Source organism: Urocitellus parryii, assembly GCF_045843805.1.
Source record: "Urocitellus parryii isolate mUroPar1 chromosome 13 unlocalized genomic scaffold, mUroPar1.hap1 SUPER_13_unloc_1, whole genome shotgun sequence".
NCBI lineage: Eukaryota > Metazoa > Chordata > Mammalia > Rodentia > Sciuridae > Urocitellus > Urocitellus parryii.
In genome coordinates this window covers 1,078,957-1,223,135 of record NW_027551761.1, presented here as the reverse complement: position 1 = coordinate 1,223,135, position 144,179 = coordinate 1,078,957, and positions in this window count along the sequence as shown.

The window sequence follows — 144,179 nt, the reverse complement described above, 5'->3', positions numbered from 1 at the left end:
ACAAATATCTTTTTAAGGTTCAAAAATCTCTTAAAACTTCTGAGAAGGATTTGAGGAATCAAGGGGATGCAGTTTCTTGGGTAAAAAAGGGTAGAGAATTGTTAAGTAACTCTGCCAAGGTCATATCAACTCCAGTTACTGGAAACATATATTATAATACTCACAGACTGCTCAAGTTAACATTGCCCATAATGGTTAAATGGAGGCACTAAATTATCTCCTCTTCTGGTTTATTTGGTAGAGATAACAAGAGAGAAGGCTGTGTGTGCACTCTGGTGCATTCTCCTTTCATCTTTCCCATGCCTTTTATTTCTTCTTTCAGTATTATGTTTGAAAACCAAGAGCCCATCAATATTTTGTTTGTGAGCTGTTTGTCCAAACCCCACCTTTCTGCTACTACCTCATTCACTTCTCTCTCTCCACTTAGGTTTCCAGGTAGAGAAGTTCCTTCATGACATCCCTTAGGGATGTTCACCTGTCCTTTAAGCCCAGTACTACCCTTCATTTCTTGTTCTGCCTGCCTATAACAAGCAGCTTTGCAGTGCATGTGGATATTCTCAGGCTCCTGAAGTTCCATTCTCTGATCTTGTGCAATTCTAGAGAACTTGACAGGCCTCACCTGGCCACCTCTCTTTTCTAAGTCCACTTCACTGAGATGAGACCCAGTAGGAGGGCTTTCCTATGTAGTCATCCTGGGTGGATGGGCTGTGAATCAGGTATTTCTATAGCCATTGCCTTGGATGCCCAAGCAGTCATCTAGGATGTTGGTGTTTTTAGTGGGTCTGGGAGTAAGAGTGCAGAAAAAGGAAGTAAGACAAGTCATTTATGGAGAAGAGGACAGAATGGAGTTGCCTGCCTCTCCTTTTGGTAATTCCTAAGGAATAGGTCTATTTTATGCAGCTCAGTATCTGGCTGGGTCTTATTTCAGGAAAAACTGACAGATAACCCTCAATCTGTTTCGTGAACTGTTGCCGTCTGAATTACCAGTTTAACTGGAAGCTCTTTTTTGCTGATTTTCTCTCATTTTCTGGTCTCTCCTCTTGGTAAAGTCTCCAGGTCTATTTTTGCAGAGACTGCAGGCTCATGAAGTGAGAGTCCTGCTCTTCACACTCACTCCCTCTCATTGTTGCTCCTTTGTGTCTCCTCTCTATGGATTCTTGGTCCCCAATTTTCAGTGGTGGTCTAGTGTAGCAAGAAGGTCTTCTAATCACCATCCCTCCAATACTAGGATACTGAAGCTCACACTCGTAATTTTGTTTGCAGGTTGATTCTTGCTAGGGAGGATTATCATGTCATGATATTAAACTAAATACTTCTTCCAAAGGATGGTACTTTTTTTGTGTTATTTTAAGGACAGTCTTTTTCTCTTTCTGAAAATGTCACGAGGGCCATCAGTTGAAACAACTGTGGTTCCAATTAGTACAGGTATACATTCAAGTGCCCAATTGTCATATAGGAACTTTCTGTCAATGCTGTGACTCAGAAGAGCAATATTATGCATCCATTTCTAACTCTATCAACTGGAACTCTCTTTTCCACCACTTATCAAGCACAGCTTTCTCTATGTGGATCACAAAAGGATCAACATCTTCTGAAAATAATTACAAATGGAAAAATTACAAATACTCTATATAAATGGATCACAGAAAAATTGACATTTTGTGCATGGAATACCAAAGGAAACACTTGCAGACAGGAGTTTTCCATCACACACGTATAGAAAAATAGAATGTTCAATAAGACTATGTTGTTACTGACCTGGGAACACTTGGCTGAAGAAAATTCTCCTCTGACAAATCTAGAAAATAAGGCAAACACCACAAATGAGAAGTTTGTTAAAATAAGCTATTTGAATCCTGTCCACATGTCTGAGGCACTCAAAGCCAATAGAGGACAAAAGTAAGCTGCAAACCTGACATTTCCCCATGTCTCCCTGCCTACTTAGCATTTCTGACTTTGTCTTTCTTTGGACACAAAGGAAACTGCCTTATTTAATAAGTACCTGTTTTTCTATCATCTTCAGGAACAGCAAATATTCAGCCCTGGGGAGAATGCAAAGGAGTGACCATCTTTTCACCGTTTGAGTTCTTTCTCTCCATTCAGGGTACAAATGTTTGTCCCCTGGTAACCAAAGTATTTCTCTTCTTTCACTTTTCTTCTAAAATCTATTCTGACCTTTGGGATTTGTTTGGTTTTGAACTTTGTGGAGAGCATGAGAAGTGTACAGAATGTTTCTCTTTGTATTTTATAATGGACTCAATATAAATGGCAGGATATTTTTACCCAGAAAGAACATCCAGTCTAGTAAATTGCCATATGTTTATCTAAGCTATTACCCTTTGCAGTCATTAATGATTGAGTCCTATGTGTATTTGCAGTTCTGTGGCAGAGGGAGGATTAGTCTTAAAGTCTGATGAACAGGTGCTACTGCTGCATTTGTTTCTAAATAATATGTGCAACTTAGAAAAAAAATAAAATTATTAGATTCTGAAGTGACACTGAATAAGGGGGGAAAGAGTGAAAAAATTAATCCTTGAAGGTTTTCTAGAGGCAGTAGTTCTGTAAAAGACAATTTATGCTATTGCTTAAAGAAAGTGCCCTCACAGCATTCAGGAGAACATTCAAACAGCATTAGGTAGAAATTGAATAGAAATAAACAAGTTTTTTCAATCTTAGTCTTAAAAAAATGGTTCTCAGATGTTTTTAAATTATTAGTTATAATAGCATAGAAATGAATTGACCTTTTTGTAGGAATGTGTAAATTGCAAATTAAAAGTCAAGAAAGATCTGAAATTGGCAATGTCTTTTTTTAATTAAATACCTTCTTTATGTTTTTAAAATAGGAAGAATAATGAAATGTTTGATTTAATGCAAATTATTTTTTTGGGGTGTAACCAGCATTAGATGTGGAATATACATTTGCAGAGAGACATAAAATAATATGGTAATTCAGAACAACTAAATGTAGACTTCTATCAAACTATCTTGTCATTTGAACTAACAAATCCATTTGAAATCCTTAACATAGAAGAAAAATTGGCATCCTAGAACCATATAAAATCACTATTCCAGATAATAATACCCTGGGTGAATCATAAAAATTTTGATGCAATCTACCAAAAATAACCTAAATATGGAGAGGGATCAATAGATAACTGATATGGGATGAAATTTATATTTAAATGAAGCACCCAACTATATTCTAAGACTAGATTCACCCTGTAGTACATATTCTTCATCTCAACTTTAAATTTTCCTGTGAAATGTTCCAGTGACCATTCATTGCATTCAGGATAAAACCCAAAGAATTTATCTTGTCCTTTAAAGTTCTTCCCAGTGTATTCCTTGACATGAGCTCAATCTTCCATTACCACAAGTGGACACCAGTGCTGAATTAGATAAGCTGGCTTCACAGGCTCTGACCTGGAGCACCCAGGCCTTGGATCAATTTGTTTGGTCTGCTGAGCCAGTTTCATCCTTTTTCTTCCATGTCTGCCTCTCAAAATTGGCTCTGCAAAACTGCTGAGCTAAAAGGAGCTTCCTGCTTTCTCCTCTTCCCCTAGCAGATTGCTATTAACTCTGTTCAACAAATATATCTAGTCAAGTACCAAGTGGTTTGGATTTTACCTCTTAAGGCACAGAATGATTGCTGGCTCCTAGTAGATACTATTTGTTGACTGATTGATTTAATATTTTTGAAATTGTGTTCTCTTCTCTAAAACTGACACTGCTGACAGGTCCCCATCTTCTTACCTAAACACAAACCAGGTTCCCAGCAGGACATACGGCCTGAAGTCTTTCCTCCTCTACACTGTTGTCATAATGATCTCTCTAAAACAGAAATCTGGCTCACTCACTCAAAGGCTGAATTCCATAGGCTTCATGTGATTTATAAGGCCTCATGATCTTCTCTTTCTTCTCTAGCCAATTATCTGCAGCTTCCACTTATATGCTTCAGGCCCCATCAACTTTGGGGAGTTGCCTCTCTACAAGTGCCCTAAAGGCCTACATCATTCAAAAGGTGCATTATTTAATGACATTTCTTCCATGTGAATAAATCTAAACAAATATGTCAAGACACTCTGGAACAGTGGATTCACCTTGGTAGAACACGTTTCATTCCATATGCTTCTGCCCAGATGCTCTGTTATTAGTTCACATCAGACATTTCCTTAAATCTACAGAAGAACACGTGATAGGGGATTGGTGAACTTCTTCCTGTCATTTTATTGCATTCAAATCCTGTTCCAAAGATTCAGATTTGGAAACATTACCTCAGACATTAGCCTGAGCCCTAGGAGCACTATTTAATGAGCATTTCAATTATGTTTTTATAGTGTACAGGGAAATAATTTGTACAGTCGTGGTTATGATTCATATGCCCCACCAAAACTCATCTTGAAATTTAATCCCCATTGTGAGTTATTAAGAGGATGGAAATTTAATCTTAGTATGGGATGGAGGTAATTAAGGTTAAATGAGATAACAGGAGTAGAACTGTAACAAATGGGACTCTGCTTTTAAACAAAGGGGCAGAGAGACCTGACCTAGTACATTCTGTCTCACCCTGTGATGCCCTACACCACTTTGAGAATCTACAAAGAGGCTCCAAAAAAAAAAAGAACTTTCCCATTTGCAGCACCTCATCATTGTATTCCCAGAAACATGAGCTGAAAAAAAAACTACTCTTTATAATTTACCTTGTCTGTGGTATTTAGTAATAGCAACAGAAAATGAACTAAGACAATTGTGCACACTAAAATTACAGGATGGAAGTCACCAAGTGCACTCACAGAAGTTTGAAGATAAACTTCAGACAAAGGAAGGGAGGAATTTCTCTGTCTCAGCTAAAGTTTCCACATGAAATTGCAGAAACTGTTAACTCATCAAGGTTAAAGTTAATAATCCCTTACATTTAGGAAATTTTTCACCTTTCAAATTTTGTACATTAAACAATAATTTATTTATGCCTCTTAAAGTTAGTTACTTTAAATTTGCATATCTGGATTTACATAAAATGAAATTGCATCATACCTATATTTTCCCAGTACTTCTTGCCATTATGTAGTTCCCTATTGCCTGGAGTTTATCTCATACATTCCACTCTGCCACATCTAATCCACATTTCATTTGATTCCTTCTATCACTCCAGAAAGTTTTCTCCTCCATGCTGGGTTATTTATTCTTGTATCATGTCTCCCCATGCAAACATGGCCATTAGCATCACACCTATCCTACAATGAAGATTATTCATTCATTCTTGCTATCTCCATAGTGAGTACAGTGTGTGGTACATGCGTATTCAAATAACATTTTTTCATAATGGAAATCGTATGACACAGGTGTGTTAGTCAGATTTTCATAACTGTGAAAAAACCTGATATAAATAAACTTAGAGGAGAAAAGGTTCAATGTGGCACATAGTTTGAAAGACCATGGTCTCTTGGTACTGTGGCATTTGGATCTATAATTACGTGCAGAACACCATGGTATGGAAGACATGAGGAAGCAAAGCTGTTCACTTCATGATGGCTGGGGAAGCAGAGAGAGGAAGAGGAGAAGTCAGACTCCTGATATTTCCTTTAAGGGTATGCTCCAAATAACCTGACTTTCTCCCACTAGGCCCCACCTTCTAAAGGTTCCACCATATCTCAATAGCACCACTGTCTGGAGACCTGTGGACATTCAAGATCCAAAATATAGCAAGGGGTATTTTGTGCTCAAATATCTGCTCACATTAGAGTTGGAGTTTACGGAGAAAAGTAATTGATATCCTAGGTCTATAACACAAAGCTTTGTAAATAACTATGCCCAGTATTATGTCTGGAATTAAGTTAATACCATCGCTCATAAGAATTGCTGAGATTTACCTGTTAATATAGTCATATTTCACATTACAACATTTTAGTAACACATAATACAACTGTGGTCCCATGACATTTTTCAGTTTTCAAATTTTGTACATAAAGTAATGATTTATTAATGCTGAAAAATTCCTGTGGCTTAGTGATGTCATAGCTATTGTAACTTTGTAGCACCATGCACTATCCAGATGTTTTTGGTGGTGCTCGTGTAAATAACACACTGCTGCCAACTCTATATAAAATGATAGCACATATACATTATGTGTGGTACCTAGTACTTGATAATTTAAAATGACAATAAATGATTTATACATTTACTATATTTTGTATGTTATTTTAGAGTGTACTCCTTTATTTAGAAAAATGTTTACTATACAACAGAATACCATGTTACACTAGTAGAAACTTTATACATCTTGTGTTAACCACATTTTTTGATTTCATGAAGAGTCCACATTGAACAATTGACTCATATCATTTAGGTTTATATTATGCTCACTCTGTGATGTTCAAACACTGACTGAACTGTGTCCTAAGATGCAACCATACAGTATCATTAGATATCACTGTATAGTCTACATATAATGTATCTGCTAATAAAACATAAAAGTAAATTATATATCAGACAAACAGAAAATACAATGTGATTCGGTAACTGATTATAATAATTTGGAAGATTATAAAAACCTTGTCTTTAAAAGTTGTAGTTCAAGTATCTCGGAAATATTGTTTTGAAGAAGGGAAATTCTTAGAAAAATATGCCTATGTGTACAAATATTTAGGATAATATTGTACTTACTCCATATTACAAAAGTATGTAATGATCTCTTATTTCTGTGGAGTTTTTACTGGACAGTATGTGTGTGTGGAGATGTGTATGCATATGTGTTTGTAAAAAGCTTAAAGCTAAATTAGCTTGGGCTTCTAAACACAGATCAGAGAACCTTATCATGACTACTGAAACTCTGAAACAATTCCCAGTGAATGGTTAAAAAGGATATCCATCTATTGATATATCTATGTATTATTTTTTCCTTTTACTCAGGAGAAGAAAATGTTAATGCACAAATCTCGTATCCATTGTACAGTAAGAAAAATGTACTGAGTCTCATTTTTGTTTCCTTACAAGTTTATCAATTTTTGATCATGCTTTCATTGTTTCAAGTAGCAGAGTTTCAAGCCAAAGCCTTTATAATCTATTTCAACAAAGCAAAGCTATCATCATGCTTTTTGAAAATAATGCCTTCCATGAAATGGTTAAAATAGATCATCCTAAATTAGAAATCCTTTATGTAGTCTCTTTCAGAACAAGCAAGTGATCTGAGATGGAGTGCATACCTGCCTTTTTGTTCCATTCACTGAGTCACACATTTTCAGTTCAACAAAGTTCCCCAAGTACTTACCCTGTGCTAGGCACTGTTCTAAGTGTGAATCATTAAAAAAACTGTTGTTATGTATCTTGTATCTATCTTATGTTCCTTTTAAGAAGATGGACATTAATAATTACAATATTAATTACAATATTATAGAATGGCACATGCAGTAACATCACTGTATATAAGATTTAGCAACAGCCCAGAGATTGGAAGGATCCCCATGGAGGGAACAGACAAGAAATGAGATGTAAAATGATATCTGTGATGGGTTGTGAAGGATGACTAAGAGTTTTCTTAAATTCAAGGACTTTATTTTTACTATAACTATGATTTAATCACCATCTGCAGATAGTAGCACAGAAAAAATGTTTCTATGGAGTTTATGAGAAAAGGAACTGATACCCTAGGTCTATAACGCAAAGCTTTGTACATAACTATGCTCAATGTTATGTCTAGAATTAAGTTAATACTATCGCTTATAAGATGGGAGCAATATTAAAGTTTAATATTCATAATATTCTTAGGTAAAGATTTTAAGCAATGATGTGAAAATTTTAACCTCATTACAAAGATTTTGTATTTTTAATGTAACAACTGGTTAAGTTTTTCATGGTAAATTTCTATGTAAAACAATAGAGTTTATTCAAATAACATAGAAAATCTGAAAAAGAAATAATTAGGGATATAAAGTATGAGGAAAAAGCCCCAAGGATCCATATCACCCAACTTATGTAAAGTAACTGGATCTTCACTTAATCAAACATCTATTGAGTTTCTGTTGTATGGAAGAGACCATTCAGACTTCTAAAATATAAAAATGAAAGCAATTTCTTTCTTTATTTTTTAAATTTTTTTATTATTAGTTGTTCAAAACATTACAAAGCTCTTGACATATCATATTTCATACATTTGATTCAAGCAGATTATGAACTCCCATTTTTACCCGTATACATATTGCAGATTCACATCGAATTTCTTTCATTTTAGAGTCTGCAGTACAGTTAGGAAGAGAACTTGCCTAATCATGGTTATGTGGTTAAGGACTATGGCAGAGATAATCCAAAAAATCAGAGGTAGGGGCACTAACAAAGAAATGGAGAGCCAAGCAAGACTTCATAGAAAGGCACTTGGTTGTAGGATGAAAGTAATTTGGAGGTGCAGCTTAAGAAAATAGAAGTACTGATGCTTTGATACAGGAGATCAGACTGACCATTAGCAATTTTGAAAAATATAAGATATGGAGACGTATTTCTTGGGGGAATCTTCCAGAAGAAAAGCCACATGGCATTTAATGTATTTAAATCTTAGATCATTAGTCCATATTTCATTTTTGTGAGAGTGTATATGTGTGTTAATTGTATCATTTAAAACACACGGAAGGGGCTGGGGATGTGGCTCAAGTGGTAGCGCCCGCTTGCCTAGCATGCATGAGGCACTGGGTTCAATTCTCAGCACCACATAAAAATAAAATAAAGATATTGTGTCCACCTAAAACTAAAATAAATAAATATTTTTAAAAAATAAAATAAAACACACAGAAAAGGACTTTCACAATGTCAACAAATATACTGCACTAGCATTATTCTAGAGAGAATGATATATATTTTTTTATTCTTAGTTCATGAAGTTATTCACTTAAAGTACACAAAAACCAAACAGAAAACTGTTACCTCCACTAGCAAAATAAGTTTATTACTACATACCAAACACAACTTCTTCTTAGGTATTAGTTGATGCATTTAGATGTGTGGATCCCAAGGCCTACTCTAGGACATTTAAGGAGGAATTGCCATGTTTAATTAGTGGTGTCTGCTAATCCATAGGGACAGAGTGTTGAATCTGAACCAAATCCCTTAAGAAGCTGTTTATTTTGCATAAAGCCAAGATCCATGGAAACAACATCCATAATATCAATGATGGATAACTTTTATTAAGCACTTAAAACATGCTAGCTATCAATGACAGACTTCACATGTATTAATTCATTCAATTCTCACAACTACCTAGTGAGGTGGAAACTAAACAAAATAAATCAAGGGGGCTGAGGCTGTAGCTCAGTGGTAGAGCACTTTCCCAGCATGTGTGAGGCACTGGGTTCAATCTTCAGCACCACATAAAATAGTAAATAAATAAAATAAAGGCACTGTGTCCATCTACAACTAAATTTTTTTCTTAAATAAATAAATAAAGGAGTATGTTCAAGGTAGTCAGTGAGGATTCCCAACCTGGCATTTGACTTTAGGGGAAGTGCTCTTGTCAGTTGTACAATAGAGCCTCTCTGTCAACTATCCATGCTAAATGATACACAGGACAATGTCATCTATATCAGTAATGCCCTAAAGAGTAGTAATACATACTTAAAATACTATGCAACTAAACCATTAACAAGATACATAAAGACAAAGCAATCTTTTTTCAGCACCTCTTCTTTGCAGTTACCTTGAGGTGTTTTTAATAGTATTAATTCTAAATTTATGTTTTATACGCTAAATACTCTATGTTATTTTACATATTCAGTAGTCTACATACGCTCTGTACCCTGACCCAGTTTATTTTTGGTGTTTCCCAAATTTAAGATAGGAAAATAGACTATGGATTTCAATTTCATGGATTTCAATTTGAGTGTTTATGATTTGGCAGAAGCCACTCAACCTCTCTTGAGTTTTAGGATCTTCATTTCTAAAATAAAAATAAAATGGTACATATCTGACATTCTCTGTAAACTCAACAAGACAGTGAAACAGGATTTCCTACTTAATGCACAGAAACATCCATTTGAACAACTATCCCTGTACAAAAATATCTGTACAAAAAGTAAGGAGACCAGGTAAGAGATGACAGCACCTGGGTATAGCACAGAAATACTATCATGTGCTGCATGATGACAATGTTTTGGTCAATGACAGGCTACATACACAACAGTGTTCCCATAGATAATAATGGAGTTGAAAAAATTTCTGTTGCTTAGCAATAGCCTTGAAAACATTATAACTCAATGTGTTTCTCACATGTTTGTGTGAAGCTTGTGCGAACAAACCTCACATATAAATCATATAAATCTATATCACACATGATTGTCTATAGTACATAATACTTAATACTAAAAACAAATGACTATGCTACTAGTATATGTAGTTACTATATTGTACTTTTTATTATTAGAATATACTCCTTGTGCCTGTAAAAACAAGTTTATCATAAAGTAGTATGCCATGTTATGTCTGTAACAACTTCATACATTTCATGTTTATCGTGTCTGTTAATTATATCCAAAGACCACATCAAGTGAATGATCTACGCTATCTAGGTTTATGTAAGTACACATTATAATGTATGTATAGTGATAAAATCATATAACAATGTATTTATTAGAATATATTCCTGCTGTTAAGTGATACAAGAATGTAAAGAAAGAGGTTTTGAATATAGGAAGGATAGATTTATTTTACATCATTATACCTCTCTAACTATAAGCAACACAGCACTGATAGAAATACACTGCAGGGATGGGCACAGGGGAGTGAATATGTATTTCCAGGGACTTGGAAGACTGAGGCAGGATAATCACAAGTTTGAGGCCAACCTGAGCCGCTTAGCAAGACCTTGCCTCAAAATAAACTGAATAAACAAAATGGCAGGAAATGTATCTTATTGTTAAAAGTGTCCCTGGGAAATACAAACACACATACCCACCCTCCAGGTGATGGAAGGAGAAGGAAATGAGGCCCGGGTTTCATTTCAGAGACAAATACCCATCCTTCCCAGTAAAATGCAGGTCCAGGAAGACTTGCATGGCCCTAAACTTCAGGCTGCTTTGGAATAATGAGCCTTCAGCCTTGACTTGGTGCCACATTTGATCCCATGGCCATAGCTCCACATCTGCCTAGTATACTTGGTGTATGGGATATTCAGTGCTGAATGGACTCCAGTATCCCCAGATTACCAGCTGTCCCAAATGCCAGACTGATCCAGTACCAGGTCAACTTCATTGAATTAGGCTATAGGTTTGTCCCAAGGTCAAGACAGCTCTAGTGATCCATACATTGGGCTGGCTTCCATGTCTCCAGACTCCAGGCTTACCCAAGCCCCAGGCCAGCCACTGCAGCCCGGATTCATATTACAGACTAGCCCAGAGTCAGCTAGGTGTATATAATACTGCTTTCAAACCTCCTCTAGGGTCCAAATTAGTGACCCTTACCTCAGATAACATGACATCACCCATGGACACAAACTTTAAGCCTACACAGTGCCACATTGGTCCCTTGAACCTATTCTCTAAGACTGCCCCCTTGGTCTCAACTTCCAGCAGACCTATGCACATGTCTGCTCAAGCAGATCCAGAATCCAGGCCGTTACCAGTAGATCCTATCCCTTGACTAGCCCCTGCAGACATAGACTCCAGGAACATGTCCATGGAACCAAAGTCCTGGCAAGACTCAGTAGCCTGAGTCTTCACTGACCTAATTTTCATTGACCTGCAGGCCAGTATCCATGTATCCCATACACTTAGCCTGCAGGTGAGCACTAATGTTCCCACACCAGCTAACCCCCACAGTCCTAGACTCCAGAATAGGATCCTGTAGCTCTATGTATCAGGATACACTTCACATCTTCATATACAGATTTGATTCTATGGTCTCAAACTCCACACCAGACCTAACACCAGGTTGACCCAGGATCCATGTCAGTCCCCAGGGACCAACCAGTTAAACCTCCTCATACTTGGGTCTCAGGACCACCTCTGCATACTCACATTCCAGGCCAGTCCTTGTGGATCCTAATCCTAGGCCCATGCCTATGGACTTAGGCTACAGGTCCATTCCCATGTCATGCCCCTTCAAATTAAGGCCCAAGGACTACACTAGCACCAGGTCAATCCCCATGAACCAAATTTACAGGCCAGTCCTGAAAATACACATTCATTCCCACCCCCCACAGATTCAGCCAACAGTTTTAATTTAGTGTTGCAGGTTTCAGGCCCAATTCTACCAATTCAGACACCAGGCCAGCATCCCATAGGAATCTGACATAAGCCAAAAGTTGACCATGCTGGATATCTTACCAAGAACTTCTGAATGGGTCAATTAGAGAGGACCTTTCCAAGACAAGGTCATTCTTAAAATAAGTTCCTATTTCTTCAAATGGGCAGATATAAAAATAGAGAAAAAATACATATAAATGAGGAGTTTCCATATTTAATTAACTACCATGACATTCAATTTTGCAGAAAATGGATAATTTTGATGAATAACAAGAAGAAAACATTCTGAATATGTAGGGGATTTTCAGAAGAAGTTCATGTGGATAATACAGTTCTATAAAGTCTTTGAGGCTGATATGTTTAAATATTGGGGCTCTTGACCATTTTTATATAAACTGCTAAATATGCAGTTACTCAATATTGTACAGAATGTTTGGAATAAAGTCTTCCTTCCATTTCTGAATGGTAGAAATTTTTAAAGGAACATGATAAAATATCAATAAATATTTGCTTATGAAGTAGTTTTTAGACTAATAGATAAATTTGCTGGAATATAATTAATAATTATTTATAATATAAAATAGAAAGAAAATAAATGATTCTTTAAAAATACATTAAATATTTTTGAGGGATATTATACATCATATTTTTCAAATTTGACATTTTTGACACTATTAGTGTCTTCATAAAAATTTCATAGTAGGTAGTATGTCAGAGGTATAATTTTGTTGTATTATATGTTCTATTAAATACAGGGTTAATGGACCACCTAAGTTCAAAATATTATTTTGTATATTAGTAAAAATATTAGTCTATCACCATAATTGTTATATACTACAAGGCTTGCCTTTGCATAGCTACAATATCAACATGCAGATAATCCTGTTACATTTTAATAGAATACTGTCTGTCTCTAACAAAATTTTCCTAGGATATTAACAAAAAGTATTTCACATTTTGTTTTGTTTAATGAAATTATGGCTTGTTCCTGAGTCAAATACTCAGGGAAATTTTTAAGAGCAAATATCCCCTTTTCCTTAAAATCTCTCACACTCAAAGTGGGTTTGTATTCTCTTTAAGTCCTTCATTAATTAAGTAATAATGAAATTTAGGCCATTTTCTAACGTATATTTAATCAAGGTCATTTCTATAAAATAAAATATATTGATAAATTCATATATTTCTCCTTTGTAATTTCATTTTAAATTATATCTTAATTATAGGAACTTAATATACTAGACTTGTGTGTACAGTATGGTTTCCATAATCAGCATTAAAATAATTAGTTAGATTTAGCTTATTGAATGCATTTTTCCAATATTAATCAATATTTTTTATATTTTTGTAAAAATTTTTATCTCCTCAGACTAAATATAGACTATATTATTCAAAATAAAAATTTTTCAGTCATACATGTGGCTTTGTTGAAAATACTGATATATCTTATCACACTTGCTCAAAAACATGTGGCACCATGCACTTTTTCTAGCCATAACACAGAAAGTGTTTCACTCATTGATTATAATCATATTTTAAGAATGTTTTCAACTTCCTCAAGAAAGTGAAAGTTTACTGTGGTTTTTAAGTTTTCATATCTCTGAGTACCAGGATTTTGTATGTTAATTTTATGCCATTTTAAATATATGTGTATATCCTATTTATTTGGACAGCAAAATTAGTGTGCAGCATTTTGCACCTAAAAATAAAATTCCAATGTGTTTTAATTCTATTTAGCATTCTATTTAAAGTAGCAGCCCATTTCTCTATTATAATTTATACTTCATATATTTAATATACTTAATTTGCAAGAAAAATAAATAACCAACAAGCAATTGAATATCTTGAGAATTCAAAGTTAGAATTATATTGGTAAAGGGATTTTTCTATTTTGTTTCACACATGAGCTATTATATAAGATCATACAACAGCAAATTTGTTATTTAAGTCGCTACATGGATAGATCCAATTTTATCTAATAGATACTCAAATCATATTGAGTCTATGAAAACAATAGATTGGTTACTTATTATACTATTCTGTCTCATTTCTTTTTCCTACACTGCTAACAAATTTGGAGGAATACATTAGGATTAATAAATTAGTCTTAAATCTCCTAGGGTCTTTTTTGGTGATTTTAATTCCCAAGTAAAATGAGTATAAATAGTGGCCTAATTTTCTTGTTTCAAACATGTTTTCATTGTAAGTGTTTCTCAATGGAAAACACTAAATGTTCAATATTGGAAAATATCACCTGTCTAGAGTAAGTTGCAGTTTATTTCAAGCCTATAAAAAGACAAATTTTGTTGTAAGTTTTCCTAGCTGGTCACAATCAATTTGTAACTACTGGGCTAGTACATTTTGTTAAAGAGATTGATTATAATGCTACCTAACTCTATTTCAGAAAAATATTTATGGAAATAGATATGTGAAATGTAATAATCTCTCTAGAATTTAAATAAATGAAATGATACAAGAAATAGCAAATAAAAATGTATTTTCAGTATACATGCATATGAACTAACACTTCATAGCTTCTGACCATCGTTTAGAGTAATGAGGTGGCTTACATGATTTAAGCCTCAGAGATATTTTTTTAAGAACTCAATTTAATTAGTTTCTATTAGTTAGATAATGCATCATGATCTAGTATCATAAGAAAAATTTTGTAAATGCATAGAATTTGTTTAAGCTCTAGATAAGATCTGTATATGAATTTATGGGTATGCTGACTTATATATTCCAAATATAACTTAGATAATTATCCACTTTTTAACAATATAATTGTCATAATATGTGTTTTAAATTATATATAAATAAAATAATAACTTCAGTTTTCTTACTATTGTAGAAGAAGAACTGTATCTTCCAATACAGATGAAAATAACCCTATATAATAGGGTTTTTATGATTTTCTTTATATTAGACTTTAATTTTATGTGGCTTAAATACATAATTTCTTTTTTTAGTTATGTACACAAGTTCACTGGATTAATCAATCATCAAAAATATTGCCTAGTCAAACTCAGAATATATACATTTGCATACATGGATTTTAATATATTTTATAATTTTCCTTGATAGAAAATAAAAACAATCCTATTTTATCTTAGAGTCTAACATATGTATAAGTTTCCAGATGGGGAAAGACTTCTGAATATTTGTATGAGGAACAAAGTAATATCATCAAATCCACATTAGTGAAATGTACAAGCCAGACATTTAAAATTCAATAAAATACACTACCTTACCGACCAAGGAAACCAAGGCATTATTCAGTCTATAACACATTCAGCTAATACTTAGCTCTGGTCATAAGTCAGCCCTTTTATTTTCTTTTCAATCATGAAATAAATTGTGACATACAAGGTATTGCTGTATCAAAGATGGAAAAGACAAAAGGACGATAATTTTTAAAAACCAGTATGTATATTAATTGGTTTTATTTTGGACTGTATTCTCTTATTTTTGTTTGTGTTTTTTGGGGGGTGTGAAATGTGCATTTTATGGGCAAAAGCATTTTGATAGTAAGATGATTCTATTTTCACCAGTATGTTCTATCACCAAGTTAGGATTATGAACAACTTTATAAAAACAAACCTAAAGTCACCTATAGAAAAGCCACCTACAATTCATATTTAAGCCCACATTCTTGTCTCCATTCAACACCACCCATGGAAGAAAAAAGCAAAAACCCTACTGAGCTAGTTCACTCTGACACCAGTGCCTCTCTGCCCAGGGCTTCTGTCTCTGCCACTGTCTTTCCTCACCTTGGCTTCACATTTCTTCTCAACTAAGCAAAGTTTTAAATCAGACCATAGGTTGGGGAGCTGCCAAGTCAGCTGCGTGCTACAAGGTAATCTGCCCCACTATGTCACAGAATTATTCATTTCTGAATAGCTCATTATATTTCTCTATATTAGCAAGATTTAAAGGTGACCTAAAACAAACTAACAAACTCATCCTGTATAAAGGCTAGGCCAAATCCAAACGCAGACTATTACCTAATGGGGTAAACATACTGCTACCTTAAAAGTTTTATTCCTTACTTAAAACCTATATATTCCTGCCATCTAACTAGTTTTCTAGTTATAAGCTACCTAGATGTAACATAACTGCTACTTATTACAGAATGAAATAATATCTGGTATTACAGTACTTTTTCTTCCCCACATCAGACAAGGATATAGTTTTTGCTTAATCTCAGGTTTCCCAATTGAGGAAAGAAGGGAATGTGGCTTGATTCTATGTACGGTCCAGTGTAATTTAGTTTGTTTTTCTGTGGGACTGACCTCTTCTCTAAGAAACATTGTCATCAGCAGTTTCACTAAAGGCATATTAGAACTCCCTGATTACACTTTTTATTATGTTTGCTAATTTTTCCTCACCATTTAACCCATGGAGCACCCCTGTCCAGTTAACATACTCACCAGGATAAGGATAGATTTTTCATCTTCTAACTTCTAGTTGGCATTCATAGTTGGTGTTCTTTCTATTAAAGAGGACAGGGTATTTTTTTAAAGTCATCAATAATATTTCTCCTAAAGCACAGAATGAAAACTCCCAAATGTATCTCAATGAGATTAGAAAATTCACACAAAAAAACTACCTTCAATTATATTAACTTTCTTAGTAGTTTTTTAATCCTTACATAATGTTCAGTTAATATTAGATAAATTTATGCAAATATTAGCATAATCCTATGATGGCCCATTTAAATGGCTCATTCATAAAAATAATTCATACACATTAAACATTAATAGAGTGGGTAACACTTAAATATATATTTAAATGAATCACACTTTTCTTACATAATTAATCTGAGTTACAGTGAAAGTAAAGCAAAGGCAGAGAAACATTTTTCTTAATGTTTCTAAACATTAAAAATAAATAATAATATACATTTAAAATTATAATTATCTTCCCATATTTAAAAATAATTAGCAAAACTTTCTTAAATATGTAGCATAAATATGATTAAATTGCTTTGTAATTCTTTGGAAATTCATTGTGAGATTATATTTTATAAGAAAATAAGTTTGTGAATCCAAAAAATTTTAGAAAATGCCTATTTCAACAAAAAACTGTGGCTTTAAGTGCTTCTATGGTATAAGTGGAGCAAAATTCTCTCTACACTTGAAACATAATAGTATACAGAATACTGCTTTTAGCTGAAAGAGTTAGCAGCATTGAATCAGGCTGGGCCCCGCTTAGTTCATTTGCTCCCATAGGATTCTCTGTAGGAGAAAACTCCATGAAAAACACTGCAGGTAACTCTGACCCACATTCTCATGCTTTTTTTCAAATTGAAGCTTACTTGCCATGACTGTACTGGTTGGTATCTTATTTGGTCACTGAATCACTCATGAACAAGCTTTGATTCTAAATAAATTTATTTGCTCGTCCATATCTGATGTGAATGTATATTACATACATTGAAATACCCTATACTGAATAGACCTGAGTAGTATGGAACACAAAACCAAATAATGGACTTAAAATTGTTTCTCTGTTTACCAAATGTCCACCTGGCGGGAGTGCACTGTTAAACTGATTCTCCATCAATTCAACCCTCTACTTCTGAGCACTTTTGTTAAATCAATTAGAAAAATTCACTTTACATTTGGGTTCATTAGTTTATTAATTGCCTACCAGAAAAGTGAAACTCTTTGGCAGGCATCCTGTATGCAGTTTTCTGTAATCCTCTTGATAGAGTCTGCCTTTGTATTTCAGTAAAAATTTTCAAGATCTGATAAAAATAAATAGGGAATCTGAAATAATTATATAAATGGAGTAAAATTTCAAAGATTTGTCTTTGATAAAATACTTTTATTAGGATGAGTTTAAGACACACTAACATTCATAATTGGGTTCAATTTGAAAGCTGTTCATTGATAATTTGCTATGTAGATATTATTCACTTAGGGGCTTTGAGAATTGAAAAAAAATGGTAAGACTAGGAGCAATTAGGAGCTAATGATAAATAGGAGTTAATCAGTTTCTAGGTGGTCTATTGAGGGTTGGATAGGATTAGGGAAATCTACCTCCTATCAAGAGCATGGCTAGAGCGAAGACAAGAAATAAAATGTATATATTTGTAAAAGTAATTTGACACTATTCAATTATAGGAAATAATGATTCTAATACTACAAATACAAAATAATATAATCATAAATTATAATGGATATAGATGTGTAAGTTTACACCAGGTAAATTAGAAACACAGTAGAAGTGAGAATATAGTTCCAAACCAGAAGATGGATTTTGCAACTTGTTAATCTAGCACTCTGTCTGAATAAAATGTTCTTTTATTATCCAAAGGGAAAAAATGTGTTCAGATATACTCTTTCTGTGAAAATCTTTGTGCTTTTCTTTTATTATGCAGTCTAGTTATCTGAAATTATTTGAGAAGCAAGACACAGAATGTTAATTAGCACTAAGCTCACATTCACTATAACTGATAATTTAGTATTTTTGGCCACACACACTTTCCATTTAATTTTCACAAGAGACATAAAAGGCAGCTCATCAATACATGTTTTGCACAGTACAGTGCTGGTGATCCAAATACTAAATTGTTTGTGGCATTCTGACTGGTTCTTGATGATAAGATTAATTTATAATTTTAAAATGAGGCACTTATTCAGTCCTAATGTACTGTTTGCTAAAACTTTCAGGAGTTATTTTTGAATATCTGATGTTGTCTCCATTTCCAGCCATGACCATCATAACTTATCTTCACAATTCCCCCAGGATTCTATAGCTCTTTGGTCATACAGACTTTCAAATTAAAATCTATTAGTATGTAAAATCTCTTAGAATCTCTGCTCTCTACAGAAACCTGTACTATGATTTGAAAGGTGAGTGTAAAGTATGATATATTTATTCTCCAGTCTTTGGTGAGCTGTTCTTCAATCATTTCCATGAACCATTTGCATAACAATCAGCCTCTATTTTTTAAAGTTAGAACCACTTGGCTTTCACCTAGGGAAAACTTTAGTATTAGTGTTGCTTTGAACTGATTTTAATTCTATCTATATGATTAAGTTGCCACACAAACTGAAAGAAAAATGGAAAATACAGGCTTAAAGATTCCTAAATGGCCACTCTTTTTAAAAATCTTTTTGTAGTTGTATATGGAAAGGATGCCTTTATTTTATTTGTACATGGTGCTAAGGATCAAACCCAGTGCCTCACACTTGCTAGGCAAGCGCTCTGCCACTGAGCTACAGCCCCAGACCTAAATGGCCACTCTTTAGTCAAAGATGTGGTGGTGAAAGAATGAGGATATTCATGATATAGAAAATGTTCACTCATGATCAGAAAATATTCCCAAATACTGCAGAGAAGTAATCATGAAAGCAAGCATCAATCGAGAACAACATTAAAATTACAGAGGGGGTTAATAAACTATATTCTTACTTGTTGATGTCAATAATATGGCAAAATATTACCCTTTTGCTATAGCTTTCCACTTACTAAATTAAATGTCAATGTTTTTATTGCTTTGGAATCATCTATGATCTTCTGTAAGTTAGGGGCCATTGTAATATACAAACATGGAAGAGCTCAGATTATTTCTAATGACATCAGATTTTCACATCAGTGATTCAGAAAATATGACTAATAATGCAATGAATGGTAAAAGAATTTCTTTCACAAGCATTGAAAGTCCATATAAATTACCAAATTATTCTCAGACTGATATATCATTTCATCTATCTTGTATCTATGTGCATCTGAATTAATTACTATATGTCAACACCACATTTCATATGATAAAATTTGAAATTATCTTCTAATGGAAAGTAGAAATGATAGCAGCTCTCAGAGTCTCAACCATTTGGTTTTCTAAACACTTATTACTAAGAAATTTATGAGCCAGGAGAGGGCAGTTCAAAAACAAAGAGGAGAGGTACTACAAAACACTTTCAGCAAATGGTAGGTTAGCACACTGAAATAGCTTAAAATTTACTGAATTCTGTGCACCCATTTTTATTAGAGCAACAAAATGCAGTGGATAAACTCTACCACTCAGGCATATATTATCATGCTTTCAGAGCACAGTAATATGCCAAAATCATAAAATGCCACAAGCAAGTGTTCATGAGAGATTTAGACTTTAAGCAGAAGGAAAAAAAAATTATTTGTCCTGTGAATTTTCTGATAAACAAAGCAACTTCCTTGTGCATTCTCTTTAAAAAGAGGTGTATGGTCCAACTTCTATAACAGGATTGTTAGGATCAGAGAGTATATGCCTACCATATAGTCATTTCTCAAACAAACATTTTTTCCTTGAAAAAAATCATATATAATTTTTCTTCTCTATCCTGTATGTTAGTCCTAGTAGATACAGCATCCAAGTGTATCCAGTTCCAGTATCTTGGATGGTTCCATGGCACCAGGGTCGAGTTATGCTTCAGTGTACCCAGGTCTAGACTTATCTTAGTAGTCCTCAATGTCAGGCTCAACTACATAGACTGAGGCTCATACATCCCTATAGACCCAGGCTCCTGGAACACTCCCAAATTCTGGCTCAAGTCTTATCCCAGTGGTATAGGACCTGGGAAAACTCAGTTCTAAGTCAACTTCTATGGATCCAGACTTCAGACTCTAACATGAAATTCTAGACCAATTTCTATGGACCTAGCCTCCAAGCCAATTCTCATAGACCCAGGCTCCAGATCCTTCTATGGAGATCCAGGCAATAAGTCCACCCCCAGGACCTACAGTCTAGGCCTACCCTTTGCTAACCAAATGATGAGCAACAAGGCATCTCCCACCAACTCCCCTGACAACTGACAGCCTGCCAGAATCTCTGCACATGCTACAGGTCTTTTTCAGGCAAAGTCAGTCTGCAAAGACTGAAATAACCTTCTCCTTCAAATACACAGACATTCTATTAATGAAATAAGAAACATGAAAAATTAAAGTACTTTCCCACCCCAAAACACAAAAGTCTCAAAGTAGTTGACTCAAAAGGAATAGAGATATGCAACCTAAGAAAGAATTAAAAACAATCATTTTAAAGAAATTTAGTGAACTTCAAAAAATTACTGGAAAACAATAACAATTAAATGAAATTACAGAAATGATAAATGATTAAAATAGAATTTTAACAGAAAGATTCAAATTTTTAAAAATAAAAAAGCTTAGATATGAAAAATACAATGAATTCAATGAAAATATAGTAGAAAAATCAATAGCAGAATTGATAAAGAAAAAGAATTTGTGAACTAAAAGTTTATTTAGGGATGGGGATATAGCTCATTTAATAGAGTACTTGCCATGCACAAGGCCTAGGTTCAATCCGCAGCAATACTGAGAGAGAGAGAGAGAGAGAGAGAGAGAGAGAGAGATAGATGAATACAATAGAGGAAAGTTTATGGAAGTTATTGGAAAGTATTAAAAGTGAATATTTAAATTAGAGGAGTTTGTGAAGCAGAAGAGAAAGAAAAGGCAGAGTGGTTATTTAAAGAAATAGCATGAGAGTATTTTCCAAATATGGATAAAATATCTAGGTACAGGAGGGTCAAAGTTGTCAATCACATTTAATTCAAATAGGACACCAAGACATTATTAGAAAACTGTAAAAAAAAATTAAAAATTAAAAAAAAAAACAAGCACAAAGGGAAGATTCTCAAAGAGAAAAGAAGCAAATAACATACAACGATTATCAGTAAGACTTCTCAGCACAGACCTTACAGGCCAGGAGAGAGTAATATGATGAATTCAAAGAACTGAAGGGAAAAAAGAATCTCAAACAAGAGTACAGTGCCAAATAAAAATGTTCTTTAGAAATGGATAGATAAAGACTTTCTTGAACAAGCCAAACAAAGTTCAACAATTATGTCAAACAGTTGGCAAACTATAGAAAGGCAAATTTAATGTCAACAGGATGGTCATCATGAGAGAAAATTTTACTCACATAAAATTTGTAATTTTTTACATCTATAGACAATTTACACTGTATTAATAAGCATAGTCAGATATAATCATATTTTATTTATGGAATTCAAAATTTAAAAACTATAAAATATTTTCAATGATACTGTAGGACAAAATAAGGCTTATTACACTAAGGGTATTTCTTTATTGATAGGTATATAATTAAAATCATTTATTATCTTTTGAGCAATGGGAAGAAAATCTGTATTATGAAATCACAAACCAAAAGAGACCTCAAGTTGGTCTAGTAATATGAAAGAAAATGAACCTCAAAACCAAAACTACTATGTGAGATAGAAGGCAGATTACCTGAGGAAGAGAACAATTCCATAAGTCTTAAAAATCCTACATTTTTAGGTTCTCCCAAAAGTTAAAGTACTGAACACATAAAATGTTAGATCTATAAGCAAAATACTTAAACTCAATGACAAAGATGAAGTTTTCAATAGCACTTGTTCAATAATTAATAGAAAAGCTACACAGAAATTCAACAATTCATAGATGATAATCCTTACGAAATCATCAGAGAACCTGAACTAATTAACATTTATAGAACAAAATCCCATCACCAAAAAAAGAGCACTTCTCAAATGCACTCAGAATATTCAACAATCTAGACCACAGGTAAAACAAACATCAAAATGTATCATTGTTGATACTGTGCAAAGCATATGTTCAATATCAATGGGGCTGTGGTAAATAGCTCAGTGGTACAGTACTCAGTTGCATACTTAAAGCACTGGGTCCATTCCTGGGCAACACCCATACACATCCCAACACACACACACACACACACACACACACACACACACACACACCAGAAAGAGATAGATAATGTATAACATCCCTAATATTTGGCAATCAAATAGCATAACTCTAAATAATCCATGAGTCAAAGGTACAAATAGAATTTTTAAAAACTTAGACTAGATAGATGATAGAAGTAAAATCATATAGTGTTGATAAGAACATGTGTAGCATTGGATGTTTCTATTTGAAACAAAAGAGTTTTAAAATAATTAACCTGAGCATTGACATTGAAAAAAAAGAAAAAATTCAATCTGTGTCAAAATATAACAAATATTAAACTCGGAATCAGTAATATAAGATAAAAGAAAATGGATTAAAAAATTCAATATGAACCTGGATATTTTAAAAAAACATAATTGTTAAATTCCTAACCATACTGATTGAAGAGGGGGGCAAAAATTGTTAGTATCAGGAATAAAAGAAGAGGCACCTTCATTGCCCCCATACATATTAACAAGGAAATGATATAATACTACATAACTCTTGATCCCCAAATTTGACAATTTATGTAAAACAGATAAATTCCTGGAAATAGATTTTCTATTAGTTATTTGAAATGAAATGGAATCTTGAACTGGCAACTCTTCTTCCTAGGCCTAATAATTGGGATTATAGTTATGTGATCACAAATCATGTGTCACCATGTATTGCCTGTGTCTAATTTTTAAATTAATTTCTTATTTTGAATAAATAAAGTGTGAAGTTATATATATATATATATATATATATATATATATATATATATACACACATATATATGTGTGTGTGTGTGTGTAAAGAAAATGTAATCAATTTGCTTTAATATGTATGAATAAGTACACATACCTTACTAAAAGGTCCCCGTAGTGAAAGTAGAGTTTCACACTTGTACTGGCGGGTGGGTTCCTCAGAAGCAGCAAGCCTCTGCAGCCAAGCAGCTCTGGGTAGCAGGCTCTGCCCACCCATGTTCCAGCAGACCACAGCAGCTCACCACCAATCTTCTCCAGGTTACCGGGGTTCGGAATCCAAGAGAGGAAGTCCAGCCTCTAAGACACTATGGCAACTAGCCGCAGAACTTTGTGGAGGTAGAGGCATATATATACCTCTTGGGTCAATGCCACTGGTTCACGTTTATGCTAATAAGGGTTTGGAAAAAGTTGCAAAACTATTGGTCGAAATTTATGAAGGTTCCGTGACACCACGCCCCCTGAGGGGAAAACGGAAGTGAGACCACCTGAGCTAACCAATAGCGTGTGTCTATTGCCAAAGGACCATTAGCTCAGAGGCCATCATTTCCTTGCAGCGTCCAGAGCGCGGGAGCCACCACAGGAGCAGGGGCAGGAGCCAGCTTTGTCGCGTGGGAGCCGCTGGAGCCACAGGACCAGAGCTGCTGTCGCAGAAGCCCCCAAGGCCTCCGCCAACGCTGCTACCGGAGCCAACCCCCCTGCCCAGAGCCAATGTTGACGCCTCCACCAGAGCACAGGAAGGGCCAGAGCGCGGGAGGAAGCGCTGCTACTGTCTCCCTCTTCTGGACACCAGAGCCACCTGCTGCCGCCACCACGTGCAGAGCACAAGAGCCAAAGCCGCCATCGCCATTTTCAGCGATTAAGGAGCCGCCGCCTGCATCACCTAATCGCTGGAGCCACGACGCCACCGTCAGGAACAGGAACAGGAGCCGCTGCCAGAGCACAGGAGCCACTGAACGCTGGAGCCACGGCCGGCATCGGTGAGTTCAGAGCTGCCCAGGACAGGACCCAAGCCAAAAGGACGCTGCGCGAGGCTTGGCCATGGCTCCCGCAGGTTAGGCGGCGGGAAGGACAGCCTCCGTCACTCCCACCGCGAGTTCACCCGCGCATTCCTGGCTGCTCCCCCAGGGGCAGAAACCCAGCAGAAGATGTGGAGCACCTTGAAGAAGGAGGTACTGGGACCCACTCGGGGAGGGTGCAGGCCCTTTGGGTGAGGTGCAGCGGCTTTTCTAGAGGTGCTCCTAGACAGCAGGAGCCACCACTTTAGAGGGCACCTCATCTATTGGAGGCTTCTACCTCTACAGGGTTGGAGGTGTGGCCTGCGAGTTTGGGGGTTGTGGGGTAGAGGCAAAGGGATATCGCTGGTGTCGGTAAGCTGTGTTAAGGGGCACCTTAAAGTGTCTGGGTGGAGGAACAGGTGTGTGGGTCTCAGTGAGGGGATCTTAAAAGAGAGACAAACTCCTGGGGACAGGCAGGCCTGTTGGGGGGGTGATGTTGAAAGGGGTTTCCAAAGGGTCCTACCCTGCTGCGGCAATGGAAGAGGTTCAGTTTGGGGACATAAGGACTCCCTCAGGCACCTCCATATACTCAGTCCTTGGAGCGACCTCCAGGAGCCAAGAGGCCCCCCTCCCTGAGAGTTCCAGGTCAGACTCTGTGGACTGCTCCCTTGGCAGGCAGGGTCTTCTCATCCCTATATAACCACACAGGAGAATGACAGACAGGCTTCTGCTGCTCCTCTGCCTTTTCACTCTCCTTAGGCTCACCTGGAGCTTATTCGTGTTCAAAAAAACAATTTGAAAAATGACTTGAAAGAATATCCATTTTTTTCTTAGAACTATAAATGTCTAGTATGTAATAAACATTAGCTTTTGTGCTAGAAAATCAGTTGTTTAATTGTGGAAACAGTATACCACAAGTGTGTATATTTTATTTAGCAAGTAAAAGTTAAATTGATAATCATGCAGTGAAAATAAAAACAATGATAATATCAAAATCATCCAGTTTCATTGGTAATAATAATGAAAATAAAGGTAACATCAAAATAATCTAATAAGAATTATGCAAAGTGTTTTAATGTTGTAACTTCACTACAATATTATTGACTTTCATTTTCATTTTAGAAAGTGATGCCCGAAGACCCTGAGAGGCTTGCCTAAGTCATAGAGCTGGAATATGGAAAGTTTCTCTCACTCCAGGGATCACAGTGTACAAAAGAAATTTGTATACCTTATGACGTTTTTCTTGTTGGAAATAGGTATGTAAAGTTTTCCTAGCATTAAATTATGACAGGAATATAAAAGGGTAGTGGGACGGGCACATGTTTATGGGTAGATGGGCTTTTCTTGTCTTGACAGCTCAGCCCAGGGAAGGGTGCCCTAGCAAACCTCTGAGTAACCACAGAGACCTGCACCTGTTTGGAAAATGCAGCAATACACGTAGGCCCTGGAAATAATTATAGCAATTTATTGTGTTACAAGAATGGTTGTGAAAGTGACTGACCTTAGAGAACACATGGGGAAGCTATTGGGACTGTCTGGAGCTGGATGTGTCACACTGTTAAGGTAGTGAGAAGGACAGAATGTGCAGCTCTGTCTGGAAATCTTGGAGGAATTTCTTCCTGTGGGAGTTCTTTAGAAGTGAAAGTGCTTGAAATTGTCAACAGCATTATAGTCTATGAATGGGAGGTAATTGTTCTTAGAGACAACTGCAATTCTGGTTTTGCTTATTTGCAAAAGACCTTTTTTCCTTGGAGTATGTAGAAGGCATCACATATTTTACTACTCTACATTGTATTCTGGAGTACCTGATTTGTGGAAGTCAATGTGAACCATCTGTTTAAGAAAAGTTTATTTCAAAACCGAATTTGCAGTAAATTCTAAATGTCGTTTAAAATCTTTTATCTGTAGACTTAAAAAGTCACTTCAAGCTAGGCATGGTGGTACACCCTTGTAATCCCAGCTACTAAGGAGTTTCAGGAAAGATGATTGCAAGTCCAAAGCCAGCCTCCCCAATTTAGAAAGACTATGTTTCAAAATGAAATAAAAAGGGGATTTGGGGTGTAGCTTAGCAGTAGAGGATGTGTTTGTGCTAGGCCCCAAATTCAATCTCTATACTGTGTAGCAAAACAAATTACTTTTATTTGCAGCAAAATGTTTTGATGTGAAAAATTTTCAAGACAAAGATGATATACTTTTGTTATTTTCTCCAATATCTTACTGTTTTGCTTATCTATTTCTTTGTATGTATAAAAATGGTGAAATATTAATAAGATGTATAGTGGGTACATCTTAAAATACCAGTGGCTATAAAGTCTGTAATGTAAATATCTTTGTAATAGATTGAAGCCCCTGGGTTATTAGAGGTATCTGGATAATAGATTGAAGGCCCTGGATAAAGTTCTGATTTCTGTCATGAAAATTGGACACAGAAATCATTGAGGTGATATGTGACAGATGCATGTGCAGTGACTGATGGGAATGTTGCTTTAATGCAAATTGTTTTTTGCTGTTTTGCATAGCTTAATGAACTACAAATCGCTACTGATGGACAATATATTCAGCATGTCAGTGATTATTTTTTATTAATGTTTGTGTATTTTCAGACTTTACAGCAACCTCTAAAGATCCAGAAGTAATCACTTAATTTAACCATGTTAAAAATCAAATTGAGCTGGGCATGGTGGTGCATATCTATAATCCTAGCACCTGGGGAGAATAAGGCAGGAGAATCAAGAGTTTAAAGCTAGCCTCAGCAACAGCGAAGTGCTAAGCACCTCAGTGAGACCCTGTGTCTAAATAAAATACAAAATAGTGCTGGGGATGTGGCTTAGTGGATGAGTGCCCCTGAGTTCAATCCCAGATTACCCTCCCCTCAAAAAAAAAAATCAATTTGAAAAGGATACACTATTCTTTTTTTTTAATTGAAAAAGAATAGAATTTTATTAGGCTCACAATTCTGGAGGCACTAAGAACATAGTGCTGGTTTCTGGTAAAGGTCTTCCTGATGGCATGATAACATCTCAAGAGGGCATCATGTACTGAGGGAGCCAGCATGCTAGCTCAGTTCTCTGTTCCTGTAAAGCCACTAATGCCATCCTAATGACCTCATCTAATCCTCATTATCTCCCAAATGTACCACTTCTAAATACCATATGAATTAGGGAATTAAGTGTCTAACACATGAAATTTTAGGGAACACATTCAAACCATACAATAATAGAGGGACCAGCTCAGGCAAATACCATGTTACTTAATATTACAAAGTTTATTTCTAAAGCTCATAAAATATAAAATCTTCTGGTAGGCAGGTCACACTTTCATGATTGCAAATTACCTGTGACTGGAAGGGTTATTTATGTAAACGTATCCAGTGGTTGAATTTTTAAGGGTCAAAAACAGGAGTGCAGACTGACTTTTTACTGAATTCTAAATTGTCTGTAGGCCTTACTGAATGTAGAGTGTTTCTAAACATATAAGCATCCCAATCTTCTCTTGTCTTAATGTCTTTCCTAGGTACTATCCCAAAGGAAAGATGTGAAACCTGGCATAGCTTTCTTATTTGAACTCTTTGTCCTTTGTGGGAAACATGCCTGCCTTGGCCAGGCTGTGGGCTGGGCAATCTTTCCCCTGTGTGATAACAACTTGGATGTAGTGGAAGGAAAATTCAAATGTCCCCTTCTCTGAGGACATTATGACCGGAAATCCAGAAGTTTTAGGAAAATTGAAGATTTGATTTGCCTGGTCTTGGACCACTGGCTGTGCAATCTCTATTTTCAGGTTTGTGATATGATTGAGGATACACTATTCTTTATAAAATATTTTCTATATAGAATTTTTCCTAATTTGTTTCCTGTAACTTACCTTGTATAAGTTCAACTATCAAAAACCAAATAGTCCAATTATATAAGAGGACATCCATGATATCATTGCTTCTTTTTATGATTTGATAGCTTTTTAAGGTAATATAGTAGGAAAATTAATAAGTATAAGTTTGTAATTATGGAGAAGGGGACTTCTTGGAACAAATAGACTTAAAGAGCTCTTATGTCAGCTCCACTACTTTTAATGAAAAGACTGTGATGCTATTATCATGATGGATAATCTGAGAGACACAACCAGTGACACATTCTTGACAGAAGTCATTAAAATAAATAAGAGAGAACCAATGGGTTGCTTATGAGTGGTAAGTAATGTGTAGTCTTACCAATTGCATCCTTTGGAAAATGCTGAGGTATGATAAATGAGACTTTTCACTATGGACTATTCTAATATAAATATGACTAAATGTACAGTTTTCTCAATTCCAGTGTTTAAATATTCCTTAGTAGTTTCATTAGGCTCTATATGTATCTCAAACATGGATTGATATATTTTGAAGGATTTTAAACTGTTTGAAGCTATGTCCTTTTTTTGCTCTATAATGAACATATAATAGCTTGACTGCCTGAGTCTTAAAAAAAATGTGCATTTGTTGGAATTCTTTTCAAAATGAAATCTTATACTTAGTCCATCAGTTTAAGCTATGTTAACTGAACAGTAACACTTTCATGTTTTGGAAATGTGTAATATTATTTGAGGGCTTTATCATATTTTAAGGAACAAAACATTATAGGATTAAATATAATCTTCCTAGATGATAAAATAAGAGTATTTCCAGAAATCTTATTGGAAAAATTCTTTCCTTGATTTTTATCTTGTTTCATTTGAAAATAAAGCAGATTCTCCAAACTTGTTACTACCTGCTGTGTGCAGAATAATATGCTGGTTGGACAGCCCCCCTGGAAGGCAGAGTGAGTCCAGATGCCTCTTTGCTTGTTTATTTCATTCCTAGAGGCCATTTGTTACAGGTCTTTATTGTGTTTCCAAAGTGGTCAACCATCTTGAATTCAGTTCTTATCTTCAGTGGAGTAAAATAAGATATTAATACATTTGACTTGTAAATAAGTAAAGCTAAAGAAATGAGTTCTCTCACTGAAGGTTGGCCGCATTTTATTCAGGATTAAAATTAGTGATTCTCTAAACTCTGGGTTAGAGCTAAGGAAGTGGAAACTTGGAGAAGAAGGAATTTTGCAGGTCTGTATTTGGAATCTGCATTTCTTTTGTTCAGAGGCAGTGGCATTACAAAGGAATAGAAATTCCCAAGGATTTTTCCAAGCACAGAACACCATTTGGGAGACCATGTTGACAGTGTCTCAGTGTCTCTGGGTTCTGAGGGCAGAACCAGGCTGGTGGTATCCTTCAGTTGGCTAAGTGGTTTCAGTTCCACTTGGAAGGAAGAATGGATTTGGCATCTCTGTGAAAGGTCTCATATGTCAGGTTTTTGGGAAATCTATGAAGTACTTGAGTGGGATCTCTTGAAAACTGTGTGAGGTCTCTGTGTTGCTAGAGAAACTCTAGATAGAGCACAGGGGTGGGAGGGGAAGAGAGAGGCAGGGGGTTAACAAGGATGGTGGAATGTGATGGGCATCATTATCCAAAGTACATGTATGGAGATACAAATTGGTGTGAACATACTTTATATATAAACAGAGATATGAAAACTTGTTCTGTATATGTGTAATAAGAATTGTGATGCATTCTGCTGTCATTTGTTTTTTAAAACTCAATTAAGAAATTTTAAAAAAGAGAGAAAAAATTACACTGAATAGTGGGTTTTATGGTGGTATATTTGCATATGTACCTTATAAATTTTTTTTTAGTTGTAGATGAACACAACACCTTTATTTTATTTATTTTTATGTGGTGCTGAGGATGAAACCCAGTGCCTCATATATGCAAGGCAAGAACTCCACCCCTGAGCTACAACCCAAGCCCATGTACCTTGCAAAATGTGATAGATTTAAATACTTAGTACACCCTTGTCCTCCCTTCCTCCATTTCCTCATTCCCTTTCTCTACCTTACTGCTCTTCCTTCTATTTTCAGGAGATCCCATTTTTCTTGCTAAATTCCACATTTGAGAAAAAACATGGTTCTTGATTTTCTGAGTCTACCTTATTTTGTATAACACAGTGTTCTCCAGTTCCATCCATTTCCCTGCAAATGACATAATTTTGTGATTCTTTATGCCTGAATTAAACTCCATTGTGTCTGTATATCACATTTCCTTTATCCATTCATCTATAGACTGATACCTAGACTGGTTCCATAAATTGGTAATTCAGTCAATAATTCACAATAGTGAATAGTGCTACTATAAACATGGAGAGGCATGTGTCACAGTTGTATGCTGATTTTAGTTCTTTGGATAGATACTGAGGAGTAAATGGTTATATTCGATGATGGTGGTTCCTGTAGTTATTTCTGACAGTGGAAATAGGGAAGCGTTCTCCCAGTGAGCAAATTCCCAGGAGGTAACTGATTCCCATGATTGGAATGCCCAGCTATTCCCTGCTGAGGTTATTAAGATAACTATGTGGATGCACTACCTGGTTTACATAGTGACATCCTTTGAAGGAGAGACGCTATGTGTTTGCATTAACCTGCACCTTATCTTAGTTAGCTAGCACTCAGGGTTAAAGGAATACTGGTCAAAGTGTAATCACTGGTAATATGTAACTTTTTGGGTTATTAAAGATGATGGCAGAGAGGGGTAGGTATTCCTTTGTTGCCATCCTTCTGTCTGTACCCTTCCCTGTGTGTCTGTGTCTGTCCTTTGTGCACCTCTTCCACAATTCTCCCCACATAGGTGTTCCTTTACAGGATCCAATCCTGGTCTTGGGGGGAATCTCCATAATGATTTCCATATTAGCTGTACTAATATAGATACCTACAAATGATTTGGATGGTTCTCTCCCCCACCCCATTCTGCCAGCATTTATTGTTATTTGTATTTTTAATGGCTGTCAGTTTAAGTGGAGTGAAATGAAATCTCAGTGTAGTTTTGATTTCCATTATCCTAATGACTCTAGTTGTCAAACATTTTTAAAATAATTTTTGGCTGTTTGTACTTCTTCTTTTAAGAAATGTCTGTTTAACTTCTTTGTCCATTTATGGCATGCGTTTTTTGGAGAAGTCCTTAATATTTACTGAGTTGGAGATGTCCTATTAAGTAGGTCATTATCTGTACCTATATGTTGGAGCTGTTCCTTTTTTCTCTTCTATCAGTTGCAAAGTTTAAGGTCTTTTCCTAGGTCTTTGGTCCAATTGAGTTGCCTTTTGTTACAGAGTGATAGATAGGTATCTATTTTTAATCTTATGGTATCCTGTTTTCCCAGCATCACTTGTTAAGGAGGCTGTCTTGTTTCCAGTGTAACTTTTTGGCACCTTTGTGGGTTTGTTTCTGTGTCTTCATTCTGTTCCATTGATCAACATATCTATATGTATGCTAGTACCAAGCTGATTTCATTACTGTGACACTGTAGTATAATTTAAAGTCAGGCATTGTGATACCTCCAGCTTTAATCTTTTTACTCAGATTTGTTTTGACAAGCCAGGGTCTTTTGTTCTTCTGTATAAATCTTTGGATTTGTTTTTCTGGTTTTGAAAAGAATATCTTTGGTATTTTCATGTAAATTACATTGGATCTGCAGATTGATTTTGGTTGTATGGTCATTTTAACAATATTAAATCTCCCTACCATGAACATTTGTGGTCTTTCCATCTTTTGGTGTCTTCCTCAACTTATTTTTTCCATGTTTTGTAAATTTTCCTTGTAGAAGTCTTTCACCTTTTTGGTTAAATTTGTTGCTGTTTTATATTCTTGGAAGCTACTGTTAATGATTTTTTCCCCTAATTTCTTTCTCAACAGATACATCAGTAGTGTATAGGAAAGTGATTGATTTCTATATGTTGATTTTGTATTCTGCTACATTGCTGACTTTGTTAGAAGTGTACTGGTGGAGCTTTTTGGATCATCTAAGTTCAGGATAATATCATCTGCAAACAGAGAAAGTTTGACTTTTCTATTTGAATCCCCTTTATTTCCCTTTCTTATCTAATTTCTGTGGCTAGAGTTTCAAAAACTATATTGAACAGGAGTGGTGAGAGTGGACTTCCTTGACTTGATCCTGATTTTAGAGGAAATGCTTTCAGGATTTCCCTATTCTGTACAATGTTGGCACGGGGTTTGTTGCTTATGGCCTTAAGGCTAGTTCTGCACATCAGCAGCAACAGGACCATCAGTAGCATGGCCAGAAACACCAGCAGTGTCAGCTTGAGTGGAGGGTGGTTGCCTCAGGGTGGCAGGTGGCATCTGCAGGCACCCCTGCACAGCTAGTAGTGCAAAAGCTTGAGTAGCAGGTGCCCCTAGGCAGTGACCCTGGGGTGGGAGGCTATGAGGCATAGAGGCAGGCACACTGCAAGGCCTTCCTCTGACCCTCCTTTGTGCCTAGGCAAACAGGGCAGGAAGGAGCTCAGCAGCAGGGCACTGCTATCCCTTCATCGCTACCTGGAACCCAGGACCTCCGCATCTGGAAACCACAGTATCAGCTAAATGCACTCCCATGGAGGATGCTGTGCATCTGAAGAGTGGGATTGAGCACCAGGATAAGCTGAGGCCACGAGGCTTTCTCTGGTTTCCATCCTCCAGCAGATCCCTCCGCCCCCAGAGACACCAGATTTTAAACAGTGGCTGCTGCAGCAGCTTCTTGGCCCTTGTATGTTGTATTTCTAATATTGTTGAGTCTTAGAATTTTTTAGTTTTTTGTCAGATTTCTTTGATGATCCACTCATCATTAAAATGTGTATTTTTTTAATCTCCATGTCTTTGAATATGTGGTTTTCTTCTTGATTTTTTTTTTGTGTATTGTTTAATCTCCATGTCTTTGAATATGTGGTTTTCTTCTTGATTTTTAATTTTATTCCTTTATCATTGAAACAGGATATGTGGAATTATTTCAACTTTTCATATTTGCTAATGATTACTTTGTTGACTAAAATATTATCTATTTTGGAGAAAACTGAAAAAAGGGGATTCAGCTGTTTTGGATGAAATACTCTGTAATACCTGTTAAATCCATTTGATTTACAGTTTAACTCTGTAGTATCTTGGTTGATTTGTGTGTGGATGATCTCTCAGAGGTATATTTCAATCACTTGCTATTATTATATTGATCCCTTTATGAACCTTTATGTTGCATTGTGTTTTATGTAATCAGGTACACCAATGTTTTGGGCATAAATGTTTACTATCTTTATATTTTCTTTTTGGATTATTCCCTTTACCAAGATATGATCTGTACTTCTCCTCTAATTTTGCTTGAATCTGCTTTGTTGGGTATTAATAGGTATTCCTGCATGCTTTCAAGTTTCATTTACATGAAATGTCATTTTTTTAATTCTTTTAGCCTGTGGATATCTTTGACCATAGATATATTTCTTTCAGACAACAATAATTGGGTCTTAATTTTTTTGTCCAGTGTTATGATCTATGTTTATTATTTGGAAAAATGAGACCATTTATATTCAGTGTCATTAGAGAGGAATGTGTTACTTCTCATCTATTTTTTTTACATTTAATGTTTGCTTCTATCCTGATTGGTATATGTTCACCCCCAGTTGTAATGTAATTCATTTTTTTAAGATCTCTTGGTGGTTTATAATCTTCTTCTATGTGTAGAATTCTTCTGAGTGTTTGCTGCAATTCTGGAATAGTAATAATGGATTTCTTTCATTTATACTCATCTCAATAGATTTTTATTTTTTCTTTTATTCTGATAGTACAATTCTGATGGTTTATTCGATAGAATGATCTTGGTTGGCTGTTATTTTCTTTCAGGATTTGAAATACGTTGTCCCAAGCCCTATTGGACATTAGGGTTTCTGTCAAGAAATTGGATGTTAATCTGATTGGTGTTTCTCTAAATGTGACCTGGCTTTTAAAATTTTAGTAGTTTTTAAAATTCTTTCTTTGAACTGAAATTTTGGCTTTGCAATTATGATAGGATGTGAAGAAATTTTTTTTTTTCTGGTCTGGTCTATTTGAGGTTCTAAATGTTTCCAGTGTCAGGATGTTCATCTTATTCCTAAGTCTGCAGGAATTTTTCTGCCATTATGTCACTGCCATGATCCTGTATCCCTGATCCTTCTTTAATGTCTGTGAGCATTGTTTGGTCTCTTAATGTTTTCTCAGTTCTTATTAGATTTGTAGTTTCTTACTTTTTTTCTTTAATACTGTCTGAATGTTCAAGGATGTCTACCTTATCTTCAATCTTTAAAATTCTGTCCTCTACTTAATCTAATGTATTGGAAACATATCCAATTCAATTTTTGATTTAATTATCATTTCCAAGATTTCTGTGTAGTTATTTTTCAATATCTCTATCTCTTTATTGAATTTAGCATTTATTTCCTGTACTAACTTTCTTAATTTATTTAGTTTTTTTGTATCATCTGAGAATCCTATAATTTAAAAAAAAATTGTATCCAATATTTGAATATTTTTGAAGTCTGTTGTTGATGAATTACAGACCTTAAGAGGTGTCTTATTACATTATTTTTCTGTATCACTTATATTCTTATGTTGAGATTTGCATATCTGTTGAGATGGGTTTCTTTTTCAATTTTTAATTTTTTTTTTAGCTGTAGATGTACCTTCACTTTATTTTATATTGGTGCTGAGAATCAAACCCAGGACCTCACACATGCTAGGCAAGTCCTCTAATACTGAGCCACAACTCCAGCCACCTCTTTTCCACTTTTATGTGAGGGTATTCTTAGGAAACAGCCTTCTCTTGGCAAAGTGTTCTGGTATATCATATTGTTGTGAATTGTTGAATGTATTTCCCAGTGTTTTTTGTAGTATATTTAATATACTAATGTTTTGGGTTGTGATTAGTAATCAAAGCGATCATTCCAAGTTTTGTAGTATATCAGAGCTTGAGGATTCTACTTTCTCTGTAGATTTCACAGGATCTTTCTAGTAGATCGACAGTTGTGTTGCCTATATCACTGTATATACATACCACCCATGATTGATCTTCTAGATATGGCAACTCTGTGTATTCTAAGAGTGTATAAGAGTAACCTATGTTGAGGTCATTGTGTTATTTCTCTCTGCTGTTGCTGTAGGAGCATACGTCCATGAGTAAGTTGAGCCTTCTCTCTAACTTTTACTTAGGCCATGGTTGCCAGTTTGGGGTCCCCAATATTCTTTGTGTTAAATTATTGCTGAAGGTTAAGAATAGTTATGTGTGGAATTAGGTACACAATCTCTTAGCTGGATTGGGGGTATAACTCAGGGGCAGAGCATATTCCCCAACAATTTAAAGTGTCACATTTGGTACCCAGCCACTATGGAAAAGGGAAAATGAAGAACAGCAACAATAACAGGGAAGAATCTACAATATTCAAGTAAAATACTAGGTGTCAATTATGATATCTACAATACTAATAATCAGAAATTAAAACACCAACATAAGCAGCAGTGAACTAGATTTAGAATTAAACTAAACATTGAATATCAGCTACAACATCCACAGTACTAATAACTTCAAAAACATGAATGGTGGGAGCAAGAATTATATAAACTAGTTTTAAAAGATGGCAAAAATACAGTTCATTAAGAAGGAAGAAAATGAGAAAGGAAGTCAAAAGAATGGTTAAAATATTCCAAAGGTGAAACAGATAAAGTAGAAGAGAGGTAGAATAAAGTGAAGGCCATAATGAATGGAGAAAATAACAAAATTTTCAAAATGCAACAAAGTAGATTGACAGGTTGATAGAGAACAAGAGAATTTAACTATTACAGGGAGAAGCTGAGAAAATTAACAAAAAAACAAAAAAGAAAAAACACCCATAAGACAAAACAAAATAGTAAAAGGTAATAAAAAGAGAAAAATGATAACAAAATATCTTTATATATATGTAACATGAATGAATCAACATATACAACAAAAACAAAAAAATATTATTTTTTATTTGAAGATGGCACAATACCTTTATTATTTTTTAAAGTGGTGCGGAGGATTGAACCCAGTGCCTCATACATGCTAGGCAAGTGTTATACCATTAAAGTATAACCCCAGCCCCAAAACAAAAAGTTCTTAATGAAAAATGAAAGAATTGTCTCTGCTGAGGTGGTCAAAACTGTGAACAAGGAGAGATATTTACTACCTATGCCACACAATCCTTCTTTCCATTATTTTCTTCCTTACTTTCAGCAAGCTTGCTTTTGGGCAGAGTTTCCCAGGTGGAATTCACAGGTTGATGAATCTGCATGGTGCTATCTTCTACCTCACCTATCTTGTCTGGGTGGATCAGCTGAGCTCCCACTATAAGTGGGAGTGCCTTGGATAGATGAGTTCACCTTGAGACATATCATAATTTCAAGGCCCGAGTATAGATTACACTCTGAAGCCTCTGCTGTTAACCACAAGTATTTTTCCTAAAGTTTTCAGTGTGGTGAGGAGTCAACCAAGGGAGAATTTACATGGAGTGGGGGCACTACAGCCCGCCAGTCCTCTCTGGCTGTGCAGGAGAGAATTCTGTCTTTCAGTGACTGTCCTAGGCCACAGAAGAGCGTCAACTCAGATCCAGCGCTCTCACTTCACCACTCCTGCCTCCATCTCATTACACACACTCAGACTGGAGATGCTGTCTTTTGACAGCCTACTGAAGCACTGCTGTGATTGAAACCACATGGCCTAAGGTGCAGCGGCTACAAGTTCTAGGTGAGGCACAGGGGAAAGTGCAAGGCCACCATAGCAGCAACAGCAGAGAAGCCAACAGCAGACAGCGCGCCCATGAAAAGCCCAGGGACAGGAACAAGAATTGCCAAGACAAAGAGGCAAGGCAGCAAGCAACAGCGCTACAGGGCCACAGTGGTGGACATGCTACAGCTGGGAGAGATCCGGGGGAAGAGCGCAGGGGCGCTCAGGGCAGCAGAAGCAGACCACGGAGGGTTGGAGCACTGACAGCCCAGGGCTTGCTCTGAGCCGGGACTCACCTCCACCCACTCACACAGGGAGCTCCCCTCATTCCATTTTTATTGAAGAATTTTTATTGCAATATGTTCTCTCATTCGTGAATTTGCTGAGAAAATCCAAGCCTATGTCAGTTGTAGCATGGTATCTACAACTGACAAATTTGTAGTCAGTAAAATGGGGAGAAATTTAGAAAAGCTTGGGAAAGCTTTATCTATAAAAAAAAATGTGAACTCAGAAGCTTATGAAGTTTTATATTGAATAGTTTGAAGAACATATCAAATAAAAGTAAATGAAAATGAAAAGAAAACTTAGATGATTGGATTAGTTTTAAGATTTATGAACATTTTAGAGAAGAGTAATTTATAATGTTGGAGACAAGAGCCTTTTTTAAAGAGGTTTTTTTTCTCAGCTAAAATTCTTTGTTTCAGAAAAAGAGAACCAATATTTTGTGGCTTTGTTAGACCTCTCTTTCTGTTCTCTTAGCAAATTGTGCTAATGGCAAATATTATGTATTTGAGGACTCCCCTTGGGCCTGGGCATTGGGAAAATCCTTTCAAAGCATCTTCAAAGTGTTGAGCTGGGCACGTAGCCTGGATCCTGCCAGATATTCCTCTGCTGTGCCCTGCCAAGGTCTTGGTACAGCATAGCCTCAGGCTCCTTTTTTTCTCCTTCTTCAGCCTTTTCTCTTCAGCACTGTTTGCATGAAGTGGAACCATTTCCCACACCTGCCAAATTAAGAAAGAAACTCATCTATGAAGGGTGGAGAAGCCTGTCTGTTCATACATACTCATCTGTTCCCAGAAGTTACATTTTCATGTATTAAATAAAAAGTTTGGTGAAAAACATGAAATGTTTGGAAGTATTTTAATTTTCTTAAATTTTATACTGTGAAGACTGAGCAATGCAAAATTTAAGATTTTTTCCCCACTTCTCAGAGGTTTGGAAATTATGACTCTAAAAAAATAGAATTCTGTTATATTCTTTCTGTGCTGGTTTCCTCTTAACTATCTATAGATTTATATATCTGCATCTATATCTGCATCTGTACTTCATATGTACAATCAATAAATTGAGAAGATTAGCTTCATTTTTTGGTGTAAATTGAACAACTTTTTCTTATCTTTCTTCCTTCTTATTGAGTATAAATACTTTCAAAAATCAGATAAAATATCATGCTAATCTAGCAAACTTTTATGCACAATTCGAAACAACTTTAATTACCTGAATGGCCCCTACTATAAGAATACAAAAACATTTGTACTAGCTATGTTCCTAATATCTCAGGAACTTCTTTGGCTTATTTCCTGCTTTGTAGATATTTGTAATATAGTGTTCAGGTTAAGGAAATTTACATCTGCTCTGCTTGAAAGAGTAACCAAGACCAGCTGCTCTGTTCTACACCAGGACATACCAGGAGTAGTGTGTGGTCCTGAACGGGCCACAGCAGCCTGCTGTATTACACTCTACATACTTGGCAGCATGCAGTTAAGGCTCCTCCTTGTCTTTTCCTGGTTCATGGCTCTGTTCCTTTTATCACTGAGCAAAGTCCCCTTGTCTGGATGTTCTTGGGTTGGTCAATTCTCCCACTGAAGGTCATCTCAGCTTCACTGTGTGTGTGTGTGTGTGTGTGTGTGTGTGTGTGTGTGTGATGCTGGAGATGAACCAGGATCTCGTGCTTGCTAGCCTAGCACACTACCACCAAGATGCACCCCAGCCCCCTGCTATCTTTGTTTTTAATGGTAAAGATAAACTTGGTCTTCTTATAATACTACACGAGCCTCATATTACTGTGAGATAAATAATCTGGCAGTTAAACTAGTCATGTTTTAAAATATTGTCCTCTAGTTGCTCCAAAAGCTCATGTTCTAGGTTTTGATCCGCAGACAAGATAGGCAGAGCATGAAGCTGCAGCATGGATCTGCCTTTTTCCTGGGTGCTGTGCAGATGCTTCCCTGCACCCATGGAGTGGCCTCTGATGTGAGCTTGTCCTGTTGCAGTTTATTTTTGTACTACTGCAGGGTTTCTCAAGACAGGTGAATTTCAAAAGATATCATGTGTAGTCCAAGAACTACGTTCACTGTAACGTGGGCTCAGGCCTTCAACCCTGAGCACTGTGGTTCTTCTGGCTGATTCTGTCCATTGGAAGGGTCTCCTCGTCCCAGACAGGAGATGCACTAGGGTAAAACTTTAACCTCACAGTTACAGGCATATCTGAGAGGGGCGTCAGCACATCTGGAAACACCACTGACTGCTATAGGCACCCAGTGGGCATGGGGCTGGTGAGAGGTTCTAGCTGCAAAGAGGTGAGAGGGGCAGGGACTCACGGCTCTAAGGAGAAGCTGTTAGCCAACATCACAGAGGACGCCAAGAGGTTGATGGCTGCCGCCAGCTCTGTCTTCATGAAGGTTGCTGGTGACATCCTGGATGGGTCCATATTGGTCAGACGTTTGGAGCTGATCCTGAAGCACAAAAGTCAGTTTCTGGACCTGTGGCAGTTAGGTGAGCTGTGGCCAGGCTGGTAAGAAGACTGTGTTCGCTTGTGTGCTGACTGTCCTCCTCTATTCCACCAAGTGGAGGCCTTCTTGTCCTTCTGGTGGTGACTGTGGGGCACTCCCAGAGAGAGAAAGTGGTGCCGTGAAGTTTGTTTCCTTTGGCTGACTTTGTCATTGTTTTCCAGAGACAGAAAGTTCTTCATTCCAAGAGAAAAATTGTGATATGGAAGAGACACTGAACTGGAGGATGGATGAAGTCGTGTTTCTGAAGAGAGAGAAGAGACAGGTGGACAGCCTCCTGAGGCTGTGTGGGAAGGTGAAGCACATCATCCAAGGTATTGCTCCCGCAGTTGCGCTGGGAACCCTTGAGAGCTGTCACAGGGACGAAGCAGGCCACAAATAGTGGGGCCTTTTTTTTCAGGGAGAAGCTTTTAAAAAACATCCTTGACTCAGTTTTCAATGTGTTTGCCTGGGGAAACACCTTCCCCTTGTACATTCTTGTTTGTGTGCCTCCATACCCATCGATGTCCCTGATTTCCCAGTGTCAGTGTCCTATGCTGGCTTCCCAAGGAGGGGAGGTGTAGATCTTTCTCCAGTCTGTGCCCTGAACATGAGGCTGCTTGCTGCTCTGTCACTCCCAGTGGTATCCTGAGTTATTGGCACCTTCTTCAGGGTCAGGCCTTCACCATGGTGTGAACACAGGATTCACAGGGGAGCCGTGCAGTGGACCACGGCCACTCCACGGTTCTGGAACAAAGTTTCTGTAGCTGGTGGAATTGCATTTCTTGCCTTGATACTTCCTTTTCCCCTTTTTCATTGTGTTTATTTCAAATTCAACCCAAAACTGTACCAGCTATCTGAGTGGATGTCTCTGAAGAGTCTCCCAGGACAGAGGGCTTATTTTCCCTAGCGAGGAGGTGGCCCTCAATCTCCCCTCGTCTCACAGGTTTCCTTGGCTCTGGCCTGTGCTTGACTCCTGTTTGACAGAGAGTGGCATCTACTGCTTGCTGGCACGGGGACATAGGAGGCCAGATACAGAACTGTGCCCCTGCTGTAGGTTGATCATTGGGCCAGGGGCAAAGTTTCCTTCAGAGTGCTGCCTGAGTGCTGCATTGGGATGTCAGATGCATTCTCACTATTGATCCTCTGTATGGAGCTTGTTGTCCTTCTCTGGATGCTCTTGAGAGCTGTGTGGCCCTGGTATTCTGAGGTTAACATTAATCTGTGCCTGGCTTTGGGTCTCTTTTCCATCTCTAGGATGAGGCACTGACAGGTCTCAGCCGGATATTTAGTCTTAGAGCTCTAGAGCGTTCTCCTGAATTGGTTCACTGTGCTTTCCCTCTTGCAGGGTGCACATAAACAGCTTCTGGGCTCCTGGCATGGTTGCCTGACTCCCATGACATCTCTCCTGCTTGGGCTTCGCTTCCTGAGCCTCCTGACCTCCTCCTGCAGCCTGGACATTAACTTTTCATGTCAGCTCCCACATACACTGAATTTAAAGGCATTCCCTTTCTCCTTGAAAGATCTGCCCATTTATGTACCATGCTGTTCTCATGGCTCATGATTACAGTATGTTTTATTTCAGAGATTATTGATATTTTTAAAGGTTTTCTTTTTCTTGCATATTTTCCAGTTTCATCCAAGTTGCTTTTTTCTGTTAGTTTGTTTTTCTTTCTTTCTTTCTTTTCTTTTCTTTTTTGTATGCTTGGGACGGAACGAAGCTTTCCTTTTCTTTTTTTTTTACGTGGTGCTGAGGATCAAACCCAGTGCCTCGCATGTGCTAAGCAAGCAGTCACCAGTGAGCTACAATCCCAGCCCAAACCTAGGCTCTGTGCTTGCCAGGTAACCACTCTGCCACTGAGCTATACCAGCCCTGTTGAGGTTTTTGGTATCTATTTCCCGCTTTAAAGCTTTTCCTATTCTAGTTGGAGATTTTTGTTTGTCTGTGTCTATGAAGGCAGTCCCTACAAATGGATTGATAGGTTGAGTGCTTCTGGGCCAAGGCCCTTGGGGTTCTGTGGTTGCCCCTAAATTGACCTGGTCCTTGAGGGCTTCTCTTGAGGGCTGATCATCTTTGCAGCCCCTACCTGCCGCCAGGTTTCTGGAGCCAAGTGGGAGAGGAGGAGGTGGAGTCTCTGCTTTACTTCTGCTTTCCTGCCTTGGTGGCTATGTCATCCTCTTGGTCCTTAGGTTGAATAATACCTGTCCTCTGGAGCTGCCCAAGACAGGTGTGTGTTCAGAAGTAGCCTCCAGGCCTAAGAACCCTGCAGGTGGTCCTTTCTGCCCCTTGCCAGTAGAGAGCAGCCCCCATCTGCCTGCATGGTAGAGGTGGACTCTCACCAACTGCTTCTTAAACAGACTTGGAACCCAATTCCAGTTCCCTCTCTGCCTTTCCCAGTCTAGGGTGCTAGGCCTGGCTGAGCTTATGTCTGCTGTGGCCTCAGGTTCTATATTCTCAGGCCCCAAGTGTCTTTTGCCACCGGTGTGGCTGTCTTTCCACTTCCCAGCTTGTGTTGCTATCAGTCTCCTTTTCTACTCTCCTCGTTCCTGCTGATTCTGATCTTTCAAAAGTAATTTCTAATCTGCCACAGGAGTGGGATTTGGGGGTGGGGGATAAATGTGTGTTTCCAGCTGTCCCCTCCATACAAGAGCTTACAGTCTATTTTTAATTATTAAAACTGATGAGCAAGCCCAAGGCAAGAAGGAGGGGAGGAGGGATGAATTCTTATTGAAACAAAAATCGCAGCAATGGTATTCACTTAAAGAAATGGTTTTCTTAAAGAAATGATTAGAAATTCTAGGAAAGTAAAATAAGATGACTAGCAGTTTAACTTCCATGTTTCCTATGGTTTCCCAAGTGGACTTTGGAGAGATTGAAGCAAGACACTAAGAAGATCTGAACCACAAAAGACTGAATGAAGCCATAAGGGTGAGCCAGCTGGCATCCTCAGCCTGCAAGCAGATGACTCACTACAACCTGGACTGTGAGGTCCAGGAAATGGCTGCAAGGATAGACTCCCTGATGGACAGCCACATCTTCCAGATCTTCTGGGAAGAAGCTGCAGAGTCATTAAGCCATCCCCAAGGAGAATCTGAAAGGCGAACCCTTGTGCTTATAGAGGCCTATGAGTTCTTGTACTCACCTTGTTACCAAAAGTTCATGAAATTGTATCAGGATCTGAAGTCAGGAGAGGTCACCATTGGAGAAATCAGTCATCTTCAAGGACTTTGTAGATAAATACAATGACCTGACTTCAGACCTTCAGATCATGTGTAAAGTAGACCCCCAGGCCCAGAGGGGCTGGATCTCAGAATGTGTTGAACAGATCAAGGAGTACCATAGCCTGCACCAGGCAATCAGCTCGGCCAAGGTCATCTTGCAAGTCAAAAACAATTTTGGATTGACCGGTGACTTCAGTGTTATTTACACTTTAATAAACTTTTTAAGTTATTTTCTGGGGACTCCCGGGAGGTAGGGGCCTACCTCAGACTCCTTGGAAGCCCCAGGGCTTCTAGGAAGGTCAGTGTGGCAGCACCCTTCAAGGACTCTCATCTAGGTTGCACTAAGTCTGGAATATTCCAAGCCCTGGGTTTTTACCTTTGCTTGAGACAGTGTGACTGTTCCTTAGCTAGTAAATTTTCTTGAGTTGATATGAAAACCCAAAATTTGGGATAGAGAAACCATCCCTTTTCTAAAGGAATCTCATCTTTTTAGGTTGTAAAAGCACAAAAGGAAATATTTCGTCAGCTGTCCAGGTACCTCTCCCTAGTTCTGGTGGAAATGCCAAATGGTACCTTGTTCCTGTTGTAACTCAGGCCTGAGTCTCTTCTTCCTATTTCTTAGCCTCAGGTTTCTAAGCCATGTGTAGCCCATTTTTCAGTAGAGACGGGTGTGATAATGCTTAGAATTTAGCACAGAGTATGGAAGTGTGCATACCTAAACTTGAACCCTTCGGTACATATGTGAGTAACTCCCCAAAACAGAGAAACCAACGACATGGACCTGGCAGGGCTATTGTGAGGAGCAGGTTTCAAAGTCCTAGTAAGCTTCCCCATAGGACTTTGGGTACCGGTGACAGTAGCTACTGCTGCCCAGCAAGGAGGGCTGTGGAGGTCATGCTATCCTTGGTGCAAGAGTGTGTCATGCTGTTGCCGTAGCAGCTGCTGGTCCAGGCATATGGGGGCGGGGCAGGCATGGGTAGTCTCTGGTGCAGCCCACAGCAGAGCTTCATCTTGCAGATTGATGACTTCGAGGCCACCCTCCTTGAGACACTGGACCAGATCAGCCCACAGCATATCTGGGCTAAGAAGCTGCTGCAGGACATCAGCGAGCCCTGCTGCCAGTGTCTGGAGGAGCTGGCCCTGCAGAAGGCCCTGGGAGGTATGGGGGGGACTTGACTTCAGTTGTTTGCCAAGTGGGGTTTCTGAGCTTGAGGTCACTCTGACTCATTCCTGTGTGTGCTTTAAGTAGGGAACAGTGTCTGCTTCCAGGCCCACAGTGCAGTCTGCATCAGGACGGCTTTTCAGGGTTCTGGTTAAAACCGTTTGCTTTGCTGCTCTCTCCATCTGTGTTCGTAAGCATCTGGATTTCCTTTGCTCCTTCTAACTCATTCTGCCAGAGGCCTAGGTAAGCTCTTGCAGGCAGGGGGGCATTGCTGCTCTAAGCTTGTAGAAAATGTGCATTTCTCTTTCAGCCTAGCGCTAGGCAGCCTGCATGGTTGTGTGGACTAGATAGAGGCAGGGGAGGAGAGGTAAGAAAGAAAGTTCAAAGAGGTGGAGCAGGGGCAGAGCCTAGAAGACCACCTCCTGCTGCCACTAAGGCTGTGCTGGCTCCAACTCTCATACAGAGCTGTGCTGCTTCCACCTTGTACTCCTGAGTGCTTTGATGTACATTCTTTGACTAGTAATTAACCCTGGGGGAATTATCTCAGTTTTTTAAATAAGTAATTGTCCACATGTTATTAACCAACTGAATCTGAATTGTTTAAGTGATGATGTTTGTGGATTAAAGGAAATAAGTTATACACAAGCCTAGAACAGTGCCTGAGACATTTTTGGTAAAGGTTAGATGTTGGTCAGTGGTGTCATCATATGCTGCAAAAGAAAAGGTGCCCTGGTGTCCTAACTGAAGGCAGGAAGTATCACACATCCTAGGTGTTTACTTAGCGTCTATTGATGGCCTCATGAAGGATCGTGCTCCAGGTGAGAGTTGTGCAGAATCCTGGAGTGGTCCTGTGCTGATCTGTTCTCTGCCCCAGGCATCACCGAGCTCCAAGTGTTTGTGGACCTGGCCTCCATCTCAGCTGGAGACAGTGACATTGACGTGGACCCGGTAGCCTGCTTCCATGATGCTGTGCAGGGCTATGCATCCCTGCTGTATAAGCTGGACAAGAAGGCAGGCTTCAGCGAGTTCATGGAACAGTTGAGGGAACTCTGGAAGGCTCTGCAAAATGACCTCCATCTGCCCTGTAAATTGGTGAGTCTTGTGCCTGGTTCCAAGGCATGGAGGTCTTGCAGCCCTGGGGAGCAGCTGTGCTTTGAGGGCACGTGGGCATGGAGGCATGTAGGCATGTAGGCAGCCATTTAAACTGATGTTTAAAACCAGCTTTTCTTCACATATGGAAATGCTTTCTTTGTCTTGGGCTGGAACAGAGCTACAGAACTGCATGTCCAGAGCAGTCTCCACCCTACAGGAAAAGTGTGGAAAGAACATGATAGGAAGTGTGCAAAAGGGTGTGCAGCAGTTTTCTCTGAATGGTAGTAATTGTCCTTTTGTTTGGTTACTTTTGAGTATTTTTCACAATTAATATTGATTTTTTATCAGAAAAAAAACTCTTAAGTAAACTACCTGTACCAGCATCTGAGTAAACGTACACTCATAACTCGCCCAACGAGAAGAGATGTCCAGAAGCCTGCATCAGCCTTGGGAAAATCCTGTGTGTGTTTGGAGGGTTGGGAGATGGACAGAGAGAGCAATTTGCAGTTTCGTTTTTCTGCTAGAAGCTGACATTCTGTTGCAATTTTTCAAGTTCTTCGGGTCATGCTCAGGGACCATGGCAGGACATTAAGATTTAAGGGCTCCTGTTCAGTCAAGCATCTCTCCTCAGAGGGCCTTTGTTCTGGGAACGTAACAGGATGGTGGCATTTCACTTGGGAGTGTGGCCTGTGGCCATCCACCCAATCATCCATAAGTGCAGGCCACGTGCACTCCAAGTGTCAGCTAGGAATCAGGCACCAGCACAGCCACACTGAGTGGCCAGGGTCCTTGGGGACCAGGCAGGGTCCTGAGGGACCGTCAGAGGCACCTGAGACAGCCTTAGGCATTGGGTGAGCAGCTACACCCAGAGTCCTGGAGGAGAGTGGCTGGAGTTTGCCCAGCAAGGGCAGAGGCAGGAAGAGGACATCCAGGAAGACAGTCATTCGAACCCTGGCCCATGTTCTCTGCTTTTATCCCAACAGCGAGATTCTGCCAGGAACTTGGAGTGGCTGAAGACAGTGAAGGAAAGCCATGGATCCATTAAGCTCTCGTCCCTGTCCCTGGCCACAGCAATCAACAGCAGAGGCATCGATGAGATCAGGGCATCCACAGGTGACCAGAAGGTGAGCTCTCCCAGATTCTAGGTGCAGTGTTGGTGGCATGCGCTGGTCTGCTGCAGAGTCAGGGTTTCAGCGACCAGAAAATGGCCTCTAAACATGTTGTGCCTCCCAGATCTCCCCAGATGCAATCCTGAGCCTGATCCTCCCTGGGGGTCACAGTGAACTGGAGCCAGAGCGCTCCTACACTTTGGAAGAGCTGAGGGATCTTTTAAACAAGCTGATGCTGATGTCTGGCAAGAAAGACCACAAGAATATGGAAGTGGAGAGGTTTTCTGAGGTGATCAGGTGCCCTGTTGCCTCAGGCTGGGCATGCTCACTGCCCTTCTGCTTGCAAAGGGGAAGGGGCAGGGGTTGGCCTCCAGTGGACAGAGTGGCTCCAGAGAGTGGAGCTTGTGGGTCTGCAGGGTGCACCTTGCCTGGAGCCACATCTGAGGTGGGACAGGCCCTGGACGTATCAGCTCCTCCTTAAGAACATCAGAAGGTTCTGTCACCAATAGTGGTTAATCAGCTGCATTTAGCAGGAGGTGACCAAATAGATAGATCTTAAAAAGAAGCACAAATGTCTTTGTTTACTCTGTAAATTGGTAAAGTCAAACACCTCAAGATTCTAATGGGCACTCTTCTTCAAAACTAAAGTAATCAAGCCAGGTGTGGTGGCACATGCCTGTAACATCAGTGACTCAGGAGGGAGTCAGGAAGATTGCAAGTTAGAGGCCAGCCTCAGCAACCTAGTGAGATTCTGTCTTAAAATAAAAAGGGCTAGGGACATAGCTCAATGGTAGAACACCCTGAGTTCAATCCCTAGTACCAAAAAAAAAAAAAAAACAAAACAAAACCAAAAACCCTGAAATAATTGTTGACACAGGTTGTTGGTTTTTTTTAAAATTCTCTCTCTCTCTCTCTCTATATATATATATATAGATAGATAGATAGATAGATAGATAGATATAGATATAGATATAGATATCTCCTGTTATAGGTTCTTTCCTTACAGTTTGTTTGTACTTCACAATTGACATTTTTTCCTCCAGTGCAGCCATAGAGCCAGGTCCTGGCACATACTAGGCAAGTGCTCTACCACTGAGCACAGTCCAGCGCACATCAACATTCTTATCTGCCACCTGATCTCCTCCTGAAGGTAGCTGCCCTCTCCCTAGGCTTTTCGTGTTTCCCAGTGACCCTGTGGGAGGAGTGAACCCAAGCCCCTTTACTTAGAACCCGTGTGTGTCTAGATTGGCACGTCCTTCTTCACTAGCTCACTGTGATGTCTGCCTCATGCCCCTGTTTCCCGCAGTTATTCCGCCATGTGCAGTGGCTCGTGCAAGCCTTCCTGAATCTGTACTCTGTGGGAAACATGCTGTTCTGGACCTGGACTGCCAAGGTCTACTGCTGCCCCAGGAATGGCATCTCCATCTGCATGGACTTCCAATTGGAGTTGGTAAGCCAGCTGACAGAGAGTGGGGACATCACCCAGCTCCTGGAAGCCCTCTGCAGGCAGATGGAGCACTTCCTGGATGACTGGAAGGAGCTGGTGAGCAGAAAGCGCAGGGAGCACTTCTACCTCAACTTCTACACAGCCGAGCAGCTGATCCTCCTGAGCACCGAGCTCAGGAAGCAGAGTCCCAGCTAAGCTGCCCTCCTGATGCTGTCCTTCATCAAAGACAACTGCACCCCAGCTGACTTTTTAAGGGCCACTGAGGGGTTCAATGAGGCCCCCAGACACCAAGTGAGGACAGTGATGGAAAAATTACCTTCATTGCAATCCGCTGAGATCAGCCTGGTGACCAAGCTGAGGGCCATCATGGAACAGTCGCTGGAGAGCGTGAGTGTCTTTCTGCCTGGCTGCCTGGACCTGGAGGCCCTGGGCCATTGTCTGGCTCGCCTGGCTAGGATGGGCAGGTCTCCTGTGGAACGGTCACTCCCCTTGGGCCTTCAGGCTGGCCAGCCCAACCTGGTCTTATGTGGCCACTCTGAGGTGTTATTGGCTACCTTGGTCATCTACATGCAGGCCTCAGGCCAGCCCCTACCCACCATTGATGAGGTGCTACTCTGTACCCCGGGGACCACATTTGAGGAGGTGGCCCTGTTCCTGCATCGCTGCCTGGCCCCGGTTTCCCAGGGGCACAAGGTCTACAGCCTGCTGTTTGCGGATCAGCTGAGCTACGAGGTGGCCTGCCAGGCAGAGGCCCTCTTCCGCAGCCTGTGCACACAGTGTCCCTGGGAGGACTACCAGCTGGTGGTGGTCTGTGATGTGGCACAGGAATTCTGCTACCTGCCCTCAGCCTTCAGTCAGCACAAAGTCCACCTCATCCCCCAGGCACCCCTCCATGCCATCCAGGACTACCTGGCACATCACTACCAGGTCCCAGCACAGACTCTGTCCGCAGCAGCTGTGTTCAGAGACCGGATGTGTGTGGGGATCGTGGCCTCCGAGAGAGCGGGAGTTGGTAATGAGAACACTGGGGTGGGCAGGCAGTCTCTCAGGGTTTCCCAATGACCCCTGCCTCTGCAGCAGTGGGCACCTCAGATGACACCCCTCTGCAGGTGGGAAAGTGAGTCTCAGGAGGGTCTGACTGCCTACAGTCAGTACTTCCTCTAGAAGGGGCCCCCTTTCCACCCAGGTTGCAGTTCCTGGGAGCCCAGCTCCTCCTTGGATGGACTTCTCTGCAGGTCACTTTTTTCTTGTGTAAACCCTTGACCTTTTCTGGGTCGCATTAGTGTGAGCAGAGGAGGCACAGCTGCTCTGGCTCCAGGAGAAGAGTGCTTCGCACCCTCCCTTCAGTCACTGACATGTGTCCTTAATAAGAGGTGGTGACTTCCATTCTGTTGATTTCATCCCATGAGCATCCCTGTGCCCTGTCAGGACAAAACCTGCCCTCCCCTCCCTGCTCGGGACATACCTCTGCTTTTACATTATTTCACTTCCACTGCTGTCATCATGGAGAATGCCAGGATGCTGAGTGGGTGACAGCTGGGGACTCTGGCTTCATGGTGGAGTTGTGCTCTATTCTGATATTCCCTTGCATCACTTTTGAATTTTACACAGAGAAATAACTGTTTTTATTATTTTTAAACTGGATTTGCCCCAGGGGTGCCCTACCACTGAGCCACATCCCCAACCTTTTTTATTTTTTATTTTGAGACATGGTCTCACTAAGTTGTTTAGGGCCTCAGTAAATTGCTGACGCTGGTCTTGAATTTGCAATCCTCTTGCCACAGCCTCCCACGTAGGTGGGATTACACGCAGGTGCCACTGCTCTTGCCTGAGACATAATTTCTAATCTCTCTGGATTCTCTTCCTCTTGATCCATAGGCTTGGGATCTCATTTCCTTATTTTAACATTACAGGGAAATCTCTCTATGTGAAGAGATTGCATGAAAAACTGAAAAAGAAGTTACACAGTGAAAAGGTGCCTTTAAAGATTGTTCGGTTGACTGACACTCAGGTGGATGAGGGCCGCGTCCTGGGCTCCCTCCTGTCTTTCTGTGATTCTCAGTATGGGAAAACGCCTGTGATATTCCACTTTGATGTGACTGCTTCGGTAAGTTCCCATATGGCAACCAAATGGCCACATCAGAAAGTGTAATTCCAAGGGACCCACCTGCTTCTCCCTGTATGAAGAGTCTCTTCTTTCTACACCTACCTGTGGTCGATACCCTTCTCTCAAGGAACAAGACAGGAGGGTCCTGGGGGTTGGGAGAGATGGTTGGCAATTGTTTATTTTTAAACCCATGCTTCTCTGTCTTTGGGTACAGTCTGGAACTTGGGTCTTTCTTTTCAAACTCCTCATTTTACAATACCTAATGGATACAAGTGGGAAAATGTGGCTTTGGAATCCGTGCCATTTATATATCATTGAAATTACAGAAAGAAATTTAGTGCAGTCAAGGAGGTCTTCAAAGCAGGTATGTACAAGGGCATTTGCAGGTGGTCATGGTACACTTTTGATTCTGTGGCCTGTGGCTTGGGGTGACACATCTTAGTTGTTTCCCACTTTTGCCTTAGAGGAGCAGCATGTACAGTGTCAGGGGAAATGCATGCTTGGACTTAGAATTCAATGATGTCTGGAATGAGAATGCTCTTGTGTTGATTGGCAGAATCTTGGATTTGTCTGGATCTGTCAGATTGGTGCTGTGTGTCTGGGTTGAGTCCCAGCCATGCTGAGTGATGGGAGATTCCTCTGTTGACAGACACTCTCTCCTATATTCACTGCCAGTGAACACGGCAGGGACACTTCACGCATAGAAACCCATTAGATGGTGGGAGTTCTATTGTCACACACCTTTGTGCTTAGTGGAGAGATGGAGCCGCAGGATTGGAAATGGTTTCCTGGTTCATAATACAGCTGCCATAGTTGAGCTTTTGTAGTACCCTAACATGCAGATGCCAGCCTCTGTGAACAATAGACTGCAGATAGCCACATGCATTCAAGTGATTTTTTTTTTCATAAAGTCCCATCCAGGGTAGACTGCATTGAAGGTGTCTGCCAGGAAATCAAGTTTTAACTTCTACTTATGTCTCTTCTTTGCAGAATCCACATGTCCCCCAGTTCAGTTTTCTTGGTATCTTCCCCAAAGTCACCTGCAAACCTCCCAGTGAAGTGATAGCCATGGAGCTGAGCCCTGAGAGGAGCGTCATAGAGCCTGGAATGGATGAGAGAGAGTTCCAAAGTGCCACTTTCCAAAGACCTTACCAATATTTAAAACAATTCCATCAAAAAGAAAACCTAGACACATTTCACTATCAAGAAGGCTCTGTTGAAGGTACCCCAGGGAAATGGATCCAGCACCTACTCATATACTGCGGGGTCATCAACCCCTCCTGGTCAGAACTCTGGAATTTTGCTCGGTTCCTCAACTGTCAGCTCAAGGACTGTGAGGCCTCTCCATTCTGCAATCCAGGATGTACTGAAGACGCACTACAGGGCTTCAAGAACTTTGTGGTCACCTTCATGATCTTCATGGCAAGAGACTTTGCCACACCAACACTTCATACCTCTGACCAGAGCCCTGGGAAGCACACGGTCACCACGGATGGTGTCAATGAAGAAGAGCTCGCCCCCTTCACTCTCCGGAGGAGGTGGGAGTCAGAGCCTCACCCATATGTGTTCTTCAATGGTGACCACGAGACCATGACATTCATAGGCTTCCATCTTCGGCCCAATGAGAATGGCAGCGTTGATGCCATCAACCATCTCAATGGGAAGATAATCAAGAAAGATGTCATAACAGAAGAACTGTACATAAGGCTGTTGCTTCAAGGCGTGCCCTTCAATGTTGACTTTGATAACCTGCCCAAACACGAGAAAATCTTGAGACTCTGCCAGCCACTAGGAATTTCTTGGGCCCTGGACCCTGATGAAACATATGAGCTTACAACAGACAACATGCTCAAGATTCTGGCCATTGAGATGCGGTTCCGCTGTGGGATCCCAGTTATCATCATGGTAGAAACAGGCTGTGGGAAAACCAGGCTCATTAAATTCCTTAGTGATCTGCAGCGTTGTGGTGCCCAGGCTGAGACCATGAAGTTGGTCAAGGTTCATGGAGGAACAACTGCAGCCATGATCTACTCCAAAGTCTTGGAGGCTGAGAAAACTGCCTTATCCAATAAGGACCAACACCAGTTGGACACTATCTTGTTCTTTGACGAAGCCAACACAACAGAAGCCATAAGCTGTATTAAGGAAGTCTTGTGTGACCAGACCGTGGATGGCCAGCCACTGGAGGAGGGCTCAGGCTTGCACATCATAGCTGCCTGCAACCCTTACAGGAAGCACTCTCAGGTGACCATCTGCTGTTTGGAGTCAGCTGGTTTGGGGTACAGGGTCAGTGCAGAGGAGACAGCAGACAGGCTGGGCTCCATTCCCCTCAGGCAGCTGGTGTACAGTGTCCACGCCCTGCCCCCGAGCCTGATTCCTCTGGTGTGGGACTTTGGGCAACTGAATGACACTGCTGAAAAGCTCTACATCCAGCAGATTGTTCAGAGACTGGTGGACCACGTCAGGATCAACAAGAAGGAGACTTGTGTGATCACGGAAGTGCTCTCTGCCTCTCAGAGGTTCATGAGGAACACTAAAAGTGAGTGCAGTTTCGTCAGCCTCCGGGATGTGGAGCGCTGTGTGAAGGTGTTCACATGGTTTCATGGCTGCAGTGAGATGCTCTTGGTGAAGCTGAACACCTTTCTCTGTGAGACCAGTGTCAGCAAAAATAACTTCAGGAGAGACCCCGTCCTCTGGTCCCTGGTGATGGCTCTGGGGGTCTGTTACCATGCCTCCTTAAAGGAGAAGGAGTCCTACCGCAGAGCCATTTGCAGGTATTTTCCAGAATCATATGACAACAGCGGGGTCATCCTGGACGAGATCACACACGCACAGGATCTTTTCCTGAGTGGGGTGCCTCTGAGGAAAACCATAGCCAGGAACTTGGCTCTGAAGGAGAATGTCTTCATGATGATCATCTGCATTGAGCTGAAGATACCCCTCTTCCTGGTGGGAAAGCCCGGAACCTCCAAATCTCTCGCCAAGACCATAGTGGCAGATGCCATGCAGGGCCAGGCCGCATACTCCACTCTCTTTCCAAGCCTAAAGGAGGTCCACCTGGTGTCATTCCAGTGTAGCCCCCACTGCACCCCACAGGGCATCATAAACACCTTCAAGCAGTGTGCTCGCTTCCAGCAGGGGAAGGACCTGCAGCAGTACGTGTCTGTGGTGGTGTTGGATGAGGTTGGCTTGGCAGAAGATTCCCCCAAAATGCCCCTGAAGGCTCTGCACCCATTGCTGGAAGACGGGTGCATTGAAGGTGATCCTGCCCCCCACCAAAAAGTCGGCTTCATAGGTATTTCCAATTGGGCCCTCGACCCTGCCAAGATGAACCGGGGCATCTTTGTGTCCCGTGGCAGCCCCAGTGAGAAGGAGCTCATGGAGTGCCAGAGGGATCTGCTCTTCAGACAGCCTGGTGCAGGACAGGGTCCGAGGGTACTTTTCTCCTTTTGCCAAGGCCTATGAAACAGTGTGCAGCAGGCAGAACAAGGAATTCTTCGGGCTTCGCGACTACTATAGCCTCATCAAGATGGTCTTCGCCACCGCCAGAGCATCTAACAAGAAGCCTTCTCCACAGGATATTGCACATGCAGTCCTTCGGAACTTCAGTGGCAAAGATGACATCCCTGCTTTGGACATCTTCATGGCCAGTTTACCTGAGGTCAGGTACATAGGAGAGCTCAGGACCCTGGAGCTCATCAAGCAGAACATTTTCAGGGATATGAAGACGGCAGCAGTGGGGGAGCTAGAAGGAGCTGAATCCCGCTACTTGCTTGTGCTGACGAAAAACTACATGGCCCTGCAGATCCTGCAGCAGTTATTCTTCGGTGAGGACCAGCAGCCCGAGATCATCTTTGGTTCCAGTTTTCCCCGGGACCAGGAATACACCCAGATCTGCAGAAACATCAACCGGGTGAAGATCTGCATGGAGACCGGCAAGGTGGTGGTGCTGCTGAACCTGCAGCACCTATATGAGAGCCTGTACGATGCGCTCAACCAGTACTACGTCTACCTTGGGTGCTAGAAGTACGTGGACCTCGGGCTCGGCACCCATCTCATCAAGTGTCGGGTCTACCCTGACTTCCACCTGATTGTCAACGAGGAGAAAAATGTGGTGTAGGAGCAGTTCCCTGTGCCCCTTATTAACCGGCTGGAGAAGCACTACCTGGACCTCAGCTTGGTGGTGCAGGGGTGGCAGAAGAGCATCGTGCAGGAGCTCACACAGTGGGCAGAGGACTTCGCTGACGTGAAGGCCCATCAGTTCCTGGCTGGGCACAAGTACAGCCCTGCTGACGTCTTCATCGGCTACCACTCTGATGCCTGTGCCTCTGTGGTACTGCAGGCTCTGGAGAGGCAGGGCCCCAGGGACCTGACACAGGAGCCATATCTCAGAGTATCTGAGGAGGCCAAGCTGATCCTGCTGGACTGTGCCACACCAGATGCTGTGGTACGGCTGAGCACCTCCACGCTGGGCTCATTTGTTGCACAGACACTGTCTCAGGAATACTGGAACAAGCAGCAGCATCACTCCTTTGCAGATTTCCTCCAGGCCCACCTTCGCAATGCAGACTCAGAGTGCCATTCCATCTTCACAGAGGTGACTGCCCCCACAGTCTTTCCCTTTCCTCTTTTACCCAGGAGACAGGAAGTCTCCACTCCATTTAAGGCACCATTCAGTCTGGGAAATGGATGTGTCCCCTTCATGTTAGGATCAAGGAGGATAAGTTCAGTTAGGTTCTCTTGCCTGTTTGTGAGCAGAGCTCTGTTCTGAGAGTAGCACCGGGCACAACGTTCATTTCCCCAGAGTGCCAGCAGACCCCAGGTGTAAGTGATTGGCCTACTTGTCATCCTTGGAGTGTAAGAGTAATAGACTCTGATGCCTCCCAAGCTGGTGCCCTTAGTGTTATAGTGAAAGTTGTGCAGCCAGGCAGGGGCATGGATCATAGGTGGTGTTAGTAGAAAAGAACCTGGCTGGTTGCAAACTTCACACATCAGCTGAGCTCTCTATTCAGGAATGAAGTTTCATTTAGGAATGGGGTGGTGCCTCTGATGGATCCACTCTGCTGGAGGAAAATAAGCCATCAGCCAAAGGGGAAGTTTGCGCTTATATAGGTTATACTGAGAGGTAACCTAATTATTGTAGAGTGTGTCTAATGGAGGGTCTGGGGTCAGCGGTGAGAGGACCAGATGGAGGGTCTAGTGTCGTGGTCAGTATTCATCTCTTTCCCTCCATGGTCTCATTGTACTATCATTGAGAAAGGGCTTATTTGGGGAAGGGTCAATACTTTGGCTTCTTCCCAGAGACTGCCAGTCTAGGCTTGGATGAGTATTTCCTCCCCAGGGCTGGTCTTGTCACCAGCAAAGATTCTTTCAGGGGAAGGATCAATGCTATCAATGTATGGCTTTTTTTTTATTCCCTTCTCCTAGGCTGCACTATTTTGGTGTTTTTAATTTTCCATATCCAACAGCCAGTTCTTCTTAAGAGAGGCAACTTGGGCTGGTCATGAGGGCTGCCTGGGCAGGCATCAAAGGCAGAGGGCTCCTTGGGGCACAGATATTGAATCTGAATCTGCATCTGTGCAGGAGACCAGGAAGGGACTGCTGACAGTGCATGAAGTTCAGGCTTCATGAGTGCTGGGTCATGGGGATAGGATAGGTGGAGAGACATGGGGAGGGCCTTGCAGCCTTAAGCTTAGTTTTGCTTATGCAGAGAGGAGCTATGTAGGAAAGTGTACATGGTGGACACACCCCACTGCACAGGTGATGGGAAAACAGTGACACAAGAGACTGACATTGAGAGGATACACCAGTCAGGAGGCTGCTGTCATGGTGAAAACTGCAAATGGTTAGCAGACAGCATGGCTGGGCTAATCACCGACTCCATGGAAGGGAGGCAGAGGAATAGGACAGCCTTCCTGAACTCATTGCAGCTTTGGGCAGTCACCATGAGAATCCAGGGAGGAGCAATAGGTTTGGGAGCCAGTGGTGACATCTGTTTGGGATAGGTTTGGATGTCTGCTGTGTAAGTTGGATGTAGGAATTGGAAGCTTGTCAGTAATGACAGGGTCAGAGAAAGGGTCTGGAGCCAGGTGCAATAATACATCCCCATGATCCCAGTGGCTTGGGAGACTGAGGCAGGAGGATCTCAACTTCAAAGCCAGCCTCAGCAACTTGTAGAGGCCCTTAGCAAGACCCTGTCTCAAAATAAAAGAAGGACTAAGGATGTCACTCAGTGATTAAACAGTCTTGCATTCAATCCCTGGGACCAAAAAAAAAAAAAAAGAAGAAGAAGTGTTCTGAAGAGCTGAGGTCCTATGTGCCTAAAATGACTGGGTTTGCACTGTGGAGTATGGTCCATAGCAGAGAATTGAGAACTACTGAGGGGAGAGAGAGTTGCCAGTGACTAACTCCATCAGATAGCAGGAAGCCAGATTACAAAAAGAAATGGCATTGTGCTGAGTCCTAAAGGATCAGAAGGCTCTCAGGTAGGGAAAAAAGCAGAAAGAGAGATATTAGCATTTCAGAAGGAGACCAAGGCAGCTGTGGGTCTGGGCAAGTCTTCTCTCTGACATCTGTTGACCCTGAGGTTCTGCTTGCCTCACCCATTCTTTGTATGTAAAAGCTGCTCTGGGTTGGGCTTCTTTATGTCTGAGTGCCCGCTGGCCCCGAGTTCTGACCAGTTCTCTGCGCCCTTGCTTGAATCTGGCTGATGGCTTGTGTGCCCATGTTGCAGGTCACCACCTTCTCCAGAATGCTGACCAACTGTGACTGCGAAGCTCTAGGGGCAGAGGTGAAGGGCTTGGCCCCTAAGCCTGTGATCCTGTCACTGCAGCAGTTTGACACTGAGTACTCATTCCTCAAGGAAGTCCGGTGAGGCGCCCTGCCTGCCCATCATCCTTGGGCCCTATCCTGGGAACATGGTATCGCATGCCAGGGTGTGGTAACCACTTGTAAGGAACTCTGAGTACTATGGAGGCTCATTGCTCAGCCTCCTGGTATGCCTCTCTGGCCCCAGTTGTAAGACAGCTGTGTCCGTCTGTCTCCTGAGCACTGTGTGGCCCTTTTCTTCTCCAGTGGATTGTATCCTCACCTTGTGGAGGGAGACCCTACCTGGATGCTGGGTTCTGCATGGCCTGTGTTTCCCTTCACTTTTTGGAGTGTTATGATCCATGTTTTTGTTTTTTGTGTGTGTGGGTTTTTTTTTTTTTTTTTTTTTTTTTGCTTGTGCTGGGGATTGAACCCAGGGCTGCTCTACCACTGAGCCACATCCCCAGCCCTAATTTTTATTATTATTAATTCTGAGATAGGGTCTGGCTGTGTTGCTGAGGCTAGCCTGGAACTGGTGACCCTCCTACCTTAGCCTCCTGAGCTCTGGCTGCCCATGTTTTAGGACAGAGGACTCACTGGGGTGATTCTCTTTTTCTTTCAGAAGCAGCTTAATGAAGACAGCCAGACGTAAAATCCTCATTGTCCAGATGGATTTTGATGATGGCGCTCACAGTGCTCAGCTCACTGCATCAGCTAAGTATGTTCTCAGTAGTTTTCTAGGAAAACATAGGAAGCCAAAATCTCCCCAGCACATCCTGAAGAATTTTTTCCATGAAAACAGTGTGGAAATAAGAATGACTCTCCCTCCCAGCTCCTGACATGGGCTAGAGAAGCTAGAAAGTAAAGGATGAAGGAAAAGGCCTGTAATGGCACAGAAATTGTGGAATGAAAGATGCGTCAATAATGGAATTTTTGTAGTGTTTAGGAGGATGTGTTAAAGTTGCATTTGCAGTCATTTACAGTCCTTTTTTGATCATTTTGATTTTGAATCACATAATTAAAATTAAAGTTCAGTCTGGGATGTAGCTTGGTGGTACAGCACTTGCCTAGCATGTCTGAGGCCCTAGGTTTGATCCCCAGTACTGCCTAAAAAAAAAAAAAAAAAGAACTTATCATAAGTTTAAGGGCAGTAAGACTATATAAATAAATTAATATTTATTGAACATTTTTGTGGTGTCCATAAATCTGAAAATTTCAGAATTAGCTATGTTCTGTTAACTCATGTAATTAAGAGTGACATTTGCTCCTTTAAAGCACTGGGTGCCTAGGATAAGTTAAGACCCAGCCAGATGCTATGGGGAGGTGGTCTGTAGCCACTGGGTGTGCAAGGCGCACTGTACCACACAACATTGTCTTGAAATTGGAAGGCCAGCAAGCCCCACCCTCTGAACACAGGGCTGCTGAGAAGGACAGAGTAGTGTCCTAGGGACAGAAAAGTGAAATCACAGAAAAGGAAAACAGGAAGCAACCAGCTTCACAGGGAAAAGCTTTTGCTGTAATCAATCAATCCCCCTGAACCCCTAGTTCAGGCAGTTTTAGAACTTTATATCTAGTGTATAGTGGGAGGGACTCAGAGGTTCACATTCTACAGAAGTTCCCATGACAACAAGTTTTTCTTTCACTGTTCTGGGCCAATTAATCCCTCAAAGATACTTTTTGCAAGAATTAGCACTGGAGAAAGGGAGAGCCCTCACCCCCACCCCCAGCTGTTTCCATGGAACCCAATTAGTAACACTTTCCCTTTTTTGATTTATATTTTATTTTTATTGATTTTTTTAAATGACAGTGGAATGCTTTACAATACTTGTTACACATATAGAGCACAATTTTTCATATCTCTGGTTGTATATAAAGTATGTTCACATCAATTCATATCTTCATACATGACTTTGGATAATGATGTCCATCACATTCCACCATCCTTATTAAGCCCCTGCCCCCTCCCTTTCCTTCCCAGCCCTCTGCCCTATCTATAGTTCCTCTATTCCTCCCATGTTCCCCCTCCCTACCCCACTATGAGTCAGTCACCTTATATCAGAGAAAACATTCATCCATTTTTAATTTGAAATTGGCTAACTTTGCTTAGTATCATCTTTTTCAACTGCATCCATTAACCTACAAATACCATGATTTTATTCTCTTTTGTTACTGAGTAATATTCCCTTGTGTATATATAACAAATTTTTTTTTATCCATTCACCTACTAAAGGGTATTGAGGTTGGCTCCACAGTTTAGCTATTGTGAATTGTGCTGCTATAAACATTGATGTGGCTGTGTCCCTATAGTATACTGTTTTTAAGTTCTTTGGATATAGATTGAGGAGACCTGGGTCAAATGGTGGTTCCATTCACATATTTCCAAGGAACCTCTATACTGCTTTCCATATTGGCTACACCAATTTGCAGTCCCACCAGCAATGTATGAGAGTACTTTTTTCCCCACTTCCTTGCCAACACTTGCTTTTGTTTATCTTCATAATAGTTGCCATTCTGACTGGAGTGAGATGATATCTTAGAGTAGTTTTGATTTGCATTTCTCTAATTGCTAGAAATGATGAGCATTTTTTCATATATTTATTGTTTAATGTATATCCTCTTCTGAGAAGTGTCTGTTCAGGTCCTTGGCCCACTTGTTGATTGAATTATTTGTTATTTTGGTATTTAGCTTTGTTTTTAGATCTTTATATACCCTAGAGATTAGTGCTCTATCTGATGTGTGAAGGGTAAAAGTTTGCTCCCAAGATGTAAGCTCTTTATTCATCTCACTGATTGTTTCTTTTGCTGAGAAGAAACTTTTTTGTTTGATTCCATCCCATTTATTGATTCTTGGTTTTAATTCTTGCACTATAGGAGTCTTAATGAGGAATTTGGGGCCTAATCCCACATGATGAAGATTAGGGCCTACTTTTTCTTCTATTAGAGGCAGTGTCTCTGATTTAATGCCAGGTCCTTGATCCACTTTAAGTTGAGTTTTGTGCATGGTGAAAGATGGGGGTTTAATTTTATTTTGTCACATATGGATTTCCAGTTTTCCAGCACCATTTGTTGAAGAGGCTATCTTTTCTCCAATGCATGTTTTTGACACCTTTGTCTAATATAAGATAATTGTAATTTTGTGGTTTAGTCTCTGTGTCCTATATTTTGTACCATTAGTCTACCAGTCTGTTTTGGTGCCAATACTGTGCTGTTTTTGTTACTACTACTCTGTAGTATAGTTTAAGGTCTGGTATAGTGATACCACCTGCTTCAATTTTCCTGATAAAGATTGCTTTAGCTATTCTGGGTCTCTTATTTTTCCAGATGAATTTCATGATTGCTTTTTCTATTTCTATGAGGAATGCCATTGGGATTTTGATTGGAATTGCATTAAATGTATATAGTGCTTTTGGTAGTATGGTATTTTTGATAATATTATTTCTGCCTATCCAAGAGCAAAGTAGATCTTTCCATTTTCTAAGGTCTTTGTTGATTACTTTCTTTAGGATTCTGTAGATTACATTGTATAGATCTTTCACCTGTTTCATTAAGTTGATTCCCAATTATTTTTTTTTCTTTTGAGGTTATTTTAAAGGGGTAGTTTTCCTCATTTCCATCTCAGAGGGTTTACATAAATGCCTTTGATTTATATACAGAAATTTATATACAGAAATGCCTTTGATTTATGGGTGTTGATTTTATATCCTGTTATTTTGCTGAATTACTAGTTCTACAAGTTTTCTGGTGGAGTTTTTTTGGGTCTTCTAGGTATAGAATCATATCGACAGCAAATAGTGCTAATTTAAATTCTTCTTTTCCTATACACAGCCCTTTGATTTCTTTCATCTGTCTACTGCTCTGGCCAGTGTTTCAATAACTATGTTAAATAAAAGTGGTGAAAGAGAACATCCATGTCTTGTTCCAGTTTTTAGAGGGAATGTCTTCAATTTTTCTCGGTTTAGAATGATGTTGACCTGGGCTTAGCGAATATAGCCTTTACGATGTTGAGATATGTACCTGTTATTCCTAGTTTTTCTAGTGTTTTGAACATAAAAGGGTGTTGTATTTTGTCAAATGCTTCTTCTGCATCTATTGAGATGATCATATGATTCTTATCTTTGAGTATATTGATGTGATGAATTACATTTATTCATTTCCATATGTTAAACCAACCTTGTATCCCTGTGATGAATACCACTTGATCATGGTGCACTATCTTTTTGATATGTTTTTGTATTCGATTTGTCAGAATTTTATTGAAGATTTTTGCATATATGTTTGTTAGAGATTTTGGTCTGAAGTTTTCTTTCTTTGATGTGTCTTTGCCTGGTTTTGGGATCAGGGTGATATTGGCCTCATAGAATGAGTTTGGAAGTGCTGTGTCTTTTTCTATTTCCTGAAATAAATTATAGAATATTGACATTAGTTCTTCTTTAAAGGTCTTGTAGAATTTGGCTGTGTATCTACCTGGTCCTGGGATTTTCTTGGTTGGTAGTCTTCTGAAGGCATCTTCTATTTCTTCAGTTGATATTGGTCTATTTAAATTGTGTATATTATCCTGAGTCAATCTGGGCAAATCATATGACTTAAAAAATTTGTCGATGCCTTCAATATCTTCTATTTTATTGGAGTATAAGTTTTCAAAATAATTTCTAATTATCCTCTGTATTCCTGTAATGTCTATTGTGGAATTACTTTTTTCATCATGTATGCTGGTAATTTGAGTTTTCTCTCCATCTCTTTGTTAGCATAGTTAAGGGCCTGTCAATTTTATTTATTTTTTTCAAAGACCAATTTTTTGTTTTGTCAATTTTTTCAATTGTTTCTTTTGTTTCAATTTCATTAATTTCAGCTCTAATGTTAATTATTTCTTGCCTTCTACAGCTTTTCCTTTTGTTCTGATTTTTCTAGGGCTTTGAAATGTATTGTGAGGTCATTTATTTGTTGATTTTTTTTCTTCTTTTAAGGAGTGAACTCCATGCAATAAATTTTCCTCTTAGTACTGCTTTCATAGTGTCCCGAGATTTCGGTATGTTGTGTCTATGTTCTCATTTACCTCTAAGAATTTATTAATACCCTCCTTGATGTCTTCTGTAACCCATTGTTCATTGAGTAACATATTGTTTAGTCTCCAGGTGTTGGATTAATTTTTATTTTTTATTTTGTCATTGATTTCCAAATTCATTCCATTATGATCTAACAAATTGCATGGTAGTATCTCTACTTTTTTATATTTGCTAAGAGTAGATTTGTGGCATAGGATGTGGTCTATTTTAGAGAAGAATCCATGTGCTGCTGAGAAGAAAGTGTATCCACTTGATAACAGATTGAAATATTTTATATATGTCAAAGTTATTAATTGTATTATTGAGATCTATAGTTTCTTTATTCAACTATTTTTTGGAAGATCTATCCAGTGGTGAGAGATGTGTGTTAAAGTCATCCAAGATTATTATGTTATGGTCAATTTGACTCTTGAACTTGAGAAGGGTTTGTTTGATGAACATAGCTGCTCCATTGTTTGGGGCATATATATTTATGATTGTTATTTTAAAAGTTTTAAATTTGTTTTAATTACTTATACATGACTGTATAATGCACTTATATACTTTGATACATCATACATAGATGGGATATAATTTTTCGTTTTTCTGAGTATACATATTGTAGAATCATATTGGCCATACATTCACATATATACCTAAAGTAATAATATCTATTTCATTCTACTATCTTTCTTATCCCCACATCCCCTCCTTTCACTTCCCTCTATTTAATCTATGGTAATGCTATACTTTTTTTGCCTTTATGCATATTCTTTGTTGGTTTTTTTTTGCATTACAATTCTTAATACACATATATACCACAATTTTTGTATCTCTGTTTGTAGATAAAGTATGTTGAAACCCAATTCAAGTCTTCATACATGTGTTTTGTATGGTAATGTCCATCACATTCCATCATTGTTGCTAATCTCCTGTCCCCTCTCTTTCCCTCCCACCCCTCTTCCCTATCTAGAATTCATCTATTCCTCCTATGCTCTCCCTCCCTACCCCACTATGAGTCAGCCTCCTTATGTCAGAGAAAACATTTGCCATTTGTTTTTTGGGGGGATTGGCTGACTTCACTTAGCATTATCTTCTCCAGCGCCATCCATTTACCTGCAAATGCCATGATTTTATTCTCTTTTATTGCTGAGTAAAATTTTCATTGTGTACATATGCCATATTTTTTTATCCATTCATCCACTGAAGGGCATCAAGTTTGGCTCCACAGTTTAGCTATTGTGAATTGTGCTGCTATAAACATTGATGTGGCTGTGTCCTTGTAGTATGCTGTTTTTAAGTCCTTTGGGTATAGTTCGAAGAGATCTGGGTCAAATGGTGGTTCCATTTCCAGATTTCCAAGGAATCTCCATACTGCTTTCCAAATTGGCTGCACCAATTTGCAGTTCCACGAGAAATATATGAGTGTACCTTTTTCCTGTATCCTCACCAACACCTATTGTTGTTTGTCTTCATAATACCTGTCATTCTGATTGGAGTGAGATGATATCTTAGAGTGGTTTTTATTTGCATTTCTCTGATTGCTAGAGATGATGAGAATTTTTTCATATATTGTTGATTGAATGTATATCCTCTTCTGAGAAGTGTCTGTTCAGGTCCTTGGCCCATTTGTTGATTGGGTTATTTGTTTTTTAAGTGTTTAGCTTTTTTAGTTCTTTATATATTCTAGAGATTAGTGCTCTATCTGATGTGTGAAGAGTAAAAGTTTGCTCCCAAGATGTAGGCTCTTTATTCATCTCACTGATTGTTTCTTTTGCTGAGAAGAAACTTTTTTGTTTGATTCCATTGCATTTATTGATTCTTGGTTTTAAGTCTTGCACTATAGGAGTCTTAATAAGGAAGTTGGGGCCTAATCCCACATGATGAAGATTTGGGCCCACTTTTTCTTCTATTAGACACAGAGTCTTTGGTTTAATTCCTAGGTTCTTGATCCATTTTGAGTTGGGTTTTGTGCATGGTGAAAGATGAAGTTTAATTTCATTTTGTTGTATATGGATTTCCAGTTTTCCCATCACCATTTGTTGAAAATGCTATCTTTTCTCCAGTGCATGGTTTTGGCACCTTTGTCTAATATAAGATAATTGTAATTTTGTGGGTGAGTCGCTGTGTCCTCTATTCTTGAATGTTCTGTTCATGGTTTCTTACCATTATCATCACTGTGTGGTCTATGTTTTTTTCAAGATTATATATTTTGTATTCATAAATGTGCAGTCTGGACAATCAGATACTTCCCCAGGGTGCTCATGGGAAAACTTTCAGGTCATTTCACCTACTTGCTGAGGTGTAGGTCCTGAGCTGGTACCCAGCAGCTCTGCCAGAGTGCCCCAGGCTGTCTGTGTCCCAGGAAGGCAAAGCCTTGGCCGGCTGCCCACCCCACTCCACACCAACACCCACTCTACTTCCTGGCATTCCCATGGAAGCCCAAACTGGCAATACTGTAGCTGACCCCACCAGATGCCTTCCCAACTTCTTCCAGATGTTTCTCTACCAGACCTCCATCAGGACCATGGATCAGGGAAATCAAAAGCCCAGGGTTGAAGCTGAGCATAGCTCTCTGGGATCTGACTGCCTGTCTCTAATGCCCTGGGCACAACTCAGACATCAGGTTGGAACAATACCTGTTCCACCTTCCCTGAGACTACAAAGACCCCAGGTGGTAAGGGTTGGCTCAGGCCTGGCACAGTGAGGAAGGCTGTTGTCTGGAGAAGTAAAGACCACAGAGCCAGGGGTGATGGCTGTCTAGCCAGCAGGCCACAGGTAGGGACAGTTGGGTAGACAGACCCTTCTCTCAGGGTTGTGGGATCTGTGCTCAAGGGTGCAAACTAAAGGAGCAGGGTGTACGGGTGGGGTGCACAGGACTGGCTGGGCCTGGGGCTGGGAGGACAGTCAGAAACAAGGCGTGAATAGAGGGGTGGGTGGGGGTGGGGGCTAATTGTAGTGGCACCTCAGCTCCTTCCTGCAGAACCTAATAAATAGACCATGGTGATGTCCATAATTGCAGATCACAACTTCTCAGGACTAAGAATATTCTTGAACCTCTTAATAATTCAAGTCACATCCAAATCGAATTTCCAGTTCCCCTACCAGCCTCTGTGCTCCTTCCCTGCCCCCCAACTTGCCTAGGGTCTGGGAGGCACTGGCTTCCAGTGGTCTTACCCAGGACCCCTCAGGGCTCTCACAGCCAGGGCTGGGTGGCCTGTATGACCTGTCCTAGGCCAGCCTCAATCCAACCCACACCTACTCAGACACTGGGCTGCTTGAGGGGGTGGAGCTGAGCCACATGGCCCCTTCCTCAACATCTCACTAGAGCCACAGGACTCTTGGGACCAACCCTTTGGGCTCCAGGTTCAACTCAGGCTATAAGGGAGCCTCTTTGATCCCTAGCTTCTATGCACCCAAAGTTGTCCTTGTGCCTCCTCAGATGAGGGCCTGAAGGGCTTTGCCTGGAGCTCTCTGTCCTGGTGGGGACACCTGGGTTCCAACTCAGGCTTCTGCCCTGTGTGCTGGGGTAAGTGACTTCACCTCTCTCTGCCTCTTTCCCCATCAGTGGGCTGGTAGGATCAATGTCTCCAGAATAAGCTGTGAAAGTTTTGGGGGCAAGAGGGGGTGTATGCACCCTCCTCTCCAGGTGCAGTTCCCAGCTGCAGACACCCCTTTCTTGCCCAAAGCAGCTCAATCTCTGGTCCTTCAGAGAGGTGAGGAACTTGAGGTGCCACCAGGAGCCTGTGTGAGGTGGGGGCTCCCCAGCCTGCTCCACCTGCCCCATCAGCAACCCAAGCCCACTGCACTCCCCTGGCCAGGCCACTTGTGGAGTTTTGCCAGTGCTAATGACAGCAGAGGTGGCTGCACTGGCATGCAGGTGAGTGGCAGGCAGGTGGTGGGCAAGGAGCATGGAAGGATGATACTGCCTGCTCTGCCCCAACCCAGCCAGGGGACCAAGCCCCTCAGCCTCTGATACCAGAGGCCAGTGCAGGAAGGTGGTGAGACCCTGCAGAGGGCAACCAGAGGTGGTGGCAGGCCAGATGCACAAGCTGAGGGCCAGGACAGAGCAGAAAGACCCAGGATACCTTCAGGAGGGGAAGGAGGACACTGGGGTCCCAGACCCAGGAAGAGGCCTGGCTGCCTGGGCTTCTGCCCGGCTGCAGGGAGATAGGTGTGGGGAGCAGCTTGGGTGCTTTTGGTTTTGTTTTTGGTGATTTAAATTTCATTTTTTCCTAAACAAAGTCATAAATGTGCACAGTCTAGATTATCAGATAGTTTTGAGGGGCTTGGGATGAAACCCAGCCCCTCTTGCATGGCTCCCTGCTTTCCCCATCCTCCTGGATGGTTCTTTTGGTATTTGAATAGCAATATTTGGTATTCTGAATAGCAATGTTGCCGCTGCTTTTTCCTTTTCAGATTTAGAAATTGCTCGTCGGCATCCTGCTCTGGGGAGTCAAACTTTGTCCTCTCATGGAGCCCAGATGCTCACATGCACACGTGTGTGCACACATAGCACACTCATCCTGCTTCCTCCCATCCCCATGAATAAGGGTTAAGTGTGTCCAAGATGTTTCCTTGCATACACTGGTTGCTGCTGAGTAACATGTTTTAATTACATTTCTGTAATTTTTTTTTTTGGACTTAATAATTGCCTCACTTGGAGGAGGGTATTTTCTATGGGCCCATTACTTATCCCCAGACTCTGCCATGGAATGAAATGGAATATGAATCTCTTTTTGATACTGAAAACATCAGGCCATCTATGTGCTTAATTTTTCCTGGAGCCTGTGGTAGCTGGCCTCCAAGATAGCCTAGTAATTTGCCCTCCTGATGGTGTCCTTGTCCTGCTGCATGGCACAGAGTGCGTGTGTATGAAAAACAGAAGATGGCAGAAGCCACGGCTCTCTCCCTGGCTCCAGGTTTAGGTTACAGAACACACTATGGCTCTTGTGTTGGTGTGGTCTCTATTTATCAATCAATCAATCAATCAATCTATCTATCTATCTCCCCTCTTTATTGCTGCTGCCACTCTCTCCCTGTTTCCATTTCTCCCTCTCCCCACCTTTCCTCTTCCTCTCTGCTTTGCTCTCTCTCCTTCTCATTTTCTTCCTTTCTCTCCACTTTTCTCTCTCCTTCTACCTGTCTTTCTCTACCTCTCCCTTTCTCCCTGTTTCTACCCCTTTTATTCTTCCTCTTGGCCTCCTTCTCCTTCTTTTGGCATTTGTTTTGAGGGAGGTCCCCTGCCCCATCAGAAATCTCTCTGTGAATGGGTCCTCTTGGCTACTATTAGCCATGGAAAGACATCATTTTGGAAGTAGTCCTCCAGCCCCACACTTGGGAGGATGATGTCCTGGCTGTCCTCTTGGTTGCAAGCCACCTCATGACACCTATAACCTGAGTCCTCCACCATTCTGCTTCCAGATTCCTGTCCCCCAGAAACTGTGTGATAATAAATATTTGTTCTGGGATAACTTGATATACAGTAATACAGAGCCATTCTTCCTCAGGTATGCATCTGTCATGGTCACCTTCATACCTGTGCACCATTTACCATCAGGGACTTCCCTCCACTCCAGCCTGGGAAGTTCTTCTGTCTGCTTCTGAGTGGCATTCTTCCCACATCCCCCACAACCTATATTTTGGACAACTTCCTGGTTTAATACTGAGTGGCAAGAGTACCAGCCCATCTTGCCCCTGCCTCACCCCAGCCAGCACCCCAGCCCTGATCTTCCAGCAGGAAGCCTGAGAGTGGAGCTTTTTTGTTAACTTGCCTGAGACTTCAGGTAGATAAGAACTGCCCTGTTGGATGTCACCATGTTAAAGCCCATCTGCCTGGAGGGCCTGCTGGCTCCTCATCTGGACCACAGTTCTGTGTGGGTTAAGCCCATCTGTGTTAGCCAGCTTTCTGTTATTGTAATAAAATACCTGAGAAAATTGTCTTAAAAAGAGGGAACGTTCATGTTTCCAGAGTTTTCAGTTCATGGTCACCTGGTCCCATTACTTTTGGACCTGTGGCAGGACAGCATATCATGGCAGGAGTGAAGCTGCTCATCTCATTGCAGCCAGAAAGAAAATAAGAAGAGACCAGGGGCTCACTCTCTCCTGAAGAGCACAATCCCAGCAACCTAGGACTGCCCACTAGGCCCACCTTCTACAGGTTCCACCACCTCTGGATAGGGCCATGGGCTGGGGACCAAGCCTAACACATGGGCCTCTCAGGGACACTCAAGGTCCAAACAATGGCACCACTGGGCTGGGCTGTCTGGTCTCCCGGGTGCTGGGGACCCTCCTTCAGCTTCACTGCTTATCAGCTTTGGCCAGCTTCCCCTATCCATAGCCCCCAATATGGGCAACAGAAACCTGAGGGAGGAGTGGATCCATCCTTAAGCATACACTGCTCCAAGCCTGGACTTTGACCAGGCTGTCATCCTCCCTGGGGACCCTGACAGGCCTTCAGGTGGGTGAATCCTAGAGCAAGAGTGTGCAGGTGTACAAACCAAGTCATCCTGTGTGTGATCAGAACTACAGGTCACGTGTGAAAGAAACCACCTGAAGCAAAACTGGGTCATATGTGTTGACTCCAAGGTGAATCAACACTGCACAGCCTTGCTGCCTCCTGGCTCTCCATTAGCCCTGCCCAGTGGGGGCTCAGAAGCAGCCCCAGATTTCCTCACTCCTGCATCTAGTGACTCCATGCATGGGGATGCTCTACCTGAGTGGCTCCAGGAGAAACCCCAGGTGGTGCAATTTGGCTGGCCCAGACTGTCACAGGCCTTTCCCTGAGCATGTAACTGTGGCTCAGGGTGGCCAGAGCCAGGGGCAGAGCCAGCCTTCCACCTATGGAGAAAGGATTTCTCAGTGGAAAGTCAAGGCACTGTTGTCAGAGGAAAACACCAGCTGGGAAAACTGAGGCTGGGGCCTTCTGCAGAAATGTAGAAGCTTCAGGGACTCATAGAGTTTCATTCACTCCAAGTCCCTAGGAACACACTGTCTCTTCATACTACTGCCCTGTCCCATCTCTTAGTAATTCTCTTTCAATGCCAACAGGGAACAATGTGATTAAGGGCCCATTATAAACTTGCTGATCTTGATTCTGAGGCATAGACATGAAAGGCTTAGGGGATCCACTTGACATATAATGAGGTATCCAGACACATTACTTGGGTATCAGTTAACTATCTGGGGAAATTTCAGGAAGGATCCTTCCTGCTGGCAGGGAGAGAGCCAATCAACCTGGAGCATCAGTTGGATCTGGATTCAGCCTCTAGCAGGGAAGGGGAAGAGGGAAGGGCCTGCAGGGCCCAGTGGGGCTGGGCCTCACTCCTCCTCTACCACTGCCACAAACTCTGGGCACATGCTGTGGCCTTTGCTACCTCAGTCCCTTTATTAACTCCTCAGTCATCTGCCAAAATGAGTGGTGGTCAAGAGAGGGGACTGACAAGGAACAGAGCAGTGCTGGGGAGAGACAACTGTGCAGGCAGGTGGCATTTGCAGCTCTGTGGGAATCAAGGGTGACAAACAGCATCTTCAGGGCAGGGAGGAGGGTAGGGCAGGAGTACATCACAGAGCAGGAGGAAAGGAGGGGCTGGGCCCAGGGACAGGGTAGCATGGGGGTGAGTAGGTCATGAGATTCAGAGCAGCCCTGGCTTGGCTCAGAGACAGGCTGCCTTGGGCTCTGTGCCTGAACCAGGTGTCATACACTGGAAGACCAGGGCAGGATCTGTCCCTTGCTGCTGGAGAGCTGTAAGACTGAATAAAACTCTGAAAATCTTTAAGAGTCTCATTTTCTCCTGTTAGAATGGGGATACTAAGCCCAGTTCCCAGGAGTGGGCCTGCTACCCCCACAGGCACTTACTGAACTTGGTTCCCTCTGGTGTGGAACATCCCCAGGTCAGAACCAGGGGCCAGGGTGCATTTTTGATAGCGTCCTGGAGGAAGTAATGTGGGCTGGTCAGCTGGCACTTGGTGGGCAGAGACCAAGTGCCAGGATCAACCCTTGCCCTTGGGCCAGCAACACTCATGATCTGGGTGCCTCTGCTGGATGTGTCCCCCAGATGAGGACCAATGACTATACCCTCACATGCCTACCCCTGGCTTTGATCATGGTAGAGCCCCAGCATGCCCTTTGGTGCAGTAGATGCCCCCACCCTGGTCTACTCAGAAACTGATTGGCAGCTGCCACTTCCCAACCCTCCAGCCTCATGTCTTTTCATGACACTGACATATGACATCTCTGGGGTTGGGGGTAGGGTTCCAAGGAAGCTGCCAACTGTGAGTGCAGCATGTCCCCATTTGTCTCAGGGCAGATGGCTGCCAGTGAGTTAAGTGCAGGGGAAGGGGTACCACAGGAACCCCTTCCTGCATGGAGTGTGTGGAAGAAGGGGCAGGCACCCACTGGTGGAGGAGCAGGGACTACATCAGAAGGAGGGGCCTGGGACCACATGGGCTCCAGAGTTGGGGGCAGGACCTAGGAGCCAGATCCTGAACATGGGGCTCAGGGAGCTTGGGCCCAGCCTCAGAGAGGGTGCAGGACCCTGTAGTTCAGGGTTGGCATGCCCCTGTCATGCCTAGCTGGGTAGCCATAGGCAAATCCCTTCCCTCTCAGTTCCTCAGGGCCTGAAGAGTGTTTACTGTCTTCAGGCGCCTTCATTTTCTGAGCCATGAGCTCTGCAGGTGGGGAACTTCCTCAGCACACAGAGGCCTGCTATCTGCAGGGTTCTCTTGCCAGGAGGTGATAGGGCTCCAGCACACCCTACCAGACTCCCCCTAGGGTGAACAGGCAGGGACTCCACGCTGAACTCGGAGGCTGAGGCTCCAACAGAGCTTGGGATGACTCTTTGAGGTCCCCTTGAGGAGCAAGACCACTTACCAGCTTTCCTCAGCCACCTAGGTTGCAGCAGGGGCCACACATTGAGGGGTCTGGCAAGGCTGCTGGGCAGGAAGCTGACTGAAGTAGGAGACCCTGCCTGCCTTGGCTGCCCCCAGAGCCCAGTCCACTGGACCCAGAACACCTCAGAGACACTGGGCCCCAAGGAAGGAGGAGGTTTGAAATATCACTGAAGAAATAACCCAGTCACCAAAGCCTTGCTTTGGTTGGGAGGGCCTGGGGCTGGAAGGAAGGCCCCATGAGCACCCCCAGAGTCTCTGATCTTGAGTAGTGCCCACCCAGGCCAAGAGGGCTTCTCCTTGGTGACAGAATACAGAGCAGCATAACCTGTACTCAGTCCTAGTGTACTGGACTTGGAGTCCCAGGCTCTCAGCCTCCTGTAACCAGCACACAACAGTAGGAGCAGCCCTTGTCGCAACAAACAGGATACTGAGGTGAAGAAAGCCTGAGTGTCTGGCCCAGGCCCTGGGGATGCTTAGTGCTGAGCTACGCTGTGAACCCAGGTTCTGGTCAGCTTCTGGGCAGCCCGAGGTACATAGACCTGAAACACCTGGCTACAGGAGCCCACATTCTCTGGAGGGTCAGCATCCTGCCTCCAGGGGAGCATGGAAGGTGGGTCTCTGTCTCCTCTCCCCATCCTCTTATCCTAAGGCTCGCTCCCACCCCAAACCATTGACCATGTGCATAGCTCAGCACTAAGCATCCCCAAGGCCTGGGCCAGCCACTCAGGGTTTCTTTACCTTAGTCTCCTGTCTTTTGTGACAGGGGCTGCTCCTACTGTTGTATGCTGCTTACAGGAGGCTGAGAGCCTGGGACTCCACGACCGGTACACTAGGACTGAGTACAGGTTATGCTGGTGTGTATTCTGTCACCAAGGAGAAGCCCTCATGGCCTGGGTGGGCACTACTCAAGCAGAGATTCTGGGGGTGCTCATGGGGCCTTCCTTCCAGCCCCAGGCCCTCCCAAACAAAGCAAGGCTTTGGTGACTGGGTTATTTCTTCAGTGACATTCCACACCTCCTCCTTCCTTGGGGCCCAGGGTCAGATGCCTCTGCCTGCTGTGACTTAGCCCAGCTGTGACTCAGCCTCCTGATTGCTGGTTGTTGTCTTTTTTAAAAAAATTTTCCAAAGTATGACATGGCCACTGAGCCATGGCAGGGTATTCCTGCTGCACTGTTAGGGGACTCCTCTCAGGCCTAAGTCCGTGAGTGCCCAGGGGGGTCCGTGGCTTGTTCTGGCTAAGTGGCTGATAATTAGATGCTGGGATGAGGCATCCTTGGACTCTGGTCCTGGACAGACTCTGTCACCTCCAGGGCCAGCAGTCTGCACCTCAGTTCCACCTGACTCAGACATGAAGTTGGGACACCTGACCAAAGTCACCCTCCCAAACTGCTTCCCAAATCAAGGGGCCAATGTCCTTGACATTGTAGATTAGGGACCTAGAGGCTAGAAACCCTCCAAGGGAGGGGTGTCCCAGAGCCCTGCTTCTTAAGGAAGGAGTAAGAAATGGAGATATGTCCTAGGAAGACTCAGGACGTGGGTCAGTGCCACGCATGGCTGCTGTTTTGTTAGGCACTGAGCCTGGTCCTTAGGAGCCAAGCAGGGAAGGGCAGCCCTGATGCGGATCCTTCTCAGGATTGGGCCCAGGTTTAGTTTGTGTGAATTCATTTAGGATTTCTCTGTCTCCTCATCCTGAAATGGAGTTAGCACCCCCTTTGAGGGCAGTGCTCTGGTGCCAAAGAGATGAAATGGGAGCCACCAAGTGTAGACCCCAGTTCTGACCCCTGCATTTGGAAGGTTCTCTGTGAAAAGGTTCATTGCCCAGAGGAGCCTGCTGCAAAGCAGTGGCCTATACACCTCAGGAAATCTGGGAGGACAAAAAGAAGTGCTTCATGATAAGCACTGAGGGATTCACTGTCTATGTTTTAAATACAAAATCCCAATGAGATGCAAATAATGCACAGGAAATAAACCTGGACATGACAAAAGTAAATAAATAAAAACATATTTGTTTTGAAAATATCTTCTCCCATTCTGTGGTTTGTTTCTTCATTCTCTTAACATTTTCTTTTTCAGATCCTAAGTTATTGATGGATTGACTGATACATTATTTGGGATCAGATCTCACTATGTTGCCCAGGCTTTCTTAAACTCCTGAACTTATGTGCCCAGCGTCCCAGGTTCTTAAAAGTTTTTAATTTTATCAAAGTCCCAACTTACCCGTATTTTCTTTCATGGATTTTGAGATTCAATTAAAAGAACAGCATCAAATGCAAGATTATCTAAATACTTTCTCATGTTATTTTATAAATGTCTTATTAGAGTTATATGCTTAAATTTAGGTATTCAAGTTTAACACGTAGAAGTAGAGAGTAAAATGATTGTTACCAGATTCTGACCTTAAGACAGACACATCCACCAGTGGAATATCATAGAAGATGCAGAGATAAATCCACACATGTATAATAATCTGGTCCTTGACAAGATGTCAAAAACATGTTGAAGAAAAAATATCCTTTTAAACAAATGCTGTTGCGAAAACTGAGTAACATGTATAAAATAATAAAATGAGACTCTTATTATATATATCAAAATAAAAGTAATTTTAAAATGTGTCATCTCAAAAATAACAGATCAGGAAAGGACTAGATAGATATGTTAATGAGCTTGACTTTTTAATAATTCTGCATTATATACATATATTAAAAAATCACATGGTACCCCATAAATATTCATAATTCTGACTGCTCAGTTCAAAACAATGTTAACAATGTAATAAAAATTAGACCTAAGATGCAGGTTGAGAAAATACTCACTGAAAGGAGCAAGTCTCTAATCTATTCCATAGATCAATTTGCAAGTCCTACAACTTTTTTTCTCCTTCTCCAGTACTGTTGACTAGTATGGGTCTTTTTCCTTTCTATACAAACTTTAGATTAAGTTTGCATCTATACAACATCTCATCCAACAACAGCACAATTCACATTATTCTTAAGTGCACTTGGATCTCCAATCAAGATAGATCACATATTAGGATAGAAAACATAACTGAACAAATTAAAAGAATAATTATCATAGAAAATATGCCCTTAGACAACATGGAATACAGTAGAAATATATAACAGAATAATACACAAAAATTACCAAAATTGAACTATATATTTATAAATAGCACATGAGCCAGTCTCAAGAGAAATTCAGAATCATTGAAATTAAAACAAAATTTAAGGGATGTAGAGAAAGCAGGCTTATTTTTTTTAAGAGAAAGCAGACTTATAAGGAAGATTTTAGCACTGGTTGCTTACATTTAAAAAAGAAAGTTATAACATCAATTATTTAAGCATCCACCTTAGGAAAATAGAGAAAGAGTCTAAATAAAGCATAAAAATTAAATAAAATTTACAATTAAAATTAATGAAGTTTTAAAAAAGAAATAAACACCAAAAAGTCAATGAAATCCAAAGTAATTTTTTTAAAGATCAATACAATTAATAAAACCCAAACCAAGGTAATAGAGAAAAAGAAACAGGAAAAAGAAAAACTGAGGTAGAGAAGGAGGAAAGAGGAAAAGTGAGGAAACAGACATAAAAGATTTAAAAAATTACTAATATCAGAAATAACAGAAGTTTATCACCACTGATGTCATGGGCATTAAAAGGTTAACAAAAGAATATTAGGAAAAACATGTATGCTTATTTTTTATTTATTCAGGAAAAATTTAATACAATTCTCCCTTGTTTAATAATACACACATGGACTTCCACAGCATTCCTAGATTCTTCTCAGAACCCAGAGGATACTTTACACCAAACTTGCATGACCAGCAAAGTTTTTTATCTATAGAAGGCTTATTATTTGAAAATGGACATATTTTTCGCAATATGCAAACTACCAGAACTCAATATCTTAATATATTCATGCTGCTCTAACAGAATACCATGAACCAACTGGCTTTATATTATTTTGAATTGACACAGAAATTTATTTCTCATACTTCTGGAGATTGAGGTGGTTCAAGATTAATTCAAGATGTCAGCAGTTTCAGTGTCTCCCAAGGACCCACTTCCTGGAATATAAGGATTTCTTCTTGCTGTGTTCTCACATGGCAGAAGCAGGAAAGGATACCATAGCTTCTTTAATCAAAGCCTTAAATCTTTGAGGCTCCATCTTCAGAATATAATCATCTCTCAAAAGCCCCACCTCTTAATACCATTACATAGTAGATTATGGTCCAACTAATATATCTTGAAGGGATATAAATTCAGTCTATAGCATTCATAAAAAGATACTCTTGAGTATGTGTATATCTAGAATGGAAACAGGTGAATAAAACAGTCTTCCAATGAAGAAAGCACCAGACAAAAAAAAATTCATTGTGAATTCTACCAAAAAAAAAATAATAAAGAATAACAATTATTTGAATACAGGACATTTCCCAAATCATTCCAAGGGGCTATAATGCCTAAATAAGATAAAGACATAAACAGAAAAAAATATCTGCCGACAAGTATCTTTTATGAACATAGATTCAAAAACTTCCTCAACAAAGTATCAGCAAACAGAATCTAGCAATACATAATAGCAATTCTACACCAAGACCAAATGATATTTATTACAGGTGTGCAAACATGGATGGGACCAAGGAAAGCAAGAATGAAATCCGGCTGGGCAAACAAGTCCTGTAGCTCTATGTTCAGCGAAGCACATTGCACCCGATGTTCTGTCCAAGGAGATTGTGTAGCTCCATCTCTGTGGCATTACTGGTTGCAGTTCACATGGTCTCTCCTGTCTTCCCTCTCAATTCCTGCAGCTTTCCTTTGTAGATATTCCATGTTACTGGCATCTCTTAATCTTGGGGGTCTCATTTGAGCTCTAGCTTCCTTTATGCATCATCCTCTCAGGAGCTCTCTGCAGGGATTTCAGCCCTTCTACACTTTGCCTGGTCTCTCAGACCTTCCTTTGAAATCTCAGTGGAAGCCTCCCTGATCCCCAAATTCCAGCATCCTGCAGACCTGCAAAACCAACACTGTGTGTTTGATACCAAGGTCTGCCACCATCTTGAGCAGTAGCCAAGGCTCCTGGGCCATGGTTGCAGCCATCTCTAAGTGTCTGGGCAGCTTAGCACAGTGAAAAACTTCTTAGATCCCCCTGTGAAAGCAGGGTTCACCCATGGTGTTGAGGCCCAATCTCCTGAAGTCATGGGTAGTGTACCCTGAAGAATCTGAATGCAGAGATACTCCAAGGAGGCTGGAATGCTGAACAGGGCAGGATAGCAATAACTCCTCATACTAGGCTAATTCTTATTGGGCACAATGACCCTGAATAAGGAGAAAAATAAGTCTCCAATTATCCTACCTAATATGTATTTTAGGTGTATGTTTCCTGGCATTTTATGAGAACATACCCTGTTTTGTCATGGGGAAATGTTTTCTTAGTACTAGCAATCAATTAGTTGTTTTCAATATGTTCTGCCACAGTTAAATATTTAATCTCACACTGTGCTATAAAAGATGTCCTGTGCAAGTACAAAGTAGTCTAAAGCTTTGGAGGCTCCCCGACTCCCTCCAATAAACAAATTGTCAATTTTAGGACTCAGAGGCTTCATGCATAATTATGGGACAAAATGCTCGAAGTAGTTTATTTGCAGCAAAGTATTTTTACTTTTACACGCTTGAACCTGAGATATGTATGGTCTTGAAAATTCCTGGTATGTTTTCAGGCCATCTTTTTTATTGTTTCTAGTTAAAGTACTTAGCTTCTCTTTAGTGACTGTAGTATCTCTTTAAACCACTACCTCCTTAGGTCCAGTTTTACTGTCCCTTTTCTGGCCACACTGCAACTTTTTCAAATCTTTCTTCTCTGTTTTCTGCTCCTGATTAGCATAGTAAACTTGGCTAAAAGTCACTGGCAACATATATGCTTCTGCCTCAATGTTGTGCTGCCTTGAAATTTCCTTCACAGATTAATTCGTCCAACAGCTTTAAATTCAGGACATAGGCAAGCTGTAGACAAATTCTTTTTCAAAAAGTCACTTAATATAAACTCCAAAGTCATACCTGAAATGACCTTCCTCCAGCTTCACCCTTACTGGCTTCAGTTACCATCCTGTTCAACCTTATTTGTGGATTAATCTACTAATTAGTCTAAAGATCTCATTATCTAATCAATGCACCTTTGAAAATTCTTGCATTGCACTTTGGGGAGGCACCTCATATCTAAACCATAACAATATGGTACTATTTGGTTTAATACTAGTTTTGTCAATTACTCACGAAGTATGTTGAGTTTTCCAAGTAAAATAATAGACTCCCCTATTTCTGCTTGCAATTATATAAGTTTTTCCTTACACATTCTAATGCCTTGATGTTAGATGCATAAGTATAAATAGATTAGTGTTAACATGGTACACGCACACGTGTGTACACACACACAATTCAAAATCCACTTTAAGTGGATTTTATCTTCATGATATGTGCAGTTACCGTGTAACAGATTATTTCCAGTTTCTTTCTTTCATATTTTATAACACTGATGTCATTCATTTCACTTATCCTTGTATTATTATTGCCCAATGCAAGTCCAATTAATATTCTTATATTTGATTGTATAGAATAAGAAAAATGAAAATTTTATTTTACCTTTATTTATTATTCATCTGATGTAAATAGACAAATAATCCCTTATTTATGTTTATATTAGTAGGTTTCTTACTTATTAATTTTCTTTCCTTCCAAAAAATCTCTTAAAATTTCTTGCAAGGTAGAGCTATGACAAATTTTCTCAATTTATGTTTCAATAAGTCTTTATTTTTTTTCCTCATTTTAAAAGGATAATTTTCACTAGATTCATAATTATTGATTGATTTTTTAACACTGTAGATATTTACCTCCAACTTTTTAATTTCCTTTTTATTTTGTTCTTTTAAAATGGCTTAAAATTTTGTTTGAATTAGGTATACATGACAGTAGAATGCATTTTGACACATCATACATAAATGGAGTACAACTTCTCATTCTTTTAGTTGTACATGATGCAGAATCACACCAGTCATATAATCATATATGCATATAGGGTAATAATGTCTAATTCATTCTATTATCCCCATGTCCCCTTTGCTCCCTTCACTCCCCTCTGTCTAATCCAAAGTACCTCTATTCTTCCTTAGCCCCCACCCCCTTATTATGAATTAGCATTCTCATATCAGAGAAAATATTTGGCCTTTTGGGGGGTGGGGGATTTCATGGTTGTTTCACTAACCATGATATTCTCCAGCCCCATTAATTTACCTTCAATGCCATAATTTCATTTTTTTAAGGCTGAGTATGTATTGTGTATATACACCACATTTTCTTTATCAATTCATCTTTTGAAGGACATCTATGTTGCTTTCATAGTTTGGCTATTGTGAATTGTCCTTCTGTCTTTTTGATTGCATAGTATCTGACAAGAAGTTTGATATAAGTATCATCCTGGTTCATTTTTAAAGTTTTGTTCCCCTTCTCTATCCTCTTCTCTAGATTTTAACAGTTTTTTCATTGTCTCTGGTTTTTTGAAGTTTGAGTATGAGTTGCCCCATGTGTGGATTTTCGTTTTTAGTACTTTTTTGGTGTTCATGATTTGTCACTTGGTATCTGTCGTTAATATTAAAAAACTCTTCAGTCAATATTGCTTTAAAATTTATCTGTTCTTTTTATCTTTCTTCAATCTCTAGAATTCCCATTTTGCATGTTACATCTTTTTCTGTCATGAAGTTCTTGGAAATTATATTTATTTTTTTCTCTTTGCAATTTAGATTGAGATGCTTCTATTCACCTCTTCAAGATTATTGATCCTGTCCTTACTGTGTCCAATTTACAGATAAACTAATCAAGGACATTCTTGTTTTCCTGTAATATTTTTTTATTTCCATAATTTTCAGTCTTTATTAGAATCATTCACTTTTCTGCTTGCATTACCCCTCTATTGTCTCATTCTTTCCACTATTTCCAGTAGACTTTTGCCATAGTAATCATAGTTATTTTAAATTCCTTGTCTTTTAATTCTCACAACTCTACCTTATTTGATTCTTGTTTTCATTCTTCTTTGATTCCCCATATTGTTTTTTTTTCTTTTAGCATTCTTTGTAATTTTTCTCCAAGAGTCAGAGATAATATATCCAATTCTGAACTAAGGTATAGTGGTTCCTCTCTATCCATGATTTCACTTTCTATAATTTTATTTACTAGTGTTCAAATATGGTATGAAAACACTAAATGGAAAATTCTAGAAATAAGCAGTTCATAAATTTTGAATTGTGTACTGTACTGAGTAGTGTGATGAAATATCATGGAATCCTGGTCTGCCCTGCTTAGTATGTGAATCATCCCTGTGGCAAGCATATCCAACTACACATCCAACACTATGAAGGTTTGATGATCCAGGGTCACTCAAAATCCACAATGCTCCTTCTCATGTACTGTCAGGTCAATAGAAGCCTAATTCTGCCTCACAATGCCTGCATCATTCACCCACAGCATCTCATCACATAGGCCTGTCATCACCTCACATCATCATCATCATCATCATAAGAATGGATGAGTAGAGTACTCTAAGATATTTTGAGAGAGACTATCTTAATTTTTATTGTAGGATAGTTTTAGTTGTTCTACTTTATTGTAGTTATTGTTGTTAATCTTTTACTGCACTTAATTTATAAACTAAAGTTTATCATATGTATGTATGTAGAGGAGAAACCATGACATACACATATAGGGTTTGGTACTTCTTGTGATTTCTACCATCCACTGTTAATCTTGGGCATATTTTCCATGAATAAAAGACAAAGACTAAATAAGCTGTCAGGGCAAGGATTTATCAGCAGTTAGGTTATGCTTTCTGTTTACATTAGCTCTCTATGTGAGAGGATAAAATTTCCTCTAATATTTTTGTTTTTTCTTTTATCTCCTCTTTTTTTTTTGAATTTCACTAGAAATGACCTCATATATAAAATCCAAGTCTTGAAGTTCTTCCAGGTATAATCCCACGATTATTATATAGCAGCCTCATTCATGCAGTGTGGAAAGAAGAGATGCATCTGGAATCCTCTGAGTCTCAGTATTTTAGCAGTCCTGGGCCTCTGGGTTGCGCCAGTTGCAGGTGCTTCTTAGATTTACTGCCCTTCTTAAGTGAGACAGGTTAGATATGGAGGGGTAGAATGGGGTAATTTCCTTTTTCACCAAGTTGGATAAGGCTTTGGTGAAGTCTTTCCCTTCTAGGATATTCGTGTGTGTGTGTGTGTGTGTGTGTGTGTGTGTGTGTGTGTAGAATACTCTTGGCTTAATTTAATACATTACTTTTCCCCTCCCTCTGGAAAAAACATTAGATTTTAGAACTTCACGTTAAGAATCTGGCAAGCCTTCAAGAAGTAAAAGCCATAAAATCTTAGGGCCCTCCTCAGACTAAATCCCCAGTATAATTCTCAAGTTAGTTAACATTCAGCTTAATAAGCTTTTTTTAATGAAAAGGGAAATGTAAATAAAATCTGTTTACACAGAACATTGTGGGGACAAGTGCATGGAGCACTGTATACATCACATACGTTAAGGACATCTGAGTGGCAAACCACTCCCCTGTGCTAAGCATGTGACTGGCAAACCGCTAACCCCACAGGCACAGCCCTGGGCATAAGGCCTTGTTGCAGTCCCTGCACTTGTTCCATGGCCTGCTCCTCAATTGGTCGCTGCAAGGAAAGTTAGCCAGGTGGCTGCCTTTACTCTGCTTAGCTACTGCCTGGAAAAAATATATATATATATATATATATAGCAACTGCACAATAAAATCAGACCTGCTTTCCTGCTTGGTCTCTGGAGGTCTTGAATAGTGACTCTGCAGCCACAGTCTCCTCTAACCTGTGCCATGGACCTCCTCACAGGACGAAAGATAGCCCATGCAGAACATGTTGCAAGTGAAGAACAAGAAAAAAGAAATAAAAAGTTTCATAAATAATGAAATTTGGACATGAGATTGACTTGTCTTCTGTCAAAAAGAGTCAATTTTTATTCTAGGGAATTCTCACTCCAAAGGCAAACTGGAAACCAATGAAGACTCTGTAACAAATTTAACCAGGAAACAGTTTGCTCCTCTGGAAAAGCAGCTGTCTTCTTGGGGGATTGGCTTAGGCACTGGCAAATGGTTCACTCATCTACAAGTTCTTTCAAGACAGACTTTAAGGGTTTTGCCTTGCTGTGCCCTAAACCAAAACTATTTCAATACATTTGTTATAATTATTAGCACATGTGAATCACAAAAAAATTGGTTTCAGTATGAAATTTTCATACATGCATTCAACATACTTTGATTCTATCTACTCTATTTTTTATTTTAGAGAGAGAGAGAGAGAGAGAGAGAGAGAGAGAGAGAGAATTTTTTTAATATTTATTTTTTAGTTTTTGGCGGACACAACATCTTTGTATGTGGTGCTGAGGATCAAACCCAGGCCGCATGCATGCCAGGCGAGCGCGCTACCACTTGAGCCACATCCCCAGCCCTCTATCTACTCTCTTAACCTCTACTTAACCTCCCTTGTCTCTTGCCCTTTCCTGACAGTCTTCTTCCTACTTTCATGTCATCTTCTTTCCTTCCTATATTCTACATGTAGAAAGAACACATGCAATACTTATCTTTCTGAGTCTGGCCTATGTCACTTAACATGATCATCTACAGTTCCATCCATGTTCCTGCAAATGACATAGTCATCTGTTTATGGGTTCCTAGACTGATTCCATAACTTCACTGTTTTTAATTGTACTGAAATAATTATGGGTATGCATGTATATCTTAAGTATGCTAATTTTATTTCTGTTGTATAAATTCTGAGAAGTAGTATACTGATTTCCATAAATGTTGTACTAATTTACATTCCAACTAGCAGTGTATAAGAATTCCTCCCCGATATCCTCACCATCATTTATTGTTATTTGTTTTCTAGATGATTGCCATTCTAACTGGAGTTAGAATGAATCTCAATGTAGTTTTGATTTGAATTTCCTAATGCCTAAAATTGATAACATTACTTTCTATAATTGCTGTCTATTTGTACTTTTTTCAAGGAGTGTCTGCTCATTTTATTTGCCCATTTACTATATTGATTGTGTGTGTGTTTGTGTGTGTGAGAGTGTGTGTTTTGAGATTTTTGAGTTCTTTATATAATTTAGATATTAATCCTCTTTTGGAAGAGTAGCTGACAAAGATTTTCTCCCATTCTTTAGGTTCTCTTTTCATGCTTGTTCTTTCTTCGTGTGGTTTCCTTTGATGTACATAAACTTTTAAATTTTATGCCAGTTAATAATCAATTAATGGTAGTATTTCCTAAGTTTTAGGAGTCCTATTGAGGAAGTCACTACATGCAACTATGTGTTGGAGTGTTGCCCCTATGTTTGCTTGTGGGAATTGCAAAATTTCTGGTCTAATTCCTAGGTCTTGGTTCCACTTTGACTTGACTTTTGTATAGGTTGAGAAATAGTGATCCAGTTTCATTCTTCCGTATATGGCTTCCTACTTTTCCCAGCACCTTTTATTAAAGAGTCTATCTTTTCCCATTTGTATTTTTTGGCACATTTTCAAGGATCAGATGGTGCCGAATGCCAAGTGCCAATGTCTCGGCTTGGCACAGAATCACGAGCCACCACACAGCTTTGTAGGTTCAAACAGCAATTCTTTATTCCCGATCTCACACCAGCCTCCACACACGTTCAGGGGCAATTCCAATATGTCCGATCCCAAATCCTACTCCACGAGGCTTTTTCCAAATCCCATTTTAATCTCTCGAGAACTCAACGGGAACAAGCAGCAGGAACACCCTAATCCCAGCATCAATAATCTTCAACCTCAACTTCCCTAAAACTCCTATTGTCACGCCCTAAACCCAAGGACGGAGATACTTCGTGCAGGAATACACCCTAATCCTGGATCCACCCTGGTGATTGAGCAGGGTCACCTTTCTCAAACACACAAGCAAGGTCGCAGCAAATTTCCAAGGCAAGTCCATTTAACATGGGGTACACTGGCAAGGATTACGATGCGTCATACCTACTTGGTAATGGCCCTCAGCAAGATGGCTTTAGTTCTGTTTCCTATTCTGTTCTATTGGTTTACATGTCGTTTATATGCCAGTACTGCACTATTTTTCACACTAAGTCTCTGTAGTATAATTAGAATTTGGTATTCTGATGCCTCCAACAGTGCTGTTTGTGATCAGGATTGTTCTCGCTATTCTAGATCTTTGTCATTTTTTCCATATAAATTTTAGGGTTTTTTTTCTGGTTCTGTGAAAAATGTCATTGGTATGTTTGTGAGGATTTCATTGAATTTGTAGATCACTATTGGCAGTAAGGTTACTTAACAGTATCAATTGTTAAAATTGTTAAAATGAAGATGGGAGGTCTTTTCATCTTCTAGCATCTTCATTTTCTTTCATCAAATTTATGTGATTTTCTTTGTACATGTCTGTTATTTCCTTGGTTAGATTTGTCCATAGGGTTCTGTTTTTGATTTTTGTTTTAAGCTATTGTGAATAAATGTGTTTTCCTGAATTCTTTCTTAGTGGGTTCATTATTGGTGCATAAAAAAACCTAATGAATTTGTTGAATTTAGTTTATGTTGACCAAACCAGAACTATAAAAGTCATAGGCTTAAGCAAAATCCAGTCAAATTTCTTCTTGAAGAAGCCATTTTAATGCCCTGGTTTCCTATTAAATCTCTATAATTGTATAATGATCCCCCCCCCCAGGAAACTTGCCTCTGGCCATTGCAAAGATTCAAAATGGTAGTTTGCTTTCCTGGTGAAAGTTACATTAACTTAAATGCACTTTATTTAAAAAAAACCCACCAATCAACAACTTGTAATACTTTGTGACAACTTCCTTATTCCCAATAATAATAACTTTTAAGGAATTTGTTTAGATGGTAGGTGCTATTTGATTGATCCTTTAAAAAAATTTTCTTAACTGAACTTGGGTTCATGGATCTAGAATAAAATAAATGAATAACAGACATGAAAATAATTTAGACATATGCAAGATTGTATTTAGAGACATCTATTGATCCAGAAGAGAGACAACATACTGTGGGCAGAAATTCCAGGTTGACTCAAAACAAAGGACAAATATGCAGAGCTTTCATGGCATCTATGTGTCAGTAGAAACACCATCTTTTGATGTCTTCACATAGAGAGGTGGGACTTCATAAAATACAGAAGAGCTTATTCATATTAAAGTGTGGACACCAGGATTTATAGAGCTCTGATGAATAACTGAGCTCCATCATGTTGTCTCCTGGTTTGCTGAACTCTGCAGAACATCTCCTTACACAGGCCCATAGGAAATTTCAGCTTGCCCTAAAATTTATTTGGTTTTCTCTTCCATGCCAATCAGCTCATTTTGTCTTTATTTCTCCTTTGTTCTCAAATGCTATCCAGTTTCTCTGAGTTCTGACATGGAGAATTTGTATGCAGGGTTATTTACCACATATTGTTAGGAAGTACAACCATATGTACTTTGATTTCTTTTTTAAAAAATTATTTTTAATATTTATTATTTTTAGTTGTAGTTGAACACAATATCTTTATTTTATTTTTATGCAATGCTGAGGATCGAACCCAGGGCCTCACATGTGCTAGGTGCATGCTCAACCACTGAGCCATAATCCCAGCTCCTATGCTTTGATCTCTAGCATTGATTTTTATTCATGGCATTGGTAGGAATATTCTGAAATCATCCTCACACTGTCAATCATTAGGAGCAAAGTTGAAGAGTTCTGGAAGCTAAAAGCAAGCATGAAAGAACCAAGCCTTTTTTGTTTGTTTGTTTTTTAATCTGAAAATTAAATGAACACATCTTATAAATAGATTGAAAGTAAAATTGTCTCCCCTGTACCTGTTGCTTGCAGACTAGGGTTTGAAAACTTGTATTGCTGTGTGAACTTTGTCTTGTCTTTGGCAGCTGCCTCATCTCAGCTGTGTAGGATGACTTTGCTCCCCTGACCTGTAATCCAGCCACCAAGTGCGGTCAGCCAAGGGCAGCAAGCTCTGTTATCCTGGATTAAAATCCTATCTTCAGCTGGGCATGGTGGTGCAGGCCAGTAATCCCAGCAGCTTGGGAGGTGGAGGCAGAAAGATCATGAGTTCAAAGCCATCCTCAGCAAGTTAGTGAGGCCTTAAGCAACTCAGTGAGACCCTGTTTCTAAATTAAATTCAAAAAGGGCTGAGGATGTGACTCAGTGGCCACGTGCCCCAGAGTTCAATCCCTGGTACAAAACAACAACAACAACAAATTCTCTATCTTCTAGCTTAGTGCTTACTTTTGGCTACCAGTTGGCACATTAATTATGGAATTATAGACTGAAAGAATGATCAAGGCTTGCCATTCGAGAAAATTCCCGTTTATTGAGGAACAGCTCTGCTTATTTATAGAGCTGGGGGTGGTTTGACAGTTATGACAGTTTAATGGTTGAACTGTTTGACAGTTGGCATGGGGTGCTTTCTGACTGGTGGATAAGGATCATGTGAGCCAGCAGGGCTAGTCTGATTGGTGGGTAAGGATCATGTGAGCCAACAGGCCTCACCATTGGATGGCTGTTCTTGGGGGATGGGGAAGTTAGTCTTTGGAGCCTAGGCAACTCCAAACATTGACTAACTCTGCGGCAGTCTGGCTGGGCACAATTCAGGAGCCACTTGTCAAAAGAAACTAACTTTATTTTTAGAACTACAAAAGCCAAGCAAAACAGCTCCTCAGGAAAAGAAACCCTCAGAGCCCAACTGCCACCACCGGCTTCCACAAGCCTCTCACCCACACAAACCTCACCACCTCCCCCAATCCTCCTGCTCTTGAGGCCGATTGGCTGGGTCGCATGGGCGGAGCCAAAGAAGTCCCCCAATGAGCAGCTCCGTGGTCTGAAAGGGCAGGGAAACAGCCCAATGAGCAGTTCCGTGGAGGAGCAAATCAGCTAGATGTTGCTGGGGCCGCTGTGAGCCAATCATCAGCTGGCAGCTGGAAGTTTGCTGGCAGCTGGAAGTTTGCTGAGGCCCCTTTGGCTGTGGCTCTCAACATCTCCCCCTCTCTGTTTAAACAACAAGCATGTGGCTTAGGGACCGTGCCTGCCTTAGGTTGTCCAATACTACATATGGTCCTTACCCGTCTTCGGATGAGCTGACCTCAGGGCGTCAGCCTCCTGTCTTAGGTTGGTACCACTGTAATTGGATCTTACCCGTCATTGACTACCGGTCCAGTCTGAAGGGCAGGGAAACAGCCCAATGAACATCACCGCAGAGGAGCCAATCAGCTAGATGTTGCTGGGGCCACTGTGAGCCAATCATCAGCCGGCAGCTGGAAGTTTGCTGGCAGCTGGAAGATTGCTGGGGCCCCTTTGGCTGTGGCTCTCAACAAACTCTATAATTTCTTTATTCTCCAGAACTATCATCATCCATAGGAAAGTTGAACAATTACTTCCTTGGGCAACTTAGAGGTACTTCTGGTAGCAAATATTGAGCTGAAGATTAGAAGATTTTGTTAGTGGGTATATTTAATTCTTTGAATCTTTCATGATCTTTCATTATATCATATTTTTCATTGTCTTTAAAAATTAAAATCTGCCTTGAGATTATCTAAATTTTTGAAACACAAATGTCACCATGTATAAAATTTTCTCAAAGTTTTCAACTTTTTAAAAGTAGCATTATTGTGGGATGGCATCAAACTACGATGCTTCTTCACAGCAAAAGAAACAATCAAGAACATGAAGAGAGAGCCTAAAGAATGAGATAAAATCCTTTTCCACCTGCCTCTCAGATATAGCATTAATTTCCAGGATATATTAAAAAGCTAAAAATATTAATACCCAAAACTTCACAAATAACCCAATCAATAAATGAACAAAGGAATTGAAGAGATAGTTATTAGAAGAAGAAATACAGAGACAGGGGTCCTTGTGTTTCTCCTTTGCAGGCAAAGCAATAAACTTTCTTTCTTTTTCTTTTTCTCAAAATCTTATTCTCATTATTGGATTGACATTGGGAACAAGGTCTGAATTTTTGGTACAAATTTGGTACCCTGGGTGGGACACAAGAGAAGCTCCTGCTCTACAATTCTTGGGCAGGTCTGGCTCTCCAAGGAACCCATTTCCATGCTGAGGATGAAGGGTGGCTGGCAAACTTGTTGAGAGCCAACTGCATTAGAGTAAGGAGACAGGTGAGTTTGTCTCAGGTGAAAACAGAGAAGCTATTCCTGTGAGAAAAGGGAGTGACTGAGAGACTATCCCAGCAGCTGCCGAACTCCTGTTGCTTTGGGAAACTCCCACCTTTTTCCTCTGAATTGTGCACATTGCTCCATCATGGTCCACTTTGAGAAAAAGGAAACTGAACTCAGTAAATTCACAACACCCTTTTCATCTGGTAAGTTCCACAGTGTGTATGTCAAGACCCTTGATTCCACATATATAGTCCTTCATTGTGGGCACACCTGTAGTGCCTTTGGTGTACAGTCATGATTAAGCGGGGACTCAATAACATAGAAATATTTCTGTTCTAAGTTATCACCTATTTGTTGGCATTGGCTTTGGGAATTCCCCCTGGTTGTCTGTCTGTGCTATTGTTTTGTTTGTATCTGTTACTACCACTTTTAAGGCATGGCCAACATTGCATTGATCTATATGTAGTCTCTTGGGAAAGATCTTGGCTTGTCAATTTAAATATTCCTGTCTGTCAGCCATTGTTTTGGGGTTCCTCTCTGGTTGTCTCTCTGTTTCTTTTTAGTGAAATCTTGCAATTTGAGTTTGTCTGTCAGAGGTAAAATAAGTTGAAGAAAGGGCCACCTACAGATACAAGAGTGTCTAAGATAATATTTTACTGTAATGATCTGGCTTTTTGAATACTTTCTGGATTATTACACAATTTTGAAGTTGGAGTTGGTCCATCAAAGGTAAAATAAATTGAAGAAATTTGTATGTGCAGGTCTGTTTTAAAGGTTCCTATCTGTTAGCCCTGGTTTCAGTGATCCTCTCTTGTCTTTTCTTTTTTTGTATTATGTTACTGGCCCTTAAAGACATGGGCCAAGCTGCATTGATCTTACCAGTAGTCTCTTGAGAAGACATATCTTGGCTAAAAGGGCCACCTATATGTATAAGCCTATCTAAGAGAAAGATCTTTACTGTAACACAATTGGTCTTTGAATATTTTTTCTGGATTATTATATGATCTTGCAGTTGATGTTGGTCTGTCAGAGGTAAAGTATATAAAAGAGATTCTGTATACACAAACACATATGCAGGTACATTATAAGCGGTCTGAACAATCAGGAACTAAGTTGAAGGTGCCTAAAAGCACTGCCTCTGGTGTTCAAGGATAGCAGGACACCAGAAGAAATGGTTAAATCCTTTCAACCCAGGGCTGGCCCTCCAAGGCCTTCAGCCTGGCCCCAAGCAGTCACAGATCATCTCACTGTGGGTCAAGGATACCAGCTCTAATCTGGAAAAAAAAAATCCAGAAAAATTGCCTGGGCTATAGAAAAATAGACAAAGATAACCTGTCCTCTGCCCTATCTTCCAGCCTCTTTTGCCAATGGAGGGTGGAGGGGGTAAAGGCTGATGGCCATAAAGAATGTGGCAATGGGTTTCATCATTGTCAGCTTATAACCAGGGGACAGAAATAGTCTCCCCTTTTAAGGTCTGACAAGGCACCCTTTGGCCAGGGGATATTCATTTCTGGGCAAAGCAATTCTTCCTATAATTGTATCCCATAAAACTAAAAGCTACAGAATCCACAAAGTCCCAGACCCATGAATGAACAAGAGGAACAAGTGTGGTCCAACTGATGAGAGGGCTGTGTGAGGCCCATGTCAGGCATGAGGAAGAAAGGGTTGAAGGAGGAAACCCCTCCCTTGCTGAAGATATGGGTGCCCCTACCCAGGTCAGAGAGGTAGGAGACAGCACAGGACAAGTCCTTCCAGGATCCTTCCAGAGCAAGGATGAGTTCCTTTAGAGAGGTACTTCAGGAACAGGATAAGAAACTTTCTGCAGGGCATACTCCTCAATAAAGGCAGAGAGATGGTATATTCTTGCAAAAAGTCAAGCCCCCATCATTTTCCAAATTAGCATTATTAGCAAGCACACAGTACCTGAATAAAACACTGATAGTTGCTTGCACTGAGATATGCACAGTATTCCCACTGCACATTCCTAGTTATGAGATGGAAGATTCTTTGAGGCCATGTGTTTGATAACTTAAAGCATTTTCCTCAAAGTAATAACAACCATAATGTTGGCTCGTGCTCCTAATTGTTATAGTGAAAGTAGGGAAAGGAAAGAATGAACTGAGAGATTCATATTCCCAGCTCAATTCTGACATAAATGACCAGAAATGTTCTATATTTGCTCAGGGAGAAACTCTCATCCCCTATAACCAGACCTGAGATTCCTAAAAACCAAACCCAGAATCACATCATGTGAGTGGCTAAATTAAAATGCACATTGAATTCCCAACATTGCAGAGTGTCTGCTGTGAGGGCATTGATTGGGGCCAGAGGGAGGGTTCTATAAACTGAAATGGGCACTGTTTGCAAGATCTTGTTGAAGTTTGAAATGTGGAACCCCTCAACTCACAGTTCTCTTTGCCAGTAAAATAAGCTTCTCCATCCCCATGTGAATTAACCCACTTTGCCTGGAGAAACTCCAGTGGCCTCCCCTGAGGCAGCTTGTACACAAAATACTGCTTATGCTCCTCAGGACTCACTCTCATCACCCTCCTTTTCTTCTAGGCTTACAATTATGCTCAAGTTCAAGCAGGCCTTAAAGGTGTAGTACAAAGTGGAACCTTGAAGAAATACACTCTAAAAAGGCTACATGACTTTTTTTTAATATACAGATATAAGAATGAGGGAATGTGTGTGGCAGTGGACTTCTATTGTGAGACAATGGAGGAAGAAGCACAAACATGTATCATGTCAAATGTACTGATGTGAGGCCCTCTAAGTAGAGATTCTACTTTTAGCATTTCAGCTCAGTACCAGAACAAGGTCTAATTATTTGGTTTGTTGGCTGAAATGTGGACCAAAAGGTTAACCTAAATTCAGTTAAAACAAAGTCTAGAGAACATATCTTTCACCATGATATTGAGAAATAAACTTGTAGAGAGTCCCAGGATCCTTAAAAATGCCATTGTTCAATTTTACTGCAGGTCAGAGTTTTAAATGGGAACTGCTGCCACTGAACTGGAAAACTTAAAGCATGTAGTAGGAAAAAGTTGATTGTGGGATGGTAGGGGACAAATGGCAGCACTCAGTAACCAAAGAAAAAGTGATTGTGATTACCACGTGGAGGCTAGGGTCAACGGAGCAGTTACAGTAATCTGACCTGCAGAGACCTATAGCACTGGTCACTAATCACTGGGTTTCTACAAATTAAATAGGTGGGAGTTCTCCCATAAGGAAGAGAGATGGGAGGGAAAGGGAAGGAGAAGAGGAATTTCATGGAAGAGGAAAGGATATCCCCTTTGTTATACAGAATACAGGTATGATGATATGAGGGAAAAAGAAAAGAATTGTGTCACATTAGATTGGGTAAAGAGAAGTGATGGGAGGGGAGGGGAGGGGAAGGGGGGAATGGAAGGACAGAAGAATAAAATAGATATTATTATTGCTGTGGATATATATGTGACTGCATGACCAATGTAATTCTGCAATGCTATACACTCAGAAAAATGAGAAATTATATCCCATCTGATTAAAAATAAATAATTAAATAGATGGGAAGTCTACTAAATTTTTACTGGATCTGCATAAGCAGAAGAGTTCCAGATCAAGTGAACAGAAGTCAAACTTGAATTACAAGAAAAGTCAAAGACCTTCCTTCAATAAATTCCCAGACTGGAACCAATTTGCAGAACCAGAAGCCCTTGAATGAAGGGGAGACTGGGTACCTTTGTGGAAAGACCCTCTGCACTGCCAACATATAAACTATTAATCTTTCTCCTAGGCTATTCCAAGAAATCTATCACTTCTTACCAGGATGACTGCACTGAGGAAAAGGAAATAATCAGGTATGAGGGAGATTATGAGATAGCCTCTGAACTGACACCGATTTCAGTAAACCCAAACAAAACACTGCTATGGCCCACCAGGTAGGGGCTGGTTGATGGAGGTCACATGATCAATGGAATTTTAGTTTAAGTTCATCTCAAAGTTGGCTCAGAGGTCCTTGATCCCCTCTGTTGTTAGTTCACCAATTATTTAATGCATCACTAAAATAAACATACTTAGAAGCTTCAGACTCCCTACATTGACCCATGGAGTCGGGGCTATTATGGTTGGAAAGGTGAAATGGAAGATACTAAAACTCTCTATCCAGAAAAATAATAAATCTAAAGCAATATTGCATTCCTGGAGGGACTGCAAAAATTAATGCTACCATAAAAAACTTGAAGGGCATAGGAGGCATGATTCTCAGTGTATCCCCATTCAACATTCCTATGCAGCTTGTGCAGAAAACAGATGGATCATGGAGAATGACAGTGGATTACCATAAGCTTAAGTAGTGACTTAAATTATAACTATTGTATCAGATACATGAGTATATTAACACATCCCTGGGTACCTGGAATCAGCAGGCAAGGCCAACAATATGCTTTCATCATTTTACCTCAGCAGCATTATGTCATAATATCAACTCACAAGGATCTTTATATATTTTCTTTCCCACAAGACATAACACTGTCCATGAAATAGTTAACATTATGCTGATTAGACATAATGAATAAAACATAGCCATTACACTACTTTCTTTGGTAAGATTGTCATGGATTTGAGCAGAGCATGAATGGAAAATTGTTGATGAGGAAAAATGAGGGATAAATATGTGGATAGGCTTCTCTAAATGGTTAAACAGCATGAAGATACTTGTATGCCATGTGAATGCTCACGAAAGGGTGACCCCAGTAGAACATGAATTTTAATAATCTGTAGATGCCAGTTAGCTTCTCTTCCCAGTAACCTCTGTCATTTCAGAGTAGGCCCATAAACAGAGTGGCACAGTGGGAATAATGAACTTGGTGACAAAGACTTCTACTCAGAAAGGCTGAGCTAATTTCAGCCACTACTGAGTGCCTAATTTGCCACCAGAGACCAACATTGAGCCCACAATATGGCATTCTTGTCCCGTGTGATCAGACAACTACTTGGTGGCAGGTTGATTACACTGAGCCACTTCTGTCTTGGAAGGGGCAGTGTTATTAATAAAACACAAATTAATTCTAGATATGGAAATGCCTTCTTCCATAAACATAATGCTTGTGCCAAAACTAATGTCTGTGGATTCAGAGAATGCTTTTTCCACCATCATGGTATTCCACACAACATTGATGCTAAGCAATATGCCCATGGCTATGAAATTCGCTGGCCAATTCATGACAGGATGACACAGAAAAAAAGAATGAAGAATGATAGAATGGGGTTGCACAGTGATGTAAAATGAAAAGCCTCTGGGTTTTCAAAATGATAATATGGAAAATGGAGAAGAGCCCAATCTCTTTGGAATCTTTCCAAAATTTGGAATTTATATACAAAGCAATGTCTTACTCATTGGATTCCCTCAGAGTATTTACATAAAGCATGAAAACAGGCAGGGACAGTTAAAAAGTGGGTATACGAAGGACTTGACCTTAAGTGCTTCAGGGTCATCTGGCATTACAGATTTCAAAACATCACTGATTGTAGAAATTTGGTACCATGAGCTTCTATTCTTTTTATCAATAAAGTTAAGGGCAAATTCACTAACTTGGATTCACTTTCTCTAACCAGTTTATGGATGTACACACAGCTTAAATTGATTAGTTAATTGTACATTTTTCTCTCTTGAAAGCAATAACCTCACTGTGAAGAGTTTAGAAAACATTTTCAGTTTCTATTGTTATGTTATCTCCTCGGGATAACAAAGCACTCAGCTTAGGTGTGGCACATAGTGGCTAATCAATACATCTCTATGTTGAGTGAGGAAGGAAGATCGTCTTGAGCTCTAGAGAAGAGAATATTTGTTCATGTGAAAAATTTTTCTAAAAAATAAGTATGATTTAAAAAACCAGCAAGTATTTTTAAATTCTATTTCCCAGTTCTAAAAATAATGTAGCAATAACATGGATTTATTGTCACTTTATGCATCAGACCTTTGAAAACTCACAATCTGTGTTCTGTGCCTTCCAAAAAAGGACAAATGTCACCTGGTTAACATAGAATGTGACCAAAAATTACACAATTTCATAGTTAACTATACATTTGAAAACATGACAAATGAGTGGATATGTAACTGAAGTCACTAAAGTTAGGTGAGTTAGTCTGGGTCAAATTTCTCCCTAGAACTCTACTGTGAGGAAAATTTCCTGTAATTTAACATAAGTATGAACTGAGAAGGAAGTATGGGCAATTATCTGTTCCAGCCTCAAACAAATACAAATTGGTGGCTGCCAAGGAAAATCCAGGTGTCAGTTCTTTTAGATATCAGAATCTCCAAATGCGTTAATTTTTTTAATATTTATTTTTTAGTTGTAGTTGACACAATACCTTTCTTTTATTTATTTTTATGTGGTGCTGAGGATTGAACCCAGGGCCTCACATGTGCTAGGTGAGTGCTCTACTTCGAAGCCACAACCCCAGCCCCAAATATGTTAATTTAATAAAATGTTTTATCTATCTGATAATATGTCTCATGTTCTAGTAAATTCTTCCTCTCCATCTAGTTAAATTTGCTTTTCCCTCAAAGATGAAAAAAACTACTCAATTTTGTTCTTATAAAATTTTCTTGTTACATATTGAGTGACTCCACCATTACTTTGCCCCTTCCCATCCTGGAACCAAAGGTTAACAATATTAATGGTCTTTATTTCCATACAATTTCAATACTATCAAAACCTACATATAAGCATATTATAAAATTCAATAATTACTCCTAGAATATTCTGGAATAGATTAAATCTGTTCACACCTCACCACTGTATATGAGATACCTGTTATTCCATAGCATTTACCACCACTGTGTTTTAAATTTAGACTGACAAAACTGAGGACTGAAAAGTACATTACTACTGTTCTTTTAATGGATCCAACTTGCTCTGTTTATAACAACTCCATGTACACAGAAAACTCAATAAAACTTTATTAATCAAATGAAACTAAAAGGATGTAGAATATGTGCAGTAGAAGTATTTTGTGTAGTGAAAAGACTGACCAAAAAAGTGTACAAGGGTGTGGCTCAAGAGGTAGAGTGCTTGCCTAGCATGTGCGAGGCACTGGGTTCAATTCTCAGCACCACACAATAATAAAATAAAAATATGTGTCCACCTAAAATTAAAAAAATAAATATTTTAAAAATGTACAAGATCTTCCTTAGCTGACTAAATTTATAAAAATAGTTTTAGTGGACCTTAAACTGCTGTCTTGATACTTTCATGAAGGTTATGAAATTTAGATCTCTGAGAAGCATCAAACTAGGAAGATGCAGAATCACTAGAAATTCATATTTCTTTCAGGGAATATTCCACAACCTGAGACATACGTTTCTCTAGTCCAGGGTTTGAGGAAAGTCTTCCATCTACTTTCTTCAAGAGATGACTGAATACTTCAATCTGGGCTGTGGAGTGAGCATTCCCAAATAAATCTCCAATTGTATCATTATTCACCACAAAAAGATGGGAAGACATGTCCTATGCTGTATCAGCACACAGCCAACATGTTTTAGATGAAGCAGAACAAAAAAGAGGAAACACACAGACCAGGAGTCAGAGGACTTGGGTTCTGGTGTCAGCTCAGTGATTGAGGGACAGCAAATAATCTCCCTGAGCAGCACTGTCTTCATAAATCATGGAAGAAGTAGGATGTCATGTTTGCTTGTTTGCTCCAGAGCAGGGCAATTCTACTGTCTATCCAGTGGAAATATGTACCTCATACTTTCCTTAGAAAATGACATAAATGATGAACATGATTAGATTCATGTTTATTATTAAACAAAATATTCCAAAAATAGAAGCTGTATCAAATTTTCTACAAAGGCACTTCTACATCTCAAATTCTCTTTTTTTCTCTAATTAAAAAAAAATCTCCAAACAACAATTTTCTGTCATGAGGACATGTCAGGGCTCATTATCCTCAAGAATCCATGGCCTCAGTTCCTACACATTTGTATTGCCTCTTATTTTGGTTAATAAATGTTCATCCACCACCATAAGATCTGAGCTATTTCACTTTCTGTCTAGTCAGCATTACTCAAGTGCAAGGACCGGGCTGTACCCTGGGTAGAGACCAGGTGCTGCAGCAAGGGGCAGAGTGGGATAAAGAGAAATTGCCTTGATCCAATACTTTCATTTTACTGATTAATATCAAGAAGAAGCAAGTACTATGTAGTGATGAAGAGCCAGAGCCCCAGTTTCAATGATTTCAGTGTTTTCTGGAACCCAGGTTGTTTAGTCAGTTGAGTAGGGAGATATCAGCACAGTGTCTCAAAGCTGAATGTCATATTTGAATCCTAAAGGTGCTGGGAATGAAGACATAATCTAGAGCAGAAAGCAGTGATAGGATTTATTTTGCTTGTTTGATTTTCCCACTTTTGTGGGATTGCTGGGATTGAACTTAGGGACACTCAACCACGGAGCCACATCCCCAACCTTATTTTGCATTTTGTTTATAGACACGGTTTCACAGAGTTGTTGATTGCTTTGTGGTTGCCAATGATGGCTTTGAATTCACAATCCTCCTGCTTCAGCACCCCCTCCCCGCCCGAGCTGCTGGGATTACTGGTGTGTGCCACCATATCCAGTTTGTTTTTTTATGTTTTCTGTGAGACAGGGCTCAATATTGGTTTTTTTTTTTTCTTTGGTTCTGGGGATTGAATTCTGGGGCCTGTGACCACTGAGCTACATCCCCAGCCTAGTTTTTGTTTTTTATTTAGAGATAGGGTCTCACTGAGTTGCTTATCCCCTTGCTTTTACTAAGGCTGGGTTTGAACTTGTGATCCTCCTGCCTCAGCCTCCTGTGTTGCAGGGATTATAGGTGTGCACTACCATGAATGTGCATGGCTGAAATTGCCATAGTGACCTACAACCAGATGCTCCTACACCCCTACAGTCGCCTCCCTACCAAAATCGATATCTGAGCCATCCCCTTTCCCCCAGTGCTTCTAGCCAGCAAGAAGTAGCCAGATGTAATTATACATCCTATATCATCAAAAAGACCAGGATGTTAGGTCGGTTTGAGGTTGCTAAGGGAACCAGACAACCCACACACGTGAAAGAACAACCAACCAGGTGCCAACAGACAAGCAGTTTTAGTGCCTTATAACCACCTGTCAATCAGTGGACTCTAAAAACCCCCTTTTCCTATCCCAAGCCTTCCCTTCCTGCCTAAGTCCAATAAAATTCTAATTCAACTGAGCCTGGGCAAGATTCCCCTGGACCCACTCTGTTGGACTGGAGGATTACCCGGGAATGAATCTCAATAAAGCCTTGTTCAGTACCTTTTAATCTGCCTCCTTTTCATCACTGGTGTCTGAGCTTACAAAAGCTACTGAAATCTGCTTCTTGTAGCTTAAAAATGTGTTGACATGATTTGCTCTTATGCTGTTTACTTGTAGTTCCTTTATTGTAACTTGGGCATAATAATCCAGCATGTTACAGTTTTAACTTTCTATTTGAGTGAACTAAGTGTAGTTTCCCCCATGACCCCCCCTAATTTTTGTTGTGGTTGGGTTTTGTTTTTGTTTTTATTTTTTGGTTCAGGGGTGCTTAACCACTGAGACACATTCCCAGCCCTTTTTAATTATTATTATTATTTTTTAAATTTTGAGACAGGGCCTTTTCAAGCTAATTAGGAACTTGCTAAGTTACTGAGGCTGGCTTTGAATTTGTTCTTCCTGCCTCAGTCTTATGAATCATTGGGATTACATGCCTGCACCACCACACCCTGCTTCACTTTTTTGCTATGACCAAATGTAGGGGTTTGTCTGAGCCATGTATCCAGCAGTGAACCACTCCAGAAAGGAGCTTGTCATCTCTAAGGTGATGCTGCTGGTCCATATCTCTACCACAGAACTACAGCAGTGTCACTTCTGCACCATTCCTGAGTATTGGTCCATTGTAAAATTTTGGTTGTTTTGGTAAATAGAAAATCATTTCATATTTTGGATTATTTATTATTTATAAATTAAGATATAAAAAAGAACAAAAATTTAAGTGAACAATAACTGCCAATGTTATAAAACAGGCAGAGTGGTAAGAAGCTAAGAGGCCCACTGCAGAGGTTTCTAAGAGTTATGACAGCAGAAGGAGTGGTCTCTGGCTTTATAATTTCCTTACAAATAATTTATTTTTAAATGATGAGACTATAAACAGTGCTTCCTCAACTTATGATAGGTTTACACTAAAATAAACCATAAGTTAAAAATGCATTTAATATACTGTTAGACCACGACTCCAATTAAAGAAAAGACCACTGACTCCAATTAAAATCAAATTAAAGCAAGCTTATCATTTCAACTGGCTGGGCTGCCTTTACCATCAAAATCGTGGGAGCCAAGGACAGCCTCAAATCTTTCTTGCAGCCCAGCTTTATAGCCCAAAAAGTTACACAAAGGGGGCTTACAGATAACAAAACTCTGAGGAGCATAACACACAAATGTTAGTTTACATTTTTTCTGGCCCCAACATCAGAATTTATGAAGGTCATTAGAGCCTCAGAGAGGGTTGTTATCTGGCCAGGGAAGGCCAGGATTTATGAGGTGTCACTAAGGTTTAGGAAAGGGTTGTTATCTGGTCAGGGAAAACCGGGCATGGGTGAGTTCAAGGCATCATGGGCAGGCATTCCAAGCAGCTTTACAACATCAACTTTTGGTTAAGCTATACAGACATCCTAATATTTTTACAGAAAACAGAAATGAATCCTTCTTAACTTGTGACAAGCTGGCTCCTGATCTAAAGAGAGAATTAGGTTAGGTATATCAATACCTATTATACATCATAGATAAGCCTTGCCTACTTTAAATGTGCTCATAACACTTTCAGAACACCTACAGTTGGGCAAAATAATCCAACACAAACTTATGTATTTTATAAAAAGGTGATAAATATCACATGGATTTAAATGAATACCATACTGAAAGGGGAAGACAGGATTGTTGTAAAGGAGCACTCTCCCACAATTGAATATGAAAAATAGTTAAGTCAAACAATCATAAATAAGAAAGCCTCTGTATTTTTATCTGGTGAGTAAGAGGCAACAAATAATTCTCTTAGCCAGGAGCAGGAGACTTAAACAAGGAGAATCAGAGAGAAAAACCTTGCTTTGGCTCTGAAAAGAAATGGATAGGAAATCTACTCAGGACCTACTTACCTGGAATGGGAGTCTGAAATAATTTGCATTATGAGAGGAGGTTTGTATTAAACCATGTTAAACCATGACAAAATTGAGAACAAAACAAAGCAAATAACCTGACAAGGATGAGCTTTGCTTATCTTATACAAATATTCTGGAGATAAGAAAAAAGTATTTTTTATGTTAAGTTTTTAAAAATGTGCTTCACTGAATGAAAAATCTATATGAGTATATATGAAAACAGTTTATGTGAGCCCAAGATGGAGCACTTCCAGCTCTCATTCTGAGGTTTACTATGGTCTTCTCAGCCTGTAGCACAAAACAACCCAGTCCCAGTATATGGGAACCAGCACCAAGGTGCTATGAGACCAAAGAATGAGATGCAGACAGATCTAGGATTAAAGAGGACACTTTATTGGCGTATCTACTGATGTAAGAGTGATCTGGGTTGGCAGTGATAGCAATTGCCACCCCATAACTTTGCCAGAATGAAAAGTGTGTATTGTATATGGGTCTGGTCAAAAACAACTTCATCCCAGCTGCAATGTAGCTGGTTTACCTTAAATGAGAATCAAAGAATTGTTCACTTTTCTACTAGTAAGTTCCAGTCGTAAAGCTCTACTTAATATAATACATGACTCTAATGACTTCATCTATTTATAATGTGCTGGGAAACAATGCAGGAGAAACCAGCTAGGGTTACTTTGGGGCAATCATGGTGGTGACAACTTTAGATGGCTTCAGTCATGTCAAGCTGATCACATGCATGTGTAAATAACTTGCAATTGGCTCTTAAAAATCCCACATGCCCCCTTATTCCATGATGGGCCATAAGCCTATGAGGGGTTTTAGTATTATATAGACAGCATGACAAAAGACATCCTGTCTGGCTTGTAAGCAGAGTCCAAAGCACCAGTAGGAGCACATGCACAAAAAGGAGCAAGATGACAATTATGCAAGTGATCATAATAACCATTTTTTTCCACCAGAAGTCCCAGGAACAAAATCAATGACTTATCATTGCTCTTTATCCAGGAAGAAAATTACATAAGGCATTATGTGTGACTTGAGGTTTGTGACTGTACAACAACATTTTGTCTTTATAACAGCAATTATTCCACAGAAAATAGAAAAACAGTGAGAGACTGCAGCTATGAATAGAAAAATAAATGTTTAGTAGGGACTTGTCAAGTTAATCTGCACCTTCCAACAAGAAAGTACTGGTGACAATGTTTCTATTGTAGAACAAGGCAATGACAACTGGGGAAGATGCTATAGAGCATCCCACACATTGATCAACAGGACAGAGTCCATGAGGGACTCTTAAAATGAATAGTGAATGACACACCTCACTAGAAGACTAAGTTCAGGCCTGAATATCTTCTTTAACACATTAGGGCATGATCACAAATCCACAGCCCAAGAAGACCAACAGTAATTCAGTTAGGAGGACTAGAGATTCCTCACATTTACAAGCAAATGTCAACCCACATTTGCTTGTAAATGGATGGAGCTGGAGAGTATCATGCAAAATAAGCCAATCCCCCCAAATCAAAGGTCAATGTTTTCTCTGGTATGAGAATGCTAATTCTCAATCAGAGGGTAGGGTTAGGGAAGAATAGAGTTACTTTGGATTAGGTAGAGGAGAGTTAAGGGAGGGTAGGGGATGGGAAGTATAGTAGAATGACTACACAACCAGTATGATTCTACATCATGTACAACCAGAAGAATGAGAAACTATACTCCATTTATGTATGATTTGTCAAAGTTCATTCTACTGTAACTAATTAGAACAACAATATCAAAAAGAAATAGTCAACCCATCTCTGGGGAACACACTACTTAAGCCCCCATTGACTTGTCCCCTACCCTGGATTTAATGCTGTGTGCAAAACAGCAGAGCTCTTTGTGTCAACTCTGGCAATATACTATCTGGATGTACAGCTTTGACATCCATGGTCTTTGAGGCAGGGGCCAGAGCTCCCATATGCTTATAAGGAGAAGGCATCCAAAACTTATGGGCATTTAAACTTATTATCATTTCCTTTTTTCTTCTTTTCTTTGTTCTTTTTAGATACACATGACAATACAGTGTATTGTGGCATATTATACACATACTTCTCCAAAGACTCCAGTCCACATCTAAGGCGGGTTTGCCTAATAGGCCAATATCCAACACTTGAATAAGACTTTCTCTCTCCACCAAACCTGCTTGCTGCCTTACAGTTATATGGCAAGTGAAAATTACTTGATGTTTCATGTCCTTGGGACCAATGCTGAATAGCATGGCTTGTGAAATGCATGTCCTGACACTGACAAAACAGTGTGGATACCCATATATCACATTAGCTTTTCAAGACCTTTGAAAGTGGTGATTTGAATAGCTCTCTTGCTAGGAAAGAATACACAGTTTGAGGCATATTTGTATCCTTTATTGTTTGGCTACAGGACGATATGATCAATCCGCCAGTACCACACTAGTTCAACAGTTCAGTGTATTTGTTCCTGAATGTGGCTCAAATTACAGGACTGGAGGCAGGAGAACACCTGTCACTGAGATGTGACCAAGAGTAAGTCATTATGTTTTAGGGATAATTCTGTCTCTTACCCTATTCCATCCCGTTCTTACTTTCTCTGTATCCTACTCATCAGGTGTACTGCCTGGGTCCTGACCAGAGCCTGCATCATAGTCAAAGTATCCAACTTTATATTTCCAGGAACAAAGTTGAGTGTGTCATAAATAATCAATGTTTCCAGCTTCATGTCACATTTATTGCCACATGTTGGCTTCCAAGGCTTTTCCAGTAAAGATCATAGACCACTTGCAACTGTGCCATCTATAATTTAAGGCCATAATAAAGTGTCCAATTGTTAGTAAAGTATCCAGTGACCGACCAGCTGACAATTACTACATCCATACTGCATAATTCTGTCTTCTGGCTGCACATATTTTTCTCCTGTCTCATGCCAGATAGTATGAATAACAGGTTGTACTGCAAAATCAGTATAAACCCTTGGATTCCCCCATGATGGACCCAGCTGTATATGAACAATTTTCAGACATGGGGATACCCCTATTACACCTGTGAGATCAGTGGCACTGGGGCAGCCACCTGGGATAATGAGGAATAGGTAAAGTCACCTATTCAACAAGCTGTTGGTGAGAACTCTGCACTGTTGTAATACACATGTCATTTATTTAGGGATCTGTGCTATAGGAGATTGATGCAGGTTAAATACGCCATCCACCCACCCATATGTCAATTCACATTATATCTAGTAAAGTTTTGGACAGTGGCTCCCCTGTGGTAGGTCATTTTACACTCCTAAAAACTGCTTTTATAAATGGCTATACTACTAGTTTCAGCTCTCTTCTACACCTATGGACAAAATCCTAAAATCACATTTTCTTGCCAGAAAGCTAAGTTCATCCAATCTACTGTAAGGGTGATATCTAACCACATTGTCATCCCTGGTAGAGAGATGCCCAGAGATTTTACCTGGGCTATCAAATTTGCTTTTACAAATACTCTCTGCTGGGGGACATCCCAGTTCCATCTGGCTTCTTCATCAGCCCATGTAGTAGGCATGGATGTTGAGTGAGAGCTTGCTAATAACCCAGGGTCCAAAAGACCCATTTACATTATTTACTGCTTGGGTGATGGGAAACGTTTTCACTTTATCTCTCACCATGACTGGAATCAAATGAGTCTTACCTGAGCAGACCATTCCACGAACTTCACAGGGCCTTGGATTTTGTTGAGGTTGACAGCCCATCTCCTGACATGTACTTGAGTTGTTCTACTGCATCCTATAACAAAGGATGATCTTTTCCAGTTAGAAGGATATCATCAATATAACAGAACCAGATAATACCAGTACAGAATGAGAACAGATCAAGGTTCCAAGTCACCATGCCATGACAAATGATAGGACTGTGCAGATATCCCAGAGACTGAACCTTTCCCAACAACTGAGTGTGAACTGGTCTTGCAAGTCCGTCCAGTTTCAAAGGGTTTTTGAAAAAGGCATTAGCTAAGTCCAGAACACCATGCACAGAGCCAAGGGAGGGTGCATTTAATCAGTACTGATTTTAATTTTGCAAGATGAAAAAGTTCTAGAGATCCATTACACAACATTCTGAATATATTTAATATGGTAGAACTATATATTTAGAAGTGATTAAGAGATAAAAAAGACAGATTTAATAACTTATATGTTCAGTATGTGCAGAATATGGAAAGTCAATTATACCTAAAAACCAGTTAAAAATAAAATTAAGTAAATAAGAAGGCAATCCACAGAATGAGAGAAAATATTTGCAATCTAAATTTGATGAAGAATCATTACTGAGTTCTTATAACTCAACAACAAGGAAGCAACCCAATTTGAAAATGGACAAAGAACAACAATATGCATTTCCCCAAAGAAGATGTACAAATAGTCAATCACACAAAAATATCACTGTCATGAGGGAAAAGAAAATCACCAATTGGGTGGTATCACTTTACATCCATTCCAATGGCTGTTTTAAGCTAAATAAAAATAAATGTTATAGGGAATAAGCAGAAAACAAAACTAAAAATTTTCTGGTGGGAATTAAAATTCAGCAACAATGTTAAAGGTGGAATTAACATGATTAAGCAAATCCACTTGTTGGTATGTTCCAAAGAGAATTGGAAGGAGAGGGCTGTGGTTGTGGCTCAGCTGTAGAGTGCTTGCCTAGTGCATGCGAGGCCCTGGGTTCGATCATCAGTACCACACAAAAATAAATAAATAAAACCAAAGGTGTGGGCTGGGCATGTGGCTCAAGCAGTAGCGCGCTCGCCTGGCATGCGTGCGGCCTGGGTTCGATCCTCAGCACCACATACAAACAAAAATGTTGTGTCTGCCGAGAACTAAAAAATAAATATTAAAAATTCTCTCTCTCCCACTCTCTCTCTTAAAAAAAAAAACCAAAGGTGTTGTACACAACAAAAAGAAATGAATATTTAAAAAAGAATTGGAAGGAGAGACTAAAACCAACACTTGCACACCAATGTTCATGGCACCTTTATCGACATTAGCAAAGTGGTGTAAACAATAGAAATTCCCTAACTAAACAAATTAAATTAATAAGCAACATGTTGCATGTTCATGCCAAGTTGTATCATTCAGTCTTAAAAAGTAATAAAGCTCTGAAAAATGCAATCATGTGGGTGAATTAGGAAAACATTATTATAAGTGCTAAACCAGAAAAACAAATTTTGAGTCCATGTATCAGATACTTAGAACAAGCAATTCCATAGAGACAGAAATGGAGTAGAGGTTTCCAGAAGTTGGAGAAGAGGAAGAATGAGGAACTCTTTTTTTAACAGTATGGAAATTCTATTTAGCAAACTATAAACTTCTGAAAATGGAAAATATCCATGGTACATAACATTGTGAAAGTATTTAATTCCACTTAATTATACACTTAAAATGGTTAAAAAGGATAAGTTTTACATACATTTTGCAATAAAACCCCAATTATGATATGCTTCAAAACAGCTCAAAAGAAAAATATTTAATATTAACTTGACAGTATTTAAGATGATTGCATTCGAATACACAAGGCAGCTGCTACATGTGAGAAATGGCTCCAGGGTGTAGAGAGCTGAACTGAATTACTAAAATATATGAATTTAGCCAGGTGCAGTAGTGGTGAGTGCACACTTGTAATCCCAGTAACTAGAGAGGCTGAGACTAGGGGATCACAACCAAAGCAATACTGCAAGACCCTCAGCAATTCAGTGGAACACTGTATCAAAGTAAAAGATAAAAGGGGCTAAAGGGACAGAAAATGTAGCTCAATAGTCAACTGCAAATGGTTCGATACCCCAAATATATCTATACATTGGTTTATAATTATATACAAATTTATAACATAGTTTTTAAAAATCCTTCAAAACTCACCATCTGGGAAAAATCTCAGACATATAGAAAGACAACTCAACCAGGCAAATGATCCTGAAAGACAAAGGAATTTCAGGAGGTCATGGAAGAAGAACAAGGAGAGATTGCCTTTCAGGGCTCTCAGAAGGCCTCTTTAAAAAACGTTCTTTTTAGTTACACATGATAGAAGAATGCATTGTGACATATTACACAGATAAAGCATATCTTCTCATTTCTGTGGTTGTACATGATGTGGCGTTACACTTGTCATATATTTATATATGAATATAGAAAAGTAATGTCCAATTCATTCTACTGTCTTTCCCATTCACATCCCCTCTCACTTCCCTTCATTGCTTTTGTCTAATCCAAAGTATTTCTATTCTTCCCTTCCCTCTCCTTATTATGTGTTTGCATCCAAATATCAGAGAGAACATTTGGCCTTTGAATTTTTGTGATTGGCTTATTTCACTTTGCATAATTGTCTCTAGTACCATCCACTTACCAGCAAATTACATAATTTCATTCTCCTTTATGGCTGAGTTATATTCCATTGTCAATATATATATATATATATATATATATATATATATATATATCACATTTTCAGAAGGCCTCTTAAAATACTATTTCCTATGAAATTTGCACCATGGTTAAGACATTCAAGAACTGGTAGACAGGTTTGGAGAAGGAGAAGGAATGTCTGGAGCCAAACTGGCGTAAAGTGAGTGGCACACTTACCAAAGCAGGAGCCACAGACATTATATTTGTGAAAGAGTTATATACCAGGAACTCACTAGTGAGAACTCCCAATGAGAAGTCAGAATTTTTACAGCTTTAACAGTGAAAGCAGTAGATCTGAGGAGCAGAAAGAGAAATAAACAGAAACAGAGAGACAAAGCCATAATGAAAAAATAGAGACAAAGAGAGGGGACAAAACAATCCAAAGCACTCAGAATACAACTGTCTCCAGCTCAAAACCTAGGACAACCACCTCTAGTGCACTGGGGAAGAAATATTACAGGACACTGACTCTGAGGGTGAACACTGTGGGCCATTGAGAAATATTTGTTTTGACTTTCAAAATTGAACATTATCAGTACCAAAACATTACACAGTAATGCAAATTCACATATGTGTGTCCTGTTCCTATACATAGCAAATGATTACTCATCACCTAGGATATCATATAAAATAAGTTCTTATTCCTCTTATACCATTTCCTCACTACTGAAATAGACAGCTCTTGCTCTAACAGCAGCCAGATCTGGGGCATGCCTATCAACATGGTGGGGATGGGGCTTCTCCTCCTTCTGTAGTGGGCTCCTCATGGTGCCCAAGAAGAAGAAGCAGAGCTCTGCATCCATCCCTTACTCTCAATATGGAGGTCCCTAGTAATTCCAGAGCAGGAAAAAGAGCTGGAAGATGTTCTACTCACTGAAGCAGAAATGTTCTTTTGTTATAAAAACAATCTCCTTTATTTACTTTGAAATCTAATATCTGGAAATAAGATAATGAAAATAATACAACATATTTTTCAAAAGAATTTAAGCAGTCAACCTAACATGAGATAAATAAACAATTATAATGATTTTAATATTAAACATGTATTAATTTTAAACCCTATTCAAATTGTCAATGTTGAAAGCATAAGTTAACTATTGCTGCTTAACACACACAGTTACTTTAAACACTACCATTTTACGGCTTATGGTTCTCTGGTTGGTTGTGATTACTTGAGTTAATTTTGCCTGAGCCATTCATGATTCTGCAATCAATTGATGAGTTGGCTGAACCTAGAGAGTCTAAAATAGCTTCACCCTCATATCTGGGATCTTGGAAGGGTAAGTAGAAGGTTATTTATTCTCCAGTGGGTCAGAATTAAGTTCCACAGACAACAGTAGTTTCTAAGAAAGCAAGCCCAACATGTAAACTCTTTTCTAGCCTCTCTTACATCAAGTCAATAAAGGCCCATTTGCCAAAGCAAATCATATGACCAAGCCTGAAGTCATTGAAACAAGGAACCACACAAGTGTGTGGGCATTTACTGGGAGATGTGATTCACTGGGGGGTCATCAGTGTAGCGGTCTACTACAATCCCCTCATATGAGCCAGATATGCCTAAGAGGATCAGGGCCATAGTGGAAGATGAAATTAACAATGCAAAAATCAGGTTAGGAGCAACTCTTTTTAGTCAATCATGTAAGGATCTTAAAAATCACCACTCTCTCCCCGTAACATATACAAAGCTGAACAAACTGAAAAATCGAGAAGTCTTAGATTTATCAATGTAATTGGATCCCAGGACCAACCCCAATCCCCCAAAATTGGTGAAAGAGAAAGACATACACAGAGACTCATAACTTCCTGGAGTGGAAACCCACTAGCAGAAACTTCTTTCGGAAGCAGTATTGAACTACAAAAACCTGAAATAGAATTGAACAATAGCTGGAAGCTCAGTGAGGACAAGGCTGATGCAGTCATTCAAGGATCCTCATACTTTGATGAGTTTTACCTCCAGGATCTCAGTCAAATTCTCACAGTGTAAATAAAGCATTTGTTCTTCTTGAGAAGTTTCAATTTTAGGGGAAACTATTTTAAAAAGCATAGCCTACTGAAATTTTGTCAGACCTTAAATGACCCAAGGTAAGGGCACTACTGCACTCAATCCTGCTCTAGTCCTCCAATTGGAAGAAGAGACACATTCAACGCCAGATCCCATGACTCTTCCATATGAGAGGGAAATATCCAACTAAAGCTGCCTGCAGACATATTGTCCCATTAGTGGGGAAAATGAGGAATCTGATGAAGCTCTTTCAGAAGTCCAGGATCACTGTAAGACTGAGATCCAATCATAGGGATGGCAACATCTTCCCTCACTAAGCAAAGCAGACTACACAACACAAACAAAAAACACAGGTATTATATTCAAACTGCAGAATTCAAAAGGTGTGGAAATCATTTTTTAAAAATCCAGTAAAGAACGGTGATTATCGTGGTTTGGAGGTAGGAATATCCTCCCAAAAGCACATGTGTTGGGTAACAGAAATATTCAGAGATGAAAAGATTGTATTAAGAGATATGCAACCTTATATGTGGATGAATTAATAATCTGAATTAACCACTGAGTGCTAACTGTAGACAGGTGGGAGTGGCTGGAGAAAGTAGGTCACAGGAGGTGTGCCTTTTGAGGGAATAATGTTAACATTAAGAAACATTGTGTCAGGCCCCAGGCATATTCTCTCTCTCTCTCTCTCTCTCTCTCTCTCTCTCTCTCTCTCTCTCTCTCTCTCTCCTCTCTTTAAATTCTTTCTTTCTTTCTTTTTTTTTTTTTATGTTCCAGGCATAGCTAAGTTGCTTAGGGCCTTGCTAAGTTGCTCAGGCTGGCTTCAAACTTGCAATCCTCCTGCCCTCCTGCATCAGCCTCTGGAGATGCTGGGATTACAGTCATGTACCACAACATCAGGTTCTCTATGCTTCTTGTCTGCCATAAACTGAGCAGCTTTCCTCTGCCATGCCTTTCCACCATGATGTTTTACCTCACCTGGGGCCCAGTGAAGATGTTTTACCTCACCCAGGGCCCAGTGAAGGAGATGGAAGAACCCAAAATAAACTTTTCTTTAAGTTATTCTTGTCAGATATTTCATTCAGAGATAAAATGTTGCTTAATATAGGGACTATAGTAATATTGTGTTGTATATTTAAAATTGCTAAAAAAGTAGAGTTTAAATTTTTTCACAACAAAGAGATAATATGTGAATCAATGAGTAGAATACAGTAATTCACTTAACATGATGTATCATTACATTACATTTTGCCCATTATACCTATAAGTATGTGTGATTATTATTTGTTAATTAAAAATCACAATAATCAATGAGCCTCTAGATAATATATCAAAGAAAAAAGACATAAATGATAAAGATCAGAAATTAAAAGGGTGACATCAACATAGTATCCATAGACATTTAAAAAAAGATAGTAAAAGAATAACATAACTCAATCTTCTTAAATTCAAGAAACTACATGAAATGTACTGATTTCTTGCAAGACAAATATGCTAGATTTAACACAAAAATAAATGATCAATCTGAATAGAACTATAACTCATCAAAGGTACTGAATCAATAAGACCATCCCCCCAGTTCAAGATAAGTTCCCAGTGAATCCTAACAAACACTTAAGAAAGAAATAATATCAGTTCTCTAAAATCTCTTCCAGAAGATAAAAAGCAAAGGAGCTACCTTCTAACTCCTTTTATCAGACCAGAAGTAATATAATTCAATATCAGACAAAGATTACAAGAAAACTATAGACCGATATCTGTCATGAAAGAAGAAAACATGCAATAGGTAATTATCAAATATTACCCAGAAACAGACTATATAGCCAACCTGTGTATAGTAAAGGAGCAGAGGCAACACAACAATATGGAGTAGAGATCCTTCCAACAAGCGGTGCTGCATGACCTGGACATCCCCAGCAGCACGCTACTGACACATGTGGAAGACTCAGAGAAAAAGGAGCGAGAAAGAGGAAAAAAAACTCTTTGTAAAATAAGGGCTGGAGATGTACTGAATTTGATATAAAACACAGACCTCTGGATTCAATGTTTCCCAATTAGTAAAAAAACAAAACAAAACAAAACAAAAAAACCCAGCAATGCCAGGCATAATGCCGCAGCAGCTCAGGAGGCTGAGCTAGGAGGATCTTGAGTTCAAAGCCAGCCTCAGCAAAAGTGAGGTACTAAGCAACTCAGTGAGACCTTGACTCTAAATAAAATACAAAATAGAGCTGGGGATGTGGTTCAGTGGCAAAGTGCCCCTGAGTTCAATCTCTGGTACCATCCCCCCAAAAATCCACCACCACCACCACCACCACTGAACTGACATTCCTACATACATCACACAATGCATAATTGGCATGAATATCACATAGGAATATTTGGGTTTGTGTCTGGGTCTCTATCTCTGTTCTCTCCTCTCTCTCTCTCTCTCTCTCTCTCTCTCTCTCTCTCTGTGTGTTTATGTACAGAAATTCCCAAAATTTTCTTCTGCAATTGAACATTCTTTTATTTTGGAAGAAAAATATAGAAACAACCAAAACTGTACATGAAGTATTTTTATTTTCTATATGCTTTCTTATGAATTTTAATGATAATGTTTTTAAAATATTTTAGTTGTAGTTGAACACAATACTTTTATTTTATTTATTTATTTTTATGTGGAGCTGAGGATAAAACCCAGGGCCTCACACATGCAAGGCAAACACTGTTCCACTGAGCTACAGCCCCAGCCCCATGATAGTGTTTTTGATTCAGTTATTTTTGTTGTTGTTCAAGACCTCTCTAACTTGAGATAATAAAATTAACTAAAGGGCTGAGGTGAGTGGGGCACTGGGTTCAAATCTCAGCACCACATAAATATAAATAAGTAAAGGTATTGTGTTCATCTACAACAAAAATATATTTTTAAAAAATTAACTACAAAAAATCATAAAGAAATGTTATTCAAAATTCACAAAACTCAATAAGTATAGAACATATTTCTATTCTATGTCTGTCTGAGTTAATGCAAAGAAAGAAAAATATTACTTTGGGAAGCTGTAACTGCAGAGAGATTAGAACCTGAAAGTAATAATCACTGTGAAAAAACAATTACAGAAGCAATCCAATTTTCAAAAAGTGTGGTATTGATGGAGATAAGCAGAGATGTACAAGAAAGCAGGTTATGTCTGGGTACTAGGCAGAGACAACAGGAAATGAATTAAGGTCTCCTCTGGCAGGGTGAGCAGGTGGAGTTATAAGGAAGGATCTATAAGGCCCAAAAGGGTGGAGGACATGTTGGGCTGGAGGGTGGAGTAGGAGTGTCGTGCTGCCTCTTCTTTTTACCCCACCCCTACTCTCAAGATTCCTTTGTGATGAGAGGGAAAAGCCTTGTGACCCAGGCCTAGGACCTACACCTCAGTCCTGAAATAAACTTTCAGACCTCATTTGTCTAAACTGGACAGTGTGATTTAGATGGTGGAGAATTCTCTCTTTCCTCTGAATAACGTTAGTGCCACATGGATGAATCTCAGCCATGGGAATATGAGTGGCTGAAAGGTAAGGCCCTGCAATGGATATGATCCTTGCCTGTGTGTGGACGGGGGCTCTTTCTCCTCTTATTTCCCTGCTTCCAGGGTAATCCATCCTTCCCACCACCAAGGAGAAAGAGAAAATTAAGAAAGGGAAGAAACCCATACGCCACACTCAACAAGGAAAAAAAATCTTTTTTGTCTCATTTTTTCCCCTCAAATAAGTAGAGACACTTCAAAAAAGAGAAATCTCAGGACAGAACAGAGCATCATCCTGGGACAGGCAGGCCCCGGCAGGGAGATGGTGTGTACTAGGACTTCTCCGATCTGAAGCTCTAAGACCATCCATGTGGTGAGCTGCAGGTCCCAGAGTAAAACACACACACTGTGACTCAGTGGCAAGGTCTGGACTCCTGAGAGAGTTGGGAACCTCTGGAGGAGGACAAGCCTTGAGCATTACTCCATCAGTGACCTCCTGGCAGGTGCCTGTGGAACAAGCCTTTCCTCTGTGTTGGGCTGAGGTGAGGGCTGTGCTGAGGCCTAAGGGCCTCCATCACCTGCTGGAGACACTTCTGGCCTCAGGGAGCAGAACCCTGCTGGACAGCTGAGAAGAGCCTGTGGAAATGAGTCTGTTCCTGAGCCAAGGATCAGTGACTGAGAATATGCATGGTGTAGTTTATGTAGAAAATCCCTTTTGAGGTTTTCTAAGGAAGAAAAATAAAGTATTTTGCCACTTTAAAATGCTCTCTGAATAAAAGGGTCTCCACTAGCTAATTTAAGAAAGTTAAGCTGTTCAGAAACATGGAATGTCTTTAGCTGGTCTAAGAATGAGAACAGGGTCTATATATATATATATATATATATATATATATATATATATATATATATATATATATGTTGTAGATGGACACAATACCTTTATTTTATTTTTACCCAGTGCTGAGGATTAAACTTATTGCCTCCCACATGCCAGGCAAGCACTGAACCACTGAGTCCCAGCCCCAGCCTCCTCTTTTTCTTTCATGTTTGTCAACATCCAAAGGTGAAGAAGGGACAGAGCAAAAACTGGAAGAAGAGTGGCACTCTGAAAGGTAAGGCCTTGCCTTCCACCCAAGCATGACTTCTTCTCCCTTGTCCCCAAGAGACCAGAGTCATGGCCCAGAGGATGTCAGTTGCAGAGTCCAGACAGGGAGGATCCTGGTAAATCATTATATCAGAGACCCTTCTCAGGTTCTGTGCACAGACTGCAGCTGGGGTGGATAATGTCCAGTAGGGCTGTGTGGGCACTAATGCAGCCTTGCTGACTATGATACTGCCAGTGTTGAAAATCAAGCAGGGCTGAGTTCTGTTTCTCCAGGAGTGAAGACTGAACACCCAAGAAATATTTAGGCAAACATAGACAGCAAGTTTTATTTTATTTTATTTTATTTTTTTAGAGAGAGAGGGGGGAGAGAGAGAGAGAGAGAGAGAGAAAGAGAGAGAGAGAGAGAGAATTTTTTTAAAATTTATTTTTTAGTTTTCGACCGACACAACATCTTTGTTTGTTTGTGGTGCTGAGGATCGAACCCGGGCCGCACGCATGCCAGGCGAGTGTGCTACTGCTTGAGCCACATCCCCAGCCCCAAAAGCAAGTTTTATTTAAAGGATAGTAGAGAGAAAGACTTCTCTGCAGAAAAGGGGTCCCAGAGCTGAGTAATCAAAGAAGAATGGGTGTCCTGTCCCTTTTATACATTTTAGAATTCTCTGTTATCACTCCTTAATTTCCCCTTATCTTGCCCCTCTCCTCTCCTATTCTTCATACTTGACCCAAAATTGGACTAAATGGTGGAGTGATCCAGGCAGGAAGGTAGCGGCCCAGGAGGCATTAATTAACAACTCCTATATCTCCCTGAAAGGAGGAACAATTCCTGGGGCAGGTTACTTTAGCAAGAGGTTGGAGGAGAAGGTAAAAGGGAACATTGGAGAAGGAAGGGGAAATAGCATTTGATTTCCTTTCTTTTCCATCCAGCCCCCGTCTTCCTGACTGGACCCTATTGTTTATTATCTACTGACTTTATTTTGTCTCCATTTAATCTGATATGGAGGTGGGACTTCCTGGTCAAAGTGTGGACAAACTCTCACTTCCCTGAGACCTATTCCTCTTTGAAATGGTCCAATCTTCTCCCCACACTGCACTGTGGTTATGAGTAAAATAGAGGCTAGTGCTGGGGCTGGGGATGTGGCTCAAGCGGTAGCACGCTCACCTGGCATGCACGGGGCACTGGGTTTGATCCTCAACACCACATAAAAATAAATAATAAAGATATTGTGTCCACATAAAAAAACCCTAATAAATAAATAAATATTTTAAAATAGAGGCTAGTAAAGGTGGAAGTAAATGACAAAGTGTTGCCCCTCCATGTGGCCTGTTATCTCTGTAACCTGTCAGGTGGCCTTGGACATTGGTTCAGCCCCATGTGGACACTTCACTTACCCTCCCTCCTCCACAATAACCCAGTGTCCATTTTCAGATTATAGTGATTTATGGAAGAAAGAGGAAGAGACTGAAGATCTGGTTTCACTTCTACAAAGGTGAGTCACTTTCTACTTCTTCCTGTGTCCTTCCTGCTGCTGCCTATATATGATCCGACAACACAAAACTCTCATGGGGTGGGGGGAGCCCTTGGTTGTAGTAGGACTTTCCTAAAGCTCTGGGGTATGGGAGAACAAGGGCTGTCTAAACTTGGGCTGTGGGGCAGTGAGGGGCCATGGACCACAGATGCCTACCCTGTCCTACCTCCTGGCTCCATCTGCTTCTGGCTGCAGACTGTGCCTCCAATCTCTTGCAGTCAACCTAGGAAGCTCCATGATGACAGCACCTTTCACCATTACTTAGGAGGAGATTGCCCAGATGAGATGTGCAAACCAGAGTCAGATGGAGTCCACTAATCATGTTCACTGCCTGTGCAGGATGCTTTGATGACTGCCTTCTTCTCTTTTGCTTTCCTGACTTCTTTGAGCAAGTACCCTCTGCTTCTGAGCTCTACTTCATCACCAGACATAATGACTTCCTCAGTTTCTGTTGATAGGTAGGAGGTAGGAGACACTATGGGGGACAAGTTCTTCCAGGCTCCTTCTGGTGACTGAGAGGCACTCTTCCCTGAGTGCCTCTTAGTCACCAGAGTCTGTGATTCTTCTAGAATGACATTCACCTCAGCCACATGAAATTTCCTTGTCCCACCATCTCATCTTCCTTATTCCATGGCCCACCCTCCATCTCTGCCAGGCTCCAGCCTGGTTCTTCCCCATTGTAACTCAATGACATTCTCACTGGGAATCAACCCACAGAACTCCTCTCCACCCAATAATACTGGTTGACATCTCCTGTCCTATCATCTTCTCCTGACACATTGCCTTTTCCTGGCCTTTTGCCTTGTCCTATCTCATCACCTTATCCTGTGCCATTGCCTCCTCCTGTCCCTTTACCATTTCCAATTCCCTCAATCTCAGGCCATGTTCTCTCCACCTATCCCATTTCATCCCTTTCCTGGTAGCTGATGGCTGCCATATTCTGGGTTCTCTCCCACTCACCACACAGTGAGTACAAGAGAGGTCATTCTTCTCACCCACCAGTGGTCAAACTACCCACTCTTGCAGGTAGAGGCTGAAGAACCTCTTTCATTAAACCTGATGTCCAGAAACTGTAGAAACTGATCAGCAAGAGCTCAGACCTGAAAATTTGTAATGTGAAGACAAAAGCCAAATCAGACTACTCCCTGAATTCTCTGGAAAGCACAGTGAAGTCACTTGGCAGGGAGAAGGACACCACCATCTCACAACCCTTCTGGAACACAAAAGGCAGCACAAAGCAGCTTTCTGTTTCTCAGCAGCCCTTTTCCACCAAGGTCGTGGAGGACCATTTACAGTGGAAATGCAGGCAGCTTTTTTTTGGGACCTCCCCATTCTGCACAGTGAGTCCCTGGTGGCTATTATCACCACATCTGGGCCCTCAGCAGAATTTTTCTCCATAAGATTTAATTAAGTGCCTGATTACATCCTAGGGCAGGTGCAGGCAGCACCTGAGCCACTCTTTGCCTCCCAGTTGTCAACCCACCTTGTTGTCCAAGTCCAGCCTGTGACTCCAATCTTTTACTGGTCCGAGTCCCCATCACTGGCTCATACTCACCATCAGGACCATCTCCCATCATCTCTCCCAAGCCTGCCATGACATGTTTTGCTGAAAACTGCCTGTGGATTTCCGTGCTCCACAAGCCAAGATGGGACCCAGCAGCTTTCTCTTTCCACTCGTCACCACCTAGAATACCACCTTTCGAAGAAACAAGTAGAAAGTACTTTATTTTGTCCTAAAGTCTCATAATGTTTTCAGCTATCTCACTTCTGAAAACAGAGCCTCCTCTGACCATCAACAAGCCCCCAGGGTATTTAATCAGCATAGAGCTACAGGAGAAACTGGAGCAACATTTTCACAAGAAGTTCATGCAACACCAGTGTGGACTACCACCCAATATCTATCTGTTTCTGATTCTGAAGGAGTCCTGGGACAAAGTCCCCAGTAAAGATCCAGCAAAGGACAATTATGAATCTTTCTGGACCTCAGTGTTTCCACATGACAGCAGCCCTGCTGTACAGAAGACTGATTTAGAGAGGCCAGAAATAATCCAAGATGGAATGTTTCCAGTGGGTGTTTATCATTCTAGGCTTGGAACATATTATGTCTCTGCCCTGCTAGGAAATTCAAATATCCACAAGGAAACTATGGATTAACCATCTTTAATAGGGGGGAAGCCTTTAGGAACATTTTTTAGGAATTCCCTTTCCTTGATGCTAACACTTGGCAGGTCCTGGAGGCACATGTTACAAGTCTAAGAGTGAGGCACAGGTGGGATCTACCCTTCAAGGTCCTCAAGCACATAAATGTCTTGAAGATGAAAAACTCTGAGACTTCACCAGTTCCACATCCCACCCTTCCCTCCTCATCCTCCTCTGACTCCAGGGCTGACTCCCTTGCCCATGATCTCAAGGTCCTGGTAAAACCCACTCAGAAAGGCCCAGGATTGAAGGAGGTAGCACTAACTTCATTTTCCTCCCTGAAGAGTCCTCTCTTTGGCCCCTCATTTGAGTCCCTGAGCCAAACTCCATCTGGTGACAACTCTGGGCTCTCAGATGCTCCTTCAACTACAGACAAGGACAGCCTTCCTTCTCAGCCCCACACTTAATTTTTTGTGGGAAGACCGCTGGCATAGCATTGCTGTCCTGGAAACTGGAAAAGATAATGTGGACCAACTCTAAACCTAGAAATTGGCAGACATGAGCCATTGGACAGTGGAGGTGTGAGCTCAAAAGGCTCACACCACAGCATGTCATCACTTCAGGTAGGGGCCCCATTTTGAAAAGGTGAAGAAATCAAAAAAGATAGAAGATGATGAGAAGTGTTCTGACTGATGGAAATCAGGAAGATGTCAAACTTCCAAAATGCACATATTAATCAGGGGAACTTAGAATCTATGGGGACCAATAAAATATCCTCCCCTTCTACAAGTTCTAATTCCCAGGGCCAAGGATACTCATGCCTTAAAGCACAGACTGAGCCAGAGATATGGGCCTCATGATATGGCTTAAGGGTGGCATCCTGCAAAACATCTACTGACAGTTCCTGCAGGACTGTGATCCTGAGGTGCTCTTGGCTGCAAATATCCTGGCTTCCCAGGAGAGACAGTCCAGCTCCCTAAGCATGTCCAATAGCAGTGCATCAACTTCTCATGGGGGTGTATGCATCCTTATCCAGTGACAAGAGCAGCCAGGAGCTGCAGGAGCCTAAGATTCCTGAAGTCCATGATCCATGGAAGAGAAAGAGAAATAAGTTTAGGCCAGCTGCCAAGAGAGAGAACAGGGTTTGGCACAAGTCAGAAGTCAAATGGAGAAAGACCTGCAGCAGGGAGGCCCTCTGGTGCTAGGGAAATGGGCCCCTCTGTCCCAGTCATGGAGGTAGGAGATATTATGGGGAACAAGTCCTTCCAGGCTCCTTCAAATAGGAACTTTGGGAACAGAATAAAGAACTTTCTGCAGCATATTTCCTCCAGTAAAGGCAAAGGGCAGACAAACTCCCCACTCAAAATCATGACCCTATTAACTTCTACCCAAAGCTGAGGGTCAGTCACAGGTTCACTGCTTATAGATAATCGGGATTTGGAAGCCCAGGTACCCATAACTTCTGTTGGATCATCATAGAGCAGAAAATGAGGTTTCATCATGATTGTTCTGCCTCAAAAAAAAAAAACCCATGGTCAAAGAGGTACTCCACCTAGGCCCCTGTTGATAGGCAATCCCATTATTCCTGGGGTCCCTCCTCCAGGAAAAAAAAAGTGATGGGAGCTAAGGCTTGTGGTCTCCACCCCAGCCCCAGTGGCCACAGCCATCCTGTGAACAGATGGATCAGAAACAAGGACAACAATTAGGCTTTACTGCCAAAAGGAGTCTGAACCTCTGCCCAGCCCCTGCCAGCATACAGTGGCATATATCTCAGACCACAGTATTCACTGTTCAAGGCACTGTGCTCTTCAGAGATGTATGGTCAACATCAATATGGTTCCCACTCCTGTCCTGCTGGGAAGAGGTTTTTTTCCATAATTCAAAACATACTGAAAAAGAAAATGTCCCTATGTGAGCCCAAACTTTATTTGACAATGGCTTTTTTCTAATGAGGTTATTATTGCTTAATAATACTGTTTTTTAATAAGAGAGGCTCCTGTATTTGTTGTTCTGGGTCATAGAAAAGGGGTTGCATCTGTTGTTTATTAGAATGGATTCTAGAAGAGACTGGACATTCAAGGAGGTGACAGTGGCATTGAGTATCCACCCTTATGCTAGATTCCATCATTATACCTTAAGAATGCATGATGTGATTGTTACAGGAATAATAGAATGACTTTGGGACTTATCAAGATGGGAAAAACCCATAAAGACTCCACTCTAAGGTCTGGATCAGCCTTTCCCTCCATCCTGAACTTTGTGAGCTATAGGGATTGGTGTACAGGGATGTCGTAGGAATTAGTACTTTCCCATGCCACAAAATTGGCTCTGGAGTATTGATAAAAGGGGTAGTTTCCTGGCCCTGAGTTCAGAGATGGTCAAAGTGGATGTTGGATGTCTTGGTAGGGAACAGAGGACACCTGACCTTGAAATCCCTGCCTTATGGAGGCAAACATTGAGATGGGCCTCACAAGGTCCTTTTAGCTCAGGCTGGATAATGTTGCCAATGTCACCTCCTTCTGATCCTGCCTTCTTCATTCTCTATAGCAGTAATCAGGGTGGAAATTGCAGGTCTGTGTGTGAGTATCTGGGCAAGAACTACAGGTTAGCTGTTAAAGGCTGTGTCACATGCAGCACCCTCCCAAAGCCCCCAGTATGAACAAATATGCACAAAATAACAATCTGACAGTGGGGCACTATGGGCCCTGAGAGTGGGATGTGGAGGACTGAAATGTAGCCAAAGAAAGAGGCAGAGTAACATGGGGATGAAATAGTGTTGTGGATAGGAAGTCCCTGCCCTCCCAGTACCAGCTACCAACCTAGGGGGAGGAGGCATCACAGACTTACCCTGGCTCCACCCCTGTGGACTCTATTCTGGCTCCTAGACCACAGGCCTGGAGAAGCCTCTTTAGCAATGACACAGGCTAGAAAGGAAGCAAACCTTTGGTAGGGAAGATTTGTTTCCTGACACTATATTGAATAAGACTGCATGTCTTTGCCTCTTTACTTATAGAAGGGATGAGTTAACAACAACTGGAGTAGCCAGGACTAGGTTACTCTAACTGTGATAGCTGTGACTCCCAGTTTGGTGACCTTTAGACACACACACACATGGTTCTAGCACTTCTTCTGCAGTGGAAAGATGGGGACCTAAAAAGATCAAAGTGGTAGGTTGGGGTCACAAAGTAAGTTTCTCCAGGCCTCCAGAACTTTCCCATAGACTAGAGAAGAACAGGTGGTCAAGTTAGAACTTGTCAAATCAGAAAAAGTGACTTGTCTGAAATGTGGGAGCAAGCTGGGTGGGCGGAATTCAGGAAGAAGTCTTCGCCAATCTCTCTCTGCTTCCAGTACAGGTTTCTATTTCCCAGGGTCTGCCCACATGGCAGGCAACACAGAAGGAAGAGGCAGGCCCCACAGAAGGAAGAGGAGAAGCCATGTCTGCAGAGTGTTTGATGCTATGGCCCACATGGGAAGGCAGCAGCATCACTCCAGCACCCTCTGCCCTGTTTGTTCCCTGATAGAGAGTCCTATAACAGGAGGTGCAACCAAGGCAGATGGCATAGGTACAGTCCTGCCCTAATGCCTGAAAGAACTCTGTATGTAAAACGAGGCAGTTCTTCCCAGTATAAGCACAGGTCCTATAGGTCACCATTGAGCCAGATTATGTTCTTTCATTGATCATAGCAGACCCCAGGGTGGGCCTAGAATCAACAACAGACAACAGAGACAGAATGGGCTAGAACAGAAACAGGCCCTTAAGTCTGATCCTGATGCGTTCTATCATAGCATAGAAAGGCAGATCCTCCAGGCAGAATAGCTGAACATGGACCCCAGGGAATCCAAAGGGAATAATACCACAGACAGTGACACTGATGGACAGCCAGAAGTATGAAGGAGGAAGTCCTATACCCTCTGCTGCTGCCAGATTTGTCATCCATGAGGGGCAGTAAGGACAACAACCAGGAAATCCTACAGAGACCCACAATGAGACTCCCCACAGAATCTTCTGTCAGACACAAGACCCACACACACATAGCCCTTCAGAGGCCCAACTAAAATATTCCCAGAGAGACCACCATAGAACCTCCAACACAGCAGTCTCAGAAACACAAGAACCTCCATTAGAAATAACACCAACTTCAGGGTCCTCACATTGAGATTTCACAGAACTCCTGACACAGGCCTTCCAGAGGGACCTCTGACAGAGACTTGTACAAAGAGAAACCTCAGAGACATAACACTGAGATCTTCCACAACAACCTTTCACTGCCACATGGTCCTCATGCAGTGATCTTTCACAGAGACCTCCCACAGAGTTCCAGACCTTGGAGAAACATCTCCACAGAGATGTCCTACAGATTTTCTCAGTGAGAACTTTTCACACACACACCACCAAGAGGTATATTATGGACACATCTCAGAGAAATACAGTGACTTCACGGAGGGTCCTCACACAGAAATCTCATACAGACTTTACACAGATTTTGAGAGACCCACACAGAGATGCCACACAAGCACCTCACAGAGTTCTCATGGGAACTGAACACAGACATTTCACAGAGACTTCCCACAGAATCCCACACCCATACTTCCTTCCTCTGACACTGGAAACACAAGAGTAACACCACCATCCTTGTTCTGCCCCCAGAACCCCGAGACACTGAGACACTGTCAATGTGGCCTCCCAAATTGTGTTCTCTCCTTGAGAAAATTTTCTGTTTCTTTGTAATGCCTTTGCCTCTGAACAGAAGAACTGCCAATTCCAAGTGTAAACCTGCACAATTTCTTCCTCTACAGGTATTCACTAGCCTCAGCTCTGACCCACAATTAAGAGAATCACATTTTTTTTTTAAAAAGAGAGAGAGAGAGAGAGAGAGAGAGAGAGAGAATTTTTTAATATTTATTTTTTTATTTTTCGGTGGACACAACATCTTTGTTTGTATGTGGTGCTGAGGATCGAACCCAGGCTGCATGCATGCCAGGCGAGCGTGCTACCGCTTGAGCCACATACCAAGCCCGAGAATCACAAATTTTAAACATGAATAAAATGCTTTCAACATCCAGTGACAGATATTTCCTTATTTGCCCAGTTTTAACTATTATCTTCTCAAATGTATAAATGTCACTTCTTAATTTCACTGAAGATAAGAACTGAAATCAGGATGGTTGACTACTTTGGATATATGATAAATACCTATAGCAGATGGACTCTAGGAATGAAATGAACCAGCAAAGAGGCATTTGGATTCACTCCATCTCCCAGGGCCTGGGCACTCACACATTTTCCTAGCCATCCACACAAACACAAAGTGTGCAGAAAAGATGGAGAGGAATTTACGGAGTTATGAAAGTAAAGTGATAAAGTAGGAAAGAAAAGGAAGCTTAGAGGATAGGAAAGGTAGCAGAATACAACAGTTACTAATATGGCATTATGTAAAAATCTGGATGTGTAACCGATGTGATTCTGCAATCTGTATTTGGGGTAAAAATGGGAGTTCATAACTCACTTGAATCTAATATATGAAATATGATATGTCAAGAGCTCTGTAATGTTTTGAACAACCAATAAAAAATAATAATAATAAATAAAAAATAAAAATAAGAGTTCATATTGATACTAGACCTTGTTTATGAATAAAAAATACTCAAATTAAGAAATCTAAAAAAAGAAGCTTACACTAACCGAAAGTGCACAGTATCTCTCTCTGTCCCTCTCTCTCTCTCTCTCTCTCTCACACACACACACATACACACACACACACACACACACACAAAGTTGAGAAACTGCTACATACTAGGCACTCCAGTTAAAGTGGAATAAGTTGTGAATTAAAAGAGAAGTAATTTTTTGCTGCTGTGAATTATATAGTGCAGGGCAGAAAACACAAAAATAGGAATAGCCCTGCAGCCATCCAGCTGCAACTACAACTAAGGCCCATAACCACTGGCTTCAGTAAGGGAACTGTCAAACCCTCTCTGAACTGAGACTTTGCCCTTTGCTCTCATCCTTCAGAACAGTGCTCCACATATGTGGGATAGAGAGAGATAAACAGAGAGGGAGAGAGAGAGAGAGAGAGAGAGAGAGAGAGAGAGAGAGAGACTGTACACTTTCTTTTTCTTTCCTACTTTCTCACTTTACTTTCATAACTCCATAAAGACTGGAGCACATTACAGTCTTCTGGGGAGACAGAGGGCATGACTCAGTCTCCCACATATGGAAACAGATTGGAAAGTCAGGAACACAAGCAGGAGAGAAAGACCCCCTTGGATCCCCTGCAATACCCTCCTCCTCAATAGCTCAGCATCCTTCCCCTCCCTCCCCCTTCCTTCCTTTCCTGTTCAGAACCCCAAAAATCCCTACAGAGAAAGCTAAGTGAGCTATGCCTTCCTCAAAATCCTCCTGTGCATTCCACCTGGTTAGAAAAACCGCAGGTTCTCACCCACTGCCTCAAAGTCCTGCAGGGTGTGGCCCCTGGAGGCTTCTGTGGCCTCACTCTCACCATGCCACTCCCTCATGACACTCCACCCATGCAGGGTTTTCCCTGATCCATTCTGGATGCTGTTCCTTCCCAGAAACCCTGCTTGATTTCCCTGTGCTTGGAATGCCCACCCCCAAATGCTACAGGGCTCCTTCCCTTCTCAATGAATCCTGAGTCCCCATCCCAAAGATCTCCCACAGTATCCAGGAGGGACAGGTCTCTTCTTCCTAGTCAATGCCACTGCCTGGACCACTGCTATCTATAGTATTTAAGTATTTATTCATTGTCACACTCATCTCCCCCAAGTATAAGATCATGGGAATCTGTGTGCCAGAACCAGATTGGAATTACTTGGAACATGGCCACAAATAACTCATGAGCGCAAGAATGGATTCCATGGGCAGTGGGAACTTAAGGCCAGATATGACCTGAATTTGTCCTTTGAAAGCAGGTAGAAACACTTATTTCCATGAGCCCGGAAATGGCTTGGTGCTGGGCCCTGGAGGCAAGAGGGTGATGACTTCTTCAGTAGATTTTGAGGGGCCACTATGCAGAGGCTGCTGAACTTGTGGGATCCTGTATTACTCCAGTGAGTAGTTACAGAGTGTGAGTGGAGAGGCCTGGGGAACTGAAGAAACTGTGTATCTGGTTTGTCATCAAGATCAGTGGGGCCTGATCCTGGCAGAGCCCAGATTTGCTGACTGAGACCCACTGCCTATCTGCCAATCTCTGTCTCCATCCTCTGGGCCCTTGGAGGCGGTGATGACCATTCTTGCTTTCTGGGTCCAGTGAGTGCACAAAGATCCCAGCTAGTCCCGTGAGGTCCTAGTCATCACTTTTCCAGCTGCTCATGGTGGCTTAGATCAGATGCAGGGGATTTGTAGGAGGTGGGTATAGCTGGGAGCCATGAAATTGAGTCCTCCATGGTGGAATCAGCCCTTGGCATAGGACTTTGATGCACCCCAAGAGCCACGTTCAGGCAGGCCATGACCTATGCCACTGCCCAGCTCCTCTTGCTCTGACCTGCTTCAGTCAGAGAACAAAGGGATGGTGATGACCTGGATTCATCTATGCCCTAAGTCCTCTTGTTCTGCACCAAGCTCTGCTGTAATCACATAATCTATCTGGCTCAGTAGGTTCTAACTATACTATTCTTTCCCTAGGGGCCTTAGAGTCAAAAGTTGGCCCCAGAGGGATTATGACCTGAGGACCTAGATCCAGGATGTGGAAGGGTGGCTCAAGACAAGAACACCATGGGAACATGGCAGACCCCTACTATGTGGAAGGTTGTGCATGGTTTCCTTGGGTTTCTTTCTAGTTAACCTTAAAGAGCTCCTATTTTCTTTGTTTTTTTTAATACACCTGTGCAAGTTAACTTTATCTTATTCCCTACTGTCATTTGACTTTATTTCCAATCCATATTTTAAAAATATTTTTTTAGTTGTAGTTGGACACAATGCCTTTATTTATTTTTATGTGGTGCTGAGGATAGAACCCAGCACCTGGCATGTGCTAGATGAGTGTTCTACCACTGAACCACAACCCCAGCCCCTACTTCCAATCCATTTTTACAGTTTGAGAAACCCAGTGCCTTCAAAGATGCACATGCAATGACTCTACCGTTACCATTTTCCCCTCTACAGAATGCCTATGAATTCCAGCTATTGTTTTCTTTATTATTTACTCAAAATACTCCCCAGACTCTTCCCTTGGCTCCTGGCCCATGGGCAGTGAGGACCTGAGTGTGTGACCATGAGGCATGAGTGTCCAGCAGACCCAGAACCACCACTGAGAGCCTCAGCCCCTAGAAGCAGAGGCCTCTGCAAGAGGATTTTCCCTGGAGTATGCATCTTGGTACCCCAAATTAATCAGCAGAATAAGCCTGAAGTTAAATGACTGTCACCAGTAACTTGTGCTCCATTGAGCTTGTTTTCTATTTCCTTCCATTTAAAGGGGTATTTTAAGGAAAGTATTTCAGAGTCAGCTGCAGCAGCCACTGGCTTTTCCTAGCAAAAGCATCATTTCAAAGGAAGGTCATGGGCTATGGAGATTAGCTGTGATTCATGACCAGGGGATGTTTTAAAACAGCAGCAAACCTGCTCTACTGGAACTGAGCACACCTATCACATGATGGGAAGTTACTTTTGCAGGTGATTCTTTTGGATTTTAGCAACCCAAAGTATGATCACATTTTAACATGTATTAAGAACAGGGGTATCTGTTTTATTTGATATCATAAACAAATACTGTACCAATTCCTGCATATTTCCTCAGTGTCATTTCCACCATGAAATAAAGTCATGTCCATGGAATTATGGATAAGGTTAATAAGACTGTGTAATTAGTCAAAAACTAACTTTTTTTTATTGGTTGTTCAAAACATTACAAAGCTCACGATATATCATCTTCCATACATTTGATTCAAGTGGGTTATGAACTCCCATTTTTTACCCCAAATACAAGTTGCAGAATCTCATCGGTTACACATCCACATTTTACATAATACCATATTAATGACTGTTGTATTTTGCTACCTTTCCTATCCCCTACTATCCCCCCTCCCCTTCCCTCTCATTTTCCCTCTCTACCCCATCTGCTGTTGTTTAATTCTCTCCCATGTTTTTCCCCCTTTCCCCTCACAAACTCTTATGTATTATGCAGCACTAAAAAATGACAAAATCATGGATTTTGCAGGGAAATGGATGGCATTAGAGCAGATAATGCTAAGTTAAGCTAGCCAATCCTTAAAAAACAAATGCCAAATGTCTTCTTTGATATAAAGAGAGCAACTAAGATCAGAACAGGGAAGAAGAGCATGAGGAAAAGACTAACATTAAACAGAGACGAGTGGGGTGGGAGAAAGGGAGAGAGAAGGGAAACTGTATGGAAATGGAAGGAGACCCTCAAAAACTAACTTGAATGAAAAAAATGCTGAAATAATTGAAGACTTAACTTGAAGCTCTTAAAATATTTTATGAAACACTTTCTATGTTAGTCAGCCTTTTCACTTCTATGCCTAAAGGACCTAATTAGAACAATTGTAAAGGAAAAAATTGTTTATTTGAGGAATAACAGTTTCAGAGGTCTTAGTCCATAGAAGGCTGGCTCTATTCCTCAGGACTCAAGATAGGACAGAAAATTTGAATGAAGAGTGTGGCAGAGGGAAACAGATCACATGGTGGTCCCAAAGCAGATAGAGTCCACTCTAGATACAAAATATATACCCCACAGCTATGCCCCTAATAAACCACTCCTTCCACCCACATATACAACTTCTGTTGCCACTGTTAATCCCTATCAGAGGATTAATTCACTGATTGCATTAAGAATCGCACAACCCAATCATTTCTCCTCTGAACCTTCTTGCATTGTCTCACACATGAGCTTTTGGGGGACACCTAACATCCAAACCATAACATTTCCCTATTGACATCTCTTGTCCCACTGCCTTCTCCAGTCCCATCACCATTTCCTGTCTTATCACCTTCTGTTCCATTGCCACCTTCTGTCCCATTGCCTTCTACTGTCCCAGCAATCTCAGGCCATGTTCTCTCAGGCCTGTCCACATCTAATCCCTCTCCTGCTGACAGATGGCTGCCAGAGTCTCATGCCTCTCCAACTCCTTACACAAAGAATCCCAGAGAAATCATATTTCCCACCCACCAGAGGAATCATCCTGTGCAAACCAACCATTCTTACAGGTAGAGGCTGAAGGTCCTCTTTCATTAACTCTCATGTGCAGACACTGCAGAAGATACTGGTCAGCAAGAGAGCAGAACTGAAAATTTGTAACTTGTGAGCAAAACAGGAATCAGATGACCCCCTTCATTCTCTAGGGAACACAGTAAAGTCACTGGGCAATGATCAGGACACTACCATCCCACAACCCTTCTCAAACTCAAAAGTCAAGCCAGAGCAGCTTTCTGTTACTCAGGAGCTTTTTTATCTCAAGGTCTTGGGAGAACCTTTACAGCAGAAATGCAGCCAGCTTTTGTCAGACCTTCTAAACAGCAAGGCTCTGGTGTCTACTATAGCGACCTCTGCTAGGCATTCCTCCATGTTATTCAATGGACTCTAATTTGATACCAGTACAAGTTCAGACTAAAGAACCTGCATGACATTTTTATCCCAGCCCATGCTCCTCCACGTTGTCAGACTTCAAACTTTGACTCCAACAGTATGGTGATCTCAGTCCTCACTACTAGCTCATATTCAGAACAGGGCCAACTAACATTGTCTCTCCAAATCCTGTCAGTCATTCACCTCTGAATAGTGCCTGTTGCATTTTGTGCCCTACAACCCAAGATAGGGATGCAATATTCTGTTGTAACTCCCTTTTAACACTTAGAACATTGCCTTTTGGAAAAGTAACTAAAAAGTATGGGGGCTTCACCCTATGTGGTCAAAACATCTCAGGAAATCTTTAGATATCTCAGAGCCAGCACATGGCCTCCTGAAAACACAAGTTCACTGCTAGATTGCCAAGTTATTTTATCAGCAATGAGCACCAGAAGATACTAGAGTAAAAGGTAAGAAGATACTTTGAAAAATGTTCACTCAGCACTGGTGTCAAGTATTCCACAAGTTCCAGTTATCTCCAGACCCCACTGATCCCAGGGTAAAATTGCCAAGCACAGATATAGCAAAGGAAAATTATCCATCTTTCTTCAGCACCACAATTCTAGATGATAGCAGACAGAAGGCAAGGGACAAGAAATAGTTCCTGGTCAGGAAGCACTCAAGCAATGATCTGGTGCATAGTCTAAGGACGATCCTAAAAGAGCTTCCCAATGAAGGTTCTAGAAGACATCTCTGAGATAAAGTCAGGAAGGGACTTGATGAGATCCTCAAGAAGTGTCTCAGCAAATGATTCATCAAGAGACCTAGACAAGGAGCATACAGATCACTTGCAAGTTCATTCAATAAGGAAGCTGGAGGAGATCAAAGAGGGCATGATTCCTGAGTGGTTTTCATTCCACACTTGCCATATATCATGTCTCTGCCCTGCCTGACATGGAAACTGGGGATGGGCCATCCTTGAAAGGTTGGGAAACCTGCAGGAACACCTCCTAGGAGCTCTCTCTCCCAGATATTTGCACTCAACAATTGCTGGAAGCACACATTAAAAGCCTCCATGTGAGGCACAGGTGAGGCCTATCTCTCAAGGTAGTATGGAGATTCCTCAGAAAACTTGGGATGGATCCACCATTTGACCCAGCTATCCCACTCCTTGAACCAAAGGTCTTACTCAGCATATTACAGTGATGCAGCCACATCAATGTTTTTAGCAGCTCAACTCACAATAGCTAAACTATGGAACCAACTAGATACCATTAAACAGATGAATGGGTAAAGAAAATGCAGTATATATACACACACAGATTATTCAACCTCAGAGAAGAACGGAAATATAGCATTTGCCAATAAATAGATGGGGCTGGAGAATATCATGCTAAGCAAAATAAGCCAATCTCAAAAAAAAAAAGCACAAATATTTTCTCTCTATGTGGATGCTAATTCACAATGCAGGAGTGGCTATGGAAGAATAGAGTTACTTTAGATTAGGTAGAAGGGAGTGAAGGGAGGGGAGGAGGTATATGGGTAGGGCGGCAAGTAGAATGAGTCAGACATTATTACCCAATGTACATATAGAACTATATGACCTGTGGGATTCTACATCGTGTATAACCAGAGGAATGAGAAATAATACACTACCTAGATATGATGTTTCAAAGTGCATTCTAATGTCATATATAACTAATTAGAACAATTTTGTTAAAAAAAGAAAATCAAACAAAGTCAACAAGAAAACACCTTAGATGAATAAGTAATTATACTCAAATTGTAAGACAGAAGATTAATATAGAAACACCTATTTCTTCCTCACATATAAGCAATGAACAAGTAGAATATGAATTTTTTAAAAAATTATTATTTTCATTAGTCCCAAAATTAATTATTCAGAAAGAAAACTAACAAAATATTTATAGGATCTGTATGAGGAAAACTTTAAAACTGTGATGGAATAAAACAAAAAAGATCTAAATGAATGAGAAGTATTTGATGATAACATGCACAGAAAAACTAAATATTATTAAAATATAAGTTCCTCCCAATTTGCTCTCTATATTGAATGTGATCCAAACTTCCAATGAGTCAATCTGTGGAGACTGAAAACCTGATTTTAATGTTTATAACTAAAGACAAAATCCCAGAATAGTTAAAACAATACTGGTGATGAGCAGAGCTGGAGGGCTGATATTACCTGACTGCAAGACCTACTGTGGAGCAACAGCTACCAGGAGAGTAGAATACTGGAGAAAGAATAGACAATTAGGCCAGTGGAACAGAAAGAAGAGCCCAGAAACAGACCTGAATCAGTACAGTCAAGTCTCCATAGTAAAGGAGCAGAGGCAACACAGCAACTCAGAGCAGAGATCCTTCCAGCAAGTGGTGCTGCATGGCCTGGACATCCCCATTAACAAGGCTACTGATACATGTGGAAAGAGAGACTCAAAAAAGAGGTAGAAGGGGAATAAAAAATACTTGTAGAAATAAGGGCTAGAGGGGCTGGGGTTGTGGCTCAGTGGTAGAGTGCTCACCTAGCACACGTAAGGCACTGGGTTTGAGTCTCAACACCACATAAAAATAAATAAATAAATAAATGTTTTTAAAAAAAGAAATAAGGGCTAGAAACTTACTAATTGATATAAAACATAGACCTCTATATTCAATGCTTCCCTTTTGTAAAATAAAAACAAACATATCCATTCCTAGACACATCACAGTCAAACTGTGAAAAAGCAGACAGAATCTTAGAAGCAACAGATAAAAACTTCTCCTCATGCACAAAGGGCCCCCAGTTAGATTATTAGTTGTCTTCTAACCAGAAACAATGGAAGAAAGCTGTGAGGTGGCATATTCCAAGAGTGTAAGGGAGATCACCTGAAGGGTCTATTTCCAGCAAATCTGTCCTTTAATAATAAAGAAAAATATACTGCCAGGTAAAGACAGCCTGAGAAAATTTGTTGCCAGCAAAGTAAACCGTCTAGATGAAGATAGTAAAATACAATTGAGAAAAATTTAGTTAAAATTAACATAAATAAATAAGCATGAAAGAAATTTGAGTTTTATGCTGAGTTGATGCAAAGCAGGAAGAATTGAAATTTCAGAAATCATAAAAGAAATAATTCCTGAGAAATGAAAATTCCAGAGATAATAAGAATTTTCAAAAAACTTATGAAATTTCAAAAAAACTCTAAGCAGAGATCTACAAGGAAATAAATAATGTTTGGGATCCAGGGGGAAAGAATACTGAAAAGACTAAGGTCTCTTCTGACAGGGTGAGCAGGTGGAGTTGGAAGGAAGAATCTAGAAGGCCCAGAAAGGTGGAGGACATGCTGGTTGGAGGATGGGGCAAGGGTGTGATGCAGCCTCCTCTTCTTGCCCCTCCTCTGCTGTCAGGATCCCTTTGTGATAAGAGGGCACAGGTCTGTGACACAGGCCTGGGCCCTACTCCCCATTCCTGAAGATAACTCTTGTCTGCACAAGACAGTGCAATTTTGACAATGGAGAATCCTCTTTCCTCTAAATAGCATTAGTGCTAGATGGCTGAACCCCAGCTTCACCACCTGGACAATGGTTATGATCCGTGCCTGTGTGTGTGGACTGGGGCTCTTCCTTCTTTTATTGTCTTACCTCCAGGGTAATCCATATTTCCCACCACCAAGGAGAAAGGGAAAACTTAAGAAGGTAAGAAACCCTCAGGCCACACCCAACAAGAACAAGACCAGATATTCTCTTTTGTCTATTCTTATAACAGTGATCTACTTTATGATTTGAATATAGCCACTGCTTCTCCACCACTGCAATTTATTTCTAAAATGGACATGTTTCTCTTCCCCTTTCCCTGCTCCTCCCTAATCTGTGGGGAAACAGGATTAACTTTCTTCCCCATTTTAGGCAGATTTATCTGTCCTGAGTACACCCTCCATAGGAACAAAGTAACCCAGACTTTGAGGATGGTACCAGAAGATCTCAGAAATGACTATCTCCCAAATTAACAAGTGAATTACAACTATAGCAGAGGACACATATGGAAGGTAAACTGAATCACCTCTTTAAAAGCCTCCTGTTCCTGATGATGGACAGAATCACAGCCTCTGAAAAATGAGTCCCCTGTGTTTCTCCTTAGCTAGCAAAGCAATAAGCCTTCTTTTTCCTTTTCCTCAAAAACTGTCCTCATTAATAGATTGGCATTGGGGACAAAGACTGAGCTTTCAGCAACACAATTCTTTCCACTTTTCCAAAATAACTAGAGATACTTCAAAAAGAGAAATCTCAGGACAGAACAAAACATCATTCTGGGACAGGAAGGCAAGGGCAGGGAGACAGTGTGCACTAGGACTTCTCTGATATGAAGTTCTAAGATCATCCATGTGGTGAGCTGCAAGTCCCAGAGCAAAACACAAAACTGTGACTCTGTGGCTGAAGTCTGGACTCTGGAGGGAGTTGGGAACCTCTGGAGAAGGACAGGCCTTGAACACTGCTTCATCAGTCACCTTCTCCTCGTTCGTGTCTCTGGAAGAAAACTTTTCTCTGTGTTGGGCTGATGTGAAGACTGTTATGAGCTCTTAAGGATTCAGGCTGGAGTTGCCTCTGGCCTCAGGAAGCAGAATGCTGCCTGGCAGCTGAGAAGAGCCTGTGGAAATGAGTCTGTTCCTGAGCAGAGGACCAGTGACTGAAGACATACATGGGATAATTTATGTAGAAAACAACTTTGGGGGTTTTCTAAGGAAGAAAAATGAAGTATTATACCACTTTAAAACTGTTCTCTGAATAAAAGTGTCTCCACTAGCTAACTGTAGAAAGTTAAGCTGTTCCGAAACATGGAATGTCTGTAGTTGGTCTAAAAGAGCAGAGAGACAACTGGGCCCCAGTCTCTTTTTCTTTTTTGTCTGTCAGCATCTGAAGGTGAAGAAGGTGCTGTACAAGAGTAGTAAGAAGAGAGGCACTCTGAAAGGTAAGGCCTTGCCCTTCCACCCCAGAGGTGACTTGCAGTCTGCTGTCCCCAAGAGACCAGAGCCAAGTTCCAGAGAACATCAATTTCAGAGACCTAAGAGGGAGAATCCTGGGAAGGAAACCATCATACCAAAGACACGTCTCAGGTTCTGTGCTCAGAATGAAGCTGTGGTGGGCCAGGAGTGGATGATGTCCAGGAGGGTGGTGTGGGTAATAACTGGAGCCTAATACTGGAGTGAAACCAGTATTTCACACAGACGGTATCTGTGGTGCCGTCTGTGATGAGAAGATTGCAAACCTGAGAAACACCAAGGCAAGCATAGAAAGCAAATTTATTTAAAGATTTGCTGCAGGAAATGGGTCCCAGAGATGGGTATCCAAAGAAATGAGGTTTTCTGTCCCTTTTATACATTCTAGAACTCCTTTGTTCTCATTATTCCCTTATCTTGACCTACTCCTCTCTGCATTCTGTGTACATGACCAAATTGTGGAGGAAATGTGGAGTGCTACAGGCAGGAAAGTTGCAGGACAGGAAGCAATAATTAACAACTCCTACAACTCCCTGCAGGGAGAAACTCCTGGGGCAGGTTACCTTTGCAACATATTAGAGGGAAGGGCTTTGGAGATGTCAGCATTTGATTTTCTTTCCTTTACAACCAGCCCATATCTTTCTGATCTTACAGTGACTGCCTTTTGTCATAGCTGTGTGTTGTGTCTCCCCACCCCTTCAACTGGATATGCAGGTGAAACTTCCTGGTCAAAGTGTGGACAAGCTCTCACTTCCCTAAGACACATTCCCCTTTGAGATGACCCAATCTTTCTCAAGTATAATGGGGAGTATAATGGGGGCTAGTGGAGGTGGAAGTAAATGACAAAATGCTGCTCCTCCATGTGGATTGCTATCCCTGTCACCTGTCATGTGGCTTTGAATACTGGTGCTTGCCCTCCAGAGTCTACTGTCCCAGTCTCCCTCATGTGGACATACCTCTCATGGTGAGGAGAGGCACTCACCTCCCTTTTCCACAATAACCCCATCTCCATTTTCAAGTTATAGTGATTGCTGGAAGAAAGTGGAATAGATTGAAGACTTGGTTTCACTTTTACAAAGGTAAGTGACTTTACACTTCTTCCTGTCCTTCTTACCCCTGTCTATGATATGACTCAACAACACAAAGCTCTTATGGGGCAGGAGGGGAGCTCTGAGTTCAAGTAGGATTGAATTAAAGCTGTGTGGTTTGGATAGCAAGTGCTTTGTAAACTAGGGTGTAGGGCAACAAGGGGCAATGGACCACAGATTCCCTACCTCCTGTCCCCATCTGCTCTTGGCTGCAGCCTGTGACTCCTATCTCTTCCACCCACCTTGGGAAGCTCCATGATGATAGCAGCTTTTACCAGCTCTTAAAAGGAGAAGTCCCAGATGAGATGTGCTAACCAAAGTCATCTAGAGTCCACCAATCATATACATTACCTATGGAGGATGCTCTAGCCACTGCCTTCTTCCCTTTGGCTTCCTTGACTTCTTTTAGAAAGAAGTCTTTTGACTTCTTTTGACCTCTACTTACTCACCAGACATATTGACTTTCTGAGTTTCTGTTGGGTCACCTCATCCCTGAGTGTTCTCAGTCACCAGAATCTTTGATTCTTTTGAAGGAAATTTAGACTTTCCTCTCTCCCATCTTATCCTCCTGATCCAATGGCCTGCCCTCTATCTCTGCCAGGACATGGCCTGAATCCTCCTCGATGTGACTTAATGACACTCACACTGTGAACTAACCCACAGAGCTCCTCTCCACCCAACAACTGTTGGTTGCCTTTTCCCATACCTATCCCATCTCTTGTCCCACTGCCTTCTCCAGGCCCATCACCACCTCCTGGCCTACTGGAACCCAAATAAAGTTGTTATGGTCATTAATCAAAATAATATTAAATTTCCATAGCTTACTGAGTTGTGGTGGTGACTATGAATATGAGCAAAGCAAACATTCTGATGTCTTTCTCTTGTTAACCTTACAAAAATTCATGAATAAAATAATAATGGGAAAATGCAATCAATCTAAATATATCTTTTCCTACTTCATTAATCTTTACTTAATAATGCCAATGGGATTCAACTCTTAATTCCATTTTACTAAATATTTCACCAAAATATTCCCTGAAATAATATTAGTAACTCATTATTGAACTTTTATATGCATATGAAGATGATTTTCTTAGAATTTTCTTCCAATAATGCATTGTGTGCTCATGTTCTCCAGCCAAAAATTCCCAGAATTATGCATATGTAAGGCATATATTCTTGTTAAAAAGATAATCTGCCCTGCATTCTTCCTCTTCTCTTAGTAGTGCCATAGATTTCAGGTTTATTGAAAAATATTTCTTTTTCCTTTACAAGAAAGGATAGTTGAACCCCACAGCCTAGTGAAACAGCAGTTTCTCCCTTCTGGCTTCTGTCATCAGATGCACCTAAGGATAGCAGTAGTACTGGCACCTCCTTGGGTATGTATGACACACTCCAACATTACCCAAGGGCAAGAGTGAGTCCTTGCACACTGCCCCTTTGCATGAGGGCCTTTTATGTTAAGGTGTTAACAACAAAGGTGGTCAAAGTGCTCTTGAAATGTCTACTTCTCTTTGTTAATTAATACTGTTCACAAGGACAACTAGAGATTTCTTATGCTTTGCTAAATAGAAAACCAGACATCTCTCCACTTTAGAGTCTATGTGGTCCCAACAACTAGAAGCCTTGTCCTTTCCACAGGGAACTCTGAATTACCCCATGGAAGGTGCAGAACAACTAACTACTACCTAACCCAGGAGATCCTCCCTGGGTGAGCAAAGGTGCTTAACAACTTTCTGCATGTCAAGTCAGTAGGGAATCACTAGTCCTTGACAAGAGCCTCATGAGTGTATTTGTATGGTCAGGAGTCCTGGCCACACTCCCAGTGTGTCCCATAAACCCATAGTGAGTGTGGAGAAGAGGCCATGCTGGCAGGTTTGAGCATCCTCCATTACACTTCCCCTAAATCTATTGTATGATTCAGGGCAAGCCTCTTATTTCCACACCTGAATCCAAGGACATGGCAATTTACTTAGTTCATGCAAAATGATGGGAATTGTGTCTGATTGGTGATACTTTTGGGCTCTAATTTATCACCTCAGCCCCAGGCCTCACTATCTGTAAATCAGTTACAGATATGCCAGTCAGGCCTCCTCTCCCAGGTATATTCCAGTGCACTCTGTGCATCCCCCTGAGAGGGGACCTCCAAGTAGTTCAGAATTTTGTATCAATCACTGCCTCAAGCATCCAATTCAGGATGCTCCCAGCCCAAGTGCCACAGTCACAGTACAGAATGAGTGTTCCCAGTGCGTAGCTCTTCAGATGCTCTGGGAGGCCTCAGGCCCTGCCCCCTCAAGTCTCCCATGGGCTTGGGGCTCAGGTAAATAGTTGTTATACAGTACTGATTAGGGAATAATAACAAGGGGAAAAGTCATCATGTGTACAATACAAATTATTCTTTCTTAATATTTGATTTGAGGTTAGTTGAATCCATTGATGAGGATGGCAGATAAAGGTTAACAATATATAGTATGTAAACCAAAGCACATTATACAAAAGGGACTGCTAAGTATTTAAAACAAATAAAAGTCTCTGTTCCTAATGGCTCTGTTATGACCCTCAGAGCAAGTTCCTTGCTACTGGTGGGATAATAAATGCATTTCCAAGGTCCTCTTGGCAATGCTTTATTTCTTGCAGTTGTGATTAGTTTACCATTGGTTTCACTAATGACCATGAGGTCATTTAGTCAATTGGCATATGAATTTCTCTTGAAAGAAGCACAACCCTTCATGGATCTGCTTGTTCCCATTACAGTCTGTAGTTTCTTGGCAGGAACCTTCTTAAGCTGCAAGGCCTTTCTAAGTAGAAATGTCACTGGCAAGTTCTGTAAAGAGGCATCCACGGTTGGGACCAAAACTCTCTACTTTGAGAGAATAATTGACAGAGGACCCCTTCAGACCTCCTGCATGCAGGATGCTCCTCTTCACTGTGAACCCTAGGATCCAACAGGGACTTGGACTGTCAAGGGCCAGGGAGGTACCCCTACCACTTGCTCACTAACAATGAATTAGACAAGGATGCCTCTTCTCCTTGATATGCACACACAGGATCCAACACTTTCTTGCCCACCCCAGATGCCTATACTACAGGACTCCTGGAGCTGCCCAGGGGCCCAGAAGACGATGCTTTACAGGAAATATCTTAAACTTTGTAAATTTATGGAGCCTCTAAATTAAAAAAAGAAACACTTGATATTCCCAAACCAAGGTATGATGTATTTTCTTTCTTTTACCTTGGCCAAGGAAAGAAGTAAAAATATTTAAAATAAAAAAATAAGTTAAAACCTTCAAACTTATTTTATGACTTTGCTTTCTTAAAAGTAAGTAAAGTTTCATAGAAAATTTAAGAAGTATATAATCTCAGAATTGAGGACAGCACTTTTAATTGGACACATTTTACTTAAGACAAACCTATCACAACATTCTTGCTGCTCTCATTCCCCACACACCTGGATGCACATTGATCTTGGCTTCTTTCTAGGCCAACTGGTAGAAAAATGCAAAATAAACCAATTTTATTTACAGTGTTGACAAGACACACTGAAGCTTTATAATATCCTTTTGGTATGACTGACATTAGCTGGCATGGTCTAATGTAAAGAGATAGGAAGCAATGTGTGTTTAAGCTTCTACCCATGTCTCCAAACTGGTCACATATTTAAAATATTAAATTACCTTCAAAATGTCACTATAAACATGAGAATGGCCTCATGGAATAATTAAATCAGTATTTTACCTTCAAGGAGTGACATCACACTAGTTTTGTTTTCTAGGTTATGTCACTTGGATTTATAATATTCTAAACATCCACTTTAGATTGTTAGATTTATAGTCTGTGTATGACAGGTGTACAACACTATTCATTATTATCAAGTAATCAACCACTTGACAAGTCTTAAACAACCTGGGTGTGCTTGGGCTGTTTACTAACTGACTCATGCATGAGGTCATTTATTGTCACTTGCTGGGAAAACAAAGGCAGAACTTCTCCAGCCATGTGACTCCACCATCATCCACAGGCCCCATTAGCATCACTGCTAAAAACACTGTGGTGGCCCTAGATCCATGAGGATCTCACCAGTGACAACCAAACTCTCCATACCTGCCTATTATGGTTGAGTTATGTGCTCCCAAATTCATATGTGGTCTCAATTGCCAGTACTTTGGAATGCGATATTATTTGGCAATAAGACATTTTAAAAAATAATGTCCTTATGATTGTCTATAATCCATTCTGAGTGGCGATCATTAAAAAGAGGAAAGTAGCCTGGGTAAAGGAGTGAAGTGCCAAACAAGACTACTATAACCAGCAGAATTAGTTTTCAAGAAAAGAAGAAGAGATAAAGACCTCAGATAAGAATAAATTAAGGGAAGGCATGACCACTAGACCAGTATCACTGAAGATACTTGTTATGGTTTGGATCCAGAATGTCCCCAAAAGACTCATACTCTGATGGCTTGACCCCCAATGCAGTATTATTCAGAGGAGGGGCTTTTATAAAGTGATTGAATCATGAGGACTTTGACCTCATTTCTGGATTAATCCACTGATGGCTTTATAATATGAATGGATTACAAGGATGTGTTAAAAATTGTAGATAGCGGGATCTAGTTAAAGGGGGCAGGCCCTTGGGGACTATAATCTTGTTGCCAGACCCTAACTGTCCCTCTCTCTGATTCCCAGATTCCAGGAGGTGAGTAACATTTCTCTGCCAAGAGAACATGATGTCCTGCCTCACCTTAGGCACAAAGGAATGGAGCTGGCCAATCACTGAAAAACAACTTCCGTAACCATGAGGCAAAATAAGAGTTTTTCTCAGGTATTTTATCACAGTAATGAAAATGTAAGATAATACAAAGGAAATACTATACCCAGAAAAGGAAAAGCAAATCATCAGCAAATGTGAAAAAGTAAATCCCACTAGAGGAGGAGACATGTAAGTGAGAAAATAGTAAAGAATCATAACATTATCAATACAGCAACTATCAAAATTCTAAGATGAATAAGACAGGAAGTAAAAACACAGAATGTTCAAAACCACCAGAAGAAAAAAAGGAAGATGACAGGTAGGAATAAGTACATATCTTTTAATAATCACACTGAATGCAAATATTTTTAATTTTACATATAAAAGATGCAGATTGGCTGAATGGATTAAAAATAAAACCTAATGATATGCTGCCTACAAGAAACTTAACTCATGTGCAGAGATATACACACAATGATACTGAAAGAATGGAAAATGCACCAAGCAAAGGGAATACAAAAGCAAAAAGAAGTAGCTATATTTATAAGTGACAAGACAGAATTTAAAGACAAAATTGGAAGAGAAAAGAAAGTCACTATGTATTGACAAGGGAATAATTCATCCTAAAGATATAATTCTTATAAATACATAAGCAATAAATATTGGTGCACCCAATTTTATAAAACAATCATTATTAGAGATAAATGGAAAGATAGGCCACAATAAATATATCATCCAGACCAAAAGAGAAAAATCAACAAAGAAACACCAAGTTTACATTATACTATAGATCAAAAGGATTTAACAAACATCTAAAATATAATCCATCCAACAGTTGCAAAATACACCTTATTTTCTTCAGCTCACAAAAAAAGGGTTTCCCAAATACACCAAATATTAGGCATTAGAGCAAGCCCTTCCAACTTATATATATATATATATATATATATATATATATATAGTTGGACCCAATATCATCTTTATTTTATTTATTTATTTTCATGTGGTGCAGAGGATGAAACCCAGGGCCTAGCACCTGCTAGGCAAGCACTCTACTGCTAAGCCACAACCCTAGCCCTCCAATATTTTTAATGAAATAATTTCTTGTATTTTATCTGATCACCATGAAAAGAAACTAGAAATAACAGCAGAATTACAAATCACATGGAGACTAAGCATCATAGTACTAAAAGAACAGTAGGGGACTAGGGATATAGCTTAGTTGCTAGAGTATCTGTGTTGCATGCACAAGGTCCTGGGTTCAATCCCCAGCACCACAAAAACAAAACAAACAAAAACAACAAAAATAAGTCTAAAGTGAAATTTTACAATTCCTTGAATCAAATGAAACAGAACCACAAAATAACAGAACAGGGAAAGCAGTTCTAAGAGGCAAGTTTACAGCAATGAATGTGTATACCAAAAAAAAAAAAAAAAAGGAACTCAAATCAGTATCACAATTCATCATAGTATTGCAAAATTTCACAAAAACAAGAACAAACCAAATCCAAAATCATGGAAGGAAAAAACCAGTAAAGTTCAGAGAAGAAATAAATGAATTAGATATTAGATTAATATAAAATAAATGAATTTTATATTAGATATAAAATAATAATACAAAGCATAAATGAAACAAAGAGTTGGTTCTTTGAAGCAATAATATTGACAAATGCTTAAACTAACAAAAAGAAAAAGAGGGAAGACCCCCCAAAATAATGAAATTAAACTTATAAAAGGAGTCTGAACAAATGATACAGTGAAATTAAAAGGACCATTAGGAAAAATTTTGAAAAAGTTATGCTTAATAAATTAGAAAATTTAGAAGAAATGGAAAAACTTCTGGATACATATGACTCACCAAAATTGAACCAAGTGAATATAAAATGCCTAAATAGATCAATTACAAGTATTAAGATTGAAGCAATAACAAAAAGTTTTCTTATTAAAAAAAAGATCCTAAGACCAGATGGAATCATTCCTGAATTTTACCAAATTTTAAAAAACTAACACCACCAATACTGCACAAACTAATTCATAAAATAGGGAAAGAAAACTTTCAAATTCATTCTATGAAGCCAGTATTAACTTGCTAACAAAACCTGCAAAGGACACAACAGATAAGAGACAGCAACAGACCAAAATCTGTGATAAACATTGATATAAAAATCTTCAGTCAAATACTTTCCGATTTAATTTAATAGAACATTAAGAAGATAACATGCCATGATTAAGTTTGTTTCATTCCAAGGATGCAAGAATGCTTCAACAAACAAAAATCAATTAATGTAATAAATTACAAAAACAAATTCAAGGAAAAAAGCATACAATTATCTCAACTGATGAAAAAATTCTTTGATAAAATTCAGCATCTCGAAAACCCTGAAAAATTACATATAGTAGGATCATGTTGTCTTAACACAGTGAAGGCTACACATTATGCCAAACTGAGAAATGCTGAACTGAGAATGCCAATCTTATAAATGCTTATAAGATCAGAAACAAAACAAAGATGACCATTCTCACCATCTTTATTCCTTATTCAACATAGTACCAGAAATTTTAGCCAGATAAATCAGGCAAGAGAAAGTGAATGGTTTATCAACATTAAAGTAGGAAGTCAAATTATTTTGGTTTGCTGCTGATATGATTATATACCTAGAACATTGGGGGGAATCCATCAAAATACTTTTAGAACTGATAAATTATGCATAAAACTCAAATTTCTGTTATGCTCAATACAAGTATGCAAAAATCAGTCGTGTTAGTATACACTAATAATGAGTTATCTGAGAAAGAACTTAGGAAAGTAATCTTATTCACAACAAAGAATATAAGTAGAAAGAGGAGGGGGAAAGGAAGGAGAAGGAAAAGAAGGAGAAAGAAAAGAAGAAGAAATACCTCAGAATAAATCTATCAGTATGTGAAAGGTTGCTACAGTGCAAATTACAAAATACTGAAGAAAGATATTGAAGAACACACTAGAAGTTGGAAACAACTACTATGTTCATGAATCAGGAGTATCAGAATTCATAAAATGGTCATAGTACCCAAAGCAAGCTACAATCCACAGCAATCTCCAACAAAATAACAATGGCATGCTTTGTAAAACTAGAAAAACCAATTCTAAAATTCATACATAAGCAAAAAAAGATCCAGAATAGCTAAAGCAATTTTGAGCAAAAAGAGTAATGCTAAAAGCACCACAATACCTGATTTCAAATTATACTTGATAGTCATAGTAACAGAAACAGTATAGTATTGGCATATATTGGTAGAGCAATGTAACAGGACAGAGTACCCAGAATAAATACACACTGGAACCAGTTATCAACAAAGGTACCCAAATACTGGAGAAAGAACAGCTTCTTCAATAAATGGTGCTGGGAAAACTGGACATTCACATGTAGAAAATGGAAACTAGATCCCCATATTTCACTCTGTACAAAAATCTAGTCAGGATTAAAGACCTTAATGTAAGACAGGATCCTTTGAAACTACTAGAGAGAATATAGGGGAAACAATTCACTGTGGCATAAGCCCCCAGTTTGTGGTACTTTATGATGGCCACCCAAGGAAACTAGTACACTGCTCTTATTGAAAATGAGTCATGGCTAACATGCAAAGTAACACTCATTTGCCACTTTAGCTTGTTAGTTCTGAAATACCTTTTCTGTCATTTTATTCTGATCAAGGGAGGAAGGCTTCTCTCCAGGACAGAAGTGTTGAATTAATAGTTAAGTTACTGGTGAAAGCTTAGTCTTCAGCTGTCATTGGCACAATGAAGGACCATGTGTTAATAACAAGCCTAGGCAGAAGACTAGATTTAGATGCTAAAAATCAATCTTTTAAATAGAGATCATGGTTTGGAAGAAGAGAGTGTATTCTGACCCATTGCATATTGTCTGCACCACCAGTTACCTTCGGCAGGTGTCATTGCACACACTGTGTAATCTCTGGCATAATTGAGTGGCCAGAGAAGACTCTCCAGGTGCTTGCAGCTGGATGCCAGGAATAGACTCAAGAAAGTTGGAAAAATCATTTAACTTGCTTTGTCAGATTCAGCCATCACAAATGAAGAAAAACATTGGGGCTCAGCACATTCTTACTGACTCATTAGTGGACAAGAGCTGGTGGCAGGGACTGGGAATTAGAAACTTGCATAAAGTTTGAAAAGATTCTCTTTTTTTAGGAAAATGCCAAGGGCTATCTGGATTACCAAGTTTATATTCCTTTTATTATTATTATTACTATTTTTTTCATTTATAAACATAGAGATACTAGTTGATTAAGACTTTATATTCAAATTCTGTAAGGCTTCATATAAAGTGGTTTGATACTAGGAAAACATGTAACCTGATACCATGCAGTGTGTTGACAAAGTGTAACATAAAAATGCAAGTGTCATTAAAAAGCATAGTAGAGAGAAAATAGAACATTAATATAAGGCCATCACACTATAATGCCACCATGTTGACAGTGTGCAGAATAAAGCTGAGACTGTTTGGAAAGAGCCATTCAGTGAGATGATCTTTGTTATAAAGCCCTTATATGTGGAAATGTTCCATTGTAAACAGTGCCTTAGAGATCTTTAGTCATGTAACTTTGGTCATAATTAAAACTACATCCACTTTAAATCTCTTTACCTGTGCACAGCATCCAGAATGTGAAGAAAAGTAAAAGTCATCATGAGGGTAGAAAAACAAACAGCAATAATGAAACAATGAACACAGAAAAATATATAAGAAAATAAAAATCAGAAATTAGTCCACTTCCTGCCTCTTCAAATTGAAAAGAAAAACTGAAGGCATTCCCTCTAAAATCTGGAACAAGACAGAGATGCCCTCTATCACCACTTCTATTCAATTTAGTTCTTGAAATCCTAGCCAGAGCAATTAGACAGACAAAAGAAATTAAAGGCATAAAAATAGGAAAAGAAGAACTTAAATTATCACTATTTGCGGATGACATGATAATATATTTAACAGACCCAAAAGGGTCTACAAAGAAACTGCTAGAGTTAATAAATGAATTCAGCAAAGTGGCAGGATATAAAATCAACACGCATAAATCAAAGGCATTCCTGTTTATCAGCAACAAAACTTCTGAAATGGAAATGAGGAAAAACACTCCATTCACAATATCCTCAAAGAAAATAAGATACTTGGGAATCAACCTAACAAAAGAGGTGAAAGATTTATACAATGAAAACTACAGAACCCTAAAGAGAGAGATAGAAGAAGATCTTAGAAGATGGAAAAATGTACCCTGTTCATGGATAGGCAGAACTAACATCATCAAAATGGCGATATTACCCAAAGTTCTCTACAGGTTTAATTCGATGCCAATTAAAATCCCAATGACATTTCTTGTAGAAATAGATAAAGCAATCATGAAATTCATATGGAAAAACAAAAGACCCAGAATAGCAAAAGCAATTCTAAGCAGGAAGTGTGAATCTGGAGGTATAGCAATACCAGAGTTCAAACTGTACTACAAAGCAATTGTAACAAAAACAGCATGGTACTGGTACCAAACCAGGCAGGTGGACCAATGGTACAGAATAGAGGACACAGAAACCAATCCACAAAAGTACAACTTTCTTATATTTGATAAAGGGGCTAAAAACATACAATGGAGGAAGGATAGCATCTTCAACAAATGGTGCTGGGAAAATTGGAAATCCATATGCAACAAAATGAAACTGAATCCCTTTCTCTTGCCATGCACAAAAGTTAACTCAAAATGGATCAAGGACCTAGATATCAAATCAGAGACACTGTGTCTGATAGAAGAAAAAGTTGGCTACGATCTACATACTGTGGGGTCGGGCTCCAAATTCCTTAATAGGACACCCATAGCCGAAGAGTTAATAACAAGAATCAACAAATGGGACTTACTTAAACTAAAAAGATTTTCTCAGCAAGAGAAACAATAAGAGAGGTAAATAGAGAGCCTACATCCTGGGAACAAATGTTTACCCCTCACACCTCAGATAGAGCCCTAATATCCAGAATATACAAAGAACTCAAAAAATTAAACAATAAGATAACAAATAACCCAATCAACAAATGGGCCAAGGACCTGAACAGACACTTCACAGAGGAGGACATACAATCAATCAACAAGTACATGAAAAAATGCTCACCATCTCTAGCAGTCAGAGAAATGCAAATCAAAACCACCCTAAGATACCATCTCACTCCAGTAAGGTTGGCAGCCATTATGAAGGCAAACAACAATAAGTGTTGGTGAGGGTGTGGGGAAAAGGGTACACTTGTACACTGCTGGTGGGACTGCAAATTGGAGAGGCCAATTTGGAAAGCAGTATGGAGATTCCTGGGAAAGCTGGGAATGGATCCACCATTTGACCCAGGTATCGCCCTTCTCAGACTATTCCCTGAGGCTCTTAAAAGAGCATACTATAGGGATACTGCCACATCAATGATCATAGTGGCACAATTCACAATAGCTAGACTGTGGAACCAACCTAGATGCCCTTCAATAGATGAATGGATAAAAAAAAAAAAGTGGCATCTATACACAATGGAGTATTACGCAGCACTAAAAAATGACAAAATCATAGAATTTGCAGGGAAATGGATGGCATTAGAATAGATTATGCTAAGCGAAGCTAGCCAATCCTTAAAAAACAAATGCCAAATGTCTTCTTTGATATAAAGAGAGCAACTAAGAACAGAACAGGGAGGAAGAGCATGAGGAAAAGATTGACATTAAACAGAGACGAGTGGGGGGAGAGAGAGGGAGAGAGAAGGGAAAGCATATGGAAATGGTAGAAGACCCTCAATGTTACACAAAATTACATATAAGAGGTTGTGAGGGGAAAGGGGGGGGAAACAAGGGAGAGAATTGAACAACAGCAGATGAGGTAGAGAGGGAAGATGGGAGGGGAGGGGAGGGGGGATAGCAGGGGATAGGAAAGGTAGCAGAATACAACAGTCACTAATATGGCATTATGTAAAAATTGTGAATGTGTAACTAATGTGATTCTGCAATTTGTATTTGGGGTAAAAATGGGAGTTCATAACTCACTTGAATCAAATGTATGAAAGATGATATGTCATGAGCTTTGTTATGTTTTGAACAACCAATAAAAAATAAAAATAAAAAAAGAAGCCTAAGTGTTAAATATCAGAGAAATTTAAATAGCCAGAAATATTTTGAAAAATCTCACAGAGTTGCTTTTTGCTTTTTTGGGTAATGATTTCCTTATCTATAAAATTTGATCATATAAAAAAAACAAATTGAAAACTTAAGAGATTTCATTACGATACGAGAAATGGATTGTCAGATTGGCAAAACCTATTTTACTATTATCAATACATTTGGAGATTTGATATCTAAGAGAGACAAACTGATACCTGAATTTTTCTTGCAGCCATTTATTTATTTGGATTTGTTTAGGGCTGCAGCAGATAATTGCCCAATCTTCTTTCTTAGTTAATGCTTATGTTCAATCCCAGAAAACTTCCTTCAAAGTGCAGTTCTATGGACAAACTTGATCCACACCAACTTGCCTGACTCTAGTGACCTCAGTTATATCTCCATTCACTTGTCACAGGGTTTCTACATGGATGGTATATTATGAGATTAGTGGCTTTTTTAGTCACATTCTATTTGATCATAATGATATTTGTCCTTTTTTTGGACAGTATGGAACATAGATTTTGTTTTCACAGGTTTGATGCATAAAGTGAGAATAAATCCATGTTAGTGTCATATTCTATCCTTTTGAGAAGTGGGCAATGGAACTATA